The 144,179-nt window shown below is 40.3% G+C and overlaps 2 protein-coding genes across 3 annotated transcripts; both read left to right on the top strand.

The window, feature by feature from the left end:
* The first annotated feature begins 33,459 nt into the window (after nucleotides 1-33,459).
* C1H1orf87 (chromosome 1 C1orf87 homolog) lies at nucleotides 33,460-116,726 on the top strand. Of its 2 annotated transcripts, XM_028833091.2 has the most exons (12): nucleotides 33,460-33,541; nucleotides 34,577-34,709; nucleotides 52,025-52,259; nucleotides 66,374-66,514; nucleotides 67,339-67,602; nucleotides 69,723-69,838; nucleotides 74,189-74,354; nucleotides 82,354-82,451; nucleotides 97,271-97,335; nucleotides 105,419-105,498; nucleotides 109,352-109,559; nucleotides 116,292-116,726. In XM_028833091.2, exons 2-12 carry the CDS (start codon nucleotides 34,603-34,605, stop codon nucleotides 116,450-116,452), a joined length of 1,641 nt encoding a protein of 546 aa, XP_028688924.2. In that variant the 5' UTR covers nucleotides 33,460-33,541; nucleotides 34,577-34,602; the 3' UTR covers nucleotides 116,453-116,726. The 2 variants fall into 2 exon arrangements, with proteins under 2 accessions (XP_028688924.2, XP_014996380.3); XM_015140894.3 differs by lacking the exon at nucleotides 109,352-109,559.
* On the top strand, nucleotides 45,425-46,001 carry LOC106998903 (ragulator complex protein LAMTOR5). The gene has a single exon (XM_028833099.2). The coding sequence runs from the start codon at nucleotides 45,450-45,452 to the stop codon at nucleotides 45,723-45,725; it is 276 nt and encodes a 91-aa protein (XP_028688932.2). The 5' UTR covers nucleotides 45,425-45,449; the 3' UTR covers nucleotides 45,726-46,001.
* Nucleotides 116,727-144,179: the final 27,453 nt, after the last annotated feature.

Here is a 144,179-nt window from a genome sequence, read left to right on the forward strand (position 1 = left end):
TCTCTGAGCATGTGTCCTCATATGTAAAATAGGGCTAATAATAATAATAACCCCATAGAACTGCTGTGAGAATAAACTGAGGCAATGCGTGTAAAAAGCCTAGCATAATTCATGACACAGAGAAGATGCTCAGTAAATCATACAATTACGGAGAGAAAAATATCCTACCACACTATAATACGAAACACTATGAAGAATGTTGACCAGAAATCAAAAGACCTGAGTTTTATTCTAGGCTCCATCTTTGGATAATATTCTGATTTTTATCAATTCAGTCTCAATTACTTCGTCTATAGAATTGGTATTTTAATATCAACCTTACCTACCTCAAGATGCTGGGGGATCAACAAACTACCTGTGTGGAAGAGCCTCCTAAATTGCTCCCAATATTTAAGCCACACTTAAAATACCACCATGGGTCATTAGACATCTTGACCTTCATTGGATATCAGCATCAGAGGAGGAAAGAGCACACTGGTCAGAGATGAGTCTAAGCTATGAATCAGCAATCAGGGAGCCTAAAAGGTAGGGGGCTCCTACAAGAGCACAGTCTACAAGAGCACAGTGAATGGATGTCTTAGTCCATTTTGTGCTGCTCTAGCAGAATACCTGAGACTGGGTAATTTATAATTGGCCGACATTTATTGGCTCACAGTGCCAGAGGCTGGGAAGTCCAAGATTAGGACAGCAGCATAAGGGGAGGGCCTTCTTGCTGTGGCATCACATGATGGAAGGCAGAAGAGCAAAGACAGGGTAAAATGAGACGAAATTTGCCCTTTTATAATATTATCAACACCACCTATGAGAATGGAGCTCTCATGGCCTAATCACCTCTTAAAGGTTCCACCTCTTAATACTGTTACAATGGCAATTAAATTTCAATATGAGTTTTGGAAAGGACAAACATTCAAAGTGTAGCAATAAAGCAGGTGAAAACAGAAGTTATGATCTGTACAGAAGCTGCAGGAATAGGTGAGCAGCATGGTGCGCCCTGGGCTTAAATTCTGTCCATTATTTAGATGACCTTGGAAATATCACTTAACTTCTCTGAAGCTTGTTTTATTCATCACAGATATTATGAATAGTGTAATCTCCTCTTGAAAGGGTTAATGTGCAGATCCACTGAACAAGCTCATGTTGATTGTCTCATACATACTCTTAATGAATGTTTATTGCATCTGACTCTGAGCCATTCTAAAGTCAAGCAGAAGACTAAAAATTTTGCCCCTTTGAAACTCAGGAGAATACACACACACACACATGCACGTGCGCACGCACACACACACACACCCCACAAATGAGTACAGTAAAACCGATAAAACCTGAAAAGTTTTCTGGATTGTATCAATGTCAATTTCCTGGTTTCTATATAGCAGTAGTATACTCATGCAAGATGTAACCATTGAGAAATAAACTAGATGAAAGGCAAGCATGAGTTCTCTCTGTATTTTTGTGTGTGTGACTTCCTATGAATCTATAATTGTTTCCAACAATAACAAAAAAAGCTTTAAAAAAAGTCAGAAGAAACAATGGAATGTAAATGAGAGAGAGAAAGAGAAATTAGTAAGACATTAATATTGGAAAACAAGGCAAAGAAGAGAGTCGAAAGGCCAGGAACGTCGTGGTGAAGGAAGAGGAAATCCACAGACAGAAAAAAAATAGAAAAAGAATTCAGGACTTAGCCAAATCCATGGCTGCAGATAAAAATAGGTAAATGTGATCACATGGCTAGAAAGGGAGGGTATGCTATGAAATGGGGGAAGAAACAGGGAAAGAATGGAGATCACTGGAAAAAAAAAATACCAAAAGAAGATCATGCATCACACTGTGTGTGGTTTTTCATGTGTGTCCTGCAGCTTGTTCTGAGGCTAAGCCTTGAATGGTACATTTGTCTTTCTTACAGATTCGTGACCATTTTCTTGTTTATTCAATCCATAGAAAGGTTAATTATGCTAGTGACTGTGATTGGAAAACAATTCTTGGAAAATGCTTTGGTAACAACAGGTTGGCAGTGTATGGAAACCATCTGCTTCCTACAAATGTTAAGGTAAACTTTCAAACTTGTGGGGTTAGCAATTACAGATTGTATAGTAGTTTAGTGGAGTGAAAATACATGCTGTGTTGATGCAGACTTTCTGGATCTTCTTGACACCCAGCCTAAAAGGAACACCGTGTTATAAGAAGAATGGTCTTCGGGCATATCAAAACTTTGAGTAAGTCATCTTTGTTTGCATGTATTAAGGCTAACAGAACAAGAACATCACACAAGGGAATATAGTATTTATACTGAATGTCTCCTAAGTAAATTAAGCCTCTCTGGTTTGCTCTTGCCTTGACCCACTAATGGGAACCGGATCATAGATGGAAGATTTGTTTCTCATAAAAATATTCTGTTTATTCTACAAAGGAACATAAAATGCTGTTCCTCTGACCTCATGGCATGAGCTGCTGTCAAGGGTGGCACTTGTGGTGGTTGCAGCTGCTTTGTCATAGAGCTGCCTGCTCTCCATTTCTAATGGCAGAGCTCTCCACCTCCGTTCTGGAAGAGAGAAATGGAAATGGCTAATGTGCTCCCAACTTAGTAAATGCTGTTGGGGCTGCTAATCCATCACTCTAAGGGTACTCCTCAAAGAAACAGATTCTTGCTAAAACCATTCAGCTGAAGCTGAGAGGGAAAATTTTAAGTAGAGTGGGACTCAGAATTACGAATGGCAATGGGGAGTGGACACAAATCATATTTGCTAATGGAAGTGAAAAATCTAATAGGTCCCTTGTGGTTTCAGCTTCATAGCAACACCTTATAATGCCTAGGCCTTAGGTGGCTTATGTCCATTACTTATTGAGGAATGGCCATGCATACATATAAATTAAGGTCTTAGGCAATCCTAAATCTATAGGTAAGTAACATTCTCCACACAACATTCTCACCCTGATTGACCATTTGTAATGCATCTGTTGAGGCCTGGCAAAGCCAGAAAACAAACTATGTTGTCTACTTCAATTTGCATATATGAGCATTTTTTAGGAATAGTTATAAAAAATGAAACATACATCCCAGTCAGAAGACTATATGGCATAATTAAGAGCCCCAAATTTGGAATTAGAAAATATTTGTTTGAATACAGATGTTGCCACTATATACTTAACCTTGTGATGGATTTTTAAACTCTCTGACTCATAGAATCCTCCTAATTAAAACTAGATAGATGGCAATATGTCTTACACAGGATGGCTGTATGTGACAACTATTTCACTTTGTGACAGATACCTATTATTCCCTCTTTCTTAGTTCATCAAGCCCAAATTTTGCTTAAGTATTCATATTTGCCCTAGCTATGTGTTCAGAGAACTGAAATGAATCCTCTCCAAGCCTAAGTGGAAAATCATGATCGGTCTAAGCCAAACATGGTCACTCCACTTCCTCTGACAGAATCTGGTCTAGGCATTGGTATGTGACAAAACTCTGGACAAAGAGGCATATGAAAGCAAGTCTTTGGGGGAAGGAAGTATCTAGTAAATGGATTATTCACTCTCACATAGAGCCCCCTGAAAATAAACTTCACTTTTCTTCCTCAGGATATAGTCAGCCACATGGGACACCTGAAACTACAGCAGCTAAATAAAAGTCATGAAAATAAAGCCAAGATAATTTCAGAGAAGTTAGGGTAGATCAGTGGCTCAATGACACGATGAGTCTATGAGTTAATAGCCCAAGAACCACCGTATCTCTGTATGATAAACTTACTATGTTTAAGCTACATTTTTTTTTTTTACTTGCAACAAAGAAATCCTATCTGATATAATGTAAAAATCAAATAATGTCCTGGAAGGCTACCCTCTAGATATGGGATGAACCAGAGGCAAATGGTAGCTTTCCAAAGTCACAACCTAGCTTCTAGTCATCCCAGTCCTAGACTGCATTAAAGTGATCTGTCCTCTATTTGCAGTCTTGAGGATATGGGGAACTCACTCTGGAGGAAAATGACATCACTCAGAGATTCTATAAGTGCCCATACACAGTGTTTGGCATTCAGTTAAACATACCAGACAAATCAACAGGCAAAACTAAGAGGAAAAATAAAAACAATAGAAAAGAACCAGAGATGACCCAGTTTGGGGAGTTATCAGACATAAATTTGAAAATAACTGTGAGTAATATGTTTCAGACAAATAGATGACAAGACAGAGAATGCAATCAGAGAACAGGGACCTATAAAAATAAAATAAAATTCTATGGCTAAGAAATATAATAACATAAATTAAGAATTTAATATGGACATAACAGGTAAGCAGGAATTAGGTCAACAGAAATTAATTCAAGCCAAAGAAAGAAGAGCAAAGTAGCTGGAAAATTTAGAAAATACGAGAGACACATGAGTGAAAATTAAAAGGTGTAATTCGTATTGCAATATAATTTATATATAGTTCTCTCTATATAATATATGTATATATAATTATAGTCATAGAAAGGGAGCAGAGAAAGAGTCAAAAGCAATATTTGAAAGTTACAGCTGAAAATTGCCAAAAATTTATAAAAGACATTAAGCTTCAGATTAAAGCAGTATTCATACAAAGAAAACCACACCTAGGCATATCATAATAAAGCTACTAAAATCTAAAACCAAAAACATTTTGAAATCACCTAGAAGAACACATTTACTTTCAAAGGATCAGTAAGTTTGATGGCTGGCTCTTCAGAAACTGTAGAAACTTTAGGACTATAGAATTGTTATTGTTAAGGTACTGAAGGGAAATAGCTATCAATCCCCAAATCTAAAATCAGTAAAAAAAAAAATCCACTTAAGATAAAAGCTATCCTTGGTACCCACAGAAATAACTATTTATGTCCTACCAAAAAATATGTACAAGAATGGTTATCACAAGTTTCTTTTTAATAGCCAAAATTAAAAAACAACCAGTGTCTATCAATAATAGAACAAATGAGTAAATTGTTTTCTATTTATATGGTGATATACCTCATGGCAATAAAGAAAAATAAACTACTACTATTTATAAAATATACATGTAAATAATATATATAATATATAAGATAAATAATATATATTATATATTATATGTAAATATATCTTATATGTAAGATAATATATATTATATGTAAATATATCTTATCTGTGGGGTAATATATATTACATGTAAACCTCTCTTGTCTCTGGGGTAACATGTGTTACCCGCAAACCTGTCTTATCTCTGGGGTAACACGTGTTGCCCGCAAACCTGTCTTATCTCTGGGGTAACATGTGTTGCCCGCAAACCTGTCTTATCTCTGGGGGAAAATGTGTTGCCTGCAAACCTGTCTTATCTCTGGGGTAACATGTCTTGCCCGCTAACCTGTCTTATCCCTGGGGTAACATGTGTTACCCGGAACATGTGTTACCCGCAAACCTGTCTTATCTCTGGGGCAATGTATGTTACCCGCCAACCTGTCTCATCTCTGGGGCAACGTATGTTACCCGCAAACCTGTCTCATCTCTGGGGCAACGTATGTTACCCGCAAACCTGTCTCATCTCTGGGGCAACGTATGTTACCCGGACACCTGTCTTATCTCTGGGGCAACGTGTGTTACCCGGAAACCTGTCTTATCTCTGGGGCAACGTGTGTTACCCGGAACCCTGTCTTATCTCTGGGGCAACGTGTGTTACCCGGAAACCTGTCTTATCTCTGGGGTAACGTGTGTTACCTGCAAACCTGTCTTATCTCTGAGGTAACGTGTGTATCCCGCAAACCTGTCTTATCTGTGGTGTAACGTGTGTTACTCGCAAACCTGTCTTATCTCTGGGGTAACATGTGTTAACTGCAAACCTGTCTTATCTCTGGGGTAACATGTGTTACCCGCAAACCTGCCTTATCTCTGGGGTAACGTGTTACCCGCAAACCTGCCTTATCTATGGGGTAACATGTGTTACCCACAAACCTGTCTTATCTCAGGGGTAAAATGTGTTACCCGCAAACCTGTCTTATCTCTGGGGTAACAGGTGTTACCCAGAACACGTGTTACCCGCAAACCTGTCTTATCTCTGGGGTAACAGGTGTTACCCAGAACACGTGTTACCCGCAAACCTGTCTTATCTCTGGGGCAACGTATGCTACCCGGAAATCTGTCTTATCTCTGGGGCAACGAATGTTACCCGGAAACCTGTCTTATCTCTGGGGCAACGTATGTTACCCGGAAACCTGTCTTATCTCTGGGGCAACGTATGCTACCCGGAAACCTGTCTTATCTCTGGGGCAACGTATGTTACCCGGAAACCTGTCTTATCTCTGGGGCAACGTATGTTACCCGGAAACCTGTCTTATCTCTGGGGCAACGTATGTTACCCGCAAACCTGTCTTATCTCTGGGGCAACGAATGTTACCCGGAAACCTGTCTTATCTCTGGGGCAACATATGCTACCCGGAAACCTGTCTTATCTCTGGGGCAACGTATGTTACCCGGAAACCTGTCTTATCTCTGGGGCAACGTATGTTACCCGGAAACCTGTCTTATCTCTGGGGTAACGTGTGTTACCTGTAAACATGTCTTATCTCAGGGGTAAAGTGTGTTACCCGCAAACATGTCTTATCTCTGGGGTAACATGTGTTACCCACAAACCTGTCTTATCTCTGGGGTAACATGTGTTACCCGCAAACCTGTCTTATCTCTGGGGTAACACGTGTTACCAGGAACATGTGTTACCCACAAACCTGTCTTATCTCTGGGGCAACGTATGTTACCCGCCAACCTGTCTTATCTCTGGGGAAAAGTAAGCTACCCGCCAACCTGTCTTATCTCTGGGGCAACGTATGCTACCCGGAAACCTGTCTTATCTCTGGGGCACCCTATGCTACCGGGAAACCTGACGTATCTCTGGGGCAACCTATGCTACCCGGAAACCTGTCTTGTCTCTGGGGCAACGTATGTTACCCAGAAACCTGTCTTGTCTCTGGGGCAACATATGCTACCCGGAGACCTGTCTTGTCTCTGGGGCAACGTGTGCTACCTGGAAATGTGTCTTGTCTCTGGGGCAACGTATGCTACCCGGAAACCTGTCTTATCTCTGGGGCGACGTATGTCTTATCTCTGGGACAACGTATGCTACCTGGAAACCTGTCTTATCTCTGGGGCAACCTATGCTACCCAGAAACCTGTCTTATCTCTGGGGCAACGTATGTTACCCGGAAACCTGTCTTATCTCTGGGGCAACCTAGGCTACCTTAACCTGTTTTATCTCTGGGCAATGTATGTCTTATCTCAGCGGCAACGTATGCTACTCGGAAGCCCGCCTCGTCACTGGGGCGACCTATGCTACCTGGAAGCCTGCCTCGTCTCTGGGGCGACGTATGCTACCCGGAAGCCTGCCTCGTCTCTGGGGCGACGTATGCTACCCCGAAGCCTGTCTTGTCTCTGGGGTGACGTATGCTACCCGTGGTAGAAGCCTGCCTCGTTTCTGGGGAGACGTATGCTACCCGGGGTAGAAGCCTGCCTCGTCTCTGGGGCAACGTAGGCTACCCGGAAGCCTGCCTCGTCTCTGGAGCGACGTATGCTACCCGGGGTAGAAGCCTGCCTCGTCACTAGGGCGATGTATGCTACCCAGAATCCTGCCTCGTCTCTGGGGGGACGTATGCTACCCGGGGTAGAAGCCTGCCTCGTCTCGGGGGCGACGTATGCTACCCGGAAGCCTACCTCATCTCTGGGGCCACATATGTTACCCGGAAGCCTGCCTCGTCTCTGGGGAGACGTATACTCCCCAGGGTAGAAGCCTGCCTAGTCTCTGGGGCGACGTATGCTACCCGGAAGCCTTCCTCATCTCTGGGGAGACGTATACTACCCGGGGTAGAAGCCTGCCTCGACTCTGGGGCGATGTATGCGACCCGGAAGCCTGCATCATCTCTGGGGCAAAGTATGCTACCCGGGTTGAAGCCTGCCTCGTCTCTGGGGCGACATATGCTACTCGGAAGCCTGCCTCGTCTCTGGGGTGACGTATGCTACCCGGAAGCCTGCCTCGTCTCTGGGGCAACATATGCTACCCGGGGTAGAAGCCTGCCTCGTCTCTGGGGCGACATATGCTACCCGGGGTAGAAGCCTGCCTCGTCTCTGGGGCGACGTATGCTACCCGGAAGCCTGCCTCGTCTCTGGGGCGATGTATGCTACCCGGGGTAGAAGCCTGCCTCGTCTCTGGGGTGACATATGCTACCCGGGGTAGAAGCCTGCCTCGTCTCTGGGGCGACGTATGCTACCCGGAAGCCTGCCTCGTCTCTGGGGCGACGTATGCTACCCGGGGTAGAAGCCTGCCTCGTCTCGGGGGCGACGTATGCTACCCGGAAGCCTGCCTCGTCTCTGGGGCGACATATGCTACCCGGGGTAGAAGTCTGCCTCGTCACTAGGGCGACGTATGCTACCCAGAATCCTGCCTCGTCTCTGGGACGACGTATGCTACCCGGGGTAGAAGCCTGCCTCGTCTCGGGGGCGACGTATGCTACCCGGAGTAGAAGTCGGCCTCATCACTAGGGCGACATATGCTACCCAGAATGCTGCCTCCTCTCTGGGGCGATGTATGCTACCCGAGGTAGAAGCCTGCCTCGTCTCGGGGGCGACGTATGCTACCCGGAAGCCTACCTCACCTCTGAGGCGACGTATGCTACCCGGAAGCCTGCCTCGTCTCTTCGGCAACGTATGCTACCCGGAAGCCTACCTCGTCTCACGGGCGACGTATGCTACCCGGGGTAGAAGTCTGCCTCGTCACTAGGGTGACGTATGCTACCCGGAAGCCTGCGTCGTCTCTGGGGCGACGTATGCCACCCGGCGTAGAAGCCTGCCTCGTCTCTGGGGCGACGTATGCTACCCGGAAGCCTGCCTCGTCCCTGGGGCGACGTATGCTACCCGGAAGCCTGCCTCGTCCCTGGGGCGACGTATGCAACCCGGAAGCCTGCCTCCTCTATGGGGCGACATATGCTATCCGGGGTAGAAGCCTGCCTCGTCCCTGGGGCGACGTATGCTACCCGGAAGCCTGCCTCGTCTCTGGGGCGACGTGTGCTACCCGGAAGCCTGCCTCGTCTCGGGCGACGTATGCTACCCTGAAGATTGCCTCGTCCCTGGGGCGACGTATGCTACCCGGGGTAGAAGCGTGCCTCGTCTCTGGGGCGACGTATGCTACCCAGAAGCCTACCTCCTCTCTGGGGCTACGTATGCTACCCAGTGTAGAAGCCTGCCTCGTATCTGGGGCGACGTATGCTACCCGGGGTAGAAGCCTGCATCATCTCTGGGGCGACGTATGCTATCCGGAAGACTGCCTAGTCTCTGGAGTGATGTATGCTACCCATAAGCCTGCCTCGTCTCTACGGCGACGTATGCTACCCGGGGTAGAAGCCTGTCTCGTCTCTGGGGCGACGTATGCTACCGGGAATACTGCCTCGTCTATGGGGCGACGTATGCTACCCGGAAGCCTGCCTCGTCTCTGGGGCGACGTATGCTACCCGGAGTAGAAGTCTGCCTCATCACTAGGGCGATGTATGCTACCCAGAATCCTGCCTCGTCTCTGGGGCGACTTATGCTACCCGGGGTAGAAGTCTGCCTCGTCTGGGGGACGACGTATGCTACCCGGAAGCCTTCCTCATCTCTGGGGAGACGAATACTACCCGGGGTAGAAGCCTGCCTCGTCTCTGGGGCGACGTATGCTACCCGGAATCCTACCTCGTCTCTGGGGTGACGTAGGCTACCCGGAAGCCTGCCTCGTCTCTTGGGCGACGTATGCTACCCGGGGTAGAAGCCTGCCTCGTTTCTGGGGCGACGTATGCTAACCGGGGCAGAAACCTGCCTCGTCTCTGCGGCGACGTATGCTACCCGGAAGCCTGCCTCGTCTCTGGGATGACGTATGCTACCCGGAAGCCTGCCTCGTCTCTGGGGCGATGTATGCTACCCGGAAGCCTGCCTCATCTCTGGGGCGACTTATGCTACCCTGGGTAGAAGCCTGTCTCGTATCTGGGTTGACGTATGCTACCCAGAAGCCTGCCTCGTCTCTGGGGCAACGTATGCTACGCAGGGTAGAAGCCAACCTCGTCTCTGGGGCGACGTAAGATACCCGGGGTAGAAGCCTGCCTTGTCTCTGGGGCGACGTATGCTACGCGGAAGCCTGTCTTGTCTCTGGGGTGACGTATGCTATCCGGGGTAGAAGCCTGTCTCGTTTCTGGGGCGACGTATGCTACCCAGGGTAGAAGCCTGCCTCGTCCCTGGGGCAACGTATGCTACCCGGAAGCCTGCCTCGTGTGTGGGGCGAGGTACACTACCCAGAAGCCTGCCTCGTCTCTGGGGCGATGTATGCTACCCGGAAGCCTGCCTCGTTTCTGGGACGACGTATGCTACCCGGAATCCTACCTCGTGTGTGGGGCGAGGTACGCTACCCGGAAGCCTGCCTCGTCTCTGGGGCGATGTATGCTACCCGGAAGCCTGCCTCGTTTCTGGGACGACGTATGCTACCCGGAAGCCTGCCTCGTCTCTGGGACGACGTATGCTACCCGGGGTAGAAGCCTGCCTCGACTCCGGGGCAATGTATGCGACCCGGAAGCCTGCCTCCTCTCTGGGGCGAAGTATGCTACCCGGAAGCCTGCCTCCTCTCTGGGGCGACGTATGCTACCCGGGGTAGAAGCCTGCCTCGTCTCTGGGGCGACGTATGCTACCCCGAAGCCTGTCTTGTCTCTGGGGTGACGTATGCTACCCGTGGTAGAAGCCTGCCTCGTTTCTGGGGAGACGTATGCTACCCGGGGTAGAAGCCTGCCTCGTCTCTGGGGCAACGTAGGCTACCCGGAAGCCTGCCTCGTCTCTGGAGCGACGTATGCTACCCGGGGTAGAAGCCTGCCTCGTCACTAGGGCGATGTATGCTACCCAGAATCCTGCCTCGTCTCTGGGGGGACGTATGCTACCCAGGGTAGAAGCCTGCCTCGTCTCGGGGGCGACGTATGCTACCCGGAAGCCTACCTCATCTCTGGGGCCACATATGTTACCCGGAAGCCTGCCTCGTCTCTGGGGAGACGTATACTCCCCAGGGTAGAAGCCTGCCTAGTCTCTGGGGCGACGTATGCTACCCGGAAGCCTTCCTCATCTCTGGGGAGACGTATACTACCCGGGGTAGAAGCCTGCCTCGTCTCTGGGGCGACGTATGCTACGCGGAAGCCTACCTCACCTCTGAGGCGACGTATGCTACCCGGAAGCCTGCCTCCTCTATGGGGCACATATGCTATCCGGGGTAGAAGCCTGCCTCGTCTCTGGGGCGACGTATGCTACCCGGAATCCTACCTCGTCTCTGGGGCGACGTAGGCTACCCGGAAGCCTGCCTCGTCTCTTGGGCGACGTATGCTACCCGGGGTAGAAGCGTGCCTCGTTTCTGGGGCGACGTATGCTACCCGGGGTAAAAGCCTGCCTCGACTCTGGGGCGATGTATGCGACCCGGAATCCTGCCTCATCTCTGGGGCAACATATGCTACCCGGGGTAGAAGCCTGCCTCGTCTCTGGGGCGACATATGCTACCCGGGGTAGAAGCCTGCCTCGTCTCGGGGGCGACGTATGCTACCCGGAAGCCTGCCTCGTCTCTGGGGCGACATATGCTACCCGGGGTAGAAGTCTGCCTCGTCACTAGGGCGACGTATGCTACCCAGAATCCTGCCTCGTCTCTGGGACGACGTATGCTACCCGGGGTAGAAGCCTGCCTCGTCTCGGGGGCGACGTATGCTACCCGGAGTAGAAGTCTGCCTCATCACTAGGGCGATGTATGCTACCCAGAATCCTGCCTCGTCTCTGGGGCGACTTATGCTACCCGGGGTAGAAGTCTGCCTCGTCTGGGGGACGACGTATGCTACCCGGAAGCCTTCCTCATCTCTGGGGAGACGAATACTACCCGGGGTAGAAGCCTGCCTCGTCTCTGGGGCGACGTATGCTACCCGGAATCCTACCTCGTCTCTGGGGTGACGTAGGCTACCCGGAAGCCTGCCTCGTCTCTTGGGCGACGTATGCTACCCGGGGTAGAAGCCTGCCTCGTTTCTGGGGCGACGTATGCTAACCGGGGCAGAAACCTGCCTCGTCTCTGCGGCGACGTGTGCTACCCGGAAGCCTGCCTCGTCTCGGGCGACGTATGCTACCCTGAAGATTGCCTCGTCCCTGGGGCGACGTATGCTACCCGGGGTAGAAGCCTGCATCATCTCTGGGGCGACGTATGCTACCCGGAAGCCTGCCTCGTCCCTGGGGCGACGTATTCTACCCGGAAGCCGGCCTCGTCTCTGGGGCGACGTACGATACCCGGAAGACTGCTTCATCTCTGCCACGACATATGCTACCCGGAAACCTGCCTCATCTTTTGGGCGACGTATGCTACCCGGGATCCTGCCTCGTCTCTGGGGCGACGTACACTACACGGAAGCCTACCTCGTCTCTGGGGCGATTTATGCTACCTGGGGTAGAAGCCTGCCTCATCTCTGGGGTTACGTATGCCACCTGGGGTAGAAGCTTTCCTCTTCTCTGGAGCGACGTATGCTACCCGGAAGCCCGCCTCGTCTCTTCGGCAACGTATGCTACCCGGGATAGAAGCCTGCCTCATCTCTCGGGCGACGTATGCTATCCAGAGGCCTTCCTCGTCTCTGTGGCGACCTATGCTATCCGGAAGCATTCCTCGTCTCTCAGGCGACGTATGCTACCCGGGGTAGAAGCCTGCCTCGTCTAGGAGGCGACATATGCTACCCGGAATCCTGCCTCGTCTCTGGGGCAACGTATGCTACCCGGAAGCCTGCCTCGTCCCTGGGGCGACATATGCTACCTGGGGTAGAAGCCTGCGTCGTCTCGGGCGACGTATGCTACCCGGAAGCCTGCCTCGTCCCTGGGGCGACGTATTCTACCCGGAAGCCTGCCTTGTCTCTCAGGCGACGTATGCTAACCGGAACCCTGCCTCGTCTCTTGGGCGACGTGTGCTACCCGGAAGCCTGCCTCGTCTCTGGGGCGACGTATGCTACCCGTAAGCCTGCCTCGTCTCTGGGTCGATGTATGCTACCCGGAAGCCTGCCTCATCTCTGGGGCGACTTATAAATATATCTTATATATAAGATAATATATAATATATAAATATATCTTATATATAAGATAATATATATTATATATAAATATATCTTATATATAAGATAAGATGTATTATACATAAATATATATTATATATAAGAAAAAGTATATAATATTATATATGAATATATTTTTATATAAGAAAATATATATTATATATTATATATGAATATATATTATATAAGAAAATATATATTATATATTCAATATAAATATATATTATATATTATATATAAATATATTTTATTTATATATAATATATATTATATATTATATATTATATATATTATATATAACATAATACATGTTATATATTATATATAAATGTATATTATATATAACATAATACATGTTATATATTATATATAAAGATGTATTATATCTAACATAATATATATTATATATTATATATTATATAAATATATATTATATATTATATAAATATATATTATATATAAAATAATATATATTATATATTCTATATAATATATATTAATATATTTTATATAATATATTATATATACAATAATATATTATATATATACAATAATATATATATACAATAATAATATATTATATATACAATAATATATAATATATTATATAAAATATATTATATATAAAAGAATATATATTATGTATTATATATAAATATATAACATATATGTAAAATAAAATATAGATGTCACAGTCCTAGCCAGAAACAAAAGTACATATTACATGACTCCATTTATATGAAGTTCAAGAACAGACAAAACTAACTACGGTAGGAGTATACAGAATAGGAGCCACTTCCGTGGGAAGTATGAGGGGGCTTACTGGAGTGCTATGTATGTGCAAAACCTTGACTTCAGTAGTACACATGTAAAAATTCAAGTTGAATGCTTAAAATTTGTGCTCTTGAGTGTAAGTTAATCCTTGATATTACTTCCATAAAGAAGAAAATAGCAAAGCTAAAATACAAGCAAAGAAACAAACCCTTAGAAAATTTGCTGTCAACAGAACCATTCTAAGAAATGCTAACGGTAGTTCTTCAGACAGCAGGAAAATCATCCCGGACTATGAAATGAAAATGTAGGAAAGAATTAATGGTGATGAAAAAAGCTATATAAATAGATTAACCTGAATAAATATTATCTATACAAAACAGTAATAATGTTATGTGAAATCTAAAATGTATATGTTATATTCCTTCACACCGAAAATATCAGAGAGACAGCAAACATGATAAAAATGTTTTAAATGTTAGCAATGTCCAGAAACTGGTAAAAGACTAATTTATATTATGCTATAATTAGTTAAGAATTTTTGTTGTAATTTCTAGGATATCTATTAAAGCTTGATAAAATAATGAATAATCAGTTAATTGAGTCAAAATAGTAAAATAATAGACATGATGGAGAAATAAAGAATAAAATCAGATGGTAATCTCAACAGAGGAAAGAATTTGATGAAATTCAACACTCTTTATTCTAAAAACTCCTAGCAAACTTGGAATAGGGTGAACTTTCTTAATTGGACAAATAATATTTTTAAAATACTTATATCAAATATCATATTTAAGAGTGAAATACTGAAAACTTTCTCTCTAAAATTGCGAATGAAACAAGGATACCTGATATTACCATTTGTATCTAACATTGTACTTGTTGACTTGGCTGGTATAATAATGCAAGAAAAAAATTAGAAGTAAGAATTGCGATAGAGGAAATTAAAATGCCCTTACATATAACTTGATTGTATGCAATAGGCAATCTAAAAGAATATACAAATAGAACTAGCAAGTGAAACAAGTGAGACTGATATTAATTAATTATGTAACTGTTTTTATGTAACAGTAGTAAATGGAAAGTAAAATTTTAGAAAATACTGTACTCCTATAGGGTTGCTAGCTAGGATTAGGTAAACCTCAAGGAGACTGTTTACAAAAGAAAGGATAAAGCCAAAGGCAAGAGATAGAGAGCACTCAGGTTGCATCCTTTAAGCCCTGGCAACTTGTGAGGAGAGATCTTCCCCATCCTTCCCAGTTACTGGAGTCAGTAAATACTGTTTTTAAAGCTAATTTGAGTTAAGTGCTAGTAACTAAAGAAAAATATTCCTTTGCTTTCAAAGCAAACCTTAAAAGTTTCTTTCCACCATTGAGAAAGATCTCCCTATTCTGACACCTGGAGTATCCAGATCACACTGAAGACCCTTCTGTGTGACATCTTTATCCCTCCATGCACACCTTTCATGAAGCTAGCATTCAAGATTTCACATACCTCTTTTCAGGTATTCAGTTTCCCACCCTTCTGAAAATTCTTATTAAAAACATGTTTGTTACTCACCTACTGGGTGATTTTTATGGCCTATCTCAACGAATCCTCATCACGTATCTATGGGGTAGCTTATTGAGGACAGTGATATAGAGAGACAGTGATATAGAGACAGCTTATAGAGGACAGTGATATAGAGAGATGTTAATGGGTGTATTCAAGGTCATACAGCAAGTCGCTGTCTCCACTTCAGCGTGTATAAATCCCACAGATTCTCATCAGCCAGGTTTTCATCCTATCCCTAAGCCTCAAGTCAATTAATAGGACTAGAATAAGAGAATTACTGTAACTGACTAAGCCTGGTCACATTTCTCCCATGTGGTCACATGTACCATAGGTGGGATTGGCAGCCCTATCAGAATAATGTGGCATGTGTTCCAGGGGAGGAGCAATTCTCCAAAAAACAAACAAACAAAAAAAAGAGGATAGAAACAATCACACTGGAGAGTCAAATCTGTGACTACACAATCCACTACACTGAGTGTGCCTAAAGTTAAGAATTGTGGATTTCTACAGACACCTCATTAAATTCTAGCTGTGTGATTTGGCCTGGATATTTCACTGCTCTGGGCTTCATTTTCCTCATCTATAAAATAACGCACTTCACAGAGCCATCATAAACGTTAAATGAAATAATAAACCAAGGATGCTTTGTGCCTTGGACATAGAACTGCTCTGTGGGTAGCCATTATTAATAATATTAATTTTCATCTCATAGGCATAGGAACAAAAGCCCAAAGAGGTTGTGACTTACTCTTGGCCACATCCACTGAACACCCCAATGGAGAGATCAGAACAAGTAGAAGAGCCTGGAGCCCTGCAGACATCCTTTACACTCTGGGAATTGTACAAATGACTGATCAATGGTGACGTTTGGTCCTGAGGGAGACAGAGGCTCACATTTAGCTGTGCTTAAGGACAATCGTATAATAATCATAATATCTTGTGCTGCATGGTGCTTTTATTTTTCAAAGTGTTTGCCATCAATTACATCATTTTACTCTTAAATATCCCTATGAGTCAGGAAAGACATCATTGCCATTAGTTGTTGTTCTTATTATTGATTTTTTTAAAACGCTCTGCTTGTTACAGAGCAAATAAAGCCATTCCCATTTTTAAACTGTTTCTAGTATATTTTTTCAATAAATTCTGTGCTTTAGCTTTCTCTTACTCGAGTTGTTGTCTTCAAATTGAAACATGGCGAATTTCCTTGACAAATGCACAGCAAGATGGCTTAGGAAGAGAATCACTAAAGAGTGGAAGAGCAGGAAAATGCATCTTTATGTACAAAAAAAACAGATTACAAAATCTGTAATTCCCAGTCTTGAATTTCCGCAGCAGCTCAAGTCAGGAGGACCAAGAGATCTATGAGCTGATATGACACCACAAGTTAGCAGCTGTTCACATGGATCCCAGGCAGTTGCCAAACGAATGCATCTCTCAACATAAACAGAACCAGTGGAAAGTCTGGGCCTCATGAAATCTTGACATCTGCCAAATTCCAGCTGCATGAAAATGAGATCTTACCTTCTTTTCTCATCATACAGAGAAGAAGGTATGATGCAGAAAAGAGAATTCTCATCTAGGTAAAAGCCAGAAATCCCAGATTCTACCACTCAGCTCTGCCATGGCCTTACTTGAGGCAAGTCAAAACCACTCTCGGAGCCTCATTCACTTCTAGAGAGTGGAAATACATGAACTTCTGAGGAAGAAGATCTGGTTGTGAATCCAGATTTTCTGCATTTTGACTGCACGACAAGTTATTTAATTTTCTGAACTCTAGTTACAACATTTGAATTGCTTAGATTTGAAGATTAACACCAATCTGTAAAAACACCTAATATATTGTTGGGCATATAGCAGAGGATTAAGAGTTATTAGTAGAACAAAATAAGCAATAAAGTTTACATAGGCTTGAAAGATATACATATGCTATACACATACATAATTACAGTGGTATTTCTTAAAAATAAAATCAGTTATTTTAAATGATTATAAAGGAATATGATACATCATGCATAGTATACATTAAACATTTTATATTATTTAGAATTCCTGAATAAATAATAGCTCTTCAAAAAAAGTAACCTTGTATAAAAGCAAGAGGTAGGATCACTCTCTTCTTTCATACAATAATTATCTAACGATCTCCTATGTGCCAAGCATGCTACTAACAAAACATACGGTGTCTGCCTTGTATAGAAAGGACGTTCAGCCAATTATAATGAAGGACTGTTCTTCCCTGGGGAAAGTACTTAGAAAGACTGTTTGAGGAATATATAAAAGTGCTGTCAAACTCAGTCTCAACAGAGTTTAGCTAGGTGAAAACAAAAGGTAGAGAATTCTAGTTTGAGCAAAGAGCATGAATGAACCAGCTTTGAGAAGAACATGAAAGACATTTGCTAAGAAGGAAAGAATCTATGGAAATCTTGGGGGTGGGGGAAGCATGAATCAATCTCTCAATTGACAAGAGATGAGATCCTTGTCTAATAATGTAAGAAACTACCACATGACGAATGCCGATCTTTTAATAGTAAGGTAGTTGGAACTCACTTATAAAAATCAAGTAGCAAAATGATTTAGCTGTTGGTTAACTCCAGCCTGGGCTATGCTGTGCATGGGAAATGAGCTCAGCTTTGAATGCAGCAGATTATGCTTGTTTGGGTAGTACTTCTAATCGAAGCATATACTTATATTTTCCCTCAATCACAGGAAAACAAATTGGCAGTGGCATATTGCTTTGATATTTCAACCATTTGCTAGATTTCCATCCCTCCAAGATATCCAGCATCCAATTCATGCTAAACAGAAGCATGAAGCATGAGTAGGCCAAACTAGAGAAACCAGTATTTATGAGCCTATTCAAACCTTGTAAAGATTTGATCAGCAAATATGCCAATTGATACACCATGTTTTACAACTGCAGTTGTCTTGGTCTATAAAACGTATTATAAATCTGAAGGGATTTCTGCTTTCTTTGCACACATTTCTGTTTTACTGCCACCGAGTGGTCTAGATTAAAATTGGCAGTTTTGTTGCTTGGAGTTTCAGGAAGCAAAAGAAAGACGAGTATTTTTATTTTTAAGTATAAGATACAAATAAATAATCCAGAAAGGCATCTTTCTCTCCTGCCTGGTTCATTCTATTTTCTCCATCTAAATATCTCCCCCAGTATACACAAAACCACACATGCACACACACACCCCCCATTCTATTTTCTCCATCTAAATCATCTAAATTCCTCCCCCAGTACACACACACATCCCACACACATTATTCCAGTCAAAATCTCGAAGACCCTAGTATGGATGATGGCCTATAGTATCCATGGGCTATTCTACCTGTGTGACCTTGAATAATTCATTCTACTTTTCTTTTCTACAACAGAGATTTGCTGAAACACTGTAAGAGTTTTTTTGTTTGTTTGCTTGTTTTTGTTTTTTAGCTCTTCTTCCCCATCCACTCCCTAGGTGGTATTTCTGATGTTTTAATATTATCCCATTTGTTATAAGCTGGATTATGACCTCCAAAAATGTATATGTTGAAGCCCTAATCTCCAAGTACCTCAAAACATGACTATATTTGGAGATATGGTCTTAAGAGTGGTAATTAAGTTAACATGAAGTCGTTAGAATGGGCTGTAATCCAATCTGACTGGTGTCCTTATAAAAAGTGGAAATTTGTACACATAGACTACAGAGATGCAGGCACAGAGAAGAAAGACTATATGAGGATACAGCAAGAAGGCAGCCATCTGCAAGCCAAGGAAAGAGGCCTCAGAAGAAACCAAACCTGCCAACACCTTGATCTTGGGCTCTGGCCTCCAGAACTGTGAGAAAATAAATGTCTGTTGTTTAAGCCACCCAGTCTGTGGTACATCATTATGGCAGCCCTAGCAAGCTAATATGCCATCTGAAGCAAAGATATCAAATAATACATAATGTATAGACTTCAAAGCAAGCAACTGGTGTCTTGTTAAAGAGTCTGTGGCATGAAATTGCCTGAATCTCCAATCCTAAGAGGTCTCAACTCAAGATGATTGAAAACTAAGAGCTCCATCTGTGTAACTATATATACCTACATAGACATGTATATTTATATATGTAAATATGTGTATTTACATATATGGATATATATTTATATATGTAAGTATATATGTACATACACATGCATATATGCTATATATACACACACACAGCTTTGAGAGTGAGACAAACAGGTTCAAATCCAGGCTCTGTCACTTATTAGCCGGGTGGCCTAGGCAGAATAATTCTCTAAGATGTATGACTCTGTTTTATAATGACAAAACTGGAAAATAACAAAGCATAGTGGTATAATGAGGTAATACATAAGTATTAAAGGATGTAATCTTTTTTCTTTATAATCCGTACTTATACCTCATGTATGTATTAGGGTTCTCTAGAGAACTAATGGGATAGATGTATATATGAAAGGGAGTTTATTAAGGAGTATTGACTCACATAATCACGAAGTGAAGTTCCACAAAAGGCTATCTGCAAGCTGAGGAGCAAGGAAGCCAGTCCAAGTCCCAAAACCTCAAAGGTAGGGAAGCCAACAGTGTAGTCTTTAGTCTGTGGAAGAAGGCCCGAGAGCCCCTGGCAAACCACTGGTGTAAGTCCAAGAGTCCAAAAGCTGAAGAACTTGGGAGTCCGATGTTCCAGGGCAGGAAGCATCCAGCATGAGCGAAAGATGAAAGCCAGAAGCCTCAGCCAGTCTAGTCTGTCCATATTCTTCTGCCTGCTTTTATTCTAGCAGCACTGGCAGCTAATTAGATGGTGCCCACCCAGATTGAGGGTGGGGCTGTCTCTCCCAGTCCACTGACTCAAATGTTAATCTCCTTTGGCAGCACCCTCACAGACACAACCAGGAACAATACTTTGCATCCTCAATCCAATTGAGTTGACACTCAATATTAACCATCACAGCTCAGATCACAAAGAAAATAATTTCCACTCCTTTCTACCTATTACTCAGGTAGCCCCAGGGGGATGTGCGGTTAATGCTAATCTTGAAAACCGATGTAGATTTGGACCTGTTTTCAGAAGAAGCAGAATGTCCCAACATTAAAGGGAAACAGCCTCTCTTTCCACCTTATTTTCTGCTGATGACTTAGCCTGTGACCCAACAAGCCCCCCGCTAAGTACAAGTACACTACAAGTACTCAGCATCTGCTCTACAGAATCAGCTAGACCCACAGCAGGACCTAATCTTAACTTGGAGGAAGTAGAAAAGATCCCAAATCTATTTTTGCCAAAGGGCCCTGATCTTTTTTTTTTTTTTTTTTTTTTTGAGATGGAGTCTCGCTCTGTACCCCAGGCTGGAGTGCGGTGGCGCGATCTCGGCTCACTGCAAGTTCAGCCTCCTGGATTCACCGCCATTCTCCTGCCTCAGCCTCCCGAGTAGCTGGGATTACAGGTGCCTGCCACCACGCCCGGATAATTTTTTGTATTTTTAATGGAGATGGGGTTTCACCGTGTTAGGCAGGATGGTCTCGATCTCCTGACCTCGTGATCCACCCACCTCGGCCTCCCAAAGTGCTGGGATTACAGGCGTGAGCCACCGCGCCCGGCCTGGGCCCTGATCTTTAATATCTACCGGTCTGTAAATAAAGATGACATTTTGGCTCCCAATTTGACTCCATGTTTCAAAGTCTCTACTAGTTGGAATCCGATAGAATGAAGCTTCTAGTCTTCTGACAACAGGGACCAAGAAGTCAGTGGTGTCAAGGAGCAAAGATGAGTTCCTCAGGAAAACACTGAGTTGATCTTGGCAGAGACTCATTGCCCTGGGCAAATGCACTGGGATATCTAGTGGAACTTCTTTTTTTTATTATTATTTTTTAAATTTTCATTATTTATTTATTTTTTAATTCAACAGTTTTTGGGGAACGGGTAGTCTTTGATCACACGGATAAGTTCTTTAGTGGTGATTTCTGAGATTTTGGTGCATCCATCATGTGAGCAGTGTACGCTGTACCCAATGTGTAATCTTTCATCTCTCACCCCCTCCCATCCTTCGCCCCAAGTCCCCAAGTTTATTGTATCATTCTTATGCCTTTGAGTCCTCATAGCTTAGCTCCCACTTACAAGTGAGAACCATATGATGTCCAGTTTTTCCATTCCTGAGTTACTTCACTTAGAATACTGGTCTTCAACTCCATCCAGGTTGCTGCAAAGGCTATTATTTTGTTCCTTTATATGGCTGAGTAGTATTCCATCGTGTGTGTGTGTGTGTGTGTGTGTGTGTGTGCATGTGTGTGTGTGTGTCTATCACAATTTATTTATCCACTCGTTGGTTGGTGGGCATTTCGGAAATGGAACTTCTTTTTATGAGATTTTAAGAGCAGTAAACAAAGGCAACAAGAGAAAATGACAGCCATACTGTACTCAGCATATAAAGTGGGAGAAAGATCCCATTCTACAGAGGCTCTATGGTTTCCTATAGAAATACTAGTTCCAAGGCAGCACAGCAATGTTTAGTCCCATCAGATTAATGATTTTTCATCCCAACAGAGTAGCGTCCCCACAAGGAGCATTTGAAATAAGAGGATGTGTTTTCATAGCCACAATGAATGAATGGAGTGCACTTTTGGCATTCATTTTCAAGGGCTGGGGTTGCTAAATGTCCTGCAATGTTCTTGACAGTCCTGCAAAATGAAGCATGTCCCACCTAGAATGCCAGTACTACCTCCACTGAGAAGTACCACCGTAACTTGAGGATGGGGGCAATTATTCATTCTCTTTCATCCTTTAATATAACATTTTCTGAGCTCCTTCATATCAGGCCCTGAGTGAAAATTGATGGATCTGATATTAACAACACAGTCACCCATAAATTTCAAAGCATACCAGTAGATATTCCATGAATTCTCACCAACACACCGTCACTGAACTTTTGTTGAATTTTTTTTCTCCCTTGAGAATATCATGGAAGCCACTTGAGAATAGCACTTTGAGGGTGTTCTCCAGGAGGATGTTATTATAATTACCGGACAAGGATGCTATGGTCCAAAGTGCTCAAAGCATCAAGCCCTCAAGAGACTACAACAGACCTGCATTCCTTATGATTCTCACAGTGTTGAGGCCACACTGGGCTTTATCCCAAAAAGTGGGAGATACCTTTGCTTTTCCCTTTTATGTGACTCTGTCACCTGTTCACCAAACAAGTGCCACTTATGTTCTCATGTCTCAGAGTCTCCCCACATCACTCCTTTATCATCCACTTCTAGCTATGTATAGAATAGACTGAGGTACATGAGCAGGATACCTAAATTTCAGATAAACACTCTAATGTCCAACCTTTTTCAGACTCTGTCCTAGATACCACATAAAACCACATTATTTTTCTCCTTCAATAACTCTTTTCCACCCCTGGAAAAAACCCTCAAACAAATCTGCCCCCTAAGGCTTTACTTACCAGTTCAATTTATCAGATATATGTAAATCCTAGTTTAGGGTCAAACTGGAATGCCCCCTCCTACTACATATGAATTGAATTAACTATGCTTTCTTATACATGTTGATGATTGATACAGATTAGATAAATAGAGGACAGAGCCACTGACAGAGAGGGGAAGGGAGGAAGGAAGGAAGGAGGGAGGGAGGGAGGGAAGGAAGGAGGGAGGGAGGGAAGAAAGTGGATGGGTGCTTGGCAGACACCACACTCCCAATTAAATTTAGCTATTATCATTAATACACGTTGCAACAACTCTGCTATCAATGTCATTTTAAAAATGCAGAAACTGAGGCTCAAAGCCACAGGCAATTAGTCCGTAGCTTTAGGAGTCTAACTCATCTCTGACTCCAAAGTTCAGGTACTTTCTATTAAATTCTACAAGCTCTACATTCCACCCTATGTAAAACTCAGTCACTTTGAAACCATGTAACAATGTATCATACATAGAAGACTGTATGTATACCCATTATGTATTTGTGCTTCATTCTGTAAACATGGGTTCCTCTCTCATCACATTCTAACAAGGACGGTAAATTGTCATGGTTGGACTGCTGTGTGCAGCTGAAGCCAAATGTCATGTGCTGCATGTCAACAAAGCCTACGTCACACTTGACATACACCAATTTATGCTATTCTAGAGATAATAACAGGCATATTACAGAAATAAGTAGGTATCTTTCTTCCACATGTACTGTGGGTGGATAAACTGTAAACAACATTTTCTTTATTTGAAAGTTGTAAATGCAACAGATGGGAAAATTTCTGTTAATAACATATCAGCAATCATGCATATCTATATTTTGTTTGTAAATATAAACTTGTTCTGAATTATAGTGAATTTTCTGCAAGTGTGGGTGTGGTAAACATTACTAGGGCTCATTATTATCCACTTCTCTCTTTTCAGGCACAGGGAGACTGTGCCCTTTTTAAGGTATAGGGCTATCATTGACTCAGACCAATGGACTGCATGCAGCAACAATGTGTGTGTCTCTCCTAAGGCAAAACATTTCATTCCAGGTGGGTAACCTTCTAGCACTTTCTTGTCTTGCCACAGGCATCATGGAAGCATGTGTTGAGAGGGAGGTGCTGTAGGGTCCACATAGACCAGATTGTTGAGCCAACACATGGAGGATAATCATCCTGGAGAACTGCCCAAATCCACAGCAGAATTTGTGTGAATGAAAATTACATTTTTGGTTTCTCAAGCCATGGAGCTGTAGGTGTTGTCTTTTAACACAGTGTAACTTGGCCTCTCCTGATTAATGGGATGGGTGAGGTTATTTCATTCATACTGTAAGATAACACATACATCTCTCTGTTGTAGTCAAAAGTAACATATGCATTGTCATCTGATACTCAAACTCTACAATCTGGCCCAAACCTACCTTTGCAATTTTGTCTTCTGCATTCTCCAAATGAACCTAGATGTGATTCCTTGGCCATATCCCATTTCTTGCTTTTCTCTGTCTCTACTTACGTTATTCCCCTACTTACAGTTATTATCTTCCCTTCTCATATGTCAATTACTACCTGTCTTTTAAAGATTCAACTCATCTGTTAACTCTTCAGAGAAGTCTTTCTTAATCCTACAATTATGAAGCAATTTATCTTTCCTTTGAATTTTCATATTTATTTGTTACTGTACCTTACTTTATGTCATAGCTAATGATTATTTATGAGCATGTTTTATCCCTCCTGCCGGCAATCTTGAGAGGGGCATTTGAATCTTATTCATCATTGTATCCTCAACAACTCACCATGGTGCCTTAAAATTACATTCAATAAATATTTGATAGATGTAGAGGTACCAGTATTATGAATTTAGTAAGTTTTATCATAAAATCAATTCGGGCCACTTGAGTGTGTCTAAAGGAGTCAAGACACATTCCTTTACTCAATCATTTTTTTCTTCCCCTTTTAAAAAAGGGAGAGCGTTATCCTAACCAGGCCATCTTTATTAGTGGGTAGGGATATTATGCATTGAAAAGTCCTGCCTATACACAAGGTCCGTCTTCTAGGCCATGAAGCGTATCAGGAAATAGAGCAGGCTTTCTTCTTGTCCCAGAAGCATTTAGGAACTGGGGAGTTTATGGCACTGGGGCATAGGGGCTGGTAGTAAGAAAACTGGAAATGAAAGAAGAGTATCAGCAGCACTAATAGTTATTGGGAATGTAGAGTGTACCAGGACCTGTGCTAACAGATTTATGTATGTTATATCACTTGCTATTTCCAAGAGCAGCAGGGAGATGGTATCACATGGTGGATAACACATAAACTCTGTAGCCAGACTGCATATGTTTTAATTCCAGCCCCATCACTACCTGTAATCTTGGACAAGGCACTTGACTTGTCTCTGTCTCAGTTTCCTTAATTGAAAATAATACTCCCTACTTATTACTGTAATAAATGTGTTAATAAATAAAAAACACTTAGAAGAAAGCCTGTACATGATAAATGCACAATAAATATTGCTTTAAAAAAGAATGATGTTGTTATTATACTCCCTTTATAGATTAAGATACTAAAGCGTAAATGTTAAGCTCATTGCCCAAGGACATGAAGGTAATAATTAACAGAGCCAAGATTTGAAACCAAACCTTCTAGCCTCAGAATCAGCATTCTTAATTCTTCTACCATACAGCCAGAGGCCTTCAACATTATCGAGATAGAATGTTACAAGCAATATTAATGCTCCACTTTGCTGGGTAGAATGGCCAGATCCAATAACTTGTGAGGTCTATTTCAACCTTGAGATTCTCTGTGTCTTAATCTGTTCAGACTACTATAGTAAATATACCATATACTGGGTGAGTTATAAACAACAGAAATTTATTTCTCATGGTTCTGGAGACTGGGAAGTCCAAGATCAAAGTGCAGCAGATTCAGTGTCTGAAGAAAGTCTGTTTCCTCGTTCAAAGACAGTCTTCTTCTTGCTGTATTTTCCCATGGTGGAACAGGCAAGGGAGCACTCTGAAGTGTCTTTTACAAGGACTCTAAACCCATTCATGAGGGCCCTGCCCTCATGAACTAACCTCCTCCCAAAGGTCCCATCTCCTAATACCATCACCTTGGGGATTAGGGTTTCAACATACAAATTTTAGGTAACACATTCAGTATATAGCACTGTAGTTCTATTCACAGATGTTAAAACTTAAAGGCAGGTAAAGTTCTTAACAATCTAGAGCAGGGTAAGCTAATAGCAGAGGAGGCCAGATGGTCTTCATGTGGTTTAGAACTTCCGCTCTGTGGTCATTCTCTTGAACTTTATTACAACCACATTTTCCAGGCCACTATTATTATACTATAGAATTTTAAAACATAATGCTCCAAGGAGATGCTTTAGAGTCCAGCAAATGTGAATTTGAATCATTGTACTACCATTTATTTGTGGTAAGACCTTGGGCAAGTTATTCAACCTCCTATCAGGTTAACCTCTATTGGGTTCCTGCACCTTATAACTGTCTGGGTACTAACTCTTCCAATAGCTCCTACTAACAATTTTGTACATGATTATACCACCCACCAGTTCCATCCCCCAATACAGCAGTTCATTGGTTCAGATATTTCCTGACCAAGCTGGGTCGACCATAATTGCTCCTCTAGCAAATGGAACTAAGAAATTCCAGATTTTGCCAGCTCCTTGGGTAGAAATGAAACTTGTGAATTATGATTAGTGACTTTCTATCTGGTGATTATTTATGAGCATGTTTTATCCCCCAGCATGTTACCTGGGGGATGAGAAAACATTAATGTGTGCTACAGAGAAGAATAAATGAAGCTGATACACAGAGTAGTAGAGACAAGAGTCCTAAAAAAATTACCTGCCATAGTCCCTGACTGTTCCAGAGGCCTGGATTCATTTCTGTACTTAGTTTCATAAGAAATTCCCTTTTTGCTACAGTCGGCTGCGGTGGAATTTCAGCTATGTACAACCAAGGTCCTCGACAATCCAACACTCTGAGATCAGATTCCTCATCAGTAGAACAGAGATAATAATACCCTACATCCCTTATAACATCATTACTGAAATTAAATGAAGTGCCACATAAAAAGTGCCTCATCCAACGACTAGCACATAGTAAACCTTAAATAAATAGTAGCTGCTATGATAATATGCTTATCAAAATCACATTATACTATTAAAAGTCATCTCTCATGTTTATTTTCTCTCATGTACGTAATATACATTTGTGATCACATACTATGTACTATCACTGTGTTCAGAATGGGCTATGTGGCGAGTAAGACATAGTATTTATTTATCATCAACAATTGAGCAGGTGAGAAAGATTCTAAAGTCATAATTATTATCAAAATAGTAGATTCAATAAAACTCTTGCTGTACTGAAAAGAGTGAACCACCTGACTGGGGGCATTGAGGATAAATGCCTTTGCAGGGTCAGTAACATGGACATGATCTTAAAAGTCAGAAACCGAGTCACACAAAAGACCTTTCATGCAGAACAACAACAAAAATGCTCAGCAGAGGCATGTGGGGATAAAACTCCAGGGAAGGTTGCGGAACACCAGTTAACTGCAGCTGAAGTTCATTAGGTTGGGAGAGAACATGGGACATGAGTTTGGGGAGGTGAGCAAAGCCAAACCAAAGAGGCCATAATAAAGAACGTGAACTCGAGTGTTCTTCAGCACTATAGGGTGACTAAGGTTAATAATTGATATGTATTTTCAAACAGCTAGAAGAGAAGTTTTGAGATGTTTTCAACACAAAGAAATAAATATTTGAGCCAATGGATATGATAATTACCCTGATTCAATCATTATACATTGTACACAAGTATTAAAATATTACCTTTACCCCATAAAATATGTATAAAGAAAGAACACTAATAGCAATAAACTCTTGCAGTACCAAACTCTATCCTAAACATGTTAACTCATTTAACCTCACATTGTGGTACATATTGGTATTATTCATGAAGAAATAAAGTCACAGAAAGGCAAAGTAGTTGCCTGAAATAACATCATATTAAATGGAAACCAGGTTTTGAACCCTGTTAAGGGTTGAATGGTGTCCCCCTCCTCCCACTTTATTTGTTGGCATCCTAGCTCTGACCATCAGATCTCACAATGTGACCTTATATGTAAGTAGGGTGGTTGCAGAGGTAATTAGCCCAATATCACTTGTGTCCTTATACACAAGGGGAAATTTGGACACAGACACACACACAGGGAGAACACCATGTGAACATGAAGATGGAGATCTACAAGCCAAGAAACATCACAGACTTCCTGCAAACCCCGAGAAGCTAGGAGAGAAGCATGGAATAGATCCTCCTTCACCACCATCTGAAGGAACCAACCCTGCCAATACCTTGACCTCAGACTCCTAGCTTCCAATAACTATGAGACAATGCATTTCTGCTCTTCAATCCACTCACTTTGTGGTACTTCTTTATAACAGCCCTAGAAAACTATTACAGGGCCCAAATTTGGCGCATCTAATCAGTATGCTATACAGTTTTATTTTTCCAGAGCCAAGAGAGCATTTTAAGGAGAAAAGAAACTTGACCATATCTGCTTTCTATTTAAAGTCAGCCTGCCTTTGCTTGTCTTTTTACCTGAAGTCCCTCATTAGTCATAAAGACTAATGGCTTGGGTCCTGTATGTCTCTTGGAGAAAAAACAAATGTAACACCCCCATATCTTTGTAATACAGCTCAGTTTAACATCAGTATTTGCCTCTCCTCTATTTGGACAAGAGACTTCACTGCAAAATGCCTCATTTTTATAGATCTATGATTAGACTGTTCAAAACAGCAGTTCTTTATTGCTTCCTGTTTATAAACTCATTCTACTTTGACTTATAAGGGCAAAAACAAAACACTGGAGACCATTTTTTTCCTCTTCCTTACTCTGTTTGATGGTAAATGTAAAATCCTGAAGTTTTAGGAGGGGGCATTCTTTGGTCCCTTATTGCAGCTATTTATCTTTCTTTGGGAAGAAAGGAGAGAGCGCTGACTCGGATGGAGATGTTTCTGTGGAATCTTTCTCTGGTGACTCGTAATCTAAAGCTGTTGAATTCAAGGAAGGCAGTTTTAACCACAGTATTTAATCTTGTGGAGACATTTATTGCACAGCTTTTTGTTTTGCCTTGTTTAATATAAACCACTGGAGAGATGTTTCGTGGTTGTGTCATTTCATAAAGCAGAGTGTAAAGTAGACAATAGCAGATAAGAAAAGACCACTCCTTAGCAATTCTGTCACAGAATCTGCATTCTGTAAGGAATGTAGAGCCTTAAAACAGCAGCAATAAAAATATTATCATTAATACATATTGATAAGAACAATGGCTAACTAACATCCACAGAGGAAGTATGGAGGAGGGGCTGTAGAGGCTACTTACAGAGTCAGGCACACCTGGATTTTTTATTATGCTTCTGACTTTTCCTAGCTACATTCCCTTCAGCAAGTTCTTTTTCTTCTCTAAGCCTCAGGTTCCTCATCTCTGATATGAGAATATTAAGTCTTTTTTCATAAGGTTGTTATGAAGATGAAATGGGATGTTGAATGAAAAGCTCTTAACTCAGTGTCTGGCACATACTAAATGTTCACTAAATGTTAGCAGCTATTGTTATAAACAAGAATATAATTTATTATAAGCCTGTTGCATGTCAGGGGCCTCCAGGTACATTATGTCTAATCCTGATAATCTTAGAGGGTAATTATTATTTTCTCCACCTTACAGATAAAAGAGTTAAATTACTTGTTCCAGGTCACTCAGCAGAGGTTCCCTCAGGTCCGAAAAATAGATCAGATTTCACCTGAATACCATCAAACTGGTAGAAGAGCTGCACAATAGAAAGCGTCTCCCCAATGCCACTGTGTTTCAAGTTGGCATTTGTAAAACCTACAGAGTCAAGATGAGGTCAAAGGATAGTCTTTAGTAGAATAACTAATTTGGTCAAAACCAATTTGCTCCTTCAAGCTTTATCAAAGAATTTATAGGAAAATTCAAAATGCCATCCAATCAATTAACTGTATCCCATAGAAAAAGTTTAATAACCTGAAGTTTAAGAGTCTCTCTGTTAGTCAGGTCTCCTTGGGTAAAGATTAATGACAGTCATCTCAAAATATTGTAAACAAAAGGGACGTTTATTACTCGTGTGTTTGAGAGTTCTGGAATCTCTAATTTCAGGCATAGCTGGATCCAGGCTCTTTGCTTTCCTCTCCTTTCCCGTGCTGGCTCCATTTTTAGCTCTGCTTTTCTCTGTTGGCTGACTTCCTTCTCTCTGAAAAATTGTAGTCTAGTAATCTTAACAGATATAAACTTTTTTCCTCCTATATGTGTATACAAATGATCCTTGAACAACACAGGTTTGAACTGTGCAGGTCCACTTATAGGCAAATTTTCTCCCAGCTCTGCCACCTCCAAGACAGCAAGATCAATCCCTCCTCTTCCTCCTTCTCTTCAGCGTACTTCATGTGAAGATGTTGAGGATAAAGACTTTTATGATGATCATTTTCACTTAGTAGATACATTTTCTCTTCCTTATGATTTTCTTAATAAGATTTTCTTTTCTCTAGCTTATTTTATTATAAGAATACATTATATAATATATACATATAATATACACAATATGTGTTAATTTATGATGTTATCAGTAAGACTTCCAGTCAACAGCAAGCTATAAGTAGTTAAGTTTTGGGGGTGTCAAAAGTTACACGCAAATTTTCAACTGCACGAGGAGTCATCACCCCTAACCTCTGTGTTGCTCAAGGGTCATTGATAAGAACTTTGGCCTTTTTAAGCCATAGAGTATAATCAAGCAACACTTTGACTGAAAATGCCCACAAGGACTCCTTGAAACAGGAAAAGATATTCCCAAAGAAAGCATTCAATTCACAGAAAGAAAGAATAGGGAAGCGTTTTAGGTGGACAAAACTCCCATGAGAACCATTTTCATTAGAGTATTTTTTAGAAAGAAATTTTAATATTCAATTTTGGTTATCTTCTCCTTCATTCATTTGCTCAAAAAATTTTGTAGAGCACACTATAATCTAGATACTGTTCTGGATATTTAACAAACACAGAGAAGAAAAAGAAAAGAAGAGTCCTTCAATAGCATGACATTAAATTTTCCCATGGATAATATAATAAATTACCACACACAAATGTATTGTCTTACATTTTTGAAGGTTAGATGTCCAAAATCAGTCTCACTGGGCTAAAGTCAAGGGGTCAGCAGAATAGATTCCTTCTGGGGGTCTTGAGTAGAATCAGTTTCCTTGCCTTTTCTAGCTTCCAGAGACCATCTGCATTCATTGGCTCATGATCCCTTCCTCAAATCCCTGTACCCTCTTGCCTCCATTGTCACATTTACCTCCTCTTCTGTCATCAAATCTCTCTCACCTCCCTCCTATAATGACACTTGTGGTTACATTTAGGGCTCATCTGAAAAATTCAGATAATATTTCCCTCTCGAGTTCCTTCACTTAATCACATCTGTAAAGTTCTTTTTGCCATGGAAGATAATATTCACAGGTTCTGGGGATTTAAAGGTGGACATCTTGAGGGAGGGGCATTATTCAGCCCTCTACAGCATAGCAGGAGAAGCCCGGACAACCAAAGCAAATAAATACCACACTCTCAGACAAAGACAGACATATTTCCTAAGAGAGAAGCCACAGGTTATATATAAGATTAAGAAGCTACTTTCAGCTGTGGAATCCAGTTTGGCTTCTTGCAAAATAACAGCAAACATTCATATTGTTCATTATGTGTCAGGCATTGTTCTAAGTCCCTTTCTTGTATAACTCGCTTAAAATTCACAAAAAGTCATCCTCATGGTATGGAAGAGGAAACTAAAGCACAAAGATGTTAAGTGATTTGCCCAAGATTGCACTGAACTAGCAGGGCAAGGATTTGAACTCAAGGTGTTCACATATCATTTGAGATCCAACTTAAAGAATGGATAGGCAGGCTGACACAATGAGAAATGGAGGGGCATTATAGGCAGAGGAAACAAAGTGAACAAAGGCACTGAGACAGAGATATGAAAGGGAGATTCAGGCCAGTGAGTAAACTGGGTTGGCTGCAGCGTAACAGGCCTAGGAGAAGTAGTGGGAGATCAAGCTAGCGATCTAGCTTGAAGTCAGTTAGTGGAAGGTCTTGAAACCACAGACACCTGCTATGGCTGATGAGATCTTTCAGATGTTTGGTAGAGGAGGGGACTTGTCAGAGTTGGGCCTTGGGAAGACTGATCTGGAAGCAATGTGAAGGCTGGGAGGGAGGAGTCAGAAGGGAGCTGTTCCTGCTTCTCTGCTCCCTTAGCACTTTCTATATCGTAGAATGTGGTTATGTGTCTCACCCACTAGAGAGTGAACCCCTAGAGGGGAGCTGAGTGTGCTGTCCATCTCTGCCTGCATATGCCAGTGGGTGATACATTTATCTGTAAAGCACAGTACAGCTAGAGGTTAGGAGGCAGAGGTATGGATGCTAGAGCTGCTGCTGCCTACGTTGATGCAAATAACAATACTATTTGGGAGTCAATCTAAAGTGTCTTTGCCTATCATCTGAAGTTTATTTTAGCATAATAACAACCTACTGGAAATGTAGGATATGCAGATCTATATTCTAATCTTAGCTCTGTACTTGCTTTTGCAGGATTTGGAGTAATTTATCAATACCCCAACTTGTTTCTTTTCTCTTTAAAATAAAGTAAAACTACTTTATTTATAACTATTAACTTGTGAGGTGAGAGTTATCCCGCTCACATAAGGGATCTGGCATAGAGATAGTACACAACGTTATTATTATCAATGTATAATATTCTGGTTTTGTTTGTTTGTTTGATACTGAGTCTCCCTCTGTCCCCCAGGCTGGAGTGCAGTAGTAGGATTTTGGCTCACTGCAAGGTCCATCTCCCAGGTTCAAGCAATTCTTCTGCCTCAGCCTCCGGAGTAGCTGGGACTACAGGTGCACACCACCACGCCCCGCTAATTTTTTGTATTTTTAGTAGAGACGGGGTTTCACCATGTTATCCAGGATGGTCTCAATCTCCTGTCCTCCTGATCTGCCCACCTAGGACTAACAAAGTGCTGGGATTACAGGCGTGAACCACTGTGCCCGGCCGACAATTTCATTTAATTTAGTCACCAACTCCCAGTTAGGACCCTGTTATTATTTTGCCCCGTTTTATAGATGAGGAAACAATCTCAGGGAAAAGAAGAGATTTACTCAAGCCATACAGTGGAGACGTCTGGATTTGAATCTACTGTGTTCGAATCTCAACTGTGTGCAAACTCACAAAGGGAAATGAAGCTTCAGAGGAAGGGCAGGACAAGGGTGACCACACAGGTGAGCCAGATGGGCGAGAAGGATGCCTGCATATCGCTGAAGAAGAGAGAAGGCACAGATCAAAAACACCTAGACTCTTCACCCACCGGCAGCCATAGCCTGGGTCCATTGCCGCGGCAGTGGAGAAAAACCTGGTCCCCGCCCAGAAACAGCCTTCTGCGTCCTTAGCGACCAGGGCGGAAGAGGCGCCCCCCGCGACGCGGGCCCTGTGATTGGCTAGATTCCTGGGCTCAGTCCCCACGCCGCGTCCTGTCTCCAGGGTCTGAGAGTGTCAACTTCCTGGGGAGAAGCACGGACCGCGCAACTCTGAGCCGCCAGGGTGGGAACGCTGCCCTAGCGGTAAGCACCCCTCTCTGTTCTCTCCTGGGAAAGACCTCAGGACCGACACGCAGCTGCTGGGCAGGGAGGGGACTTGAGGATCACGAATTCCGAGTCTGGAAGATTCCAGACAGGCGCAAAGAGGTTGCAGGTCCCCGGAATGAGGGGCTGCCGTCGCACAGCAGGTCTTTAGTATTGGACTTTTGGGAAGAACCCTGGTCTAGCCATCACACCCAAGTACTGGAAACAATCCTGTCCTTCATTCTCTCTGTGACCCTTGTCAAATAACAAACCCTCTCTGGGCCTTAGTTTTCCAATCTGTGAGGGGGCCTTTGGAGTAGAATGATTTCTAAAGGGCTTTCAGTCTCTGGGTGGTTCTAAAAGGGAGTGTTCAGCTGTGACCAGATTTACTGAACTTCTGATTTTTCCCTTGACATCACTCTGTTTAAACAGCCAGTGCTTATCTTGTGCAGGAGCTCAATTTCAGATTCATTGGATTGTTGTAGAAAGAGATCAGTGATCACAACAAAAGTCTGTCTCTCTTGTGTTCAGTCTCCCTTCAGATGCATTATCTCCTTGGATTCACCCCCAAGTCGTAGAACAGACCCGGAATTATCCTGATCTTATAAATGGAGAAACTAAACATCAGAACTGAGTATTGATTCTTCGTATGTCCCACTAATGCCATAGTTTCCGCTCTGACCTCACTGGAATCCCATCCTATGTCTTGTAGTACAGGAAAGTAGAGTCACCTAATGACTCAGTAGATCTGCTTTGCAGACCTCTTAGGTGAGATTCCCAAGTCCGCTAATTACTGGTGATGTGATGTGATGTGAGTAAGTCATATAGCTACATTTTGCCTGTTTCCTCAACTGTAAAACAAAAGTGATACTAATTAAAAATATCTTTCTCATGCCTTTGTTAGGAGTGTTAAGTGAGGTAATATAGGTGAAACACTTTGTCCTGCTATTATTATTGCTTGTTGTTATTGACAAGGATGATGGAGTTCTGTAACGGAAAATCAAGAAGAACAATTTACTTATTTTTACCTCTAAGGATTTGAAGGGATTTTGAAAAGAATCATGTCTTCAGCCTGGAAGACTCCCCGTGGATCAGATGCAATGCCTGAGATCATGGTGAAAATCATTGGAAGTAAATACTTTCGATACCTCGTGGAGAAGCCAAAGATGTAAGCCCATATTTGAAAAATACCTATGTTGCTTGGATGATAATGAAGTTTTATTGTTTTTTTTTCACTCAGAAATTTAAACTTAAAAAAATGCCATCCATGGAAAACGAAGTCATTAAGATGCAACAGTAGAGTTAAAATCGTGTTGATAACTTCCATGCGCACTGTTTTCCTAGTATTTTTCATCTTTATAATTCCCCATACTCCTTAATTACTTGGGCCGATTTTCCAAATAGATGGGAAATAAGAGCATTGAGACATTTATAAATATTAATGGAGCATTACTGCCTTTTCTCATCGGGCTTGTAATCTACCACATGTAGTAATTTTAGGGAGAGTGGGGGAGGTTTATTAGTCAATTTGTTGTGAATTAAAGGAGTAGGATTAATACAGAATCATAAACTGTAAGGTTTTCACTTACTCCTGTTTGTATTTGATACTCTTCTAAGCTTGGGCTTCTCAGATCGTGGCTAAGATCTCTTTCTTCTCTTTCAAACCCATCACAGTCACATTTAAGATATGACACTCATATATTTCTAATATTCACTAGATGTTTCAGCACAGAAGAGTATGACTAGCTCTTTCCTACAGAGTTTCAGTGGCTCAAAAAAGAAGGGAAGATACTAGATCTGTCTTTCTTATAGTAGGCATTCCATAAATAATAGCTAGTCAAAACTTGCTTTTCCTTGCTAAGATTATTTCCTTAGCTCTATCTTCTATTTCAGAAATTCGTAGACTGAACAAATATACAAAGATATGGTATCGCTGAACATAGGTGCAAGAAGAAATTTTTACTAAACCTGGCAATCATCAGAATCGCCGGGAGGGTCCTCAAAAATAAAGATTCAGGAACCAGCTCAAGGTCTGCTGAATCAAAATCTCTGAATGCAGGTCACCAAGACTGCTGTTATGAAGTACAGGCTTTAATAAGACTTTAGAAAGTCACATTAGTTCTACTTCCCCACTATCAGTATTGTAAAGTCTAGAGGGATTCCAAAGTGATTGCTATAATCAGTTAGTAATGTCTGCCACTGCACAGGAACTGAGGTTTGCAGCATGTGATTCATACATTTGGGATCCCTACAGAGCTGAGAGGTGTGAAATTGAATCTTAGGTCTGATTCTTTCTTGCCTTTTGACATTGGGAAAATGAATTAACATCTTTGGCCTTAGATTCTATATATATGAAGTGGGGATAAAACAACACCTATCTAGTAATAGGGTTATTGTGAGGATTAAATGAGAAAAAGTAGGCAAAGCACCTTTCCAGTGTCTATTATAAATAACATGCTTAGTAAATAATTCTGCTATTATTATTGAAGTCTTTCGATAGATATAAAACATGTAACAAAAAAATCAAACATCTTTCTGTTAAATGCTTGATGTCCCTTTTATATTCTCTCTCTCTCTCTCTCTCTCTCTCTCTATATATATATATATATATATATATATATATATATATATTTTTTTTTTTTAGACAGGGTCTCGCTCTGTGGCCTAGGGTGGAGTGCAGTGGCCCGATCTCGGCTCACTGCAAGCTCCGCCTCCCGGGTTCACGCCATTCTCCTGCCTCAGCCTCCAGAGTAGCTGGGACTACAGGCGCCCGCCACCACACCCAGCGAATTTTTTTTTTTGTATTTTAGTAGAGACGGGGTTTCACCGTGTTAGCCAAGATGGTCTCGATCTCCTGATCTCGTGATCCGCCCGTCTCGGCCTCCCAAAGTGCTGGGATTACAGGCGTGAGCCACCGTGCCCGGCCGTCCCTTTTATATTCTATGCCTAGGATGCAGTTTACGTCTGTTTTGTAGATGAGGAAACTAAGACACTGTGATATGGTAAGTGATTATTTTGAGATATATCAAATCCCTGTCACTGTCAAGAAAAGTAAATAGAATTAGTTTGGACACCTGGCTCAGATCTCCTACCTGGAAGACTATATTATTACTAATTCCATTCCTTCCTTAGGTTGTTTGTTTAGCCTTATTCTCTCCCAAACCCCTTGCTTTTTCCAAGGATATGGAACTTAGTATGTTTTTAAACAGAAAGCAAGGAGTAGTATTTAATTTTTAAAATAGTGAAAAGTTAGCTTTATCTCATAGGAAGGTGCCTTTCCCCATTTTGTTTTCTAAACTTCAGGAACCAAAAAATAAAAGAGTACATTAAATCAGCTAAATTAATTGTAAAATAAAATATGCAGTTCTATCTCTCCTATTATACTATAACAGCTGGCATTTTTTAGGTAGTAAGACGGGTATTTTGTTTGTTTGCTGCGTTTCCTATAGACTTCATGTTACTGTTGCCGGGATGACATAGGATTAGTAATGTGCATTGCTAAAATATTCTTGTATGTTTAAAAATGAATAATTCTTAAAGCCTCCTCGTTGCTCAGGTAAGGAAAGTGCTGCCACTATCATGTCATTCATGCTGCAGAATCTGTCTTCCCAAAAGTGTTTATATTCATAAACCAGGGCCCCAGAAGGGTATTTTCTTTGGGTTGAATAATTTGAATCAATTAATAAAAATCCACTTAAGAAGTGTAAGTAAACATCAAAAAAGAAAGGTTTCTCCAAAATGAAAATTTGAATTAAAAGAAAATCATGGATCAACAATGGATAGAAAATCAGAAATCTTCTCGTATAACCACATTTAGCTCAGATTTCCTGCAGGACATGTGTTGATGCTGGGATAGTATGTCAGACCTGAAGGTGGTCTTTTAGATGCAGCCCACTATATTAGCTTGCTAGGGCTGCTGTAATAGTGTACCACAAACTGGGTGACTTAGAACAACAGAAGTTCATGGTCTCAAGTTCTGGAGGCCAGACGTCTGAAGTCAGAGTGTCCATAGAGCTGTGATCCCTACGAAGGTGCCAGGGAAGGACCTATGTGTCCTAGGTGCTCCCTTGCTTCTGGCAGTTCCTTGACTTGTGGCAGCATATCTTCAAGCTTTACATGGCTTTCTCCCTGCATCTGCATCTGTGTCTAAATTGCCCCTTTATGTAAAGACATCAGTCAACTACATTAGGGGCCCACCCTAATCCAGTATGACCTCATCTCAACTCATTATATCTGTAATAATCCTATTTCCAAATAAGGTCATATACTGAGGTATGGGGGGTAGAATATCAACACAGGAATCTTGGCAGGGCCACAGTTCAACCCATAACAACCAGCCTCCCATTTTACAGATGAGGTGAGATAACTAAGGCCTCAGTGGTCTTAAAGCAAGCCCCTGAAGTTCCACGCTGGTTATTAAGAACTAAGACTGGAATGGAGCTCGCCTTCCCTCTTTCCTTAAGTTAACATGCATAATTGTTCACAGATCAAAGAAAAATACTTATATTTAGTATACATATTTTTCACAAAAGAGCAAAAGAGATTAATCTGTAGGCTTCAAGGAGTGAAACAAGTTTCCCCTTATTTGTGCCATCATCATCTTCCTCCTAGGTCACTATAACCGCCTTCCAACCTAGTTCTCTGTCTCTAATCTTCACACTCTGTAACTGACTCCTCTGCATCTTTGCTCCTGAATGTGTAGTCCGTGGATTTCCAGCACCAGTCTCAGCTGGGAACTTGTTAGAAACAGAACCTCAGCTCCCTTCCTGATATATTGAGTCAGAATCTTACTTTAAACCTGAATTTTCAGGTGACTCCTCCACACATTCCAGTTTGAGAAGCCCCATTCTTAAGTATGGCCAGCGTGATCTTTCTAAAATAAAATCTAATGACATGTTGCCACCACCAGACACACATTTGCCTGCCCCACCTGGGGGCTCCTATAACGCCCGTAAGGAATAGTACATGCTTACAACTTCCTATGCATTTCTGTCTCTCTATTTTACTGTAAATTGTATGTGCACAACTATATCCCCAGCACAGAGGATAAAATCTTGTACATGGTAAAGCCTATTAAATAAATTAGAGTAACATGGCTACCAAGAAAAATAAAGATCTAGAAAGATAATACTTAGTAGCTTTAAATAAATACAAATCTAAAGGCCCATGCTGTTAAAATAACATCCAGATGTTACTATGGAACCCTGATGAGTAACATGCCATGTGACAGGAGACAAATATTCTCATTTTCAAAAAGGTGATAGAAGCTAGTAATAGTACCACAGAGTCAGAGGTTGGTGGACAATCCCTGCCAAAACTGTAGGCCAAAAAATTAAATATATTAGTTGTGAAAATAAAACATGAAAGTGATGATCACCAAGAGGAGGTATGCATTAACTAAAAATAGATTATGCTAAACTGGTTCCATTCTCATCATTGACAAGATTATTGCAGTCCAAATGAAGAGAATGATAAAGACAGTATGTGTTGATTTTGGTGAGTCATTGGGCACATCTTTCTCACAAAGGCCTGAAACAAGGCAGTGAACTCCATACTGGACAGTGTTGAGATAGGTGATACACTACCAAGTGGTGATGGAACAATTGATATAAACACAACTTTCTGGAGGTGGGGAGGATTTGTGTGTGTGACCCTGCTCTTATTCAACAGTTTTTAATACACAATCAAAGGAAGATAGACAAATTGTTTTAGTAAACCCATAGGTAGCAGAAAGCTAAGAAGCTTTGGCAGGGAAATAAGCTACAACCAACAAGACTAAATGAACAGAAATATAGGCAAAGGCTACCTTTGGAGAAGTGTACATGGAAATGGTTATATGGAATAAATGTTCCGGTATTGCCTGTGTTTGAGCTTAGCATGAGTCAAGGGTATTCAGATAGAGAGATGTGGAGGCTCACTCCACGCAAAACTCAGTGGAGTACTGCACACTTCATTCTGGATGCCACATTTTAGGAGGGACCCTGACGCACTAAATGTTGGGGCAGCAGAGGGCATTATGAAAGATCCATTGAACAGAACAGAGGTCTCAGAAATAACACCACACATCTACAACCATCTGATCTTCAACAAACCTGACAAAAACAAGTAATGAGGAAAAGATTTCCCACTTAATAGATGGTGCTGGGAAAACTGGCTAGCCATGTGCCGGAAACGGAAATTGGACTCCTTCCTTACACCTTATACAGAAATTAATTCAAGATGGATTAAAGACTTAAACGTAAAACATAAAATCATAAAAACCCTGGAAGAAAACCTAGGCAATACCATTCAGGACGTAGGCGTGGGCAAAGACTTCATGACTAAAACACCAAAAATAATTACAATGAAAGCCAAAATTGACAAATGGGATCCAATTAAATTAAAGAGCTTCTGCACAGCTAAATAAGCCATCATCAGTGTGAACAGGCAATCTACAGAATGGAGAAAAATTTTGCAATCTATTCATCTGACAAAGGGCTAATATCCAGAATCTACAAGGGACTTAAACGAATTTACAAGAAAAAAACAATCCCTGGGCAAAGGACATGATCAGACACTTCTCAAAAGAAGACATTTATGCAGCCAACAAACATATGAAAGAAAGCTCATCATCTCTGGTAATTAGAGGAAAACCACAATGAGATACTATCTCACACCAGTTAGAATGACAATCATTGAAAAGTCAGGAAACAACAGATGCTGGTGAGGATGTGGAGAAATAGGAATGCTTTTATACTGTTGGCGGGAGTGTAAATTAGTTCAACCATTGTGGAAGACAGTGTGGTGATTCCTCAAGGATTTAGAACCAGAAACACCATTTGACCCAGCAATCCCATTACTGGGTATCTACCCAAAGGATTATAAATCATTCTACTATAAAGACACATGCATATGTATGTTTATTGCAGCACTGTTCACAATAGCAAAGACTTGGAACTAACTCAAATGCCCATCGATGATAGATTGGATAAAGAAAATGTGACACAAAAGCACCATGAAATATTGTGCAGCCATACAAAGGACGAGTTCATGTCCTTTGCAGGGACACGGATGAAGCTGGAAACCATCATTCTCAGCAAACGAACACAGGAACAGGAAACTAGACACCACATGTTCTCACTCATAAGTGGGAGTTGAACAATGAAAACACATGGACACAGGGAGGGGGACATCACACACTGGGGCCTGTCAGTGGTGGCGGGGGGAAGGGGAGAGTTAGCATTAGTAGAAATACCTAATGTAGGTGATGGGTTGATGGGTGCAGCAAACCACCATGGCACGTGTATACCTATGTAACAAACCTGCACATTCTGCACATGCATCCCAGAACTTAAAGTATAATTAAAAAAAGAACATTTGTGATTCATGGGAGGATGTCAAAATAGCAACATTAACAAGAGTTTGGAATAAGTTGATTCCAACCCTCATGAATGACTTTAAGGGTTCCGAGACTTCAGTGGAGGAATCACTGCAGGTGGGGTGAAAATAATAAGAGAACTAGAATTAGAAGTGAAGCCTAAAGATGTAACTGAATTTCTGCAATCTCATGATAAAACTTGAGTAGATGAGGAGTTGCTCCTTATAGATGAGCAAAGAAAGTGGTTTTTTGAGATAGAATCAACTCTCCAGGTGAAGATGCTGTCAGCATTGTTGAATTGACAACAAAGGATTTAGAATATCATATAAACTTAGTTGATAAAGCAGTGGCAGGAATTGAGAGGATTGATTCCAATTTTGAAAGAAGGTTCCCTGTGGGTAAAATGCTATCAAACAGCATTATATGCTACAGAGAAATCTTTTGTAAAATGATGAATCAATGGATGCAGAAAACTTTATTGTTGTCTTAAGAAATTGCACAACTACCGCAACCTACAGCAACTACCATCCTCATTAGTCAGCAGGCATCATCGAGGCAAGCCCCTCCACTAGCAAAAAGATGAGGACTTGCTAAAGGCTCACAGATGATTATTAGCATATTTTAGCAATAAAGTATTTTTAATTAAGGTATGTGCATTGTTTTTTAGACAATGCTATTGCAAACATAATAGACTACAGTATAGTGTAAACATGACTTTTATGTGCACCGGGAAACCAAAAAAATATGTGAATCACTTTATTGTGATATTTGCTTTATTGCAGCACTCTGGAACCAAACCACAAATCTCTGAGGTATGCCTATAATTTGCATCGATATTTACACCAAAGATATGCAAAGTTCTGGTATTTTCCCACGTGACTCTCCTAAAGCTCATATTCTGTCATTTTTGAATCGCCCCAAACCCTTTATAATAACAAATTCTTTGTGACTTGTCTTAAACTTCTTTAAGTGTTAACATTAACAGTTTTAGAAATTAATGTATGTAAGGAATTCCATCAACTTCCTTTTCACAAATATTAACTGAGCACCTACTGAGTGCCAAGCCATGGAGACACAGAAGTGTACCTAAAGTTCTAGTGATGGGAAACACAAAATAGACAGATAAACAATGATTGTTCATGTAGGCACAGTGCAATAAGGAAAAATAAAGGAACATGAGGGTCTATCAGCTCTTAAGGGTCCTAGAAGCTGTCTCTGAGCAAGAGACATTTGAACTGAGACTGTGCGGAGATAAACAGCTAGAATTATGCAATGAGAATTATCCCAGGTTAACTATCAGTGAGCTAAGACTAGCCCAGCCTTCGTCCGCATGGGTATGGCTCTACCAGATTTAAACTCTCCATAAAGTTGGTAGTATCTTCTTCCCTCCCCTGCTCAAGAAAAAGGGTCTGCAACTATTCACAGGTCTCAAGTTTGCCCATTATTGGGCATCTGGCATTCTCATTTACTGTTACAAACCGATGGCACCTAAGTTGACCGCCTGGAGCCCAAGCAATTTTTTTTTCTTTTTGTATAAGGTTGCCTCATGCTTGCCTCATTGTATTAGTCAGGGTTCTCTAGGGGGCAGAACAAATAGGATATATATCTATATCTATATCTATATCTATATCTATATCTATATCTATCATATATATATATAGATATCCTATTAGTTATATATATTATATATATATATATATCCTATTATATATAAAGGGGAGTTTATTAACTCACATGATCACAAGGTCCCACAATAGGCCATCTGCAAGCTGAAGAGCAAGGAGAGCCAGTCTGAGTCTCAAAACTGAAGAACTTGGACTTTGATGTTGGACGGCAGGAAGCATCCAGCATGGGAGAAAGATGTAGGCTGGGAGGCCAGGCCTGTCTAGAGTTTCTTCTGCCTGCTTTATATTCTAGCTGCGCTGGCAGCTGATTAGATGGTGTCCACCCAGATCAAGGGTGGGTCTGCCTCTCCCAGCCCACTGACTCAAATGTTAATCTCCTTTGTCCAAACACCCTCACAGACACACCCAGGATCAATAATTTGCATCCTTCAGTCCAATCAAGTTGACACTCAGTATTGGCCATCACACTCATAAAAACTAGAATACCATCCCTCAGCAGGAGCACAGTGCTCAGGATCAGGGAACCCATATACCTGCTGCTTTCCTGCCACTGAAGTCCAGCCTGCACCAAGTGATACACAGGTATTCACCTACATCCTAGTGACTCCACAGACTTACAGAGAAAGTAAATCATGCAAATATCTGAAGAAAGAGCATTCTAAGGAGAGAGAATAGTCAGAATAAAGCCTGTTGGTATGTTTAAGAAAGAGTAGGAAAGCCATTGTTTGTGGAGCACAGTGGGGAATGGGGAGAGGAGCAGGAAATAAGGGCAGAAAAGCCAGTAGGGCCATAGTAGGAACTTTGGATTTTGTTCCATGTAGAAAGGGAAACCACTGGAAAATTGAGAGCAATGCTGCTCACATTGTATTACTATTTTCTAAAGGCTGCTTCTGTCTGTTAAGTGGTGAGTAACTTGGGAGTGACACTAATAAAAAGAGAGAAAACATTTAAAGAGTTATGATAATCCAGGCAGGAGATGGAAGCATTGACCAATTACAGTCCATATATAAAGTATGGATAAATTTTGTGATCGAAAAATTCAAGGATCCCATTTATTATTTTTTAGAAACAACTGATCAATAAGCCTTATCTTTGTTTATTACTTTTCTCACTAGACAATCTACACAATAGCTAAATATCTATGAACTCAATCTCTCATTAAAACTGAACAATAACATCACAGAAGATACTTATCTCCATTTTTACAAGTTCAAAATGATAAAGCAGTAGGCTAAAATCATACTTCTATTAAGCCCTTTCCACTGCATTAAACTGCTTCTTATTAATATCCTGGAATAATTTTTGTTTGTTTTCATTTGTTTGTGTGTTTATTTTAGGCACTGTGAGAAGTATAAAGAAGCATAACATACTGTTGTTCTAGTCATAAGTCTGTAAATAAGAGTACGGGGTATTATGTGAGCAAACATTCAATAAATGTTTTAGAAAACTTCTAAGTGCCCATTGATCCCAAATATTGAGACTATGAGGTAACAGTTATTTTTGCCATTTGAATTCTATATATTTTAAAAAATATAATAGAAAGTCAAAGTCAAAAACAAAATACTGTTTACAACACATGTGACAGAAAAATAAGTAATTCCTAACTGCATAAAGAGCTTTTCCAAATCGATGGGAAAAAATGAACAGCCTCATTTCAATAATTGGCAATAGACCTAGACAGGAAATAGAAGAAATCAAAAGGAACAACAGATATGTGGGTGTATATTCAACCTGCATGATAATAAAAGAAACGTAAAGAGTAATGAGATATTATTTTTTACAAATCAAATTAGGAATGTTTTATAATGGAGATACCCAGTGCTGGCAGGTGTTTAGAGAAAATACTCATATGATACTGTGTTTTTTAAAGTATACTTATTTAAAGCCTTAGAAGTATATGTCCTTTGGCATAGATCTGTGTCTATGAATCAGTTCTATGAAAATGATTATCGATGGGTGTAATGATTTGTTTTCAAAGATTTACACAAAAATGTGTGTTGTGTCTGGGTCCCAATAGGAAACAGATCATACACTCAAACCAGGATGGCTTTAGTTTAAAAGGAATAATTACAAAAATATAAGCTGAGATTAAGAGAACTGCAAGCTATGGTGCAGGAATCATGGGCTAGCAGCCACAAGGTTGGTAGGAGCACTAGGTCTGAAGAGAGGAGAGGAGTGGAATGTTACCGAAACCATAAAAAGGAAGCATTCTGCAGCTCGGGCCATCTTGAGAAAAGTAGTGACTTTTGGCCAAGAGACACAGGTAGCCTGAGTCAACATTTCAGGGAGGGAACCTCTTCCTGCCAGGGCTACCCATTGGCCCAAACCACCCAGAATCATAAGACATAGGCACTGCTTTTCTTAGAGACAGGATCTCTGTCCATCACTCTGGAATACAATGGAGGGATCATAGCTCATTGCTGGAACTTCTGGGCTCAAGCAATTCTCCTATCTCAGCTTCCCAAGTAGCTAGAACTACAGGTGTGCACCACAACGCCCGGTTAATTTTTTTTTTTTATTTTTTATTTTGGTAGATAGGGTCTGGCCATGTTGTCCAGGCTGGTCTGGAGCTCCTGGCTTCAAGTGATCTTCTTACCTAGGCCTCCCAAAGTATAAGATTGTAAGTGTGAGCCACTATGCCTGGCCTCATGGGCACTGTTGATAGAGTAAGTCCACAGAGATCAATTTTCTGGGGTTGAGAAGGATGGTGAGGATATAGGTGCCGAAGAAACATCTCCAGCAGAGCAGCAACATTCAAATTAATAAAAATTTGGAAACCAAATTAATGTTCAACAATATAGGACAAGTTAAATAAACTCTTGTATATCTACATAATGAAATACCATTAGACATTTCAGACGTTGGTGTAGAGATAGAAGTATTGGCCTGTAAAGATATCTGCGTTATTGGGTGGTCGGTGGGTGCGATGGAGGCGACCTTGGAGCAGCACTTGGAAGACACAATGAAGAATCCCTCCATTGTTGGAGTCCTGTGCACAGATTCACAAGGACTTAATCTGGGTTGCCGTGGGACCCTGTCAGATGAGCATGCTGGAGTGATATCTGTTCTAGCCCAGCAAGCAGCTAAGCTAACCTCTGACCCCACTGATATTCCTGTGGTGTGTCTAGAATCAGATAATGGGAACATTATGATCCAGAAACATGATGGCATCACAGTGGCAGTGCACAAAATGGCCTCTTGACACCTCATATCTGTTCTTCAGCAGCCTGTTACAGGAACTCGATCCTACCTATGTTAATTACCTTTAGAACTACTAAAGTTCCAGTAGTTAGGCCATTCATTTAATGCGCATTGGGCACTTTTCTATTTATTTAAGAGTCAATTGCTTTCTAATGCTCTATGGACCGACTATCAAGATATTAGTAAGAAAGGATCATGTTTTGAAGCAGCAGGTCCAGGTCACTTTGTATATAGAATTTTGCTATATTCAATAAATCTGTTTGGAGGAAAAAAAAAAGATATCTGCGTTATTTTGTCAATTGAAAAAAATGTTTAAGAGATTAGAAAGGTTGATTACAATCAATCTTTGTTTTAAAAACAAAATAAAACTTCTCGTGTGTGTATATGGAAGCTTTTTGTATAGAGATAAAATATTTGGCCACCTTTAGTTTTGCCAGCTAAGATTTTGAGATAACAAATTTATATTGATAGAGTATTTTTAAAAATCCATCATCTTTTTATATATTCCTGATTTAGTTCAACCTGATTAAACAAAATAACATAGCAATAATGATTGCTCCTCATTCCCATAGACCATGTGGATGAATCCAGACGTGATGCAGAGAGAACTGTTTATGCTACATCCTCTCAGAGTATGGATAGAAGACCTGGCTCAGAAATTGTGCCCTACAGCACAGAGATCATTGGTGAAGAGGCCAGGCAGTTGCACAGTCATTTTGCTTAGACTTGCAAAAGCAATACAGGAGAGAATGCAAGTGCAAAAGACATTAAATTTCAAGTCATTAAAGATTGGTTCCAAGATTTACATTTTAGCCAATAAACATTGGCTCCAGACTGGCAAAGCTGCACTCTCTGTAAAGCTCTTGGGTGTAATCCACCTGAGGACATCATGATGCAACAATGTTTGGGTTGTTTGTTTTTTTTCTGTAAAATTAAGGAATGTGATTGAGAAGAATCCTGCTTTATCAGAACAGATTTTTAATACTACTTAATATTTGTTTTTTAAAGGCAGAGTGATTTCTCAAATTTGTATTTACTGTGATTGATAAATAACAAGGTGGTCAGATAGATTGCATTAATTATATCTGTTTTATCTATTTAAATAGATTTTCTTCAGTTCCTATCTACTACAAAACCTTGACTTTTGAACTTCAGTTTTGTCTGTCAATAAAGGAAGTTTTGGGAGTCCAGAGAAAGAAGCATCCCTTTGTACCTGAGTGATGAGGAGTGTGTGTGTAAAGGAGCTAGCACTTTCATTTATGATTAACATAGGATTACTATTTGTCAAGGGCTGGGGAAGGCACACGAGGCTTGGTGCTCAATATTTTATACATTTTATCTTGATAAGGATTATTTTTTCTCATCTTGTAGCTGAGAACCTGAAAATCAGATATTCCCAAAGTCACACAACATGAAAGAATTTATGTGTGGTGACTGACACATAAGCATTCAGATAGAACATATTAGCTAAAATAATTACATTGATAAAGAAATGATTCAAGTACGAGTTCAGGAGTTGAATGAAAGTATTTTTATGATCTTTTCGAAGACTAAATTTCTATGATAATAGTACATGGTATGGCTCCATGACATAAAAAAAGGAAATAAACAAAAAACCTTCATACTTCGACACAATAACATTAGCTACATTAGCACAGGCTTCGCATTTCAGCTTCCCTGTGGAGTTTGGTGAGCTTTTTCAGCTGTACTCCCCTCCCATTTCCGATTTTATTTTTTATTGTCTTTTTAAAAAGAGAAAAGTCTGGTTGTCTTGATTATCTCTTATTACTTACAAATAAGAACACACTTTCATTTGCTGAAATTAGATCCCCATTCACTGTGTTGGCACACTCTAGGCTGTCTTCTCCAGAGGGTTTAGGGCCTGTTAGATGGCGCACAGTTGGAAATTGGTGGCACTGAGTCGCTGCCAAGGCTGGCAGACCTTTAAGATGGCATCTGGTGACCTTTTGCTGAGCCCCCTGGGTCCTTCATTTGAGATTTTATGTTCTCGGCAGGGGTGTAATCCAAATCAAATGTGAGATCTGGTGAGCTGGAGTTACATGGGAGGTGGGGCCGGCGGGGGATCCCTACCTTGCTTTGGGCAGAGGATGCTACTAGACGCCTTTGCAATGTTTCTTTCTAACCCTGAGACTCTGTGCTCTAATGGAGGGTGACTCTAATGGGCTGGTTTGCAAAAAAGAGCCCGGTGAGAGAGGGAACGATTGGACAGTTTTCTCCTCATTTATTTATCATCCAGCAACACAGTAATCCTCTCTAATTGCTCTCATTCCTGGATGACACTAAACTCTTCACGGCACCCCAAGAGCAGCAGCTGAGGTCAGAAGTACATATGCGGAAGCTAGCTGTGTCTTGCTTCCAAGATAGTATTGATGGTGTTTTTTGTTTTTTGTTTTTTTGTTTTTTTTCCTTCTTTTGAAATGGCAAATGTCTATTTTCAGTAATATAGGTAGATAGTACACAAGCCTAGGAGAGAGAACTGTGAGTTTGTGAACAACATAACAACCAATGCGTGTTGACAAATTGTTTGTGTTAACCACAGACACATGCCGTTTCTCAGCTAGAGAGTCATTTTCTTGATAATTTTCAAAGTGCTATGTTTTTTTTAAAAAAAAATATAGCTTTTACTTGAAACAGATTTAACAGGTTATTTTTGGTTTTACATCTACAGGAACTGTTTTAAAAGACAGGCAGATACATTTTACATTTCTCAAGCAATTCTGTCCTGACACTGCCCACAAAAGGATCTCGAAGATGATTAAAGCGAAGATAATCCATTGTCCCTGTCTTTATCCAAAAGAGTTAACTCCCTGCCCAATGACCATTTTTGCCTTCAAATCCTGTGTTTCCTACTTTGGTTAGCTGCTCCTGTACTTTCAGCTCCTCACATAATCACAAACTTCCATGGACCTTCCTCTGACTCTACTGCCAATAGGATCTGAGTCTGTGCAATGAAGTAGACAGGTTTAAATCCTGGCTCCACTACTGAAAAGCCATGTAAATAGAATTAGGCCAATCATATCAACTTTCCTGGCCTTAATTTCTTCATCCTAAAATAAGAATAATAGGAACACCTGACTATAGGGTTGATTTAAGAAATATATAATCTAATGTATATAAATAAGTATAGTGTGGCTGTCACATTAAATGTTCAGCAATAATATTATTTTTGTAACTATTGCAAACTATAGTTCTTTGTTTCTTATGAACTTCAAATAGTACTGAATCTTCATAATGTTCATTTGACATTCATTTATATGCTAAGTGGATATGTTTCATATTACTTATGTAAATTTTATACCAATTTGATATTTTATAGAAATACAACATACCTATATTTACATAAAAGTATACATCATCAGTCTACCACTCACTGAATTTTCACAAACATGATATACTCATGCAACAAACACCCAGATCAAGAAACAAAATAGTACCAGAATCACAGAAACCCCATTATGCTTTCTTCTGGGCTATACATCTCCCCTCAAAGGTAATCACTATTCTGATTTCTAGAATCTAGTTTTACCAGTTGTTAGCTTTATTATTTGTGTTATTTTTGGACAACCAAATGAAATTTAAACTTCTTGAAGGCAGGGAACATATATGTCTTCTCTCATTACAAAAAACATTTGTCAAATATACACTCTCCTTCTCATACTCCTGTCTTGCACTATTATCATTTGAATGTGTTTGTCTGGCAAAGCCCCAGTTCTGTGTAAGCCTCACTGTCTGCCTTCTCTGCATGTCCGCGAGGACTACTGGGTGAAATGCCACTCATCCTCTCAAATTGATTTCACAAAAATCAATGGTCTTTAACCTTAACTGACCACTCAGTTGGCCCAGCCAACCTGTCTTATTTTTCTGATTATCCCTCTTCTACTCTTCATAGCAGCTGCCCCAAACCATCTGCCCTTAATTCAGACTTTCCACCCCATCACTTCCCCCATGAGACCCAAGGTAACCATACCTTGTTATCAGAGAGAAAATTCAAGCTGCCAGCAATTTGATCAACCTGTTGTCATCAAATGTACTAATTTGCCTATATCCTTACCTATTTTTCTACAATCTTACCCTGAGGCTGCCTCTGTTCTCTCAATGACTTCCATTTCCCTTTGTCAAGGTTCATCTTACATCATCAATGATGCCCTCTCCTTTCTGCAGTTCAACTGGCTATTCACCATTGGTGTTTCAATAGGTTAAACTCCCTAACATCTTTGAATATGATAATAACAGTCTTATCTGAAACCCTGTATTCCACATCAATCATCACCCCATCTTTCTCCCTTCTTGCAGCCAAACTTCTTCAGAGAGGTCTTTATACTTCCTGTCTACATTGCTTGTCCCCCCTCTTTCTTCAATCCACTTCAGTCTAGCATCCATCTACATTACCTCATTGAAACTCCCCATACCAAGATTCCTGACTACACCCTTATGGCTAACCCAATGGACCCTTTTCAGAAATTTCCTTTCTCAGCAGCATTTAATACTGTTGTCCTGTCTCCAGAAACATCCTCTTGCTTTTCTACCAAGTCTTCCTTCTAGTCTCCTGATTTCTCTTCTACTTTACTGGGAATTTTTTAAAGCTCTTTTTAAGGCTCATCTTTCCTCTTTAAATGTAGGTATCCATCAGAGTTCTTTCCTAGGCCTTCTTTTCTTCTTGTGCTACCACCACTAAGAGGATGACTATAAAAATACACACATACATTCAAATTATTGCCCATGGTTTGGTCTTATTCAAATCAACAAGTATTGGAGTTCAACAAGTATTATTTAAATCAATGAATATTGTATTTACATAACATGATATGCTTGTAAATGGATCTTTTCCACTGTATCTATAAATAACAGCTAGAATTTATAGAATGCCATGTAGATACAAGGCATAGCTACTTTGAAACTTATTTTTTCTGATTATAAAATAATATTTTCTTATGTAGAAAATTTAGAACAATAATACTATAAAGTATAATATGACATGATATAGTGTAATAGAGGGTAACATAATACCCTGAGTTCTACCACCCAGAGATACTGTTAACTTTCGGCACATTGTTTTCTAGATTGATTAGGCACACACATTATTTACATGCATTTTATACAGTTGAGACAATCATATATTCACTTACTTTTATAAGTGGACATTTACTTGTATCATTAAATTATTCATAATTATTTTAATGACTTCATATACTCTATCATGAGCAAAGAATGAAATAGTAGATGCATCCACCTATTACTCAATATTTAGAGTTTTCTTTTTTTTTTTTTGCATTTTTCTCCTTAATACACACGCTTTAAAATTGTTCTACAATGTCTTAATACACATGCGTTAAAATTGTTCAGTTTCTTGACTCTTAATATATTTTTTCAGGTCACCCACTGTAAGAATTATATCTGTCTTCTATGTTGAAAATGGCACCTTGTTACTGTTTTGATTCGTAAGACTTTGAGTTATTTTTTTATTTTTTATTTTTTTAGAGACGTGTCACCCAGGCTGGAGTGCAGTGGCATGATCTCGGCTCACTGCAACCTCTGCCTCCTGGGTTCAACTGATTCTTCTGCCTCAGCCTGCCAAGTAGCTGGGACTACAGGTGCGCACCACCACGCCCAGCTAATTTTTGTATTTTTAGTAGAGACAGGGTTTCACCATATTGGCCAGGTTGGTCTCGAACTCCTGACCTCATGATCCACCTCCCTTGGCCTCCCAAAATGCTGGGATTACAGGCGTGGGGACTTTTTAGTTATTAAACAAGGTTGAACCTTTAATTTTGGTTGTTATTTGAATCTCCTTGAATCATCCTACAGATTTTTTTTCTTTCTTTTCTCTGTTTAATATTAAACTTAAATGAAAGGCTCCCAGGAGAAAAGGAAGTCTCAAGGGGAGAGGCATAGAGCAGAACTGGAGCTGACAAACTGTTTTGACTTTCTTATCTAAGGCTGAAAATACCTGTTACATTTACAAGTAAGAAATGTGATAACCTTTAGGGTTCATTTTTCATACTGGTCATTGCTTACAGTAAGGGTTTGGGAGCAGATGGATAGATTATGAGTATGAGGAAGAGGGTAAGGAAACAGATAAAGCCTGCAAAGGTAATATTAATAACATGTTCTCTCTATGGTCAGTTATGCATAGACAAATAACCAATGTTTATGCTTCCACATTCCACTGTGCTGAGTTACCACCGTTTACAACACCAAACACACCTTCTGTTCTTATGCCAGCCTTGCGTATGAGGAGTCTGCCTGTGAGTAACAAAGTATAAATTTCTTTCTTCACAGCAAGGAGAATGAGAATTTGAAAACAGAAACCCAAACAACGCGCCAGAAACCAATGACTGATAATGCAAGGCAGATGAGCAGAGACCCCCCAGCTCCCATTAACTTCACTGATCAGCAAACCAATTATAATCCAGATGATGTGAAAGAGAACAAGCACCCAGAGAACAACCAGAAATCAGAAAACAACCAGAAACTACTAACAGGGGCACACAGTAGCAGATTCCTGGATGGCAAAGTGAGTAACAAAAAATACCGAAGTTTATCTTGATAATTTATTAAGAAAATACAGATAAAAACATAGGTTCACACAAAAACACACTGTGCAAATGTTCATTAATATATTTTGCACGAGATAGAAATAGGAATCAATTTTTTTCAATCTGAAAATGAATTTCAAGGTCATTTTGTATATTGTATCTTTGCCGACCACCAACAGAGTTGGTCATGATCACCAATGAAGTTGGTCATGACAACCAATGGAGTTGGTCAACCTATTCGGCCTGTGGTTAGCTCAGCGATACTCAGTATTGTTACTATACATGCAAAGTTGGGGCATGTTGGAGGGTAAGAGTCTGTCTGCTTTTACATTACAAAAAGAGATAATTTATTTTAAAATTCCAATGCAACCATGTCTAATTACAAAAAAAATTATAGGCCCCAAACTCTGTTGATAGAAATATATATCACTGCACTCTGTTAACAATCAACCAAACAATTCATAACAAACTAACTTGATGGTGATGAATCTATATGATTAGTAATTTGTAATTAAAAAGCAAGTAAAGCAGCAATTGAAAACTGGATCTAAATCAAGACAAAACTAATGATTCATTGATAACAAAGTACCATTTCCAAAATTGCTGAAATTGCAATTAAACAGATACATAGAGTAGGAGTTTTGCAATGCTGCCAAGCATTAAGTGACAGCCAGATATTTTAGTAAAATACTGAATTAGAGTTTGCAGTACACTCTAACATAACTATTTTTAGTTTGTAATTTTAATAGCCCTTTCTAAATCACTGAGCTACCAGCTAGTCTTTAGTCATATGAGAAAATGAATGCCTATGGATTTGGGATCTTTTGCTCATAAGAACCATGCAAAGGATCAAATTTTGGAGTGGTTAACAGCCTATCTATGGACCTCAGGCTATACTCTGCAAGGTCTAGTTGAACACTGAAGACCAGAAATGAAAGTGACCTTCCAAAAACATGAGTGACACAGATTGAGCCATCACTCAAGCCTCTTAGTCTCCAGTTTGGCTGAGTCCTTGAATTTAGGCCTTGGTTACAGCAAAAGATAGTGAATCTGCAGAGGTGATATAATCCATTTGAATTATCAAAGACCTCTGAATTTTTTAACCTAATTTAGAATCTGGCATTAATATATTTGTTGTTTTTGCTCCCAAAGAATGGCCTTGGTAATAATATTATGGTTATAAAAGACTTTATTATTGACTGATGCTTCCAGGTGAATTTTATTATTTACTCTTTGAAATTAACCCTGTGAGGTAGATGCCATTTTTATTTCTATCACCATGGCATAGATGATAAAACCAACACTCAGAAAGGATAAAGTGACTCATAAGTGTGCAGATAAGATGTTTATCTAGGTTTTCTTTTTTTCTTTACTTAAATTTTTATTGATCTTTCTAATTATAAATCATAGTATAATCATGTAGCAATTTTTGAAAAACAGAAGGAGAATATAAATAAGAAGAAAAATATCAACTAAAGTAAACTAGTGGTTTTCTTTTCCTTTCTTCCTCTTTTTTCCTTCATGCATAGAGATATAGAACGGGAGTCATTATATATACTCTTTATTATCCTGCTTGATTCACTTCATATCAAAAATTCTCCCCTTGGCATGAAAAAAATCATCCTATGCATCATCTTTAATGGTTCTGTGAGAGTTGTACTCAGAACTAACACTAGATGGATAGCATTTACTATGTGCCAGGCAGTATTCTGAGCTCTTTACAGATATTAACTAATTTATTATGCCCAAGCACCCAGTGAGGTAGGAACTCTTATTATCTTTAGTTCATGGTTAAGGGAGCTGAGACACAGAGAGGTCAAGTGCCTTGCTAAAGTCATAGAACTGAGAAGTGGCAGACCCACAATTCAAGCCCAGGTTCTAGGTCCTTAGTCACCAAACTGTATACATTCCTTTATAGAAACACAACACAGTTCACTTAACAAACGCCTTATGGGCACTTAAGCCATTTTAGTTTTTCTCTCATATATAGACATCTGTTTCTTGACACTCCTCCTAATACATCAACCTGCTCATTCCTGCCATGGACTCTGCATTTGCCATTACCATAGGTAGTATGTTCATTAGGTAAGCTGTTCTTAACCTCCATGATCTGGATTGTTTGCTAGCTCTGTAGTACAGGGAGAAAATTTGCCCCTCCCATCCCAGAACTCAACAGGGTTTCTGGTGGGAGGCTCAGCGGCGGCTAACACCCAGCCACCAAACAAGGAAGGCCTTGTGGGAGGTGTGGGGACCGACTAATTGGTTCTGTCTGCCGGGCGGGCGTGTGGTGCTGGCCTGCCAGATGGCAGCCACAGTTGCCTGGTACAGAGACCCTCATTACCAGCTTGACTAAGTGGTAAATGGAATCCTGCCGCAGTTACAAAAGCACACCAATCAGAACTCCTTCTAGATCCTTATCACTCACACATAGATGAAAATAAGCTTTCCTGCCTGAGACGTAACAGGCAATCTGGACCAGCTGAATTTGCTCCAAAAGAGAAGTTGCTGATAAAGACTGAGCTAACATGCGTGAGGACGAGCAAGTGTGAAACTCTTTTCCAAATCACAGAGTAAGTTCGAAGAGTCTCATTGGTAGGAAGTAAGTAAAACTGAAGATGTTAAGAGAATCCCTCATTTTGTATATATAAGAACAGTGAGATATCTTAGAAATAAACAAGTGCAAACCTTCCTTTCACAAAGGAAGAATGAGAGGACCAGAGAGCTTAAATGCTCCAAGGTCTCACAAGGAAAGAGCTTGGCTCTTCTGACTCCTAGTCCTAGGATCTTTTTGCCTCTAAATTCTGCTTTATACGGGTACATTTTTGAAAAAAATACATATTGTTTATATCATTTCTCAGAATTATCAGCTCTGCCTTCTCTCAGAAGAATAAAAAAGAATGTGTGACTGGCAACAAACTCAGTAGCACAGTTTCAAAAATAAAATTGCAGTGTGCTTTTTGCATCTGGCAGCATGAAAATGAAAGTGTTAGTGCTTTAATTTTAATAATTATCACAGTTGATTGGGAAGGTTTCTTTTCAAAGCTCTTTTGTGTGTTTTCCCTTGTTCATTCTCCACAATAGCCCTGCAAGGTAGGCAAAGGCACATGATGTTATCTTTATTTTATAGATGAATAGACAGATGTCAAGGACATTTCTGCTTGGCTGTGCATTTGCAGCTCAGATTCAGCAAGTTCAAAGCAGAGCCTTTGATCTTGTACTTCTGGTGGTCTGTGTCTCACAGAATGGTCTCACTCCTCTCTCAATTGCACCAGCAAGAAACCTGAACATACTTTCCTCCTCTCTCTCCCTAACCCTGATATCCAACCAATCACAGAGTCTTTTAAATTCTACCTCCTTCGTGTCTCTCAAAACCTTCTCTTTCTTTTATTTCCTTTGTCATCACCATAATCAGACCACCATTTTGTCTCACCAGGGAGATTTTAATTATCTTCAAATTGACTTTTCTGTTTTAAAGGTCTCTCATTGTATTGGTCAGCTATTGTGATAAATACTGCTGCATAACAAATCACACCACAACTGAGTGGTTTATAACAATAATCATTTATGCTCACATCTACAGATATGAGCTTAGGCAGCTTTTATTTATCTCAGTTGGGTTGGGCTGGGCTTGGCTCTAAACTGGATTTGATTCAGGTCTGCTCTGTGCTTTCTTGTTCTGAATCCAGTGAGCTCCTCAGAGCATGTCCTTCTCATAGTGATGGAAACATTTTAAGACAACAAACTCAATTACACAAGTACATTTTAAGTCTTTGCTTTTTGCTTGTGTCATATCCACTAACATCCCATTAGCCAAAGCAAACCACATGGCCAAGCACAACATGAATGGGGCAGGGATATATATGTTATCTCTTTTAGGAGGAACCACTTGGTCAGATATACCTCTGTTTAAAATGCTTAAATTCCCTTGTTAAATCCCAATTTCCCTGGTATAAAATTTAAACTCCTTGACTTAGCATTCTAGCTCAACTCTATCTATTCTCTATTTCACTTTCATCCCCACATCTCATTAACTGAAATTCTATTCCATAAATAGAGTTCTGTTCCCTTTCACCTCAAATCCTTTGCCCAAGCTATTCTTTATGGGCAAAATTATCTTCCCTCCATCTTTATTTCATTAACTTCTAATCATATAAGTGTCTCAACTTAGATAGAAGCTCTATCAAGAAGCATTATGGTCTGATTTCCAAGACTGAGGTAAATGCCTTTCCTAATGTATTTCCAAGTGAATCTGTGCATACTTTTACAGTAGATATTGCCATACTATTAAAATAAACTGTTTCCTTATCTGTCTCCTTCCACAAGTCTATAAGACCACTGAGAGTAAGAATTGTTGCTTGTTCATTTTTGTTTGCAAATGTTTTTCTCTGTATATTGGCTCAAAGCCAACATCTAATTTAATGGGAAAACACCAGAGACTTTCTCATTTCAGTTTGGAAGAAGTTAATAGTGCTCACTGTCTCCACTGGCTTTTAATATTATGCTGGAGGTATTTGCCAATGCAATTAAATAAGAGAAAGAAAGTATAGGCATATTATTTAGAAAGGAAGAGGTGAAACTATTTTCAGGGTATAAGATTGTACCTCTAAAATCTCAAGACACTTAATGAAAAAACTACTAAAACAATCAAGATAATTTGGCAAACTAGAGTTATAACATCAATAACACAAATCAATGATCTTCATATGTGTGAACAAAAATGAGTTAGAAGATAAAATGGAAGAAAAGGCACCATTTACAATAGTAAATAAATGTAGAAGTAAATTAACTAAATAAATAAATTAAATGCCACAGCATAAACTTAACAAGAAATGTCCAAACCTGTAAGAGAACAAAATATAAAGCACTCCTGAAAGACATAAGAGTAATTTTAACAAATGGAAAGGTATGCTGTTTTCTTGTACATAAAATGTTAACATCATCAAAAGTCAATCCTCCCTAGGGTAATTTATAAATTTGTTGGGATTTCAACAAAACAAAATACTATTAGGTTTTTATTTTGTTTTGTTTTACAACTAGCCAAATTGATCAGCAAGTTAATTTGGAATAACAAATAAGCATGAATAGTCAGGAAAATCCTGAAAAGGAGAGCAGCACTATGAGGAATGGGTAAGATATCATTACCAGATGTTAAAACAAAAAGTCTCTATATTTAAAATCGTGTGGTTTTGGCACATGAATACATGAAAGACCAATGAAATTGAAAAGAAAAATTCAGAAATAAACCCACTGGCATATTGTTATTTTGTATATGATAAAGGTGACATTGAAAATTAATAAGAAACAGATGGACATTTTAATCAGTGACACATTATTGGATAGCTTTAGAGAAGTTTTGAGTTGGGTCTATTCCTCATATACCGTACATATATAGGATGTATATCAGGATATATTCCAAATACATCAAAGGTTTAAGTGTAAAGAAATAAAAATATACAAATAGTACAAGTAAACTTGAGTGATTTCCTCTATCATATGGGATAAGGGGAAACTTTCTTAAGTATGACTCAAGTTGCAGATACAATGAGAAATACAGTGATCCTTTTCACTGAAGGAGTGATTATTTTCACCATATGGCCAGAACCCCTGTAAGCAAAGCACATAAACACCTGACAAAGTAGGAGGAAAATCTACAGCTTGCATTATTGACAAATATATCTCTCATCTAAAGAATATTCTACTTAAAATAGAGAAGAAAAAGGGCAGTAAACTATTAGAAAAATGGGCAAAATATATGAACAGGCAGTTCACAGTAAACCAAATGTAAGTGTTCCTTAAATATATGAAAAGATGTGGACTTGCTTTTAATAAGTAGAATGCAAATTAATTCTACCTGAGATATAATTTCTCATTAGCAAAATCCAGGAAATTGATAACATAATTTGGCAAAATCCATAATATTGATAATATACTTTGTTGGAAGACTATGGGGAAACAGATACACTGCTACAATGATAGAAAAAATTTTAAATGGAAAAACTGTTTTGGAAGAAAAATTGATAATAATTAGCAGAACTACATCTACATTTTTTATAAGAAAATTTCACTTTGATAAATCTATCCCAAAGATGTACTTGAAAAATATAATATTAAAAGATTTATACAGAAGATATACATTGCAACATTACCTGTTACACCAAAAAATTATAAACAACCTAAATTTCCATAGATAATGGACTGTTTGAATAAACTAAGGTACATCCATACATGGAGTACTATGAAATTGTAAAAAGAAATATAGAATTTGTATATATATGAATATTATCATATATTACTATGTGGAGTAATGTAACAAGATACATTATTAATTGAATAAAAGTGAGGTAGAAAAAATATATAGATTATTCTACCAGGTTTCTATCTATCTATATATCTATCATGTACATATCCTTTATGTTTTTTAAAATGAAGGAATTAATTAAGAATATTTTTAAAAAGTGGTTATCTCTTGGGGATAGGTGGAACATGATGAAGGGATAAAAAAATAGAAAGCATACTTCTCTGAATGTCTTGTTTTGCTTTGCAACCACATAAATTTTTTACACTACAGAATTATAAAGTAAAATTATATGTTAAGAAAATCAATTTGTAAAAATCAAAAACAAAATAAAATAAATCTGGTTTCATTATCTTTTGGTGTATAACAAATTGCCCTAAAACTTAGTCACTAGAATCAATAAACACATATTACCTGCTACTGTTTCTCAGGGAAAGAAATCTAGGAGTGGCTTAGATGGGAGATTTTGGTTCAAAGTCTTGTAAAATTTCACCCCAGATTTCACCCAGGGATGCAGTCATCTGAAAGCTTGATCAGAACTAGAGGATCTACTTCTAAGCTCACTCATGTGGCTATTGGTAGAGGCCTCCTGGTTGTGTCCACAGGTCTCATCTTTTCTCATGTGGGCTTCTCTCTAGGTGTGTGCATGATATGGCTGGCTTCCCACAAAATGAGTGATGGAGAGAGATTGATTGTACACAATCTAACTGGAAGCTGCAATATCTTCTATAACCTAATCTCAGAAGTGACGTACCATCACTTCCACAGTATTCTACTGGTCACATAGACCAATCTTAATTAAATGTTGAGGGGATGAAGGAGACTACATAAGGCCATGAAACCAGGAAGCAGGCCATGAAACCAGGAAGCAAGGCCATGAAACCATGAAACAATTGTAAATGATTTTAAAACACAATGACTTCATTGCATATACCTAGTGGAATATTGACTGTAAGGAAAATATTTCTTGAAAAAATATATTTAAATGTTTTTGATGACCATTATGTTGATACTGTTATTCTCTGTGTCTATATTTTATGTGATAAAGCAAGTGAGTCATTATCTTGGTGGGGTTTTTTTTTTTTTTTTTGGACTTGTGATTTGGGATATAGAAGAAATAAAATATAGATAATTAATAAAATTACATAAAACTCCTGTGATCCTACATATGAAATGAAAAATTAGGATGAACTCTTTTTAAAAATATATTTCCCAGTTCTGTCCATTGGAAAAATTTAGAAACAATGACTTGTCCCAAAGCAATGAGTAGCCTTGCATCTGCATTATTTTCAGTAAAATTCCAAGAGCTGATTCCAGTTTTGAGCCTGAAATATCCACTTACACCAAAAGCAATGATGATACCAAAGACTTCCTAAGACTGGTCAAAAAAGACTCAGGATCTAACTTAAAGAGGATCCCACAGTTGAAAGCCACATAATTTAGGCATCAATAAAAATAATAATTGCAATAAACACATTAAATGTGTTTAAATGTATACATTCATAATGATTATTTTAAAAAATAAAAACTCATTGGTCATCTCTGAAGAATGCTGGGGAACAAACTCTTTATTTGAAAAAACAGTAAATAAAAGAACCAAGCATTTATTCAGTTGGCCATTTTCTATGCAAACTGTATCTGAAGTAATAGTTGATGAAGGAACATTTTCCTTTAAAGAACTATTTCTGTTAATAAATGAAGAAATAATGGTGGGATAAGAATATCACCATTTTGCAAAGCCCTAATGAAAACAAAAGGAATTAAGCAATGCATATGAATGCCTGTAATTATGATCTAAAAAAAGACAATTAGATAGCATATGCTTCCATGGGAAAATATACCACCTATAAAAATGTCTTGCCAAATAAAATTGAACTGGAACATAAATAAGACTTTAGATTTAACTACTAATTTACAGGAAATAAATAATACTTTTTAAAAACAGCATAGGGATGCCAGAAAATGCAGACTGTATAAAACTCTACAGTGCAGACAACACAGCTTCTTCAACAATTGCAAGAAAAAACAATGATGAAAGGGGCAGAGTGGGAAGACTGGACATTTAAAAAGATATGGCTGGATGCAGTGGCTCATGCCTGTAGTCCCAACACTTTGGGAGGTCAAGGTAAGAGAACTGCTTCAGGTCAGGAATTCAAGGTCACTCTGGGCAACCTACCAAGACCCCATCTCTACAAAAAACTACAAAAGTTAGCTGGGTGTGGTGGTGTGCACCTCTAGTCCTAGCTACTTGGGAGGATGAGACAGGAGATTGGCTGAGTCTAGGAGTTCAGGCCAGGCTGTGGTGAATAATGGCTGAGATACTGCACTCTAGCTTGGGTGACAGAAAAAAAGAATGAAAGAAGGAAGGAAGGAAGGAAGGAAGGAAGGAAGGAAGGAAGGAAGGAAGGAAGGAAGGAAGGAAGGAAGGAAGGAAGGGAGGGAGGGAGGGAGGGAGGGAGGGAGGGAGGGAGGGAGGGAGGGACGGGGGAGGGAGGGAAGGAAGGAAGGAAGGAAGAGAAAGAAAGAAAGAAAGAAAGAAAGAAAGAAAGAAAGAAAGAAAGAAAGAAAGAAAGAAAGAAAGAAAGAAAGAAAGGAAGGAAGGAAGGAAGGAAGGAAGGAAGGAAGGAAGAAAGAAAAAGAAAGAAAGAGAGGGAGAGAGGGAGGAAGAGAGAAAGAGAGAGGAAGGAAGGAAGAAAGAAAGGAAGGAAGGCGGGAGGGAAGGAAGGAAAGAAGGAAGGAAGGAAGGAAGGAAGGAAGGAAGGAAGGAAGGAAGGAAGGAAGGAAGGAAGGAATTTTAAAAGCTATAAGAAATATTAACCTATTGCAATATATGGTTTATATTTTGAATATATAAACTATGAAAATAAGATTTACCAGACAACTGGGGGATTCTAAAGGCTGATAAGACATTTGGAGGTATTGAGGAATTACTGTTAATAATAAGGAATTTTTAAAGTGTTATAATGTTATTGTGTATTTAAAAAGAGTCCTCATTCTTGGGGCAGTGGTTCTCAAACTTCAGTGTGCTAAATCAGGATTACTGGAGGACTTATTCAAACACAGATTTCTGGGCCCCATCCCACAAATTTTTATTTAGCGGGTCTGGGGTGGGTATCAAGAATTCTCATTTCTCACAAAATCCCAGGTGAAGCTGAAACTTCTGGCCCAAAAACTACACTTTAAGAACCACTGCTTTATAGACACATGCTGAAATAATGTGGACGAAATAACACACTGTCTAGGCTCACTTCATCTCTGGTGGGGGTAATGTGGAGATAAATAAAACAAGATTGTCAACTGATCATTGAAGCCTGATGATGAGCACAGGGAGTTTCATCATCCTGTTATCTCTACGTGTGCCTGTGTTTGAAGTTTCCAAAATTAAAAGTTAAAATGTAAACAAAATATACACTGTTACAAATATGAGTAAAATAGTCAAATGATTAATATCAATATGTATTGTATTAATTTGTTTAAAGCACATTTAAAATCACATATTACATATAATATTAATTTGGAAATACATGTTTTTCTAAGTCTACATTTCTTTAAAAAAATGTATCCAACATTCTACTTGATGTTTCTCATGGCTGTCCTCATTATCACTAGTGGCCATTTTTGAGCCATTTAACAGCTTTCTAGAACACCCCCGTACCTTGGTCTAAGTTGTTCAAGAAACAGAACTTTTCACATCTGCATTTAATGCTATCTCTGGAAATTTTCTCCCAAACCACAGCTATCCATTGCATAATGTTAAGATGATTTGTTGTGTTCACTTGTCTTGAAAGAGAATGTGGATGACTCCACACACACTCAAAAATAGTTTTATTTATAAGCAACCTTTAAAAAACTTGTTTACATTTCCCACTCTTGCAAGTTCCAACACCCCCAGAAGAGTTAGTAAATCTGTGTTAGATTTCTGTGCTTCATTTGTACCAGTTCTTTTAGGCAAACATCACACAACTAGAATTGATTGAAGTCACTTCAGGCTATGGTGTTGGTCCCCAACTGGCATTTTGTGATTCAAAGTAAACTAAATGAGATAAATCTATGGTATTAGAGACTTCATGGGTGCTCTGACAAATCCCAAGGTCAGAAACATGGGAAATCTTGATAAAATTTCCCATTTTATCTATTTTAACTCATGGGGAACACTCTTCACTTTGGAAAAACAACAGCCCCACGTGACTTAAATCAATCAGCAAGGGAGAAATCTGAAGCCCAGCCTGCAGCTGGCCTGAACCCATGCACCAAGAGCTCCTCCCCATTCTCCCATGCTGTTGCTCTAGTTTTTCAGCAGATTCAGGGCTATTCTGGATGTTGTGGGGGTGTCAGCCAGGCACAAGACAGAGTCCTGGCCTACATGGAGATCATATTACTGGAGGAAGATACACAAAACACAACAAATATATCATAAGGTTTTAGAATTATAAAATATTTAAAATACATAACACTCATTCTTCACAGCATTCCTGGGCGTACAGTATATTTTCCTCTTTCCATAGGTGAAGCCAAAAAACTCAGTCTGTGGCTGGGTGCGGAGGCTCACGCCTGTAATCCCAGCACTTTGGGAGGTCGAGGCGGGTGAATCACGAGGTCAGGAGATCAAGACCATCCTGACTAACATGGTGAAACCCTGTTTATACTAAAAATACAAAAAAACTAGCCAGGCATGGTGGTGGGTGCCTGTAGTCCCAGCTACTTGGAAGGCTGAGGCAGGAGAATAGTGTGAACCCGGGAGCTGGAGGTTGCAGTGAGCTGAGATCGTGCCACTGCACTCCAGCCTGGGCAACAGAGCGAGACTCTGTCTCAAAAAAATAAATAAATAAAACTCAGCCTGTGATGTCTAGGCCCAAAGAACTATGAGGGCAGGAGTCACACCTGCCTTGTTCATTTGTATCTGTAGTGTCAAGGATAAAGGCACTTAATACATTTTCATGTTTAAATGAAAACAAAAGCAACTGAAAGATACTTTGACTCATGGAATGATGAAGTATTGATAACATTTCTTTAAAACACTATCATATAGAAACACATAACTTCTCAGAGGTAAAAAAATATATATTTGTATGTGGCTGAAAATGGAAATATTTTATATTACAAATAATTTGCAAAGAAACATATTGTCCTGTGAGCAATATGTCTGAAATACCTAGCCAAATATTTTAAAGAGTGAAATTGGTCAGGCACGATGGCTCAGGCCTATAATCCCAGCACTTTGGGAGGCCAAGGTGGGCAGATCACGAGATCAAGAGTTCAAGACCATACTGGACAACATGGTGAAATCTCATCTCTACTAAAAATACAAAAAAAAAAAAAAAATTAGCTGGGCATGGTGGCATCCACCTGTAGTTCCAGCTACTCTGGAGGCCGAGGCAGGAAAATCTCTCGAACCCGGGAGGTGGAGGTTGCAGTGAGCCAAGACTGCGCCACTGTACTCCAACCTGGTGGCAGAGTGAGACTCAGTCTCAAAAAAAAAGAAAAAAAAAAAAAAAAGAGTGAAATTGCTCTGTGGACTGAACATTGAATCTCCCTCACCCTGGGGTAATGGTGAAAAGAAGGATTCAAATATCTGCACAATTTACTAGGGAGTAAGTTTTGGACAACTCTGCTCTAGTCATTGCTCTACTAATAATATTTTTATAGCTCCTATTGCCCTCAGAATAAAGCATAGATGCTAACAAGACTAAAGGTAATTCATTGCCTTTCTCCTGCCTCTCTCTCCAGGTTTATCTTTTGCCTTTTCCAAAAGTTAAACTATGCTTTGAAAGCATCATCTCTTACATGCATGCATGCACCTTTAGGGTTTTCTATATCCAGTTCACTCTTCCTGTAATCCTCTTGTCCTCTCCTCCTCCCTCCCCACTTGTTAGCCTATCCAAATCCAAACCTGACTTATCTTGTAAGCCTAGATTTAGATGCCATTCCCTTCAGACCTGGACCACCCAGTTGAGATCAGGTGGACCATGGACTATTCTGAGAGTGGCCCTTAGAATCCCTTTTCTATTGCATGGTTACTTGCTATGCCTCCCACCATCTGCAAACTCTGTGAAAGCAGGGGCTGAGTCTGTTTTTTTCACTGTAGAGCTAATGACAGTGCCTGGCCCAGACTAGACAAACCATAAATGTTTTTTAAATGAAGGAATGAGGTTATTTAACTTCTGCAAACCTTGGTTTTCCAAAAGTAAAAGGGTGCTAGTACTACCTACCTTGTAGTGTCGTTGTGATGATTTAAATAATGACATGAGCAGGACACCCATGTGGTGCCTTGTACAGAGTATGAGCCAAATAAATAACTCTTGTGATTTTTATGCCTATTCAGAACTCTCTGTCATTCTTGCCCACTTCTGCTCACTCTAGAGAGCCTCTTGGTTTTTCCTTAAAATGTTCATGACTATAAAACATCTCTGGGTTGCTATTCATACTGATAGGTTATTCAACATGGCTGTCAATTTAGTAGTTTCTAGAGAATCCTTCTGATCATGTCACCTTTCTATTACCTGGTATTAAAAATAACCATGTGTCCAGAGGCTGAGGCAGGAAAATAACTTGAACCCGAGAGGCAGAGGTTGCAGTGAGCTGAGATCGTGCCACTGCACTCCAGCCTGGGTGACAACACAAGACTCTGTCTAAAAAATAAATAAATAAATAAATAAATAAATAAATAAATAAATAAATAAATAAACAAACAAATAAATAAATAAAATAACCATGTGTCTTGATTTGTACCAAGTTTTTGTTTTAATCAGGTACGGTAAGATAACATATTTGGAGACAATTGCCTTTGAAAAAAGAGTTAATTGCTTTCATTTCCCAAGAGAAGCGGGGATTCCACACCACATTGGGCTACTTGAGGACATCAAGAGGCAAAAGGAGGAGCAAGGAGAGAAAAGCATAAGCCATAGCCTTTCTCTGGGGTTTAGGTGGGAAAGGCAAAGCAGGGCAGAACAAACAGCTTAGGACTGGCTAGCTGGAATAATTCCCCCAGGCTTTGGGGCATAGTGACTATCCTGGTTGTCTGGAACCTAGTCTTGGATTTATTTAGGGCAGGAGAAAAAAAGGCTTGCTGTGTGAGAGTTAAATAAAGGAGGTATCTTAGGTTTTGAACTCAGGATTGGTTTGCATATGAAAGATGTATTAGCAGGCCAGTTGTTTACCATCTCTAGGAATTAGATAGTCCTGGGAGGGGCAGTCCCCCCAGCCAGCAAGGCCTACCTTCTTAAGATGTCAAAACACCATAAAATATGAATAATTTAAAAACACAATTAATATACCATGCTCCATGGCAAGAGAGAACGGGGTTTATTATTGATCCTAATTCTATCATTTATGCTATTGTAACTTTTAGTGACATTACTGCTACAGTATAATATTCTGAGCTTTTCAATCTCTTGTCAAAGTTAACAATTACCTTTGCTGCCCTTCCTGAACCTCCTAATTAAAACAGCCTAATGATACCCTTATCTCTAATAAGAACCCCACATTTGACTATAAACACCTTATGTTCTACCTATTATTTTTGGCCTGTCACAGACACTTTCTTGCCCAAATGAAACATACCTACCTGTGAATATATTTGTCTAACATGTGTTAAGCGTATAATGCTGAAATTGGTGTGAAGGCAACATTTTTTCACTGATGATTCAATGACTCAATGATACATGGGCAGAAGTTCATTTAGAACTGGGAATGTGCTTAAAGAAATTGGTTGGCTTACTCATTTTCTCCCTTCTTTCCTCCTTCTCTTCCCTACCTCCTCTTCTGCTCCTTGCTTCCCTTTGTCCTTGTTCTGTTAAGATTCCCAGTCAGGCAAATGTCCACTGTAGCTCTGTACCAACCGGAGACCAGTCCCTATCCTATGTGCATGGCGTTCCCAGGAGAAAGCTTAGAGACTGGTCCTTGGAACAGATGGTGAGAGGCGGCTCTGACCAACCTGAGGTGTGTATACTAAGAATTGTTGAGTTGTGTCTATTGTAGATGACGGAGTATTATTTGTTGACTATATTTCTTGATGTAGAGCAGAGCAGATGATAAGTCGGTCTGAGGGCTGGTCATAGTGACTCACACCTGTAAGGCCAGCACTTTGAGAAGCCAATATGGGAGGATCACTTGAAGCCAGGAGTTTGAGACCAGCCTGGACAACATAGTGAGACCCCACCTCTACAAAAAAATAATAAAATAATAAAAATAAAGACACTCTGAGAATGGACAAATGGACACCAGACTTCGTTTATCCAGTCAGCTTTCCAGAAAGTGTCCTGGGGAGTTCACAGACAAACCTTAAAAATTTCAATTGAACTCCTCATGTTCCTCCCACCTTCCTCCTTTTCTAGGATTGCTGAGCTCAGAAAGGGCCATGATGCTCCCAGTTAACTCAGTCAGGGTCTAGACACCATCCTTAATTTGCATCCCCCGTGCTAAACTCCCAGCTACAATGGGTCTCCAAAATGTGTTACTCTAAATTCTCATACCATCAAAGCAGTTATTTTGTAAAAGGCAAATGATGTATGTTAAAGCATCTTCTACCAGACCATTTACTCTAGGATTTGCTTTCTTCTCCTGAAGGAAGAGAGCTGATGCATTGTAAATAATAAATACACCAGATTGAATGCTCACCTTCAGTGCCACCGACTTTTCCTGCTCCAGGCCAGGCCTGAGAGTGGATGCTCAGATACCAGCCCCAGTGCACCTCTGCTTCCTTGCTTTGGTCTTTAGCTGGCTGATTGAAGAGTCTGGCTCTTTGTTTTTCATTGTTTTGTTAGGATATTGGCCAGAGGCCGAGTGGGACAACAAACGAAGACACTTTTCTTCTTGCCGTGGTCAGAAGAGAACTCAAGTCACATCCTTTGCATTCCAACTTATTAGAAAAACTTCAGAAAGAGCTGAAGATCCTGGACCCAATCTCTTCAGGATTTCTTCTCCAATCTCAGCTGAGCCGCCTCTTTTTGAAGCATGAAGTCCCTCTACAGTTACCAACAGTCAAAATCCTTTGTCAGAGATTTTCTAAGAGGGGTTCTCCTGAAATGGTATGGCCATGATGCTATTGGAAGTGTGGGTTCCTTTTGTTTCTTTAACTTGTACCCACCAGGATAAAAGATTAAGAAGTTAGCAACTTTCTTGCAAATGACTTTTATCACTGACTACTGAGATAAAAAGCTTTTTTAGGCCAAGCACGGTGGCTTACGCCTGTAATCCCAGCACTTTGGGAGGCTGAGGCGGGCAGATCACAAGGTCAGGAGATCGAGACCATCCTGGCTAACAGAGTGAAAACCCATCTCTACTAAAAATACAAAAAAATTAGCCAGGCCTGGTGGTGGGCACCTGTAGTCCCAGCTACTCGGGAGGCTGAGGCAGGAGAATGGCATGAACCTGGGAGGCAGAGGTTGCAGTGAGCTGAGATCGCGCCACTGAACTCCAGCCTGGGGGACAGAGCGAGACCCCATCTCAAAAAAAAAAAAAAAAAAAGAGCTTATTTATATTCATGTGTAGAAATTTCTAGTTGGAATGGAAAATAGACTTAGGTCTCTTTGCTCTGTTTCATTTCTCTTTAAAGGTCCTCCCTGCCCCAACTCACAGTGTCAGCTTTTAAACAACATCAGGGTAGTTACAGATTCAAGATAATGGGCCCACTCTAGTCTATTCATGAGCTAGCTTAGTTTGCAGGACCCAAGGTAAGAATTGAGACTGAGCAAAGATCTCCTTTGTGTCATCACAACTTCCTAGAGAGTTAGAAGTGGGGAGTATCTTTGAAATTTACCGATTAAGGAACTGAGGCCCAGAGGATGTCCAGGAACTTGTTTAGGAAACCCGGAGAATTAATGGCAGACCCCATGCTAAGACACACGTTTCCCAGTGACAGGGCCAGAGTTCTTTGGGCATTGTATTTTCCAAGCTCATACCTATATCTGAATATAAAGAGTAGTCCAAGTGTCACCAAATTCAGGGAGCCAGAGGAAAATACCCTAAACTAGGAAGAAATAATAGCAATAAGAAAATCATTAGTGAGCATGTATCAATGGCAAAGCAACAGACAGCAGAAACCTTAAAAAAGAAGGCCTGGACTTTAATCTTAATCCTACCATCATTAGCTCTGTGACATGGAGCATACTCTACTTAAGTTCTCCCATACCTCAATGATCTCATCCAGAAAACCGGGCCAAAACCAACCTTGCAAGTTTAGTCTCAGGATTTAGTAATGTGATAAATGCAAACTAATAGAATTAGTTATATATTTATGAGAAGTATTTAGCAATACAGTATTGATTTATTAGTGCAACCTATATGAATATTCAGTTCAACCAAATTTTCTGGCCTGAGACCTAGTTTCTATCAGGGACCCTATCTAGCTTTTCTTTCCCACTGCTCACCCCTCTGCTACCCTGGAGCTCTCTGTCCACCAGAGTCCCTAGGATGGCATCCAGCCTAGCGGTGGAAATGGATGACATTCCTTCAGTCCTTTCCTGTGCAGGAAAAGGGTCTTCAGATTTTTCATTTAGCCTAATACATTTTTGTCTTCAGATTATCTGAATATATCTGCTCAATGTAGCTAAATATATCTGCTGAATACAGCATATATAATAAATGTATAAGATATGTGAGAAGGAACAAGAGAGAGAGTCGGGGCAGGGGTGGGGAGAGAGAGAGAGGCTAGAGGTTAGGTTATGCTATAGTAATAACCCCAAAATCTTTGTGGCTTAAAGTCACAAAAGGTTATTTTTTCTCATTTTTATTTCCATAGAGCCAGCCATAGTTCTCAACACTGTTGTCATTTTAGCTCTGGGACCCAGGATGATGAAACAGCCACTTTAGGATATTTTTGGACAGGACAGCAGAAGGGGAAAAAGAGTCCTGGAGGGTCTCATGTTAGCTCACAGGGTCTCAGTTCTGCTTATAACTCATTGGCCAGAACTAGTCACATGGCCTTATCCAACCACAAGACAACCAGGAAGTACAATTTCACCGTTTGTCCAGAAGGGAAAATAATTAGAATACTTGCTAAAAACACCAATAATTATGATACTATATTTTTAAGTGGTTTTTTAAAAATGTTTAATGTAAAAATTTGCCAAACACATTTTATCTCAACAGGCCTCTTTCCTTACATATAAATTAAATGAGGATATTCTATTTTACATGTAATTTTCAGGTGAATTATGAAAAGCTACTCTGGTTTTTAAACAGTGCAGCATCAGATTATCCACAGCAAAACAAAGCAGCTGCAGACCTGAAAAAAACTGAGAGTCATGGCACTCATAGCCAAAGGTACTCTTCTCCTTTTTTGTGAGGGTTTTGTTCCTAGGTGTCTTAGTCTGTGTGGGCTGCTATAAAAAAGTACCATAAAAATGGGTGGCTTATAAAGAACATAAATGTATGAATCACAGTTCTGAAGTGAAGACTGAAAGCCTAAGATCAGGGCACCAGCATGGTTGAGTTCTGGGAGGGCTCTCCCAAGATGCACACTGCTGACTTCTCTCTGTATCCCCACATGACAGAAACAGAGCAAGCTGGCTTGTGGGCCTCTCCTTACAAAGGTATTGCTATGGTTCGAATGTGTTTTCCCAAAGTTCATGTGTTGGAAGCTTAATCCCTAATGCAACAACAGCCCTCAGAGATGGGACCTAATAAGAGGTGATTAGGTCACAGGGCTCGGCCTTCTTGAATGCATTAATGTCATTATCTCAGGAGTGAGTTAGTTACCAAGAGAGTGGATTTGTTGTAAAAGCGGGTTTATCTCTCACCGTTGCCTTCTCTTGCCCTTCTGCCTTCCACCACAGAATGATGCAGCAAGAAGGCCCTTGCAAGATGCCTGCCACTGACCTTGCACTTCTCACCCCTGTGAACTGAAGAAATAAAATATCTGTTCTTTATAAATGACCCAATCTCAGATATTCTGTTATAGCAGCCCAAAATAGACTAAGACAGGCACTGATCTTACTCATGAGGACTCCACCCTCATGACCAAATCCCACAGGCCCAGCCTTCTGATGTTATCACATTGGCATTAGGGTTTCAACACAGGAACTTTGAGGGAATTCAGTCAGTCCACGGCACTAGACTCCTAGTGCTGGCAGGGATCTTGAAGGCGTTCACTCAAACACCTCACCCGATGCAGAATCACTTTGCTCTTCACCAGCACTTGGCTTGTGCTCAGAGTTTTCTCTCTCTCTCTTTTTTGTGCGCAGGCCAACATAGAAAGTTATTTGCAGCAATTGCATATGTTTTTTAACATCAAGCATGTGTCTTTTTATGAGGTTGCTGTGTGAAAATGAAAAACCTCATTATGAAATAAGAAATGATTGTGTACGGGTACAGAGCTCATCTATAAAGTGTGATTCCAAAAAGATGTTCAGTCAGTCAGCTCCTGGGTTGCAGACACTAGCAAAAAAAGGTTTGAGGTTCAGGCATCCGCAGTCACTTCATATAATCTCAAGGGAAAGAAATTACTCAAAATAAAAATAAGATGTGAGGAATATAATCAGAGATGAAATGCAATAAAGTATGATATTCTCATATTTGCCAAAAAAAAGATGACAAATTGCAGTGGTTAGGAGCATAGCCTCCATTGCAAAAGCCTGGCCACAACTATTGTCTTTGCCACTCTGGGGCTATGTGACCTTGGCGTTTCACTTAACTTCTCTGTAGTTCCATTCTCCAACTGTAAAATGGGGATGATATACTTCACTTCATTGATTTGTAATAGTAACTGAGTTAATAAATGCAAAATTCCAAAAATCAGTGACTGGCACATAGTAAGTACTATATAAGTGTTTTTATTATTTTTAACTATTCTTCTAGAAGACACTCTTTTCAGCTGCAAATAATGTGGCATGGTGGTTAAGAGCTATGGCATTAGAGTTAAGTGTTTTAGTCTAGGAAGAAGGTAGGGGTTTTTGTTTGTTTGTTTGTTTGTTTTGTTTGTTTGAAAACATCCTTGGGCCAACGGTTGGACTTGATTCCTCCTACAGTGTGCCCTGTTTCACTGTGATAACTTCAACACTCATTGAATGTGAGCTGTTTGCCAGGCTTACTTTGCTGGCCACAGTGAATTACAGGATTGACAAAGCCTGGTCTCTTCCTTTAGGGCTCATGGTCCAAAGAAAACAATACTGCCATCTAGGCACTCCAGTCAAATACCACTCTGGGAGCAACTGTCTTACTGAAAGCCATAAAGCCCTACAAATTTTTAACCAACAGCAACTCTCCTTCACATAATACATACTGTAAATTTTGGCCCTGAGAGGTCATAGACCATGCAGTAGAATACATGGCCACTCCCTGGCATATAAGGTCTTAAGAGTCCTAGACAGAAAGCCTTTGCTGATACCTAGATAAGGTTAGATCTCTGTGTTATATAGTCCCGTAGTCCTTCCCCTTCATAGCAGTTATGGCATTTTCAGTTATTTATTTGACATTTGAGGTTAGGAATCGTGGCTGTCCTGGCCAACTCTGTGTCTAGCATAGTTCTAACATAGTTCCTGGCATACAGAAGATGCTCAATAATATTTGCTGAATGTAATTGGCACTTCCAATTTTCTAAAGAGCTCACATCAATTTACTTTCAGGGATACCTGAATATCTGTTCTGTAGAAAAGGTGCATAAAGAAATCATTTTGAGCGTAGCAGAGAAGGTGCTGCTTTATAAAAACCAGACAGTATGTTTGCAGAAATACAGGACTGATGGCCTGTAATAAAGCCAGGCTCTTTGTTAATTAAGGTATGGATCAGGAAAATCCCCTTCTCATGATCTGTCAGGTAGAGACTCTAATAGGGTAGCTCTGTGATGTTTTAAAAGGTTCCAACATTGCCAGTGGCAGCAGGGGTGGCAAGAGCTCTCATCTCCTAAATTGGACCAGATGAAATAAATATCTGCAACAGGTCTTCTAAGAAACCCTACCAGCTGCAGTAAATGGATTCCATACCACACCTGCCCATCCAGTACTCAGGGTAGTGAGCCAGGGACCAAAGCTTCATGAATTCTTATCCCCAGAAACTGTCCTTGCAAGAAAAGAGGAAGGAAGACTTATGATTCAGATCTGGAACAGAGATATCTGATTGACAGTGTTCGGGTCATGTGCTCTTGCAGCAAAGAGAGGCTGGTAAAGCAAATAGTTGGCATTCTCCTCTGCCACAGTGAGAGGTGGACTGTCTCATGAGCTGGGGAACTCCCTGGACAGGTGAAGGCAGATGCAAAAGTTGGTGACCAAAATAAAGACACATGCCCACTATTCCTTCTCTGTACCAAACTTTTGGAAAATATTATGTATTATTAAGAGGTTCAGAATAGCATAATTTGGAGCCAAAGCTTGTGTGAGAGTCCCAGAGCCAAAAAAAATAAAAAGGAGATAATATGACCTTTGGACAAAGTTATATACATCTGATATGAATCAATTCCAGGTACTGTACAAGATCCCTGGGAAACAGTAAGGAACAAAACAGACTTGACCTCTTAGAGCAGACTACTAGGGAGGAAGTCAGACTTGAAAAAATAAGGAAATAGAGATGTGACTACAAGTTGAAGGAGACCTATTAAGGAAAAGAACAAAGCACTATGAATAAGTGTATCAATCAGGGGTGTGCAGGAGCCAGACATGAGGGCCGATGATGCACACCTCTTCCCAACTCCTCATTCAGCAATGTCACAGTGGTAGCCTGAAATCAACCATGGTGGGAGTATTTATACCAGGGAAATCAGTAATGCAACAAATTAGGGCTTTATCTTGCAGAGCTGATTGTTAAAGATTTACCAGTATACCACTGAAAGAAACCCGATGTAGATGGGTAGAAGTTGGGCAGTGTCATGGACTGTCCCTCTAGGGAACTTGGTGTTTAACTTGAAACAATGGAAAACAGCAAAAGCTTCACAGAGGAAGCAATAGTCTGCCTGGATCTGGAGGAACAAATACATTTGGCTGTTAGATGAGTAAACATATCAAACCAGTTTCATAAAATCAGTGACTAAAACATCTCACCCTGTTGCTTTTCACCTATTATTTAAAATAATGATAGTCAGTTAGACAGACCATCTTAATAATTATGTACATTTGCATGCCAGACTGTAAGTAATTACTCCCAAACATTTCTGGGTTTTTCAGATATAAGGAGCAGAGTCAAGGTTAATGCAGGAAATTCAACTGGTTCAGGATTTCCTCCCAGGGAACTAGGTTCTCTTGGTATGGGGATCTGGTGGAATCTGCTTTGCTTTGCTTGTGGCAGTGAGCAGTTTAGAAATTTCATTTGCATCAGTAATTATCTGAGTTGAAGAAAAGCAAAATCAAGCAGGTAAACTACTATGATTACTTATTTTTTGTCTCAACCTAGAAAAAAATACAGTTATAACAATAGATTAACAATTTTGGCCTTTGGTGTAGTCAGATTGGTTGATGCCTCTTGGAAAAGAGATGATAGAGCTCACTCAGATGGAGCAGGTACAATTTAAGCTATGAAATATCTGCCTGCAGCCTCATGACCAGGTTCCCAAGACTGAGAGGGCCTTCGTGTATGGGCTTGCTGGTTCCACAGTGTGTAGCAAAGTTGAGAGATGTAGTAGGAAAGCATGCAGCTGCTTTGAGTGGATCATCTTTTCATAGCCTTCCCCATTTCCCTTCCAATCAGCACTCCACCTCAACACTCCAGCTCACAGCCAGAAGTGAACAGGAGTCTGTTGGAGATTTTGAAGATGGCACTAAGGACAACCAATGGCAGACTCAACATAGAAAATCTCAATCTGAGTTTTCGAAAAGAAGATCGCTCATTCTCTGGCTGCCTTCCTCCACCTAAGGTAACCAAAATTCAATTTCAGATTTGTTCCTCTATAAAGGCTACTTTAGGGCATTGGGTCTATAGTAATAAGGCACAGGACTGATCTGTATTCTGCCTGTGGAATACATTACACAAGTGTTTGTTTTCTTTGCTTGAGAAGTGAAAAACAAGGCAGAAAAGGAATTGTGAAATGTACAGGAATTGTGAAATTGATCCAGGAATTATTTATACTGGGTTGTTTTATGTTAATAATAGAGGATATAACAACACCCAAATAATATTTCATAATGGAAAACAACTATTTTTTCAAGGCCAAATGTTTATTTCTCACACTCTTTCCTGGCTTCCAATAAGAACAGCATGTGGTGTCCCATCCCTGAGGAAAACCAAATTTTAGGGACCAATGTAATTTACTGCCGGTAGAGGTTACCATGCTGTTTTGGAGCATTAATTAATAGTGCAGATGCGCTTCATGGAAGAGAATCCAGAACCATAATAATTCATGGAACTGCTGCAGCCAAGTAAATCCCATCATAAGGCTACTATGGATACAGGTAAAATAATAACTACCACTACTACTGTAACTCTATTAGCAACACCTCATCATCACTACACTTTTACTAAGTGCCAAGCACTGTGCTAAATGCTTTGCTTACATTATCTCATATAACACTTACAAAGTTAATTCTGTACAAAATACTACAAAATCTAGGTAGTCCTTACAATACCCATTTAATAAATTTTTTAAATTGAGTCTCGCCGGGCATGGTGGCTCATGCCTGTAATCCCAGCACTTTAGGAAGCTGAGGTGGATGGATCACAAGGTCAGGAGTTCAAGACCAACCTGGCCAATACGGTGAAATCCCGTCTCTACTAAAAATACAAAAAAAAAATTAGCCTGGTGTGGTGGAGCATGCCTGTAATCCCAGCCGCTCGGGAGGCTAAAGCAGGAAAATTGCTTGAACCCGGGAGGCAGAGGTTGCAGTGAGCCGAGATCACGCCACTGCACTCCAGCCTGGGTGACAGAGCGAGACTCTGTCTCAAAAAAAAACAACGGAGTCTCGAAGAGGCCAATTGAATCACCCAAGAGTCACAGCTAACAAGTGGCAGGGCCAGGATTCAAACTCCAGAAGAGTTATGGAAACTGAGAGGCAGAATCGGCACTTCATTAGGTAGAAGATATCTGGATGATTCCATTGAGTTCAATATACAAGAGTTAGAATTCCAGAAGATTAGAAAGAATTGGAAATTATAGGCCAAAAACTTCCTGTTAGAAAGACTGGAAAATGCCTTTCATCTAGGCATACAGAGATTAGAATTGAGGGAGTCAGAGAATTTAAAAAACAGTGATGTTTACTAAGGAGCAAGGACATGATATGTTGAAAATGAGTTCTTATTCTAGGATAAAAGCATTTTTCTTTTAACTTCTGTATTAAAATCAACTGTGCAAAGGCAAAACTGTGTGTGTGTGTGTGTGTGTGTGTGTGTGTGTGTGTGTGTGTGTGTTTGAATATTATACATGCAAGCATATTTCATGAGAAAGAGAGATAGAGCATTCTAGGAGAGTCCACACAGCACATGTGGCCTTGTTTGTGAGAAGATCTACAGAAATAGTCTCTTAGTCTAAAAATTCTTAGCCGCAATTTTTTCTTAGATTAGAAACCACATAACCCAATGGCGAAGTTTGAATTTTCTCAGATGATACTCATAGAATGAAACATAAACAACTTGAAAATCAAAATATGTTTACTAAAGCTCTTTAAGTCTCAGATTTTCCACTGGCAAATCTGGGTCCCAAATATCTACCTCCTGTGTCTATGTGAGGATTAAATAAAATAAATATGTGGAGGCATTTAGCATACTATCTGATTTATAAGGCCCTCACTGTATATGCTTCCTTTCCTTCTTATAAAAAAGAAATCAGTGTTTGGTGAGGGTCTCGCTTCAAAACAGCCTAAGAAAGGAGAATCTTCCCACAGTCAAGTGATGGCCACATTGAGGTCTGGTTGTCAGGGCAGACCTTGAATCTTGAATGCTCTTCTCCCCACAGCCATCCCTGAAAGCTTAACTTTATGGTTCAGATCCAAAGAAATGGGGTACATTTTCCTTGAAGCTGGTCTGCCTTTCATGAGCCATCTGGCATCTCTTAAGACATCTGGAACTCACTCAGAGCATAATACAGTTCTGGGAGGCACGTAAAATAGAATTCTGTTTCCCCAGAACATGAGGCGAATTGAGGCCGAAGGGACGTTGGAAACAGAAGCAGCCACTATGATACCTCTACTCCCTTACTCCTTAACATGAGACTTCAGAGTGGACAAGGAAAGGTTATGACTGAGTTAAAAGGTTTCTTTTTTTTGCGGGGGTGGGGGGGTTGTTTTGGCCAGTAGCTCTGAATTTCCTTTGGGTGCAGGAGAGAGAATCACAGACTCTGAAAGCTATGCACTTTCTGTCCAGAAAGATTTAAAAAAAATTTTAAAAGCACATCCACATAGCCACCATTTCAGAGGGTTCAAAAATCATCTGTAATTTCCAAGATAAATAAATGCAGTTTTAAAGGATATTCTACGGGTCTTGTCACTAAAATCAATGGAATTTGACCATATACAAAGGTCTGTATAGAAGTATATAAAGGATCTGCCATCTTCATTCTATGGACTCACTCATCCTGTTCCTCTAGCATACCTTCAACGCAATGATGGTTTCTGTTAGGACTGCCAAGGCAATGTGGATACACATTCATTTATTTATTAACTTCCCTGATCATTATCCAAGTCAGGTGTAGATTCAATAGGGTTGTAGAACCTAAGACATTCTATGCATGCAGGCTCAGTTTAACCCTTTTACATAATCCATATTCTTCAGCATTTGAACTCATCCTCTTTCTGCTTCACAGCACAAACCCCTCCCAAACTGCTCCCAAACCTGCCTCCCAGGAGGAGCTAGCTGGAACATAGGTTGTTTTAATTACTCTTTGCTTCATTTTCATGTAGCTTCCTCATCATCAGGAGGAAGTCCCCTTACTGACAGCCTGGGTTTGTGAATGTGAAGTTCATTCTTGTGGCAAGACTCTAGCTAAGACATGTGTTTAAGTGGACCAGGACTTTAAGACCTCCTGTAGTTTGTCAGATTCTATTTTCACATTTAGTGTTTTCTATAACTTTAAGCTCTGCCTTAAAAGTATAAAAAAGATTTTTACTAACTTTGAATCTTTCTCCTCTTCCAATGCAACAGTCACCTTTCTGATCAATATGGCATATTTAATCCATTCTTGCATTTGACATAATACTCACTCATTGTGTTCTGGGCATTGAAGTAGGAACTGAGGACAACAGACTTTTATGGTTTGGGCTCCTGAGTTCTCCAGGAGCTCAGGGGAAAGGCAATGTTTTAAATATGTCATCACAATTCTGTGTGACAGTGTAATGATGGCAGTGACTTTGAACACAGAGAAGGAACACCAATGTGCCCTCACCTGAAAGCTCTCCAGAGGAGATGATGTAAACACTAAATCTTAGAGGACAGGCGAGTTTGGCAAAGAATGAGGGGACAGGGCGGCTGGGCATGGGGGCTCACGCTTGTAATCCCAGCACATTGGGAGGCTAAAGTGGGCAGATCACAAGGTCAAGAGATGGATACCATCCTGGCCAACATGGTGAAACCCTTTCTCTACTAAAAATAAAAAAATTAGCCAGGCATGGTGGCACACACTACTCATGGACATGGTAGTCCCAGCTACTTGGGAGGCTGAGGCAGGAGAATCGCTTGAACCCAGGAGGCAGAGGTTGCAGTGAGCCGAGATCCTGCCACTGCCCTCCAGCCTGGGTGACAGAGGCAAGACTTATTTAAAAAAAAAAAACAAAACAAAAAAAAACTTGGAGACAGAGGAAGAGATGGGAAAGTGTGAAAGTGTTCTCGGTAAAAGTCGCAATGTGAAAGCACTGACATGACAGCATGGCTAATTCAGGAAACTGTAAGTCCTGCTCAAGTCAACTTTAGAATGGAAAGTAGGAGCCAGTTTATGAAGGGTCTTTGTAAGGAGCGTGAATTTCATACTGAAGGTCCAAAGGAACCATTGAAGGATATTAAACAAGTGAATGATATGATCAGATTCAAATGAGAAAAAAGAGCATTCCAATCGAATTTGGAGAATGGATTAGAAGCAGGCAAAACTGGGGGCAGAGAGACGTTTTAGAAGGCTGTTTCAATCATCCAGGCAAGAAATTATGAGGGTTTAAGCCAAGGCAGTACCAGGAGGGATGGAGACATCAAGGAGGTAGAAAAGCAAGTCTTGATGACTAATTGGATAGGGGCCCCGACTTGGGAGAAATAAAGAATGACTTCCAAGGTTCTAGCTTTGGCAACCTGATGGACAGTGGTGCCATTCTCTGAGATAGGAAACAGAAAAGGAGTAATTGAGAGGGGTAGAGGAAGGAGTGATGAGTTCAGTTTTGAACATGCTGATCTGGCTAGAGAGGTGAAAACTGAATAGTGATTTAAGACTTTTCAATATGGAGTGGAATTCATAGTAGTTAAGATTACCCAGGGATGTAATGACAAGTGAGAATGGAAGAAGGCTGAGGAGAGCACTCATTGCTAAGGAGTGGTAAACAAAGAGAAGCCAACAAAGGAAATTCAAAACAATCAAAGGAGACATAGGAGTGGTTTAAAAAAAAAAAAAGCAAAATACAAAGAGAGTTTGGAGAAGGGTGGCAATGATCAGCCATGTCTCATGCTGCAACGAGATCATCTATAAATAGGATTGAAAAGTATACATTAAATTTAAAACCATGGAGATTCCTAGTAACGTGGTAAACATAGTTTAAGCAGAATGAAGAGGTAAAATGCAAATGGAGCTATCTGTGGGAAAAGAGGGAGCTGAGACACTGTGCACTGCTCTTTCAAGGAGCATTTTGGGGAAATGAATGTTTATTTCACATGTAATTTTTAATAACAGATATTTTATTTACTTCTGGTTAAAAACATTTCCTTAATAAACAGAAGAAACTACATAGAAACATTTTCTTACCAAGGGTCCTCATTATGAATATTGATGTTTTAAAGGATTTTAATAATAATCGTGACTAACATGGAATTGCTGTTATTTTCTGGTAGATGTTTCTGTTGTGCCTCTATAATTGGCAGCAGTCCGTTCTTAGCAGCTATCAATCAGTCTGCTTCTAGGAACCCTGATGTACTATTTCTAATATGCTGTTCATTTTAGCCTAAAGCAAAACTCAATGTTGCCAGAAGTAAGTGATCTGTTTGTAGAATATTCTCTTAATATTGATGTTCAAAAATATATCAATATGTTCTAATCATGAAGATAGTTCAGTTCTTATTTATGGAGTAAAATGGCCTAGCATGACCAATCTCTGACTCTTGAACTTTATTTTTTTGCCCATCTCCACTCATGCATATGCCACTCTTCAGTGAATTCAACTCCTGCATTCATGGCCTCTTTCACTCATATATACATTTATTAAATAATTATTGATCCTTTATGTTTCAATACTGTGCTAGTCAATGGTGATAAGAAAATGAATGAAACCCAATTCCAGTCCTGAGTAAGCCACCACCTTGTAGAAATGCTCAACAAATAACAGCTAATTACTGCCCAACCTGAAAAGGGATATGATAGCAGAATGGATAATGTCAAAATAAATGCTGCTTCTAAAAAGCACCGTGCTTTTTCTCACCCATATTTACACATGCTTTTCCTCTGCCTAGAATGCCCCTCAACTCCTTATTCTTCTAGCAAACTCTATTTATTTTTTCATGATTCAAATCAATCTTTTTTTTTTCCTCTTCTAAGCTTCCCTGACATTTCTCCTCTATACGTAGGAACATGCGAGTTTCAAATCCAGATTGGTTGTCTTTCCTTTCATACAGACAAATGAGGATGAGCTTTTTGTTGTCATTTTAAAATGTTGGTTTTATGATTATTCAAGTATGGTGAGACCAACAGATCAGGAAATGAGATGATTGCTACCGAAAAGATAGTTTGTTTCTCATGGTTGCTGAAAGGAGAGGGCACCCCACACCCTGCAGGGCCAGGCCACACCTTGCAAGGCCAGAGGAAGCACTGGGTTCTGTCAGGAGGCAGAGAGAATGAGGGGAATGTGGGCACGAGACTTTCTGTGGGTTTTCGGGAAGGAATGGACAGAGCAGAGTAAGCAGGCTTAGGATTGGCTAGCTTGCATAACCAGCAGGCTCTGTACCTGGCCCCAGGGTGGTTAGAGCAGGTAAATAGTGGCTCTGTGAGCGCATCAATAAAATACATGGTTGGGGTATGGGCTTTGGATAAGTTGGTTAGGTGATAAAAGTCACACTTCAGGAAGGGCAGTCTCTCCAGGGTCAGCAAAGCCCACGAAGGCTGAAGTATCAATATAAAAAGATAGGTTTAAAACAGGCACTACACTGAACTTCCTCTAAAAATAGTAACAGTGACTAAAAATACAGGTCAAGTATCTCTTGTCTGAAATATTTGGGACCAGAAGTGTTTTGGATTTTGAATGTTTATTGGATTTGGGATAGTTACGTATATGTAATGAACTATCTTGGGGACAGAACTTCAAATCTAAACATGAAATTTATTTTTGTTTCATATATCACTTATACACATGGCCTGGAGGTAACTTCATACAATAATTGTAATAATTTTGTGCATGAAATGAGGTTTGTGTTAAATACTAATGTGTAGAATTCCGCACTTGTGGTTTCCTGTCAGCACTCAAAAAGTTTCAGATTTTGGATTTTTGGATTAGGAATGCTCAACCGTAGTTATGTTTGTACTAAATAGCTATTTTTAGTAGCTGCTTTTTTATATATATTTATTTACATAGTTATTATTAGAAATGTCCAATTTAGTGTAAATAGTCCACACACTAAACTCGACATTTGTTTTTTCCTTTCTTCTCCCCTTCCTTCCTTGATACCCTGCTATTTCTCTCTCTCTCCCTCCCTTGTTTCCTCTCTTCTTTCTTCTTCCATTTCTCTATTTTCCTTCTCTCTTCTTTCCCCTACTCTCCCCTCTTCTCTCTTCTTTCCTTTCTCCCTCTGCTTCCTCTCTCCTCCCTCTGTCTTTTCTTTATTTCATCAAATATTAATCAAATGCCTACTAAGAGCCAGGCACTATTCTAAATGCTAACTTTATCATGAAATCCTCACAGAATCCTGGGAAGTAGGAAGTACTAGTCTTGTTTAATAAATGAAGCTGCAGCTATAAAAAGGTTAAGTAACTTCCCAAGATCAGAGAGATCACAGGAAGCAGACCTGTGCTCAAATAAGGTCTGTTTGATTCTACCATTTATATGTTTAACCATTATTCTAAATATACAACAAAAGTTACTACACCCTAAAAGTTTGAAATATTTGAATCTAAGTGTCACTTACCCACCAACCTGAGAACTGAACTAGTTTGTACTAGTTCAGAACAAGATTTAGAACATATTATGAACTTGGGAAACTTCAATGACACCTCATTCATTCATTCAACAAATATTTATCTGAGCATCTGGTTTCTAGACTAAGTTCCATAACTTATTAGCTATGTGACATTAAGGAAATACTTAATCTCTCCAAGTCTTTATTTCCTCATATATAAAATGTAGATAGTAATATTAACCCCACTAATACAACAAGCTTGTTTTGCAAATAGAAGTGGATGAAACAAAAACATTTAGCAATTCACCTATATAATGAAGTATATAATACAGAGGCATTGACTACCCATTCCATGGCTGATAAAAATGTAAGATCAGCATTTCAAACCCCAGTGGCTTCTGAGTAATGAAGTATGCCTCTGTGTCAACTGTATAAAAACTTGCTGGTAAGCATTCAGTTGCACATTCTTGTCCTAAATCATATCCTGAAGGATACCTCAATGGTAGAATATACTGCTGGGTATTAATTCTTTGTCAAAAAAATATAGCTTCTAATTATGAGAAAAATATTAATTGTATCCTATTGAAACATTTTGTATTCTAGTGAAATCTTTTTTTTTTTCAAACTTGTAGGTCAGGGCTATATGTGGGAAGCATGGATTGTATCTGACCCTGAGCCTGCTGGAAACATTGCTTAACCATCAAGATTTGGGTTACCAAAATGAAATAAAGTAAGTCAACTTTTGCTAAGAACTGAATATTTGTATCCACCACCCCTTCCCCAAATGATATGGTGAAGCCTTAACTTCAAATATGATGGTTTTTGGAGACTGGCTTTGGGAGGTGATTAGGTTTAGATGAAGTCATACAGGTAAAACCCCTATGATGAAATTATTGTCTTTGTAACGAGAGGAACAGACATGAGAGTTTCCTGTCTCTTCCATGTGAAGATACAAAAGGTAGCCATCTATAAGTCAGGAAGAGGGTCCTCACCAAAAATTAACCTGCCAGCACCTTGATCTTGGATTTTCTAGACTCCTACCTAGGGAATGACATTTTGTGAGAGCAGCCTGAATTTTTTATTCACTCTGTCTTCTGTTAGGATATCAAACACTAGATCTGCCTTTAGAGTGGGAGTTCTGTGTGTGAAGCGATCGATTTCATCACTTGGTAGAGTTAAGAAGGTTTGCTTTTTTTGTGACCAGAGGGTCTTCTTCGCTGTAGAAAAACAAAGCAGGAAACTTCCACCTACAACCATTACAGACTATCAGGGACTAGATTTACCATTCCACCTTTAACAACTAAAAATATATGACAAAAATATAGGACAAAATATGTGAAGCAGTGATTCTCAGACATCGAATGGCAAACAGCACAGAACAGTGACTCCTGGGAGAAGAAAAACAAAGCAAGTGAGCCTAGCTCATTGCATAGGAATGGGGAATTCAAGCAGAGCCCAGCATTCTCCCTGAGTTAAAGCGACAGAGTTTCGAGTTCAGGAAGGCCAAAAAGACTAAAATGCACAGTACAGAGGAGTAGAGAAGTGAGAAATCCCCAGGGAGCCCTCTCTGGAGATTTCTAAGAGTTACCCTTAAATCTTCATGTGAGTGCTGGCTAATGTATCCATTTGAGGCAACTACCCAAGGCCAGGGAAAGTAACACCAAAAGAAAGATGTAGAAACATCATTAGATCTCATATAGGATTGGGAATACTTCATGTTTCCACCAGCTAGTGAAGAAGATCTTGTACCACATATGGCATTGAGTAGAAACCTTAAAAAAGTACAGCGTTGTAATGATGGTGCCAAATTACCCCCAGACAAACTCAACAAATCTTAAAAGTCTAACAAAGCTTGAAAATGATCAAATGTTTTTGAGCAACTTAATTATATCTAAGAACAAAGTCCCCCAACTTCAAAGGAACAGAAAATTTTGATCAACAATGCAAAAATCACAGTTTCTAAAATGTATACAAAAATTGCTGAGCACAAAAAGAAGCAGGAAAATTAGGACGTATTATTCAGAGAAAAACCAGTTAATACAAGCAGAATCCTAAACAACACGGATAATACAGTTAGTAAACAAGCATGTTAAAAGAGCACTTATAAATACACTTCACCTGTTCAAGAAGGCATAGGAAGACGTGAACATAATGAAAGGTATGGAAGATTTAAAAAGATCCAAATACAACTTCTGGAGATTAAAAAAAAAAATACACTGTCTTCTCCACTACAACATGTAACCCCAGTGTAATAATGTGAAAAACCCTAAACAATTCACAACAGAGACATTCTACACAATGCCTAGCCAGTGCTCCACAAAATTGTGAAGACCATTGAAAATGAGGAAGATCTGAGAAACTGTCCCAGCCAACAAGAACATAAGAGGACATGAAGACTAAATGTTATGGGATAGCCTGGAGGGAATCTGGAACAGAAAAGGAATATTAGGTAAAAACTAAGGATATTGGAATTATGGACTTTAGTTAATCATAATGTATGAATATTGGTCCATTAATCATAGCAATAGTATCATATGAATGTAAGATATTGACCAAAAGGGAAACCAAGTATGAAGCATGTGAAAATTCTCCGTACTACCTTGAATTTTTTCTGTAAAATCTAAGACTACTTTAAAAAAATAAGGTTTATTTTAAAAATACAATACCTGAAAGAAAAATGTTTGTTATGGAAGCAATGGAAGATAATACACACAATAACAAATAAGTGAGTTTGACGACACAGATATAGACACTATGTAAAATAAAACTCAGTGTGAAAAAATGAGGGAAAAACTAACAGAGCATCATTGGGTCTTGTGACACCAGCAACCTAATACATGGGAAACTGGAGTCTCAGAAAAGGAAGAGAGGGATGAAGGGAAGAAAAGTATGTTGAACAAATAATAGCTGCAATTTTTTCAAATTTGGGGTAAACTATAAAGACATGGACCCAAGGAGCTCAATGAACTTCAGACACAAGAAATTTGAAATAAACCATGCAAAAGTTCATTGTGATCAAATTGTTTAACCCAGTGGTAAAGAAAAAACCTTAAAAGCACACAGAGAAAAAGACAAATTATAGTAGGCTTCCCTTTTCTGTGGTTTCACTTTCTATGACTTCAGTTACCAATGGTCTGAAAATATTAAATGGAAAATTCCAGAAATAAGCAAGTTATAAATTTTAAGTTGTGCACCATTCTGAGCAGCATGAAGAAATCTTATTCTATCCTGCTTGGTTCTGCCTGGGACATGATCATACCTTCATCCAACATATCCATGCTGTATATGTTACCCCTCTGTTGGTCACTTAGTAGCTGTCTTTGTTGTCAGATTGACTGTCATGGTATCACAGTGCTTGTGTTCAAGTAATTCTTATTGTGCTTATTAATGGCCTCAAAGCAAAAAAGTAATAATGCTGGCAACTTGCATATGCCAAAGATAAACTGTAAAGTAATTTCTTATGTAAAAAGGTGAAAGCTCGCAACTTAATGAGGAAAATAAATGTATGCTGAGTTTGCTAAGATCTACGAAAAGCACAAATCTTCTGTTCGTACAATTGTGAAGAAGGAAAAAGAAATTTGTGCATAGGACATATATAGGGTTCAGTACTAGCTGTGGTTTCAGGTATCCACGATGGGTCTTGGAATATACACCGTGTAGATAAGGGGAAACTACTACAATTTCCTTCTCAAATTTTTGGTAGAATTCACCAGTGAACCCAATTGGGCCTGGAACTTGCTGTTTTGAAAGATTATTAATTATTGATTTAATTTATTTAATTAGCAAATCAACTTATATCCAGAATCTGGTTCCCTGTCACCCCTTCTATTGTTACTTAACAACACCCATCCACACTACCATTATCTTTCTCCTGGATTTCTGTAATAGCCTCCTAACTGAACTCTATTTCTACTCTTATACCTAATTTATCCTCACTCCTACAGCTATTATAATCTATTAATAAACCTAAAAGAGTTCACATCATTACTCTTCTCAAAACACTGCAAGAGTATGTTATTACATGTAGAAGGCAAAAAAAAAAAAAAAAAATCAAAGTCCTCTACACGAGCTGCTCCCCCATCACTTCTCTGGCTCCATCTAAAATTTCCTTTCCCTAATCTGTTCCAGTTACACCATGCCTCTTTTCTTCCTAAAACACACCATGTAGACTTCAGCTTAGCACCTATCCTTTGAATGTTCCCTCTACCTTGAAAGCTCTTCCCACAGATACCCTTATGCTAACTCCCTCACCTTCTTCAAGTTTTTGCTCAAATATCTCCTTGTCAATGAGACCTACACTAACCACCCTATTTAAAGCTGTGGTCCCCATCCTTTGTTCCCCTTAAGCTAGTCTTCTTGTGTTTTCTTTTATACACTTATCAACCTCTAATGAATTAGGTAATTTGCTGATTTATCATCTGTTTAGTTATTATCTGTATCTCCCTGACAGACAGTAGATGATAGTGCCACAGGGAAGAAAGGGTCTTTGTTTTATTCATTGATGTATTCCAAAGTGTCTAGAGCAGTGCCTGGTACATAGTAGGTTCTCAATAAATATTTATTGACTTGAACTGAATTGGGGGTTGGGGATACATTGACTTGAATTGAATTAGAGGGGTGATCCCTCAAAATATTCTCAGGGATGCAGATACATAAATTCTTCTCAGTCCCTATCTCATGAGCAACTTGAAGAAGGCCTTCCTTACCCAAGTCATCAAAATCAGGTCCCTTGGGCTGTACTCTGTCATGGCACCCAGTCATTTTATTTGCTAACACTTATCACTATTTGTAATTATGTGTGTATTTGCGTTATTTGTTAGTTTAAAGTCTACATAGTGATCTCCATGCTAGCAAGGGGCATGACTATTTTCCTCACACTATATTTCCAACATCTAGCCTAGTACTTGGCTGTATTAGTCTGTTCTCACAGTGCTATAAGGAACTACATGAGACTGAGTAATTTCTGAAGAAAAGAAGTTTAACTGACTCATAGTTCTGTAGGCTGTACAGTAAGAATGGATGGGAGGTCTCAGGAAACTTACAATCACAGTGAAAGGCAAAGGGGAAGCAAACACGTCTTACCATGGCAAATCAGGAGAGAGAGAAAGAGAGACAGCGAGAGGGGAAGTGGCACAGTTTTTTTGTTTTGTTTTGTTTTGATTTTTTAATTATACTTTAAGTTCTAGGGTACATGTGCAGTTTTAAACCATCAAACCTCATGAGAACTCACTCACCATCATGACAACAGCATGGGGGAAATCCGCCCTCATGACCCAATCACCTCCCACTAGGCCCTTCCTTCAGTACATGGAGATTACAATTTGACATGAGATTTGGGTGGGGACACAGACTCAAGCAATATCATTCTGCCCCCAGGTCCTCCCAAGTCTCATGTTCTTTTTACATTTCGAAGCCAATCATGCCTTCCCAACAGTCCCCTAAAGTCTTAACTCATTCCAGCATTAATGCAAAAGTCCAAGTCCAAAGTCTCATCTGAGACAAGGCAAATCTCTTCTACCTATGAGCCTGTAAAATCAAAAACAAGTCAGTTGCTTCCAAGATACAGTGGGGGTACAGGCATTGGGTAAATGCTCCCATTCCGAAAGGAAGAAATGGGCCAAAACAAAGGAGCTACAGTACCCATGCAAGTCCAAAACCCAGCAGGGCAGTTATTAAATCTTAAAGCTCCAAAATAATTTCTTTTGACTCTATGTCTCACATCCAGAGCACACTGATGCAAGGGGTGGGTTCCTAAGGGTTTGGGCAGCTCTGCCCCTGTGGTTCTTCAGGGTACAACTCCTTTGGCTGCTTTCACAAGCTTGCATTGAATGCCTGTGGCTTTTCCAGGTACATGGTTGAAAGCTGTCACTGGATTTACCATGCTGGGGTCTGGAGGACTGTACACCCTCTTTTTACAACTCCACTAGGCAGTCCCCTAGTGGGGACTCTGTACAGGAGCTCCAATCCCACATTTCCCCACTGCACTGCCCTAGTGGAGGTTCTCCATTAGGGCTCCACCCCTTCAGCAGACTTCTGCCTGAACATCCAGGCATTTCCATACATCCTCTGAAATCTAGGCAAAGGCTCCCAAACTCTTGCCTTCTGCACATCCACAGGCCCAACACTCCATGGAAGCTACAAAGTCTTGGGGCTTGCACCCTCTGAAGCCATGGCTTGTGCTGTGCCTTGGTCCCTTTCAGCCGCAGCTGGAGCTGGAGCAACTGGGATGCAGGGCACCACGTCCTGAGGCTACACAGAGCAGTGGGGCCCTGGACCCAATCCATGAAGCTATTTTTCCCTCCCAGGCCTCCAGGCCTGTGATGGGAGGGGCTGCCAAGATCTCTGAAATGACCTGGAGACATTTTTCCCATTGTCCTGGCTATTAATATATAGCTCCTCATCACTTATGCAAATTTCTGCAGCCAGCTTGACTTTCTCCCCAGAAAATGTGCTTTTCCTTTCTACCTCATAGTCAGGCTACAAATTTTCCAAACTTTTTTTCTCTGCTTCCCTTTTAAACATAAATTGCAATTTTAGACCATCTCTTTGTAAATGCTTATGACTGTACATTTTTAGACACAACCAGGTCACATCTTGAATGCTTTGCTGCTTAGAAATTTCTTCTGCCAGATACCCTAAATCACTTCTCTCAAGTTCAAAGTTCCACAGATCTCTAAGGCAGGGGCAAAATATTGCCAGTCTTTTTGCTAAAGCATAGAAAGAGGGACCTTTACTCCATTTCCCAAAAAGTTCCTCATTCTCATTTGAGACCACCTCAGCCTGGACGTCATTGTCCATATCACTGTCAGCATTTTGATCAAAACCATTCAACAAGTCTCTAGGAAGTTTCAAATTTTTTTCCCACATCTTCCTGTCTTCTTCTGAGCCCTCCAAAATGTTTCAACCTTTGCCCATTACCCAGTTTGGAAGTCACTTCCACATTTTCATGTATCTTTATAGTAGTGCCCCACTCTCCTGGTACCAATTTTCTCTGTCAGTCTGTTTTTACATTGCTGTAAGGAACTACCTGAGACTGGGTAATTTATGAAGAAAAGAGGTTTAATTGACTTATAGATTTACAGGCTTAACAGGAAGGATGGCTGAGAGGCCATAGGAAACTTAACGATCAAGGCAAAAGGCAAAGGGAAAGCAAGCATACCTTACTATGGCAAAGCAGGAGAGAGAGAGAGACAGTGAAGGGGGATGTGCCACACTTTTAAACTATCAGATCTTGTGAAAACTATCACGAGAACAGCATGGGGGAAATCTGCCCCCATGATCCAATCACCTGCCACCAGGCCCCTCCTTCAACACATGGAGAATACACTTTGACATTAGATTTGGGTGGGGACACAAAGCCAAACCATGTCATTGCCACATGATAGGTACACAGTAAATGTTTGAGGAATTTACTTATTCATTTATTTAGCAAGCATTTACTGGGTACCTACTACATACCAAGCACTACTCTTACACACTAGGAATATAGATATGAAAAAAACAAAGCCCCTTTGCTCATGAAACTGACATTCTAATGGGAAAGATAAATAATACCTAAGTTAGAATATATGGCATATCACATGGAGCAATACAGAAAAATGAAGGGTAAAGGTTATGAGGCACATCAATCAATGAACATATGAATAATGAGGTTATGATACTGAGCTTAGTCAATGAATTTCCACTATGCCAGCTTTGGACATGAGAGTCTGCCTTCTTTAAAACCTTGGGGGTGGTTGGATGAATGAGAGGGGTGTGGCTAAGCTGGAAACGCAGAAAACTAAGCTAAGAGCTGAGTAGAAAATCGCAAGACTAAAATTAATACCAAAAAGGCACCAATCTAAAGGAAGAAAAAGCAAGTATCAAAGCTCACATTATACTTATACATAGTAGAGACTCAATAGATGTTTGTTGATTAAAAATTGAGATCCAGAACCAAGATTCCAAGAATTAGGAATATGAGACCAAAAGAAAATGGGGAGCAAATAAGGTTAAGCTACTTATTATCCTACCAACACTCTCAGTTTCTCACTGTTTTTGTGCAGATCAGAGAAGCACACTGATTTCTTTACTCACCTGTCTTTGTCTTTTAAATGTTCAAGGATATCAAAACCGTAAGAACTAAAAAATAATTGCATTTATAAGAAATAAACCTGTTTCATCCCTAAACAGTCATTGGCTAAAGCTTCTTTTGTTGAATTAAATCCGTTTTGTTAAGGGCTTTGTACGCAAACCTATATCCTTAAGAGATTAAAGATGCAATTTAGACACACATTTTAGAAGCTGAATGCACGAATCATTATTTTAGTACATATTGTCCATTAATCTGCTGTTCAATTGGGAACCCACTTGGAATGTGGCTGCTTGCTAATTAGCAGGATTCTAGTGCTGAGCTGCTTCCTGACTAAATGTCCTTTAGAATCAATAAAACATCAGGAGGGATTATGGTGATGTGGGATTAGCCCCATCTAACCAAATAAAATGAGTTGTGTTTCCTCCTTAAACTGTCATGTTGTAAGAGTTGACGAGAGGAGCAATTTCACAAACCCTGTTACAAAGTTGTTGTTGTTGTTGTTTTAACATTGAGATTTGTTTTTTTGCCATTTGCCTACCAATTAGCAGAGACATTAGTGAATGACTGCCAGGATAAGGCGATTTTGAGAAAGACTTGATTACGATTTCAAATCTCTACTCTGAATCACCCTTATGTAAAATGAGTTCAGGTTGTGTTGGATGGAAATTATCATCCGTGTTCTTGGCCAGAAACATGTAAATCAGAATTAGCATTTAATGTTTCTGTGTGACTTTGCAATAAATGGTAATTAAGGAGGGCAGAGAGAGAACAGGAGGCAAACTAATACTCTAAAATTGTATTGGCAAAATTAAATGCTTCAAACCAGTTTAAAACACATGCACACAAGCCAAATTCTGTTGGGGGAAGGGATAAATAATAAAGCTGCTATGGAAGCTTCATGAATAGAGGGGAGCAATTGACACAGCCGCAAGCAGGACTTATCATACACATCTGGCCCATTATTGAGAGTGCAATTAAGTTGAAAAAGACTGGTTTTGCTAATCCCAGGAACAACCAGAGGATTTTAGAAGATGAAGGAAACATGAGGTGTCTGATTAAGCAATTACTTATAAAGGGAATAGGAAAAGTGTTAGGTAGCAAGCTATTAGAGATATGGTATAGATCTGCCCATTGGCTGTGCCTTAGAAATCAGACCTGCTGCCTTTTCTCTTCCAGAAAATAATAATAAGTGCTTTATAAATATTAACTCTTTTAATTATTACAACTTTTCCTTGAAGTAGGTATATTATTTTTCAAGTGAGGAAACTGAGCCACAGAGGCACAGAGAGGCTAAAACCAATACACAAGTAATAAATGAATTCATCAATAAGGCTAAGTCAAATGTAGGCTCTCTACCTTCAGTCTCGTCTCTTGGTCACTACACTACACTGAGTCTCCTACAAGTCCTATGAAACTCAGTTTATAAGATAATGGCTAGGCACAGAGGCTTTAGCCAAACGCCTAAGTTCCAGAGCTGGCTTCACCCTTGGGCTTGATGCTAAAGAGAATTCTAGATTACACTTTAGTATCTCTTGCCCCCTCCTCCAGGACCCAGGAGGAATGTAAGGTATGAATACCAAAGAGGGAAACATTTAAGCTCCAGGGGCAGGTATTATCCAAAGAAGCCCAGAGGTTGGAAGCAACCTTTCCTTACCAGATCACATGGCTTAAACAACAGAGATTTATTTTCTCACAGTTGTGGAGGCTAGAAGTCCAAGATCAAGGTGTCAGTAGGTTTAGTTTCTTCGAAGGCCTCTCTCCTTGGCTTGGCTAACTCTCAAAAGTTAGGCTTCTTTGATTAGGGCTGTTAAAGGCTGAATTGTATCCCTCCAAAGTTCACATATTGAAGTGTTAATCCCTAGCACTTCAGAATATGGCTATATTTGGAGGGCCTTTTAAAGAAGTGATAGGCTGGTTATGGTGGCTTATGCCTGTAATCCCAACACTTTGGGAGGCGGAGGTGAGCAGATCACTTGAGGTCAGGAGTTCAACACCAGCCTGACCAACCTGGGAAAACCCTGCCTCTACTAAAAATACAAAAATTAGCTGGCATGGTGGCACATGCCTGCAGTCCCAGCTACTCTCGAGGCTGAGGCATGAGAATTGCTTGAACCTAGGAAGGAGAGTTTGTAGTGAGCTGAGATCGTACCACTGCACTCCAGCCTGGGTGACAAAGTGAGACTCTGTCCCCCAAAAACTAAAAATAAAGAAGTGATAACTGAGTTAAAATGAGACTGTTAGTTTGGGTTCTAATCCAATCTGAAGGGTGTCCTTATAGGAAGTGGACATTTGGAGACACAAAGAGACACCAGGGATGTACGTGCACAGAGGAAAGACCATGCACAGAGAACACAGCAAGAAAGTGGCCATCTGCAAGCCAAGGAGAGAGGCCTTGGAAGAAACTAAACCTACTGACACCTTGATCTTGGACTTCCAGCCTCCAGAACTGTGAGAAAATAAATTTCTGTTGTTTAAGCCATGTGATCTGCGGTATTTTGTTATGGCAGCCTGTCTGAGACCATTTGGACTGCCATAACAGAATACTATTGACTTGGTGGTTTAAAAAAAACATAAATTTATTTCTCAGATTTCTGGAGGTCAGGAAGTCCAAGATCAAGACACAAGCAGATTTAGTGTTTGGTGAGGGTCCACTTCCTTAGAGACAGATGTTTTTTCACTGTGACCTCCTATGGTGAAAGCAGAAAAAGGTCTCTCTTAGGCCTCCTTTATAAGAATACTAATCCCATGCATGAGGGCTCTGCCCTCCATGGCCTAATCACTTTCCTAAGACCATAGCTCCTAATACCATGAGAGTGAGGATTTCAGTACATGAATGTGGGGGAGATATAAACATTTAGACCATAACACAACCCCAGCAAACTAATATAGTCCCTAAAGGCTAAAGGCCTCTTCAGTAATCCTCCTGTCTGACTCCTCCTCCTGGCATATTTTGTTTCCCTTGACTGAAGTAGAAGATTACAGGATTCTGAAGGCAATTCTTCAAATCATGGGACTTAATTTCTGATCCTGGCAGTCTGAACAGAGCTGACTCTTTATCAATATTCTATACTATGTCTCAGCTGAGCTTGGTGGGATTTGTAGGAGCTATCCAGGTAAGGGACAGGGAAAAGTATTTCAGAGATAAGGAGCCGTATGTGCTGAGACAAAAGCCAAGCAAAAATAAGGTTGGAGAACTACATACTGTTCATTATGGCTGGAACATACATTTCAGGAGGCAAAAAGGTAATGGGCTTAGGAGGTGAACACCGGCAAACCTTTTGACTTAAGCCTTCATAACCCTCACAGAACAGCATGCCAGCTGAAACTACCTTCATCAGTGTTACAAGGATGTTCCAGTAAAATAGCCTACATTTTGTGTGTTTAGTGCATTTAGGTTTGTTTGGTTTTCTAATGTATGAGGCTTTTTGTATAAAATAACATCTGCCTAACAACCCCTAACTAAAATTTCTATGAAGAAGGAAAGAGACAAACAATACAGGAGTAGCAAAAACTGACTAATAGGGACTCTAGTGTCAGAATGTACCAAAAAATTCTTCACTAACTATAATAAATGGAATGTGGGAAAATAAATGAGTTGCACGCCCCAAGCTGTGCCCTATCCACCTATAAGAAGTGCAGAAAACAGAAAATACTTTATCCCTTCACCACAATCTTCCCCTTGATTTGGGGACCCAAGTCTTGACCAACAAGAAAATTACACAAGTGCTGTTTTCTTGTACAGCCTGAGCACTATGGTTCCCACGTCTCCTTTCCCTCCCTCCCCTGCCCAAGGATACACACATGTATACTTAATCACACACAACTCTTCTGTGCCTATTTGGAGAGCTCAACTATCAAGAATGACAGCAGAAAGTTGAAGTAAGCGAGGTGGGAAAGGGAAAATATGACTATGATGCTTGCATCTGATGAAGGTAATATCTGATAATAAAGTTGTAGAGGTTAGTACAGAGAGGAAGATCACTGTCTGTTGTATATGATGAGGAGCATTAGCTTATGGCATACTATACCAATATGGGGTATGCGATATACAACAAATGTAGTGAGAAGATCCTATCTCTGCCCTATCAAGGTGTACCAGGTGTATGCCTGAGAGGCACCAGGAGTGGATGAAAGTTGTCATCTGCCCTTGACTTCCGGTCTAGTGAGCAGTGAGCAAGGCCAAAGGAAATCAATGCAACTCATCTGCTGGGTTTTACTGAACACGAATAGATACTCATTTGAAGCATAATACCTAATTTTTAAAAAACACACACACTACAAAACATGGAAAGGGAGCCACAATTCTGCAGGCTCCAAATCTCAACAGACCTTTTAAATTGATCTACTCTAAGAAAAATTTAGAAAACCATTGATTTTTTTGTAGAGTATAAGAAGCCATGTCCTCTACTGAAATGAATTGGAAAGTAATCAACATAATGAGATTAAAAGGACACAAAAATGAAACTTAAAAAGCACAAAACATGAACAGAGGAAACTAGAAAGAATTTTGGTAAATATGGATGGTTTCAAGAAAACTAAAATTTCCATAGCAGAATTAAGAGGTAACCAGGAATCAATATATAATGTCAAATTTAAGAGGCTTTTACAAAATCTAGAGGAAAATAGCAAAGAAGAAAATGAAGATAGTAGATATAAAAGAAGAATAGAGATTCAACCTCAGAAATAGAGATTTCTTTGGTATTATTAAAAAGAAAACTAGAAAGAATGGAAAAAGAAATAAAAATGGAAGTCCCAACTGAAGAAACTTTGCAGAGCTGGTACAGCTGTAGAGATTGAAGGGACTCAGTGTGACATAATCTCAATTAAGAAAAAATGTATGCACATCATTCCAATAAAACTTTTATATTATAAAGACAAAGGCAATTATTCAGGGATCCAGGCCAAAAACCCAATAAAACTAAACCAAAGCAAACAAAGAAAAAATTAATTATAAATGACCAAAAATCAGACTGACACCAGACTTCTGCAATAATAAATGTCAAGAGACACTACAGCCGTGTCCATGGAACTGCAGAGATCACAGAAATATAACTGAAGTCAAGTTACATTATGTTCAGATAGATTTGGAGTCAGGGCATAAATCCTGGCTGTCCCATTGATCCATGTGCCCTTGGGCAAGTCACTTACCTGCCCCATAAGATGGTTGTCTCGATTAAATGAGATAATGCACAAAAAGTACTCAGAATATTCACTCCATGCCATTTTAACTTGAAAAACTCAGTTAAAGTGGGATTCAAAATCAGGTCTGCCTGAATCTAGAATCAGGCTCACAGAACTTGTCCTCCAGTCCTGACCTGTCTGGCTTGACACTGGAGTTTTGGTACCTACTTTTGTTATTAGAATTATAGTGCCTGTTATGGCAACTAGAACCCACTCCCAAATTTAAGTTGTGAACAGCACTTTGAAGGTCTTGGGGTAATGTAAAGAATGTGGGAGAAAAGAAATATTTTGTCAGAAGGATCTTAAAAATTGTGTTGGTCATGTAAGTCCTATACCATTCAAATCAGGCAATATCCAAATTCAATCATTAAAAAATTTTCCCTCAATCTGCTTCCCCCGCTGTCAGCATATAATCAGGAACGGGCAGGCAATTTTCTGGTGTCATTTTATGCAAAGGCCTTATCTCATATCATACCTGATATCTAAGAGAACACTACCTGATAACTCCTAACATCTCTGAAAAAATAAATGTTGTGTAATGTGTAAATATTAATGGATCTAGGTTCTTATTGTTGTTGCTGTTTTATGGTTTGTTTTTTTTTTTAATCAAAGGGTCAGAAGGTGCTGCAGCCATAAACCTGGACTTAAAATAGTCTGGAAAGAAATTGCGAGAAGTGTAGAAGACAGGAGATGCCTCTACTGTAGTTTATTTGCAGATCTGTGCTAATATCAGATCTTTATATAATGATTAATATTCCTTAAGAGTGCTTGCTACTTCTTGTTCAACTTTCTCTTATCTGCCTAGACCTGCAGCATCTGATATAGTCATCAGCTTATCTGACTGGCAGTCCTGCATATCCATCACTTATCTGTCTATTCATGTGCCCAAAGTGGCATGAAACTCTGGAGGCCACATGTTCAAAGCCCAATATCATACTTATCCTGACCAAATAATTTCTCTAAACATTATGTCATATATAGGAAAGGCTTCATGAAGTCTAAGAAAAATAAACTAGTTACCTATTTAACTCATCATTTTATTTAAAGAAAATAAAGTCATATGACATTAGAACTTTTCTTTAAAAACCAAGCCTATATATTTCCCAACTTGCTCTTCATTTTTACTTGACTTCTTCTAATGGACAAGACGGAGAAAGATAAAGATACTTAGTTGATATTTGGTTGCTAGCAACAGAAACTGTCTTTTGCTAACACAAGCAAAAAGAAATATTTTCAAAGGTTATGAATTAACACAAAATCGGAGAAAAATAAAACTTCAGGAAGGACTAGAACCAAACATTAAGGCAGAGATAGAGGCAGAGACAGTGGGAGAGAGAGAAGAAGCAAAGGAGGGAAGAAGAGAGGAAGGGATAAATAGATTGAGATCACAACATTGGCTAGGGCAGGGTATGGGACTTTGACCATACCATGGTCCCATTTACACAGTATCCAAAAGGAAACCAGTAGCTGTCACCCCAGAGAAGAGTATATTTATATATAAATGGAGAATGGATGCTGGGCAAGCAAATATAAGTAGTTTTCAATGTCAAAGCTTTGCTAAAGTACTTTTTAAGCTTTAAATTACCTGGTTGTCACTTGCAGACATATTACTCAATGTAATTTCCATTTGGGAATTCACTGACTATTGTGTTCTTGCACTCAGCACCCCATATTTATCCCCCTCTATGTTTTTTTTCTGTGTTGTAATGCTTTCCATACTTGTGAAGGCTAAAAAGAACTTTTCTGAAACCCTCTTGACACAAAGTTCTAGACCTGTTTTAAGATCTATCAGTGAGATGCAATTTCATAAAATTTGAAAGTCAGAAGCAGTGGGGAGAGGCCAGTGGCACGGAGACTGTTTGTTTGTTTGTTTGTTTGTCTATCTGTTTATATCTACAGCAGTAACAACCCCAGAAACTGGCAAGTGTTTGTTTTTCCAGTGGCCAGAAAGCAGTTTGTACTGCCTGATGACAACTTCATAGCTAGGGGCAACTGAGACATCAGCCAGAATTTCCTGGTGTTCCCTAATCTCTGGACCACATCTGCTAAGGTCTGACCCTAAACTTAGCAGCGCACTCCAGCTTCTGTTCTAATGGCTTTGCAGTAATTCCCTGTATCAAAGCCCTTTTTAATAGACATATATAAAGTAGTTTCTGTTTCCTGCATTGGACCCTAAATGATAGAAGTATCAAAAAGCTTATTCAGTATCACTACCAATATAAACAGAGCTTCACTGGACATTCTTTCAGGGCAATCATATTGATCACCAATTTTTGTTTCCTTTTCTTGCGCAGATGGCAGAATTTTGTTGCGATGCTGAGCACAGCTTCTTCTGATTTGTTATCTGATTTGCCTACAGGTGAGTTCCATTATTTTTTTGCTCCAGAGAGACCTTCCATTTTTCACAGCTATTGTTGACTATGCTGCCTAGTTTGAGTGGTTTGCTTGTTGGGTTTCATCTCATTTCTCTCAGAAATGTAAATAGCTCCCCAGTGAAGGAAAAATGGGAGTGAGAATCACGTTGATGGCTATTCTTTTAGGCCAGTTAGATCATAAAAGGCACAATTCTCCAAGTTTTATTTTATCATGAGACATTCTCTAGTGGTAGCCCTTAAAGATGAATGCAGTACATTTATAGACGTTAGTATTATTTATTAGAATTTCAAGTGCACAGTCACTTAGATCAAAGAAGCTCATAGCTGGGTATTTATTCTACTGGTGTCTCAACAAAAGAAACCTGTGAGAGTATATATATGTTTAGTGTAGCTTTTTTTGGTAAACATTTTTAAAAACAGAATTAACAGAAAGATCCTTTGGGGACTATTTAATTAAATTACAATATAACCAATTGATAAAATGATGCAGTTGTAAAATAATATGGCTGGGTTGCTACAGGAAGAGTTCCAAGACATATTATTAAGTGAAAATTGTAACAATGCATTGGGGAAAATATTTAGCAATTAGCAAGTTTTAAATATGACAGGTGAAAAAATATGCATTGATATTAATCTGCTGTTGTAGTTTTTCTATTTACTACATCCATCAACCATTTACTGATTGCCCTTTGGATCAAAATACAAAGTACTAAATGTGTGTGTGTGTGTGTGTGTGTGTGTGTCCGGGATTAAATATATCAGTCTATATCCAGGTGGAAAAACCTAAGAAATCTTACTAGGTATTTCAAGCAGAGAGAATTTACTAAAGGGAATTGGTTATGTAAATACCCAAAGGTTGAAGGATAAAAAAGAATATGGTGAGTATATTCATTTCCCAGGGCTGCCATACAAAATACCACAATCTTAGTGGCTTAAAACAATAGTAGTTTATTATCTCACAGTTCTGGAGGCTGGAAATACAAAATCAAGGTGTACGCGTGGCCAGGCTTTCTCTGAACACTCTAGAGAAGAGTTATTTCTTGCCAGTTTCAGCTTCTAGTAGCCCCAGGCCTCCTTTGGCTTCTTATTGTGTAACTCCAATCTCTGTCTTTGTTTTCACAAGGCCTTCTCCTTTCTGACTTCTGTGTGCCTCTGTATCCAAGTGTTCCTCTTCTTTATCTTATAAAGACACCAGTCATTCTAAGTAGGGCCTGCCCTAATCTAGAATGACTTCATCTTAACTTGATGACATCTGAAAAGATCTTGTTTCCAAATAAGCTCAGATTCACAGGTACCAGTGATTATGACTTGAACATATTTTTGAGGACACAATTCAATCCACTACAGGGAGGTAACCCAGACACTAGTAACTGTAGAAAGCAGCTACCACCTTAAGGCTGAGGGAACATAGAAGAAGGGGTACTATTATCAGAATCTCATAGCTAGTGTCACCACACAGATGGTTCTAGGGTCTCCACGGAAATGCCAAGCAGCTGGAGGAAGGATTTCAGAGGGGATTCCATACAGCTGATTCTTGGACTGCAACATAGTTTAAGGCTCTAAGAAGGTGGCTGCACTTGGATATCTTACAAGGCATCGTATTTTCAATGAGGAGACCATTGAAGTGATGTCACGTGGCTGTTCACCTGACCTGAGGTTTCACACGTGGGTAGGGCTGAGAATGCTGAAAAACTATAGCAGTAGCTCTTCTGATGCTAGGTGGATACTTGAGTGACCTCACGTGGCTTTCCTCTGTGTGTGTGCATCCCTGGTATCTCTATAGGTCTAAATTTCCTCTTCTTAAAACGACACCAGTCAGATTGGATTAGAACCCACCCTAACAGCTTCATTTTTACTTAATCACCTCTCTAAAGGCCCTGTCTCCAAATACAGTCACATTTTGAGATTAGGGATTCAACATAGAAACTTGGGGTGGGGGGCTACACAATACCATAGCATATGGAATAGCAGAAAAATATGTAAAAAGATAAATTGAAGTCTCACACAACTAAATAACTACCTTATATTGGGACACTTATTTTATTTCTCTCTGACTCATTTTTCTCATCTCTAAAACGGGCAAAATATAAAAGAAAAATGCAAACCTACCCCATTGATCTTATAGGGTGATTGTGAGTCTGACAAACAAAATAGGCAACACATCACTAATTTTTATAGGCAATGTGTCTCTCTCCAGAACCACAGAGTTGGGGTAGTGTTGCTGTTGCATTGCTGTTGTGATAGCTCACTGCTTATCTACTTAGTCGATGTCTTGGTCTCTTCTCGTTTCTGTACTGCTGGATCTATGATGATTAAATGCTCTTAAGCACTGAGTGAGCCATTTTTTCTGTCTATTCTTTTGCTCCACGGGTAGATATTATGAAAGTGAAGGAGGGGCATTATACAGAAACTAAAGAAAGATACTCCTTTTGGGTGTGTAGAACTGTGAATTTTCTCTTTCCTAGGACCCCTCTGCACTCAAAGATGCTATATGAACCTAATTGAGATGACTCATTTTATATATACTGCCTTTATTAGAAAATTTATATCATTAGGAATCATAAAAATCCTGGGAACTTGTTTTTCAATGTACATATAATTTTCATATAAATACTTAATATCTGTGACTTACACTAATGACAAGGAGAGACTACTTTCCAGCAAGCCAAACCTCCTGAGAAGAACAACTAGAAGATTAGATAACATACAAAATAATATTTGTTCGAAGACTCTTACTTGGAATTCAAATTGAACTACCAGACAGTAGGGGGAAAAAAGCTCTCCGTGAAAGGAGGTATCATACAAAAATCTCTTAAGTTTTTCATACAGTATGTCCAGCTTCAATTAAAAATTGCCATGGATGATGTAAAACAGGACATAGATTTTGAAATAACTGTAATTAATATGCTCAAGAAAATGAATGACAAGATGGGGAATTTTCAGCAAAGAATTTGAATCTATAAAAGGAATCAAATGGAATATCTAGACTTAAATTTATAAAAATTAATATTTAAAAGCTCAATAGATGGGTTTAACAGATTAGACATCACTGATGAGAGGACTAGTGAACTGTAATATAGTTCAACAGAAAATATCCAGATTGAAGCATGGATGAAAAATTAGGTTGTAATACATTTAAAAGTATGTAAGAATCTGAGTACAGTGGCTCACACCCATAGTCCTAACACTTTGGGATGCCAAAGTGGGAGGATCACTTGAGCCCTGGAGTTTGAGACCAGCCTGGGCAACAAGGTAAAACCCTGTCTCTACAAATAATAAAGAAATTAGCCAGGCATAGAGGTGCATGCCTGTAGTCCCAGCTACTTGGGAGGCAGAGGCGGGAAGATCACTTGTGCCCATGAGGTTGAGGCTGCAGTGAGCTCTGGTTATGCCACTACACTCCAGCTTGTGCAAAAAGAGTGAGACCCTGTCAAAAAAAATATATGCAAGAGACACATAGGAAATGGTGACAACATCTAACATACATGTAACTTAAGTCAAAGAAAAATAGGAGAAAGAGAATAAAGATGAAGTTGAAGCAATTATGACTGAGAATCTTCCAAAAGTAGTAAAAGACTTTAAGCCACAGATCTAAGAAATATGATGAACTCCCATTAAGACAAATATAAAAAGAGCTTAGGCCCTCTAAACATGGTAAGGTCTAATGTCTAAAATAGTATTTCACAAAAATGAAGTATGAGCTCAAATTTGAATCTCTTCACTGTGGAGCCTGTGAATGAGAGAGGGGAAGAAGATCATGCAGAAAGCAAACAGCAGAGTTCCAGTATGACTGCTGACAAGGGAAGATTCAAAGGAAATGAGAAGTAGCATAAGAAGCTCATTGACACCCCTCAAACATTTCTTGAATACCTATCTATCATTCAAGAAAACAGAAAAATGGTGAAGGGTTGGCCTCCCTTTTGCTAAGGAAAAAAAAATACTCATACTAGTTACTAATTAGAACTACATCTATTGAAGGGACAGAAAAGCAAACGCAATTGGCTTAGACAATATAAAGATTTTGGTTTATTTAGCTGAAAATTCTGGCAGCAGCAAGGACTTCAAGAACGGTTTGATCTAGTCATTCAAATATCAAAATCAAGGATCTGCCTTCTTTCTGACTCTCTGATCTGCCTTACCTGCTGTTGGCATCATCTTCAGGCTCTATACAGTAGTCCCTCAACTACTTGGACATTCTGCAATAGCAAAATAGCTATGGTAGCTATGGCCATCGCATCCTCACAGCATGCTCTTTGGATAGGTGTTCTCCCAAGAAGGAGAGAACTTTACTACCTAAGAAACTGTAGCATGTATTTCTTCTCATATAGAGGCTCAGATTGAGTTTTATGTCCATCATTGAACCAAGACTGTGATTAGGTTACCATGATAGACTTAAACTAATCAGAGATCAAGCTTGGACTTGGAACTGGAGAGTCAATCCAACCAAACCATAGTGCACTGGGATGGGGTAGGAGCAGTTACTACAAAGCAAAACATAGTTGCTATCTTCAGAAGGGGATAATGAAGGAGGGAATCACCAGAGGGGAAAAAAAATGAATGCTGAAAAGCACACACACACACACACAAACACACAAACACACACACACAGAAATCAGCTTCAGTCAGATTGTGTGGCCCGTGGGGCCTTTTAGCCCTGTGAACACTTCACCCATTTCTCTTCCCTTTTCATTCTGCCTCACCCAGGCTCTGCTCTCAGTTATTGCTTGGTGCACCAATCACTCCTATCTCGTGGTCTTTGCCTTTGCTGTAACATTTTCTTCCAATGCTCTTTATCCATATATTTTCACAGCTTGCTCTCGTTTCTCCTCTGTTCAGGGTTTTATTTAAATGTCACTTCTTTAAAGGGGTCATTGGTGAATTCTCTATCTAAAATGGCAACTACCATTACTTTCCATCCCCCAGTCATTGGTTTTAGCTGTGGTTTATAGCACTTATCACTACCTGACATTCTTTGACGCATCTCTTTGTTCTCACCACCAGAATGCACACTCTATGAAGGAAAGATAGTGCCCAGCATATAGTAAGCACTTAAATGTTTCTTATATGAATGAATTAGTTCAAGCCACAGATGTAACCCTGCCTCTGTTATCTTAAGGAGGGAACTAAAATGTTCATTGCCTCAGTTTCCTCATCTGTCAAATGGGGATAATTTCTGCCTCGCAGGTTTAATTCTTTAGATTATGTGGAAATGTCTGTCATTTATAGATATTTGATATATATGAGTTTTCTTCTCACAAAAGCTTCATTCAGTAGGCCCACTGAAGCCAGAAGCTTTTATTAAAGTCAGTTGTTCTCTATCCTGGTTTTACTTTAGAATCACCTAGGGAATTTTTTAAAACGTACTGAGCTGGGTTCTCACCTCCTGAGATTCTGACTTAATTGGTCTGGTGTTATTCCTGAGCACTGGTAATTTTTAAAGCCGCCCAGGTGGGTCTAACATGCGGCCAGTGCTAAAGGCTACTGACTTCAAGTCATTAGTGAGGGCAGACAGGAGCACTGGCTATGTAACTATCAGAACTCACTGGAAACCCTGTAAAACCTGGCCCTCCAACACCTGGAAATCTCTAGAAGCCAGCTTGGCTTATTTCCTCTGGTACAAATCTTCAACTGGCAGACTAGACAGATGGTTATTATTTATCCTTCTTGCTGTGTTAGAAAGAAAAAAACATAGCTCTGCCTCAGGTTTTTCAAACAATTTTTACATGTGCAAGCCATTACCTTTTTATATGCTATTAGCTATTAGGAAGGAGAAAGGGAAGCTTAAAGGAGACCAAGTAGACTAGCATGTACTTTTTCCTAATGGAAGTTTTAGAAGTGCAGATAGCAGAGAGGAATGGGGCTAGGACAAAGTTTAGGTTCTAGATCTTATTTTTAAAAGGATAATGTCTGGTACATCATAATTAATGTTAGTTTCTCTTCTCTGGGGAAACTCGATTTGCTTAAGGGTACATAATAATAATAACACAACAACAGATAATAATACCTTGAATTGAGCATCTTCCCTGTATTAGGTATTTTACATAGGATTTTTTTAATCTCCACGGTGTTATTGCAAATTTCTGTAATTTCACAAATGAAAGAATTAGGACCCAGAAGCTTGAAGCTGGCAAAGAGAAGAATCAGGGTTAGATGTTAGGTCTGTCTGTTCATCTCCTCCCCTTTCCTCAAATACTGCTTCAAGAATCCCTTTAACAGGAGAGCTGTATGATTCAGAGTATTTTGAACCTTTTATAATAAACAGAAAGCTTTTCTTTCACATAGTGGTTGAAATAAGCAGTAGCCAATGCTACTAGGTGATGATGGATTCTCATGACAACTTAAACGTTCAAGAGATCAAATAAGATCTGCCTTGAAGGGGCCGTCCTAACTGGATGCCATCATAGTCTTCATTTAGCCACTATTAAGGTTTGCTCTATATAGCATCTGGGGTAGATATGAGAGAATAAAGAAATACAGAGAAAAATCACTCCTCTCCCAGGATTAGAAAAGAAATTGGAAAAATGGCACTAAATATCTAGTGACTTTATTTTTCAAACTATGTATTAGGACACATGATCATTCATTTAGTCAACATGCATTCATTGAGTATTTAATTCTAATGAGGGGTGCTGGGGCTTCAAAGAAGATTATGAAACCACATGTCTTCTTCATCAAGAAACTGAGGGAGAACTTTTGTAATGATTCATTAAGTGTGATACTAAAAGTCCGTATAATAAAAGACTTTTAAATTGGTATGTGAATTTATTTATAAAAACATCCTTACCTAGATAACACTATTAGTTAACATTTACTGAACACTTGCTGTGTTTCAGATACTTGCTTTACACTTTCTAGTCCATTTAATCCTTACAATAGCCTATAGGTGTCATTATCCCCTTTGTACAGAAGAGGAAACTGAGGCACAGAGAGGACAACTAACTTGCTCAAGGTCATGCAGCTAACAAGGAACAAAGCCAGGAATCAATGCCAAGGCATCTAGCTCCAGAGCTTATACTCTCAACCACTATGGTACACTGTCTCTTTTGTTTAAAATTTATTGATTAAATCATTCTTATTAAAAACAGTGAGACTCAATTTAGAAATAATATGCATTTGTTAATGGCATATCTGAATTATGCACTGAATAATAAAGCTGAGGCTCCCAGAAACCTGTGCTGTATGGTCATTACACAGACTTGCAAAATAAATAAGTCACCAAGTCAGATGGAAGGTACTGAGTGATCAATGAAGGATACCTACAGTAAGGCTTAGAGGATTTCCACAGGTCTTAATGTTTGTTTGTGTTTTGCCTGCATCCCATGGAAATCTCTTCTATTCATGAAGGCAGCAGCCTGCAGCAAGTAGTGCCTGGAAAACAGAATCCACTGGATTAGGGATGAGGCTGTTCAACCTCTTCCCGTCCAGTACCACTGACCATTGAAAGGAGCAAGGAAGGAAGATGAGAAAGGTTGTGCGTGGTCCTTTGGATGCACATGTGTGTAAAAGGAGGGACAGAGGTTCTTAAGAGGCAGGACCACAGGAAGACATCCCTTCAACTCCCTAAGTTATAAAAGCCTTTCTTAGGGCCTTGCTACAGGCTGTTGTCTCTGCTTTTCTAGAACTCTCTGCTCTGTGTGCATCACCACCATCATCTTTGCCTGGATAACTCCTCTTCAGTAGTGATAAGTGCTACAAACACAACTAAAACCAATCCTTCAGGTTGCGAATTTGTGTCACTTCCTCCAAAACCCCCACCACTGTCACCCCTGCCCCAAATAAGTTTAAACACTTTCCTATTTTCTCATATTTTTCTTTAGTTTTATTTATAGTAACTTGTGACTAAGTAATAATTTAGAGTCATTGTTTAACATCTACTTCCAAATCTAAGGTCCACCAAGGTGGGAACCAGGTTTTTCTCATTCATCAGAGTGTTCCCATTACTTAACACAGTGCCAACCACAGAGCAAAGCCTGCATTTTTGTTGTTGTTGTTGACTGGTGTATATGTATGTATTAAACGAAGAGACAAAGCTAAACCCTTCCCTTTTTTTTTTTCATTCTTGTTCAGGGAAGAATGAAAAGAAAGCCCCAGCCCCTCCAACGGAGCCTGAAGTCCCTGAGATGTCTCAAAGCAAAACTGAACATATGGTATGCACCTGGGGCATATAGAGTTTGGGGGAAGGTTTTCGTGGATACTTGGCCTTTTCTCTGATGCTGGATGGGGCTCTCTCCTGTGGGTTTTGATTTTCTCCCAAACCCTTGATGTCAGACTATCTTTGCCTTCAAGATTCTCCTTGGGCAAAGAAGGAGGCAAAAGAACTCGAGTGTGGGTTAGTTTCTGTCCTTGCTGGTTTGCAGAGACCTATTGCCATCACTTGGTGATGGGCTTGCCACCTGCCCCAAGAAATTAGACTTGTAGCACAGCACACGTCTGGGTGTCCTTCCAAATCTTGTGACCGATTCACAAACTGCCATGAAAATAAAGAGTGGTTATGAGATCTATTTTAACATCTTAATTTCAACTTCCAGAAACTAAGGGTGACCTTTTCCCCAGACATCACATTTTAAAATGTAATAGCCTCTCTGATTAAAAAGAAGAAAGAAAAAAAAAAATCTGGCAAGCAGTGAAAACCCATTTTAATATTCCCAGCATTTAGCCAGAAGAAGTTGTAGACAGAATTGAAAAACAGCCTGAGTTTTTCTGTTGTTGTTTTTTAAATGCCCGGATTAGAACATAATTCATCTTAAAATGACGGGAGGCCTCCTCATGCACTTCACACGTTGAAATATTTTAGAAAATAGTACCCATTTTGGCAAGCCTCTTGCCATGCAAGAAACAACAGCAAATGCTTTTCTCCTTGAGTGTTAAGTCTGTTGTGAATAAGATTATAAAAAATATACTTTGCTCTTTTATTTTGCCTCTTGTTTAAGGAATTTATTGCATCTCTGTGATAATTGATTCTTCTCACATTACTGCACAAACAGAATTGATTGTCCCACTTTTTAGAAAGGGAAATTAAAGCAGGGGTCTGGTAAAGCAGTAAAGCAAGTTGCTTATTGTCCCTGAGGAAATCATTCATTCATTCACTTATTCATTCATTAAACATGTCTTGACAACCTACTGTGTGCCAGTCACTAGCCAGACCTCAAGGATACATTAAAAACTATCTCACAGGCCCAGCCTCTGGATCTCTGGTAGAAGTAATACTTGAAGCAGACATAGACAACATCCAGTAGGAGTGCTGTGATGGGTTGGGGAGCTACAAAGATTCACATCTTGCCCAGCCTGGGGCTGTTGGGGAAAGCTTCCCACAGTAAGTAAACAATTAGCCAAGTCTTGAAGAATGAGTAAGAACCCAAACAATCAAGGCATATATGGCAAGAAGGGCTTTTAGAACAGAGGTAACAGCATTATAATGGCAAAAAGGTATAAAACAGCTTCAATTTTTCAGGCTTTTTGTGGCCAAAGAAGAAGATATGTATATAGGACTAAAAGAAGATAAGCTGGGAAGATAAGCAAGAACTAGAATATAAATGGTTTTGTGTGCCAGGCCAAGGAATGTGAATTTCATCCAGATACAGTGGGACCAAAACAGTGAAGGATATGTTAGTTACATTGTTAGTTACTTGCTTAAGTCTGATTCAGATCCCTACAAATCTCCCCTTTCCCTTGTCTGCAGTGGTCAAAGAGAGAGTGTTGAACTATCTAAAGAAATATAAAACTACTTAAAATTAATTTCTCAGATCCAAGGGCACCTGTGATCTTTCTAAAATTACCCATCAAAATGTATGCAAATGTGTATTAGTCTGGTCAGATTTTCTAAAGCTTTCATCTGATTTCTAAAGTAGTCCAATGCTCTAAACAAAGTATAAGAATCATGTGATCGAGACCATCCTGGCTAACACGGTGAAACCCTGTCTCTACTAAAAACTTCAAAAAAATTAGCCGAGCATGGTGGCGGGTGCCTGTAGTCCCAGCTACTCAGGAGGCTGAGGCAAGAGAATGGCGTGGATCCGGGAGGCGGAGCTTGCAGTGATCCGAGATCACACCACTGCACTCCAGCCTGGGTGACAGAGCGAGACTCCGTCTCAAAAAAAAAAAAAAAAAAAAAAAGAATCACTATTCTAATTTGCTGTACAAAAACTTTCTGCTTTTCCCAAAATTGATTTTATCAAAGTAGAATTCTTTTTATAGGAATTCCTTAAAATGTTCTGGTTGTTTGTCATCCATGTGGGTACAATTTCATATAGCATTCCATGATCTCAAACAAAAGAATTCTTTACATTCCCCAGCAGCAGCTTAATCCATGTTTGTTAACCAACTCAGAATTTGGCTTCTCATTGCACTTACAATTCTTTAGGTCTCTGGGATTCTCACAGCTTATATATGAGAAGTTTGAGGCAAAGGTACAAAATTGGAAAAATTCAGACATTTGAAAGTTGGGGGAATACAGATGGTATACAAAAGTTAGAGGCATAATTTTATGGTGAATTAGTTAGGAATATTTACATTGCAATGAACAAAACCAACTCTACTAACTTAATTTATTGGAAGAATAGAGAAGCATATTATGCTCCCAAAGGACAGAAATACAACAATGAACTAAAACCAGAGACTCTAACACCATCAAGACTTCCTATATCTTTTTTCTTCTCTCTGTTGTCAGTTTCATATTCTCTGTCTTTCTTTCTCAGCAGACAAGCTTTTTCTCATTTGCAGTACACAAAAGGGAAAACCTGCTAGAGTTCCAATATCTCACACAGAATCACCTCCATTTTTCTCTCACAAATAGTACCAAAATTCCTAGACAATGGATTTTTGGCTCATTTTGCAATAGATGCCCAGTCCTAAACTATGCAGATAGAACATGGCAGTTCTTTCTACAGCCGTGTGGATCAGCAGGAAGGGCAATTTCTGCAAAAGGTGAGCTGGGCAGATCAAATAATAGATGCCCACTCGCTGCACATGGTGAAGATCAGAATGCCTTATATGGCACTGCTGGGACTGATGTGTCTATTTAATCCTAAAACACCTCTATTTGATACTGGCAATGAGGTTAGGACACTAAGATGAGATAGCCTTTATGCCCTGCTTCTAGTCTTAGGTCTACTATAAGATGTGTGTGATCGGCCGGGCGCGGTGGCTCAAGCCTGTAATCCCAGCACTTTGGGAGGCCGAGACGGGCGGATCACGAGGTCAGGAGATCGAGACCATCCTGGCTAACACGGTGAAACCCCGTCTCTACTAAAAAATACAAAAAACTAGCCGGGCGAGGTGGCGGGCGCCTGTAGTCCCAGCTACTCGGGAGGCTGAGGCAGGAGAATGGCGTGAACCCGGGAGGCGGAGCTTGCAGTGAGCTGAGATCCGGCCACTGCACTCCAGCCTGGGCGGCAGAGCGAGACTCCGTCTCAAAAAAAAAAAAAAAAAAAAAAAAAAAAAAAAAAAAAGATGTGTGTGATCTTAGTAAACCCCTTGTACTTTCTGGGCCCTAGCCTCCTTTGCTAAATGAACAGGACTGGCAGACTAACAGTGCTTTAGCATCCTTTAAAATGGACCCATAAGCCTAAGATAATATCACTATTGTTTCGATCATCTTTTGTCAAAAACCTCACACTCATGACCCAGAGGTATTTCTATCAAGAAGTATGAGCATTGTCTGAAGTCTACCCCCTGCACACCCTACTAGTACAAAACAGAGTAGAACATCATGAAAAGCCTCAGTCAGTTACAATGTTCTTTGCTTCATGCAAGTCAAAAATGAAAACTGAATAAACATCATGATGTCACCCTTCTCTTCAGACACACACACTTAACATGTTTGTATCCAAGATTTGGTAGATAACGATCTTGTGGCACTGAAGATTTGAAGCTCGTCCTCTTAGCTTTCCAAAGTCAAACCTTGCAATAAATCTTGCTAGTTGTGTGGCCTCATCTTTGGCCAAGAGACTGGAGAAGCTCTGGGTGGTGAATGTGTTGCCAATGCTTTTGTTGTTTTGGTAGAAAACTCCAGAAGAGGAGCTGCAGCCAGAAAGCTCTCCTGCTGAAACTTCAGCCCGCAAAGATCCTCTGAAACCTTTAAAGATCAGGCCAGTCTCCCAGCCCTTTGTGAATCCAGCTGTGAAGAATGAGGCTGAAGAATGTGAGACGTGGATAGACAGGTTCAGGAAGCTGGAAAATGCCCTCTACCTGTGTGATCTGAGTAACACAGGTGAAATATGAATTGTAAAGCTGGTATAGCTTTCTATTTGTGCTCTAGTTTAAAAGTAGGCACCTCATTTTCTTTTGCCTCTTGAACAAATGATACAATTAATGTATAGATCATGTGCCCTGCACTGTGCTGAGCACAATCTGGAAATATGAAGACGAATCAGAGGGGAATCCCATACCAGGTTGCTTCTAATTTCTTTGTGTTCCCAATGCTTCCTACACCCTACTTCCAAAAAGTAAACCCACCATCCAGTTTTATAATTCTCCTGATTAAAACACCACAGAGACACCCCACTGATAAAAGGGTGAACTCCCAACTCCTTAGCAAGGCAAAGTCTGGTCCCTATCCACCTGGCCAATCTCTTCTCCTACTATTGATATTCTCTCAGCACGTCCTGCCCAGTCATAATGAATAACTTGCCTTGCCTCAAGCAGGCCTTGTCTCACACATGCCTGTGCCATTTATAACTCCCAGTCTTTCATCTGAGCTCTTTGTTTCCTCTCTACCTACCCCAACCCCCACCAACTCCCCATCTTGTCCCCCTAAACATCTTTTATGTTTGAATTCAAACACAATTCCCCTGAGACTCCCAGACAGATCTAGGTCAACTTTCCTGCGGCTTCTTAGAATTCTTTAACATCCATCATCATACGCAACATATTGTATATTTTTATTTGGGGACTTATTACCATCTCACCAGTAGACTATATTCCTTTTTTATCCCTGGCACCTTGCACAGTTTTGTTTTGAGGAAACAAATACATGAGCCAATGTGCGTAAATAACCAAATCCAAGATAGATGGTGATAAATGCTGTTAGAGGATGCTCTGGGGGCATTCAGAGAAAAGTGAATTTCTTCCTGGTGGGGTCATCATGGAAGACTTTGTTAATGTTAAATTGATCATTAAACTTAAAATGCAGTTTGGTCACAAAGGAATGAAGTAGCCTTTTCTGGCAAAGGTGCAAATGCTGTGTGTGAGGCTCCATGCAGGGTACTCAATATAGGGGCTATTAAAAAGAATGTTAAATGATAAAGATGGAAATAAAGAATGGGGCCAGATATTGAAAGATTTTAAATGCCAGATCAAGGAATTTGGAGTCAATTCAAATATAATGAGAGCACGGAGAGTTTCTAAGCAGAGGAGTGGTGTAATGAAGTTGTACTTCAGAAGGATCCTTGATGACTATGTGCAGAATGAAGGAGAAAGTGAAATAAGGGAAAGTGGAAAGGAAAGAGAGAATGAAGTCTAGAACCAGGTCAGAGTGCTGGGAAAAGGGGGAGCAGATAGAAAAGCACATTGTCCCAAACTGTCTTATTTACTTACATACTGTTTTTCATGAAGAGTTGGTGTACACATTAGTACTATCTAGAAGTAATCATATGACAATGGCAATGTCTGCCTTTTCATTCTCTTTGTGTGTTTTTGTTTTGCTTTGAATTTCCAAAGCAACTTAATTCTAGACCACAGGAAGTATAATTGCCATATAAAATCCAAGGACTCTTAATAATTATACCAAAGAGAAAAAACCCTGAAATTTTTAAATGAAAGATTCATCTGGTTGAATTATAAAGTTATTTATTAAAAATCTGTTATGGGCCCAGCACTGTGTTAGAGGATGAACCAAGAGGAAAACCGGAAAGGATGAGACATGGTCTCTGGCCTCAAGGAGCTTACCTTTAGGTAAGACACAGAGACCGGCAATAGTTCAATGCCAGTAAACAAACAAAATTAAAACACAACATTAGCTATTACAAATGAAGGCACATGGCTAGGCATGGTGGGTCATGCCTGTAATCCCAGCACTTTGGGAAGCTGAGATGGGAAGATCACTTGAGCCCAAGAGTTTGAGACAAATGAAGGCACAAATAAGAGTTCAAGAGTCAAAAGAAAAGTGAAGGTATGAAATGAGGCTCACCATCCAATGTGAGGCTGGGGACCCAGAGAGGAAAGAGAGAGAGACCCAAGGGAGAGAGAGAACTTGAGCTGAGACTTAGGTAGAATTTGGATAGTTGGACAGGTCATCCCGAGTTTGAAGTCACCTCCTGCAAAAGTTAGAAAGTGCAGATGAGTATGATAGAGAAGCAAGTAGCAAGACAGGACTAGAGATGCACGTTGGACATGCAGTAAAGTTGAGAACCTATTATGAACCCTGAGGGATAGGATGAGGCTTCATTCTCTACCCAGTATGCAAACATACATGCAGATGAGGGCATAATGCAAACTGAGATGGATGATTTAGGGAAGGTACTGGAGAGAAGGAGATGAAAAGTTTACTGAAATAACCCTGAGTCTGGGTATTCATACCAGGGCTATGAGAGTGGTGATGAGGTTACAAGCAATAACAAAACATTTTTTAAAAATGACATTTCGAAAGAAACAAATGCTTACTTGTGATAGTGGATAATGGATCATAAACTTAGTTGCTAAGACACTCTCCAAAGACTGGGAGCTTTCTCATGCTTCTGAACCGTTCAGAGGAAAAACGGAGTTTGTTGACTTTGGAGGCAGATTCCGACAGATTTGAAATGCCTTTCTCATGGCCTCTTCACTATTTATGCCTGTTTTCTCTGTTTCCATGAAATTCATTAGTTCCTCAACAGCCAAGGAATGTGTCAGCCAGATCTGGGAAAATCTACAACTGTCTTTGATGAGGAAAGAGGATTAACTGAGGTCACTTTGTTGGTTTATTAACCCACAGTACTTAGCAGACCACCATAGCCCCATTCTAGATGCTGAGCAGATGATACCTGCTTTGCCCATGGATGAATCACTATTCTTTATTATGTGCAAAGAAATATGTAGGCCAGCATGTTCTTCATCCAGGATGAGGACAGGCCATCCATCATCACATCAGTGCTTCTGGGAACCTACTGTGCTTATTCTCTAATGGGGGTTGTCAACAAAATAGACTTGAGGAGAAGGGATAAGGAATGACTATGAATAAATGGTCGTGTTTTCTAAAGACAAAAAAGAGTGGTTAAGATAAATGTCTGGGTGAATGTTGCATTTGGAATTTTCCCAGTGAACTAAAGGCTAAATAGAAAATGTTTTAGAGTTCAAGGAGGGAGAATGCAATGAGAGCCTTAAAGAAATTTCTCTGCATGAGCCTGGACTTTACATACACTACATCACTAAATCCTCATATCAACAACATGCTGAAGGGATTAGTATCCTTATTTACAGAGGAGAAAGCCAAACTCAAAGTGATAAAATAATAGCCAGTAAGATGGTGAGCCATAATTCAAGCCCAGCTCTCTGTGAATCCCCACTGCACCAAGTCCCATGACATACTAGAAAGAGCACACGATTTTGCTTGTTTTTGTATCAGAAGATTTAGATTCAAAGCCAGACTCCACCAGTTGTTGATCTGTAAAAGCCAGTCTCTTACATTCTCTTCGCCTGTTTCCTCATCTATAAAGTAAAACTGGTAATAATAAAATATACATCCCAGATTTGAGAAAGGATCAAATGAGATAAAATATTGAAAGTTCTTTGTGTACTGTACAATGAAGTTGATGTTAAAAAGGTTCTTATGGTTGGGTGCAGTGGCTCACGCCTGTAATCCCAGCACTTTGGGAGGCCAAGGTGGGTGGATCACCTGAGGTCAGGAGTTCGAGACCAGCCTGGCCAACATGGTGAAACCCCTGTCTCTACTAAAAATACAATGAGCCAGGCATGGTGGTGGGCGCCTGTAGTCCCAGCTACTCAGGAGGCTGAGGCAGGAAAATCGCTTGAACCCAGGAGGTGGAGGTTGCAGTGAGCCAGGATCATGCCACTGCACTCCAGCTTGGGCAACAAGAGCGAAACTCCATCTCAAAAAAAAAAAAAAAAAAAAAAGGATTCTTATTATTTCTTTTATTTTGGTTCTGGTTAGAAAGGACAGGCTTTCCAACATTAAGATGGATTGTAAGGGCTATTTTATGCAGCTGTTCTGGACATCCCCTAATGACAGAGTAAATTAGACAGATACAAATTTCATTCAGTGGACTTTTTGTTTGACTCTAGGAATCTTCTATCAGTGGTAAAGCTTAGAAGATAGAAAATACTACTGTGATTCCTAGATGTATTTTTTAACATAACTTTTAATTTTAATTAAAATACAAACTAAATGCCATATATTTTAATAATAAGCAATTACATATATAGTGTTGATATATTTTTTAAATAATGTTGATGATATAATTATAATTATCCTATAGTAAAATTTTACATTATTGACTGCTTACTAGTACTGGATACTGTGTGAACTTAATATTTTATTGATTTTTGCACAATTTAATTATCCCTATTTTCTCTTTCTTCTTTCCCTCTTTCTTTCTTCTTTTGACATTTATTTATTTATTTATTTATTTATTTATTTATTTATTTGAGACAGAGGCCTCACTCTGTTGCCTGGGCTACAGTGGCATGATCATGACTCACTGCAACCTCGACCTCCCAGGCTCAAATGATTCTCTCACCTTAGTTGGTGCATGCCACCATACCTCGCTAATTTCTTTTTTCTTACAGTCATAAACATATTCCAAATCCATGTCTTATATTTCCAGAGGCAGGGTGAGGGGAAATGGCCAAAGGAAGCAAACCTAGGCAGGACTGAGAGCAGCCATCCTATCCAGAGAACTTTGAAGATGCAATTGACCAACTCAAAGAATGAGGTTTACATAAATGAAAGGACCACTGTTCTAATGAGAGAGATAAACAATAAATAGGCAATGAACAAACCAGAACAGAATAGAAAATGAACATACTGGAATAGAATAGAATAAATTAGGACCCCAACTGTTGTGGCCTACTGTTAAGAATAACCACTAGAGAGTAATTGAGAGGGTGGAACCATGCTCAATAGTACTTGCACATTTAAAAATGAGTCATATTTTGTATCTTAAACTGAGATGATAGGTATCTACCACTGCCCAACTCTAATGGACTAGCAGTGGCTTTCTGCAAAATGACAAGGCACTGCCTCTGGATTCTTTAAGAAAGAATTTCACCATCACTCTTATAGTTTGCTCACACAAAGGAGAGTAAAAGAGGCCAGGCACAGTGGCACATGCCTATAATCCCAGCACTTCAAGAGGCCTAAGGGGGAGGATTGCTTGAGCTCAGGAGTTCGAGACCAGTCTGGGCAACATAGTGAAACTTCATCGCTACAAAAAATTTAAAAAATTAGCTGAGAGTGGTGGCACATACCTGCAATCCCAGCTACTCATGAGGCTTAGGTGGGAGGATCATTTGAGCACAGGAGATCAAGGCTACAGTGAACCATGATCGTGCCTCTGTACTCCAGCCTGGGCAACAGAGTAAGACCCTGACTCAAAAAAAAAAAAAAAAAATGATCCCTACTTGAAGCAATCTCTTTCCCCTCATTCCATAATGTACTGTAGTGGTTAACCTTAGGCAATCAAGAGACTTGCAGTCTCTAGGCTTTAGTTTCTCCCTCTGTGAAATGGGTTATTGTAAGGATTCAATTAGTTAATATTGGTGAAATGCTTGGAGCAGTTCTTGGGACATAATAAATTTTATATTTACATATTGGTTATTATAATTATTATTGTTGTATCCCAGTTAATTTTCTGCATAACTTCTCTCCCCCATGGGTCAGAGATCTTCCAGAGGTAGCAGAATAATTCTCTAAATCCTCTGTATTCCCAAGCACAGTATCTGACACATAGAAACTTGCAATTAGGGGCTTATGAGTGAGTTATTGATCTTCAGTGATGCCATGATCTACACTGCAACTCCTTCCAACAGCCATCAAAATCTACCCAATCTTAACATGGAAAGCTTACTGACATTGGTATTAGCATATATAATGTGTGGGCACCAGAGCACATCCTGCAGTCATACACATTACCACCTCTATTATGCAGATTCAAACTCTGAGCTATGAGAAGTTAGATGCCTTACCTCTGATTGCACAGCAAGCTGGAGGGAGTCACAGGACAGCCAATCTTCTGCATCTTTGTATTCTGCAACTACAGATTCGACCAACTGCATATCAAAAATATTTTTAAAAATAGACATAAAATATAATGACATGACGACAAAAAACATTAAGAATTTTAAAACACAGTATAACAATTATTTACGCTGTATTTGCATTGTATTAGGTGTTACAAGTAATCTAGAGATGGTTTAAAGTACATGGGAGAATGTGGATAGGTTAGATGCAAATACTACTCCATTTTATATCGGGGCTTGAGCATCCATGGGTGTAGGTATCACTGTTGGGGAGGGGAATATCATGGACCCAGTCCCTGCGGATACCAAGGAACATCTATAAATACATTTAGAGAAATGCATTTTAAAATTAAGTTGTTTAATCCCTGCATGCTTAGGAGCGTGTTTGGAGACTTTAACAAGATAAAATGAACTCAAGACAATTAGAAATTACTTCTGCTAGGCACCCCCAGTGTTTCAAATATTGGCCTTGTAAGTTTTAAAGCTACAAAGAAAAGCTTAAATTGCTTTAGAATTTTTCTGTGAATCTTATTGGATCCCATCTTGTTCTCTCTCCCCTGAAATCACCCTCAGATTCTTCCTGAAATCTGTAATGCATACCCACGAGTTCAAATACTTTTTAAGATGCTACTTGATTTTTAAGAAGCTTAAAGTTGCAAAATATTATCATTTAGCCTTTACCTGAAAGTCATTCAAGCTAATATGTAGTTTTCTCTGTTTTCCCTCCGTCCTCTTTAAAAAACCTTCCACCTACCCAATCCAATCACAGGAGTTCTGGAGAAGGAACGAGCCAGACGCCTCATTCACAACTACAATCTCATTTACAACCTGTCCCTGAGCCCTCGGAAAATCGACCAGGCCTTGCGCAGATTCCATTTGGGAGAAAATATGCTCTTGGAGCCAGCACTGCGGTACTTAAAGGAGCTATGATAACAAGCCCATATTGTGAGAACAGATGTTTCCCTTATCTCCCTTTTTACCCAGACACGTGTTTCTCCCCAGCCTGAGTATAGTGGCGGAGACATTGTCAGAGTGCAGGCCGATGCAGCTATTGTAGATGCTTTTGATTTGGACTTGGTTTCTGGCTATGATGCTCGCTCATAAGCAGCTCAAAGTGATCAGAGGAAACCTAGTTTTATCTTTCGATGTGGCAAGAACCCAGCTACTTAGAACCTCCTTCTGTTTTAATAAAGCTTATTATTAATATTACATGTTTGATTTTTTCCTACACTGCTAATCAAACTGTTGTTTCAAACCCCACAATTCCACATCACATAGTAAAAACCACATTACATGTTGCCACTTGCCCACAGTGCCTGGAACCTAGTAGACCTATAAACATCGTTTTTGGATAGGTAAATCATCCCTTCTCCTGATCATTATTCTGGGAAGGATTTCCACATTGGAAGAAAAATGAAAGTATTACCAATGCTCTATCTTAATCTTAAGCAGTAGAAGAACCATTTCAAGTGAGGTTTTCTGAACAACTCCAATATTTTCGGCAGTACAAAACTAAACAATGTTACACTGTCTCCAGGGGTATTTTCCAAAAGTCCCAGATAGAAGTTTTGAGGAAGGACTTCTTGGGAAAAAGGGTTTTGGGAATAGGTAACATCCTCTGCTCTGCCTGGACAGGAAAACCAGGTGGAACTTTCCATCAGTTCCCATAGTTCTTCTGTTCTTAACATCCCCCCGACTTTGCACCTCTCACATAGCACACAGTTACACACATATCACACCCCACTGGTAGCATGAGCTCGTTGAAGAGACACTGGCCTGGAGCTTCAGAGATAATGTGCTCCCAACACCATCACTAATACTGGGTGATCAGGGTACTGAGTTTCCAATCTGTGTGCCAGACAAAATGAACAAGTTAGGTCAAGGGGAAAATCAAACAGAAAGGCCTCTGAGCATCCCTTTCTGTGCATTTTATCAAATAAGGTGCTTCATGTACTCTTATAGACAAGACCTCAAGAACAAAACTATTTGGATCCACTAAAATAAATGCTCTCTAAGGTCTCCTAGTCTGACCTGCTTTGGTTTTTATAATCCTTGTGTTGTCCAGAAAAATGACTCTTGAAGCCGACGGGCTACCCTTTCTAGAACCCCTTGGACTTTCTAGCTGCCTTTGAGGTCAAAAGAGTAAGCAAATAGACACTGCTTTCTCATTCTACCAAAATGCCAAGTAAGGATAATTAGAATAGTAGGTCAAAAAATTTAATATGCCTTGAGCAACGACTGTGTTTGAGGAACCTGACATATTTTGTTTGATCTATCTCTGACAATTAAATAAGACAGGTTTCACCTCTCTGTTTCACAAATGAGGAAACAGGCTCAGAGATGTGAGGACAAGAAGGCTGTTAGGTTGTGTCAGTTAACATCTGCCAGAAGGTTCGTGCTTCCTGTGAAGGACTGGTCAAATGATACTGAGAAGGTCTCACTTTACCCTTCATCTCTGGGAGTAAGTGGGTTGGAGAGGCAGTTCGGGTAAAAGAAGTTCCTAAACCTGAAGTTGGGGTTATTAGACAAAATCATAAGGTCCTGAACAGCAATGATTTTCCCTTGCCCCATTCTTAATATCCAATATCTAGTATAGTTTTTGATAAGTAGCTCAGCATCACCAAGCTACACAAATGCAGGGGGCTGCATTTACATAGAATGCAGCATGAAAGGTGACACCAGAGCTGTGTGACCACAGGTTAAGCGTGACCACAGGTTAAGCGTAACCTGTACTATAGTCTTGGCTGAATGAATACTTCTATAAGTGGGGTAACCTTTACCAGATCTAGATCCACAGTCACCCTACCACCCCACCCCCCTGTATTTCCACAGAGAGTAGAAAAAGAATAAATAAGCGCCAAAATCTGGCTCTTGCACTTAGTGGGTGGTAGCCTTGACAAGTTGCTTAATCCCCCTGGAGTTCAGTTCCTTCATCTATAAAACAGAAGCAATTGCATCTGTTTGTAGGATTGTTATAAACATTGAAAGCAATGCCATTTGGACAGTTCTTTGCATGTAATAAAGATATACCTTTTTATGTCCCTTCCCTTAGCTGCTGAACATTCAGGAACCTTCCAAAGAACTTTGAACAATGGTCTATGTGAAATGGCATAGGGAGGTCAGGCCACTACTACAGCAAGAACAAATTTTGAGATGTGTCTGCCTTCTAGAGTCAAGTATCAATTGCTTTTGCATCATGTCCTACCTGGAATTCTCCACTGCTTTACCCCAAGAGATGTGTGTGTGTGTGTGTGTGTGTGTGTGTGTGTGTGTGTGTGTGTGTGTCTGTCTGTCTTAAAGAAAAAATTATTCTGACTCTTGTTAAAATCATAAGGCAGGTTTTACTCAAAACTATCACAATAGTTATAGGAACCACCGCAATGGAGTTTTGCAGTAGGGGAGAGATATTGGGCTCAACTCTAAATTCAACAACAAAAAGTGGGAATTGATAGACAAGGAGCATTAGGGAGGGATGTTGGTGGATGGAAAATTACTAAGTGCTAGGAAGTCATTATGGTTCACAATATCATTATGATCTCTATGGTGGAATTTCATGGTTTACTTATAGAAAGTCTATTACTTTTCTCCCTTTTTTCTCAGAGCTGTGTCATTGTGAACTTCTAATAAACACTGTGTTGGGAAAGTCTGGTATCCGTCACCAGTGTCCTCCAAAAAAAAACCTTCCTAAATGGGTGTCTGTGGATAGTGGACTGGTTAACCTTCAGTGTGCTCTGGAGATGCTTGGTGTCAATTAGGTATGTCCCAACTCCGCCAGAAACCTCAGGCTTTAAGGATGGAAAGGGCACAGGATGACAGAAGCAGGTTCTCACCAGCTGCGCAGACTCTTTCCCAGCTGTGTGGCCCTGAACAAGTCACTACTTACCTGAGAGCATCATTCATATTAAATGAGATAATACATGCAAATTGCCCAGCACTATGCCTGGCACACAGACATGCTCCATAAGGGGAAACTAGCTTATTTTAGTCTTATATGGGATTTCATTTTACCCCATCCAATGGGCCAAATGGTTGAATGTCTTTTCCAGGTATAGACATCTTCCAAGCCTACAGATGGTTCACCGACTGCGTGGTCCTGGAGGGCACAGAATATGTGTTCCACATCCCTGTCTCTCATTCTCTGTCCTGTACTTACTCCTCAAAGTGAACCAACGAGGTTGGCATTACCATGCCCATTGTACAGGGGAGTAACACAGGCTCAGGGCAGTGTATGTACTTGCTTAAGGACTTATAGCTGTGAGTGACTGAGCCAGGATTAGAACCCAGTCTTGCATAACTCCAAGTTCCTCCGTGCTGTTGGCCACAGTTAGAGCAAATAACCCATACAATTCTCTTTAGCATGTGTGGTGTGTCGCTCCCAGCAAGTCTGGAGGTGACTGCAAGCCAGGAACAAGATCTTCCTGTCTTTGTGACCAGCGCAGAACTCAGACGCACTGCCGAGTGGGCACCTGGCAATCATCTGCTAAGGGGAGCCCCCACAGGTACATTTTGAAAACCCAACAGCTTTTCGCCCTCTTCTCATCCTCCAGCTTCATCATTGCCTTCTGGGAACTGGAACAAAGGTGGTTTTCAGGACTCTGGCATGGTATGTTCACACCACCAGAAGCACAACTGTAGAGATGGTGCAGTCCAAAGAGTTTGCTAAGTGCTTGCTGACTCTTCTGAGGAATTTCCCAAGATCATTAAGAGAAACAATAACAGGGGGTTTGATATTCTAATTGGGATCAGAAATTGGACAGCTTTGGAGCTGGCCAGAGAACTGTGAAGCTCTGAAAACAAATGCTCTCCTTTCTTCTCTCCCTCTCTTCACTCCCCTCTCTTCTAAGAGCCTTTCAGCTACAGTTCCAATGCTCCTTAGCAACAAAGGCGGGGTTCCCAGAGTCGGGTGTGCCTTAGGAATGCCAACCATTTCCCTCATTAGCATTCAGGGGCCCTCATCTGCCTGCACAGTTGGCCACGGGACTGTGCAAAAGGCAAAGTGGCTTGCGGGAGGCCCAACATCAAGCGTGGTTTGTTGGGAAATGGGAAACCTCCACAAAGAGTTTTCAAACAAAAGGCATCAATATTATTTGTGGAGCCATCAGACTGCCTGGGGCACAATATGGCTCTGGCTGGGCCACATGCTCTCTCTCCAGGTTCTGTGTGAAGGCTTAGTGGGGCTTCCCAGACACCTCTTGGCCAAGAACACTAGCACATTGGAACATCTCCCACATCTTCCCTTCTCTCCTGTCCTGTCTTTCTCCAGACTCAGTTTATCCAAGATGGACAATGGGTGGATTCCATGGGTGGATTCCAACTGGCAGTGGGAGTGCCCGGAGAAGGAAGTTGACAAAGGGTAAATGGTCAGATGGTAGGACAATCGCAAACAGATGGTGCTGCTGGGAACGGATTCCAGGCAAATTCACAGGCAGATTGAGCTCTGACAAAGGCTGATTGAGACTTAGCTGGTGAAGAGAAATTGGCACTTTGAACCAAGCTCTTGCTCAAAACACACACCCCACTCTCCCACACTATCTTCAACAGCTACACAAGGGCGACACCTAGCCTGGTTCTGACTCACCCAGATTCCAAAATACTGATCAATAGACCAATCTCTGGAAGATTACAATCAGCAAAGCTATTTCTCAATATTCTCATAGAATCAACCCTAAGCAAGGTTTCCTTCAGCCTGCCTATGCTTGGACACCTTCAGGGACATGGATCTCACTACTTGTCATCTTTTGCTCTCCAGACAGCTCCAACTTGTTCTTCTAAAACAAGTTCCTCTTCTAGTCCCTTTTCTCTCTCCCTCGTGGCCAAAGAGAATGCAAAATGTGATCAATAATTGCAACAACAACTAACTCTGTGCCTGGCCCTTCTAGGCATCAGGGATAATTAAAAAGAAAGAAAGAAGGAAAGAAAACCTTATTTCTGTCCTCCAGAACTGACTTAATTTGGGAGGGATTTGGTGGGGGTGGTTTTTGGGGGAACAGATGTGTAGGCAAGTGTATTAGTTTGATAGGACTGCCATAACCAAGTACTGCAAACTGGGCAGCTTAAACAACAAAACTGTATTACCTCACAGTTTTGGTGGCTACAAGCCCAAAATCAAAGTATCGGTAGGGTTGATTCTTTCTGAGGACCACAAGGGAGAATCTGTTTCATGCCCCTTCCTTGGCTTAATGTTTTCAGTATTCCTTGACTTGTTGAGGCATGACCTTGACCTCTGCCTTCACCTTCACATTACATTCTCCTTCAGTATGTGTCTCTCTCTATGTCCAGATTTCCCCTTTTCGATATCACACCAGTCATATGGAATTAGGGCCCACCAGAAAGATGAAGGACCTCATTTTAACTTGATCACCTCTGAAAAGGCTAGCTCCAAATAAGATCGTGTTCTGAGGCACTGGAGGTTGGGACTCCAACGGAACTTTCATGCAGGGATGCAATTCCACCTATGATAGCAAGTAGGTAAATAACTGTATTTGTGTGATGAGCACTTTCTTAAACTTACTCTGGGAGTAATGAGTGAGCAACAGAAGTAATAAACATCTCCACTTGAGTGAATCAATGGGAGCTTATTGAGGGACAAGACACTTGTGCTCAGCCTGGAATGTTGAGCTGGATTTTGCCAGGTGAGTGAAGGGAGATGACCTTTCCAGGAAAGGGAAGAGTATATGCAAGCCACATATTATCCCTTTTCCACCTGATGCTATTTTGTGATTTGCTGTCCCCTCCTCCCACAACACACACAAGCTCCCTAGGTTGTATACACTATGCTCCCCCTCCCTCGATAAGCCAGGATTGGGATCCTTTCCTCATCCTGGGTGCACTCCTCCAGAGAGTATTGAACACAGGACTCCAGAAGTGCTAAGGGCAGCCCCAGGTTAGTAGGACTTGACTTCTGACATTCACGTGATTGAAATATAAATCCTCTATTTCATGATGAGTGACTGCCAACAACTGAAGTGGTGACTATTGCCTGAAGTTGGTGGGCATTTCCATAAGATCTTCCAGTACCCTAACCCCACAAGGTAAAAATTCTGAGTCCCTTGTATGGTCTATTGTATTAGTTTGCAAAATAACTCTTGTTCAAAGTTTGTTTCCTCCACTTAGGGAATGATACTTTCCAACTTCATTGATGTCAATCAGGCTTGGCCCATGACTTAAGACTTGCCACCCAGTGAGAGAATTAACTCCACCCTGTTGAGCCTGATCACTTCCTTTTGTCAGTGAAGTTGGGTAGAAGTAGCATGTCACTCCTAATAGTAGTTTTAAAGGATATTGTGTGGTTCTCCCATGTTCTCTTTTTCTTCACCAATAAGCCTGTGATAGCAGCCTAGGACCCGAAGTAAAGACAACATGGAGCACAGTGGAAGTCAACATCATAGACCTCAACACAAACCTATACATAAACAAAAACAAGTCTTTGAACATAAACAAAAAATAAGTCACTAAGAATCTGAGATTGTTGCCATGGCAGAAGCTTACTGATACACCCTGGCAAGTAGGAGGAAAAGGAACATAATTCCCAATGAGAGTCTTTTAAATGCTGCAGCTTGAAATGCCCATTTGGAATCTTCTGGCTTTCCCTCTCCAACTCATTCATGGAGTCTTTGTTTCTTCAGCAAAATTGGCAGAGATAGCTAGCTGTCCACCAAAATGTGTGCTCCTTCTTTCACAATGGGTGGCTGAAGGTGGAAAGTAACTGTCGAGCAGGGGCTTCATTTCTAGCCCATCTTGCAAACAGACGTGGCTTCTTGGCTGGGTCTCACCAGTGGAATGTGAACTGGAGTAATACATGTTCCTTCTGTGCTAGATATTTTAAGAAGCAGCAGGACCTTCTCCACTCTTTGTCTTTCCACCATTCTCTTAATGACAAAAACAATTCTGCTTTATTTACTTTCAGATACCTATAGCTGTCTCTCAGAGTGTGTTCCCTAGAATATTAAAACCAGGTGATGCTTTTCCAGACAAGTGTTCAATGTTCAAGTTTGGGAAACACCATAGCCTATATCCCTTCCTCCTTGGTAAGTCTCAGTGCCCAAGGACTAACACAATGAAAACAAAACCACACAAAAAGTCATCTTATTCTTGTTTAATCCAAATTGATTTAACCAAAGTCATTTTTATTTTCAAATATAACATTTTGGCAGTTCTCAGAACTAATGCTCTATACAAGACACTATAGAAAATACTTTCCTAGGTAAAGTTTCAACACCTTAAGTCTTTTAAGTCACCTACCACACTTACTGATTCAGCAAGCACATTTAAAGCATTCACTATGTCCCAGGCCCTGTGCTCCCAGAGTGTCAGGGCCTCAAATAGGGCCTAGCCTATAAGGAATATCAAATAAATATTGTCAAATAAACTGTATACTAATTGCATAGCTGCCATCACCCACCAAATAAGATCAACTGCAGCTTGGCTAACATCTTGCTAGAAACAAGCAGCTCATTGCATCCTTTGTCTCACCACTGCCCATCCCTCCTGCCTCATCTGCCACTGTTTTCTCATCTTTATTTCAGCCACATGGACAACTTTTTGCTTCCCGAAGAGATTATGCATGTTCCTGACTTTTTGCCTTTGCACATGCAATTTTCTCTTCTTGCAATACCTTTTCTCTTACTTTTAACTGTTAAATTCCTTTTCCTTCTGCAAGAACTAGATCAAAGGTTCCCTGTTGTATAAAACTTTCCATATCTCAAACCCTGACCTACACCTTCCTCTTTGAACTTCATATGTGTGAACGTCTGAAAAAACAGCCCATCCCAATTAAGTCATATCATGTATTCCCACCAGGGCTGACCTTATTTAACAACACTTTCTACTCCTTACTCAGCCATGGCACCACATGCCCTTAAATTCAGCATGTGGGAGAGAGATTAAAGGAAAAGAAAAGCAGGTAGGAAAGGTATTCCACTCTTTAGGGGCCAGGAATGGAGGTAGGAATGGAAGAAATTATAGAGAGATTGATTTTGAATTAATCTGAAAAAACATACTAACAATCAGAACTGATGAACAATGAAGTAGGCTACTCTATAAGGTTGGTGGCTTCCTGAGAAGGACTCAGGATGGATGAAAATCCATTCATAATGGGAAATACTGGTCCCTTTCAAGTTGGGTTGTGAAGGATCTGAGAATTTGCCAGGTCTTGGCCTCATGAATCCAATGGCAGAAGGGGAAGGAGAAGGTTCCACTATACCTAGGCTAAATTCATGGTCTCTGCTCTTTTATATCCATAATCACTCTAGTAACCACATCAACATCTTCTCCAGCTGACTTGCGGTCCAGAAGGCCCTGTCTAACTAAAGCCCTGCTATTTTTCTGCCATAGATCAAACAAAGTACAGTGCACAGTGGGAATCTCCAGAGCCTGAGATCCAGCTTACACTCTGACTTTTCAAGGAGCATCTAACCCAAATGCTCCTTGAAAAGTCAGAGTGTAAGTTGGATCTTGGGCTCTTTAAACTCCCACTCATTATTCTTCCTACCTCCTGGAGGGATGAATTTCTGACTAGGTCAACTGTGATGACCTATGCATTATCTAGAGCATGTTTCCAAGCATGCCTTCTATCCTCAGAACAACACACAAGAGCAGCCAGGGGTGGCAAGGAACAAAAGAAGAATGGTGACCATCTGCAAATGAGGATGCTGAGACTCAGAGAAGTTCTGTGACTTTGCTAAAGTTACAGGAGGAACTGGAGACAGAAGTGAAGACCTGCCTTCCTTCTGCACAGCTCTTGGTGCCCATTATTTGCTAGACCTGCCAGTCCTACTGCATCCTGTCTTATTATCCAGCTTCCAGCAGCAGGTTTGCCCTGTTCCAAGAGCCAGGTTGGCAGGGTGCAAGAAACTTTGTTCCCACTCAGTGCAGTTTGGGATTTGTTTCCTGCTGCCTTGTGCCAAGGTTCACTGAACCTAAGGCAAGGAGAAGGGAACTCTGAATATTGAACACACACTGTGGGCCATGTTCTGTGGTCTAATCTAATACTCGTGACAGCCCTGAGAGGTGGGAATTCTTTCTACTTTATGAATGAAGAGGTGAGGCTTGGCAAAAGAGTGGTATAGCCATGGCTTAATCACAGATCTTCCCAGCCTCAAGGCCTGTGATGACCCCCCACCCTGGGCTACCTGGAGGAACATGTAATGGCCTGGGTGTAGCTTCCTTCTGGAGCTTCTAGTTACCGTGGGCCTAGTTACCGTGGGAAAAGAGGAGCTCAGCCCTGCCTATTTCTGTCTTTTTCATTCAACAAGCATTTACTGAGCACCTACTATGTGTTAGGCCTCAGTGAATAGTTTGAGTGGATTTCCAACGATATGTCTAGACTTCCTTGGTAATGTTCCTATCCAAACACCACTAGACTTCCTTCTAATACTGACGTTTACCTGGAATTGTTCAGACAGGCACATGGCTCAGCACAGTAAAAGAAAGGCTTCCTGGAGTATTTAGGACTAAGCAGAGTCCTGGGAAAGGAAAAGTAATTGGCCAGGGTGGGGATGGGGTGGGGTATTTGGGTGGCAGGGGTGAATTTTCTAGGTAGAATGAGCAAGATAAGAGTGCCTCTGAGACATGAATTTGCTCTCTGTTCTGAGAATTGTAAACTATGGTTACCTACACACATGAGATGCCAGGTGAAAGTGAAGGAAGCAAAACCAGAGAAAATAGGAGCAGATCTTAAAGACCCCTGATGCTCTTCTAAGACTCCAAACAGGGGGCAAAGGAGTGTGATGTGGTCAGATGAATGTTTTGATTACTTGGGGGCCATTTGAGGAGATAGGTCAGAGACTCAAAAATGAAAGCACGAAAACCTATTACATACTACTTGTGTGACTTGGTTAAAACATGTCATCATATCGAATTTCAGTCTCTTCATCTGTTAAGTAGGCCCTTGTAGGAGCTCCTTTGCAGGAGCATTATAAGGGTGGGATACAACATATAGAAAGCCTTACACACAATGTCTAACACTGAGCAGGTCTCATAATGGTAGCTGTGTAATTTATAAGGTTCACGTTCTGTAATAATCTGATCATAAAGACAGAGCAACTTGCAGTGAGATTGGCCTTTCTTAGGAAGGGCATGTGGGATAATGCCATCAGGAGAACAGCTTCAAGGGAGTCATTAACACACACGAGTAAATAATTTATGTGTTTGGACCATTTTTTAAAAGCCCCATTATTATTCCTACTCCCTGCCTCACAGTGACGCTGGTAGTCGCAATGCATTAGTTAATTTCATGGCCCTGTTGTGAATCTTACAATATTTCATCGCCCTACTTCAAAATATTCATTCCAAGTGGTTCCAACTTCACAAATAAATAATTCCTGTTGGAAAATGGAGTTTTTCCATCTGCCCAGCCCATTTTCCATCTGTTCCTACAAGCTCATGGCAGGACAGAGCTGGGTCATGAGGCCCCGTTGATTGGTCCTGATTTAAGAAGAAATGGCTTTCTCCCAGATGGATTGCGCGTTAGTGATAAAGATTAGTTTCTGCTGTTATCAGTTACTATGCTATGAGACAGTTTTAAGGATCTGGAAAAGAATAGAAAAGTACATGACAGATAGAAGAAAGAAGAGAAGTGTTGTGTTGACTTAGCTCCCACAATGAGCTTGACATTCTTCTAGGCACCATATACACCACGCATACATCATTTCATAACTGCAACAGCACAACAGGTATATGTGATTATGTCTATCTGACACATGAAAGAAGTAAGGATTAGAGGGACCTAAAGACCTACCTAAGGTCTCATAATTTGCAAATAAGGGAGCTAGGGCTGATGGCAAAACCCAGGCTCAGTCCACAACACAAGAGATTCAAAAGAGCATTGTGCTTTGAGAATGGAAAGTATATCAGCCAAAAATTGTGATTCTGTTTTTTTCAATAACTTGTAATATAATAGACGATCCCACGAAATAAGAGCAATTTATTTTCAGATCTTTATCATGATGTAGAGCTAGACAAAGGAAGAGAGTCACTTCCTGATAATCAGAATATAGATAGAGTGTCAGCTTAGAAAAAGCAGTGGACTATGAATCGGGAAACTCGAACTCATATTCTAGGATCCTCAACTTATTGTCTTAACAGCAAGGGCAAACCACTTAACTGTCTGGGCTTTGGTGTCCACAACTGGAAAGAGATAGTTCACATTATGTTGCCTCTTCCATACCTCACAAAGTCTAGAAAGGCACACCTATAGGAAGTGTGTAGGACTACAGAGAGTAGTACAGTTTGTTAATGATAACATTTCATGCAAATATTAGATAACATTTTTATTTCTGTCCCTGCCTGCAACAAAATAAGGAGCTTGTGTCAGAGTGTAAATCTAGGCAATACTTCCTTCATTGAGAAAGTCTGGCAACAAAAAAATAGTAGCTGAACTTAATGGTATACTTCATGATGGAATTGATTTACTTCATCACAAACTAAGCAAATAGTCCATGGACCAATGTCAGCCTGTGACCCCTATGTTGATTCTTGCTGTATAGACCACTTTGAAGAAAGCAGTGTGTGAGCGTTGATGACAGAATGCCTGAGAATAGAGTCTCAGCTCATTCCTTATGAACTTTGTATGACCTTGATCATCTTACTAAATCTCGGTTTCTTCTTTAGAACGCAGTTAACAGTGCCAAATTGGTAGAGTAGTTATGAAGATGAATTGAGAATACATGTGGACCCTTAGAATAGGGCCTAGGACATAATAGCCAGTGGGGAAAAATGCTACTTATTATTATCATCACCACCATGGTCATCCACCCAAAGCGTCTGTCCTCCTGGTCTACTACAGTTTGTGGATTCCCATAATTCAGGTATATCCCGGCTGTTTGTCAAACATCAAGGACGTTGTGCCACTGACACCTAGTGAGTAGAGGCCAGGGATGATTCGAAACATCCTACAATATCCAGGACAGCCCCTCACAACATGGAATTATCCAACCCAAAATGTCAACAGTGCTGACATTGAGAATTTGTGTCATTCCTTTGGGTTGAGTGAGGTCCTGGAAATCAGATCAAGATTTAATAACAGATTTCAGGTGTACCAAACTTGTGCTTTCATAGAATATTAGCCCTAAAAGAGACCTTTGATGTTATATGGCCCCAAAATCTGTTTTACTGAAAATAAACTTAAGAAGAATAAGAATTTACCTTCTTTCAATCGTCCGTCCTAAAAGCACACTTCCCCAGATGCATTAGAGAGACCCAAGGTCAAGGCCATCAGGCTACCAAGGGAGAGAGCTACAATTGCATCCCATGTTTCTGGATCCTGTGGCTGAGGCTAAAGAAGGGGGAAGGTAGGATAACCCACGGCATCTGTAGTGCAGAGACCAAGCCTCCACATCTCTTGACCCCTCACCCCACAGAATCAGGCACAGTGGAGGGAGGTGTTCATAAAATAGTATTATAGTAAAAAGCACTAGACTCGATGTCAGAAGGCTTGGAACTGTGTACCCTCTCTCTGACACTTTCTCTATGTTATTGACCAGTTATATGAGGCATAATAGAGCCCTAGAATGTCTTTATAATACTTCAGGTGCAAAGTTAGCAAAGTTCATTCTATCTCTACCTATCTATCGATCTATTGATCTATCTATCTAATATATATATATATATATTTCTATCTCTGTATCTCTCTCTCCTTAAAAAAAAAATGTTATGAATGTTCTTACCTCATAGAACTGCTTGTGAGAACAAACAGGACAAAAAGTGCAATGCAGGTTGTTACTAATGCTTAGAAGTACAGACTTTGGAACCACACAGCCTGAGTTCAAATCGTGGCTCTGCCAATTACTAGCTCTGTGACCCTGGGAAAGTCACTTAACCACACTGTGCCTGTTTCCTCATCTCCAAACTGGGCACAGTAATATCATTACCTGCTTCGTGCTGATATTGTGAGAATTTGGTGAGTTAGTATACCTAAAATGCATATGGAACAATGTCAGGCTCGTACCAAGTTTTATGCAGAGTATTAGCTATTATTGTAACTAACCATCCTTTGTCCTAGTTCTTCCCAGTAAAGCCAAAAAGCCAACAAATACATTTTTAAAGTAAATTGTGGAACTCTACAGTGGCTAGTAAGAGGCAAGTTTCTTCCCCCAAACTCTGCCACGCTCACCTTCCTGCCAAAGCCTATTTTAATATTAGGAGGCAACATCGCCCTCTGCTGTCCAGAGCTGAAACAGCACGTTCAGCCCCTGTGCCGGCTTCATTACTATCCCGTCCTTTCTGCTCTGCCAATCTTGCCTCCTGAAAATGCGCTTCCCAGACAGATGAAATTGCTTCTATGTACTAATATCATCAGCGTGGCATTTTCCTAAGCAGCTGACTCATGACTTTTTTTTTCAAGCAAAAGGAACCATCTTTCTAGGCTCTAGTTAGATTGGGAAGAGCTGCCTCTCCAGTTCCCAACAGGAAGCTACACTCTGGAGCCCCAGGAACTGAGGAGGGCGTCCTCTCCACCTGCAAAGAAGCTGCGGAATTGGAGCATTATAACAAATTATTTCCATCCACCAATCACTTTGTAATGTGGCTGTTTTCAAGGTAAACTCATTCGTCTTCTTGAACAGATGGCAAAAAATAAATAAATAAATAAATTCTGTCTTTGCATACGTGACTCCCTTCAGAAAACTGTATCCCAGATTCAGAAGCGGGCAAACAGGCCTTTGACCAAGATAAGCCCAATAGCCTGAGTAAAGTGGACTGTCTCTGATTCCTCAGAAAGAAGGCCAGCATTTATTCAAAACCTACCACACCAGACATTTTACAAGTATTGTCTCATTCCATCGTTACAACAGCCTTGTGAACCAAAATTCGTCATGCCGAGTAATAATGAAGGAACTGAGGCTCTGAGAGGTTCGAGCATGTGGCCCAAAGCCATACAACTGATAGATGCCAGGGCCGAGGGTTTTGGTTTGGCTCTTGCTGACTCCAAAGCTCCCCATACCTCAATGTCTCCTAGGGACTCAAAGTCACACTGGGAAAACAGTGGCCTGCAGACTGGACAGATAACACTAGAAACGATCAAAGAAGAGGAGTGTTTCATGTGTGGTTTGGAGAAAAGGGATCCTCTATTATCCTATTTACAGGGAGCTTCTAAAGAGTCTGAGGCGGGACACCCCTCCAACCCTTCCCCAAGAAAGACCCGCAGTCATCATGAAGAACTCTGGGTCATCCAGGGCTGCCTAGAACATGGAAAACCTTCAAAGGGATGCAGTGTGCTGGCAAATTCTACCAAATATTTAAGGAAGAAATAACATCAATTCCACACGAACCCTTCCAGAATATAGAAGAGGAAGAAGGAGCACAGCCCAACTCATGTTTTACCCAGATACCAAAACAAAGACAATGTGAAGAAATCTACACACCAACAGCCCTCATGAATATAGACCCCAAATCCTTCACACAATACCAGCAAATCAAATCCAACAATTTGTAAGATACATAATACCAAGTGGGGCCTCTCCTGGAAATGCAAGGCTGATTAAACATCCTAAAGCCAATCAATGTAATTCACCATATCAGCAGACTAAAGACGAAAAATTACATGAATAGACAGGAAAAAATGAAGTCCAACTCTGACATTCTCCAGATGAGAAGCGCAAGGACCAGGAGTGAGATGAGATGTCTCAGTGTCACAAATTACTGACAAATCTGTATGTAGGATGCAGCCCTTCAGACCACAGAGCTGTGTAAAGCTGCTGCCTATGCCGGGTGCAGGGAAGTCCTTAAGTATGAAGGAGCAGTCACCAAGAGGCTTTATTCACAGCTCCACATGGCTGTAACTGAAGGGAGGGAGTAGGAAGCAGCTGGCTCCAGCTCACACCAGCTAGAAAACATCTGAGGGTCACAGACATGAGCATCAAGGGAGCATGAGGTTGGTGGTAGGGGTTATATTTTCCCTGCAACTTCCCCAAAGAGCTGCAAATTGTAACTGCTGAAAATGTGATATAAGGAATTCATTTTTACATATGGTGGCATGCGCCTGTAGTCCCAGCTACTCAGGAGGCTGAGATGGGAGGATCACTTGAGGACAGGAGTTGGAGACCAGCCTGGATCACATTGCAAGACCCCCATTTCTAAAACAAACAAACAAAAAATTAGCCAGGCATGGAGGCAGATGCCTGTAGTCCCAGATATTCTGGAGGCTGAGACTGAAGGATTGCTTGAGTCCAGGAGTTTCAGGCTGCAGTAAGCTATGCTCATAGGGTGCCCACACTAAGTTCAGCATCAATGTGGTGACCTCCTAGAAATCAGGGATTTCCGGATTGCCTAAGGAAGGGTGAACTGGTGCAGGTAGGAAACCGGGCAGGCCAAAACTCCAATGCTGATCAGTAATGGAACTGTGCCTGTGGATAGCCACTACACTCCAGCCTGGCAACATCGTGAAATCCTGTCAAGAAGGAAGGGAAGGGAAGGGAAGGGGAAGGGGAAGGGGAAGGGGAAGGGGAGGAAGGAAGGAAGGAAGGAAGGAAGGAAGGAAGGAAGGAAGGAAGGAAGGAAGGAAGGAAGGAACTCATAATTTGAGAAACACAAGCCACAGTTATTTCTTTTTAAGCAGAGTTTTCAAATATTACAGGATTTTCATCAAGACACAAGAAAAGGCTGCAAATACTTAAATATAACTAAAATGATAGAGATTCCTCAATCTAATCATCTCAAACCAGGTGGGTTTCAGCTCTGTGAACTTCACAAATATTCACTCCTGTCAATACCTTACATTAAACAATTTGGTGTCCTTTTTTTAACTCCTGTTTAGTAACTTGATATCTTGGTCACAATTACAAAACTGGTGGTTTATTTACTCTTAGTTGTGACTATTGGAAAATAATATCAAAGTCAAAATGTCTTTTTTTCCCTTCCCACCCCAAAATTACATACACAGAGAGAGAGAGAGATACACTCACACACACATGCACACACACTTCTCTCCCTTCTCTGCCCGTTTCTCTTCTTGGTTTGGAACCCTTGGGTAAGGTGTATAAAAATTCACTTTTGTTTCTGGGGAGATAATCAATGGCCAACTACCCTCAGCTCCAGAATCTTTAAAGTGAAGTGGAAATTGAATGTACTTCTTATCTGTGCATTTCCTCTTAAACTAGTCCTTTTAAGTCAGCTCAATTTGTTTTTGAGCTTTATCGTTTAAAAGGTACTTCAATACTTAATGCTCCCAATTACCTAGTATCCCCAGTTTACAGACAAGGAAACGAGCGCAGTAGGGTGAAGTAAGTTTCTGCCACCTGCTCAGTTGGATACAACAGGAGCCAGGCACTTGGGTCATTCTGCTGGATATAGAGGTATTATGGCATCCAACCCAAGGAGGGCCATCTCGTGGGCAACACTGGGCAAATGTATAAGTACTGACTTAATCATAGCAACTGTTTAATGGGTTCTTACTGTGTTCAATGCACTGAGCTACATGTTTTTTCTTCAGTAGCTCAGTTAATCCACATAGCCACCCCATGGAGGAGGTGTGATTATCCCCATTTCACTAAAGGAGGAACTGAAGCTGAGAGGGGTCATTTAACTTGGACAAAGTTATATATAACCAGGAAGTGGCTGCATCTTGCAAAGTCAAGGGTCCTGAAAGAGATGCAAACAGCATGTTGTGGGGACAAGTGTGCAGTGGGAGTGGGGGTGTTAACGAGGCAGTTTATGGTTGAGAAGTGACCTCATATGCTTGGGGAAGGGTATATCAAATAAGATTGTTTGGCAGTTGACAGGTATCTTGATAGATGAACCGGATTTGAAAAGGTAGACCTGAACGAGAGAAGAAGAGCAGGTTTCTAGATGGGGCAATGCCACAAACAGAGGCTCGGGGGTAGGGAAGTGTACTTCATAATAATCCTGTTTGGAGGGAGGACCAGCTATGAAGTGTTTTGCAAGAAATGTGACACTAAGGGTAAAGAATGGAAGTCTGACTTTATGTAATTTTCCATGTAAATTAAGGTCAAGATTATTCTTGTAACTATCATGGTTCCTGAACTCAAGAAACTTGCATTCTGTTGGGAAGATAAAGAACTAAACAAGCAATTACAGCACAGCAGTAAGTTCTATGAAAGGTTAGGCACAGAGTGGTCTTTCTAACTCAGACTTAACGGAGGCATGTTACAGAGAGATGTCCAAGCTGAGAACTGAGGACATGTGGGTGTTGTCCACACAATGAAGGACGCTGGTTACTAGGTGGAGGGAACAGCTTGTGGGAAGTCTCAGGCTGGAGTCAGACCATAGATCGCTTGTTTGTGAGGGCTGCAGGTGTTAAGCACAGCGGAAGAGGGGAGAGCAGGTGGGAACTGATAACATGTGAGACCAGGGGGCCTACACGGGGTCAGCTCATGATGCGACTGTGTGCCATGTTAAAGAGTGTATGTGGTAAGGCGCCCTGGCCCAGTGCAAGCATGGGCTGGCTTCCCACTGCAGTCAGCAAATCAATTACGCCCTCCACCGACTTTCGCCTTGTGTATTTAGAATGCATGGAGTTAGCCTGCCAAACATCTGCTCTCGCTATTAAGCATGCCATGGTAACCATTGCACTCCCGTGCGTCAGCGCCACCAGGATTGGTAATAATCACAAGTGTCAAAAACGAGAAAGAATGGAGAAGGAAAGCTGTGCAAAATCCAGCGGCAAGATGATTGGGCTGGCAGCTCCACTCCAGGGCCCCCGCCAGCTGCACCTTCTGCTGCCCCTGTTGGGGGCAGGGGAATTGATGCGGCTCTGGCCTCCTCTTGCCCCTTCTGTTGATCCCTTTCCCTGTATTATTCATCCACTGCTTCCACCGACATTGGAAAATGTTTCGTGCCTTTGCCAGAACAACATATGTGCCCCTGCGTCATTGTGTGTGATAGATAAACCCGCCAACAGCTCACCAGACCCAAGGGGCCTCTGGGTGAAGACCCCGCATTGACACAGGCAGGCAGCACGGTGCCCTGGCAGAGGTGCAGCTCTGAAGACAGAGAGACCTGGCTTAGGATTTCAGCCGCGCAACTTCATAGCCTTGAGACCTTGGGCAAACCTCTCACTCTCTCTCAACCCTACTTCCCTCATTTGTGAAATAAGGGTAGGAACACCTACCTCAGGACCGTTCGGGGGCTTAGAGATCATGAATGGGAGATGGCACAGCACCTTTCACAGAATCAGAGTTCAAGGTTAGCTAGTATGATATTTTTTAAGTTGAGCTCTCAAAAAAATGCTAGGCATAATGCTGAGATCTTTATTCAAATTATTGGATCGCCACAAAAACTTTGCAAGGTAGACATTATTGCCACCATTTTACAGGACTGAGGCTAAGAGAGTTAAGTGACTTTTCCAACGCATGGAGGTCGTCATGGCAGGCCAGACCTGCACTCGGGGATCCCTCCATAGCCCGCGGCTTACTGCTTAAACCAAGCGCTCCTCCACATCTGCAAGGTTCTTCCCGTGTTGAGCTGAAATCTCCCTGTTGATAAATATTATATATAAGTCCAGTTCTGCTGCTAGGGCCACATATAATAAAATAAGCCTGTTTCCTCTTCCAAACCAAAGCCCTTCAGAAAAGCAGGGCGGGCTCCCATAGCCCTCGAATCCTCTTTCCCCCAGGAAAAGAGTTCTGAGTCCCTGAGCAGGGCTCATACAGCCTGGTTCTCACGCAGCCACTCCCCGCAGGGCACCCTCCACGCTGGCCAGTGTCTCTCTCAGAGGTGATGCCCGGGTGGGGTTTGTGTCTTTCCTTCCAGCCCTAGGAGTCACTGCATCTCGGGGCGCACACGGAGGACCTGGGCCTGGAGCTGTCAGGGCTGGTGCCTTCATCCGGCACACACCCCATCGTTTTTCCGCCGGTCTCTGAACGCCGCCTCCCAGCCGAGAGCGCGGTAACATGGGCTCCAGCGCCCTCTCGTGGACCGCGAGGGAAATCTGCGATCAAGGAGCTCAGGATCAGCATGGGAAGAGGAAGGGAGAAAGCGGCTGATTGTCCCCGTGAAAATCGTAATTATTAAAAATGCCCGCCCAGTCCACCTCCGTAGCTGCCGTTTGTTTGTGTCTGGATTGAATGTCAGTCTCGCCAGGTTAGTGTGAGATGGGTGACTTCCCAGAGGACTGCTATTTCTAAAGTCAGTCAGGAAAGAGGCAAGGGTGTCCCCACCTTCCACGCTTTTAATTAAACCTCATTATCCACCTCCTCCCCAGTGTTCCTTCAGCTATGCTAAGGATATAAGGAGAAGACATATGTGAACATATCTGCGCCCAAGCATCAAAAGTAGAGTGATCCCGTTTGGCACCGCTGCCCCATAGGCTCTTGGAGGGGATGGCAGGAAGGGGTATGACAGCAGGAAGGGAACACCTGAGGCAGTAGTGGGGGATTATTGGGAAAAACATAAGGTCAGATAGCAACTTGAGTTGGCGCTCAGGGTTACTGAAATACCCACCACTGGGTCCCATCCTCCTACCTTATGCAAATGAGTGACTTCTTTCTCTACCAATAACTTTCTGGGGGTCATTGGGCAAGTCGTTTCACTTCCTGGGCAAGGTAGTGTCAGAGGTCCTCCGTTCAGTTGTAATATTCAATGAATATTCAATGAACTCTAACATCACATGGTCACCAAATCAATTTCAGCCATCTAGCGGACTGCTGCAAGACTGGGCCACAGGTCTGCAAGACTGGGCCACGACAGTTTTTTGTTTGTTTGTTTGAGACGGAGACTTGCTCCGTCTCCCAAGCTAGAGTGCAGTTGCGCGATCTCAGCTCATTGCAACCTCCGCCTCCCGGGTTCAAATGATTCTCCTGTTTCAGCCTCCCGAGTAGCTGGGCTTACAGGTGCCTGCCGCCGCGCCCAACTAACTTTTGTATTTTTTAGTAGAGACGGGGTTTCGCCATTTGGGCCAGGCTGGTCTCGAACTCCTGACCTCAGGTGATCACTCGCCTCAGTCTCCCAAAGTGCTGGGAAAACATAGAACTAGAACTGTCATTAAATATCTGTTGAGTACATTCAACTGATGCAGCATTGACACCATGGTTTTCTTCCTTCATGGTAACAGGGCGGTGTTCAACAAGCCAAAAATGAACAAAAACATAAAGGTTTTTTTTTATTGCCTTCATTTAGTATCTTTACAATCAAAGGAGCTTAGGTGCAGAAATCAGGCTCAGAAATTACATTGTCTTATCCCTCATACACAGGGTTGTATAATAACAGCTTTCCCAGATTAAAATTCTTCAGTGGTTTCAAAATTTCATAAGCATGTCGTGAACCACTGAGTTACAACCTTGGTTGGAGCAGCTGGGAAACCCACATGCTCATCACAAAGCTGGCACAGAACTGCTGTCTCAGTGACCTGCATGTGCTGGTTGGTCCCCCCTGGGGCCTTTTATACCTGTCCACCCTTCCCACAGCTCCATCCTCTGGTGTCACTGTCCATGGAGCTACACAAACTTCTCATGCTCTTGCAGCCAATGCCGATTAATGGAACTGGGATGCCTCAGGGCTCTGCAAGGAACTCCCTGCAGGGAGAAATCCTCTAGAGTAAGAGCCAGCAATCAGCAGCCCTGTTCAGGCTGTGTGCCCACCCGCTCATCTCTTCTCCCTGGGACTCAAGGCCCTCCAAGCATCCAGACAGCAGGCCTCCGCCATGAGGGTCCACGTACTTATGTGTGTGGGAAGATTGGGATCAAGAGGGGAAAGGTGGGCCATCCGGGAGGCAAGGCAGAAAAAGCAAGGGATTGAGGAGAGCGACAAGGGAGGGGAAAAGGGAATAATTTGGGAAGTCAGTGTTATAAAATAAGTCTAAATATTTTCATCTGACTCCAATCAAATAATCTCATCTCTTGTTTGGGTGCTTTGAAGATCTGTTTTAAGGAAGCTTTTCTGGGAAAGGAAAGAAAAGTCAGGCACTACCAACTTTTTCATGAGAGCTGTAGAATTGGTTTCAAATAAGCTATTTCTGATTTATCTCTGTCTCCTTTAATGGTATCATCCACAGCTGGAGATCCCAGTGCACAATTACCTGTGTCACTTTCAGTTTACCTTCCTCTTGTCTGGAAGAATAGAGAATTCTTGCAATAGAAGCTTTGTGATATCACAACTGGCAAACCTGGGGACTTACTGGAAACGTGAGACTCACACACCCGGCCAGGCTGGTAGAATGTGCAGCCATTTGTCTGTTTATATACAGTGAAAAAGTTGAGTCTTTGATCTTGATCTTAAAACACAAATGATTCTGATTTCAGATTTATGGAAATACACATAACAGTTTTATTAAAAAGGCCAGTATTTCAGTACTTACAAATAGCATGTTACAGTGTAATCCCCCCCATGTCCACAACCAGTGCAGCCTATTTCTTCTCATGAGATAGGAACATGAAACGAGCTGTGCCCCATGACTGAGACACAGGAGGCAGAGGCTTTGCTGAGTGTGTTTTCCATCTCATTCAAAATTAGAGCCCAGAAAGCCCAGCCTTGCTCACGGATACATGCTCAGAGAGACAGCACACACAAAGGCAAGTCTGGTCTGCAGAAGACAGATAACAAGGCAGGTGCAGGCAAGCAGAGGCCCCGGCAGTCTGGAAAGGAAACGCAGCCCACAGCATGCCTTGATAACAGAATCCCCATCCCTGCTGCTTGTGGTAGGCCATGTTAATGCAGCTTAAGGGTTATTTTCTCCTTTAAAGAATAGGTCGAGTTTTAAAACCCCATCTTCTTCCAGCTGACACGCTCATGCTTTGCCAAGCTCTGTTAAACACTGACTCATTGGAAAGGAACAGCCTTTCCAAAGAGGAAATTGGATGTATATTTGTGTAAACCTCTTTTAAGAGGTTTGCATAAACCCCTTGTGATTACGTGGCCTGGAGATTTGTTCCTGGCTTTGTGGCTCCTCGAGCAAGAGCTTTCTTTAGTGGTTATCTCAGCTCATTCTTAAAACTCGTGTAAGCTTTTGTGTCTGGAGTTCTCATCCTAAACCATAAAACTACATCTGCTCAAAGGCTAGCTGGTTCAGAGATAGAGGCCAAGGTCATATTTCAGGGGAGAAAAACAGGGAAGGTTGGATATACATTGTAAAAGCAAAATGATTGGTTTGAGGAGTAGTTTTGCCTGAAGAACTTGGATTTCCTTAATCTAAATAACTTGTGCCTTTCAACCACCCACCACCAATACTTAGAAAGACCAGGACTTCAGAATAAACAACCATCCAGAAGGTAACAAATTCAGTCAAATGTGTTCAGTTTGGTAATATGGATGAAAATTTGTGTCACTTACCTTTTTTGCTTGGCCAAAGTGAATTCAACCAAACTAGCTAGTGTGTGAAGACAGTCACAGATAACGTTCATCTTCCTCTACTGACGCCCACCTTTTTGCAAAGGTGTTGCTACTAAAGAAATTCGGCTGCTTTTTGTTTTTTAATTGGCCCCACCTGCATTTTTTCCTCATAAAACCTACTTAGTCCTCACCAACAGCCACCCAGCAGTTTTGTTACATGTTTGTGCATAACACATTTCATATGGCATTAGGCAGAAAAAGTGCCATAAAGTGGACAAAACACCAGCTTTGGAGTCAAAGACCTGTGTTTGGGTCTCAGTCCTGCCATTTACCAGCTGTGTAATCTACGTTGCCTTCAGTTTCCTCATCTGTAACCTGGGAATGGTAGGAAGAAGAAATATCTACATCATGGGATTGCTGTGACAATTCCATAAAAAACTTTAAATATTTTATGGTACTCAGGATATAGCAATTCTTTCATTAATGTCTCCATGAAAGGATGTAAGTAAAGAATGCCAGGAAGGCCTTTGGAAAGATAAAGTTGAGGAAGGAGAGGAGTGCTATAATGAAAAGTTTAGTCAACATGATGAAAAGTCTGGGTTGAGCTTATGTTACCACCAGACTGAGAATCAAGCTTAACTACTCTTAATTCTATCTGCCACCATCTTGCTCCTGGACCAACTAATGACAGGGCAAGTAGGATCTATGATAAATATGACAGTAGCATCAGATCTTAAACATTACAAGTCTTCCAAAATAAATTAACCCTGCCACACACTAAGGACACGAGAGCTTACCAATGGTTTTACAATTTACTCAACTAACATAAAATCACAAAGCTTCATGATCATCAGAATTTGGGTACACCCTAGTAATGCCACAGTGCCAAGTCCACCACCGGTCAGGGCTGTCAATCCACTGAGCGCTCATCCCAGGACAACCACACAGCAAGTGTAGGAAAGGGGTACTTGGGAAAATCCATGTTGTCAACTTTGCCAAAGCTGGGCCACCCTGACGGTGGATGACAACTCACTGTATCTCTTATGCTCTGTGTTTTTTTCCCCAAATGTAACAAATGTCTTGTATGAGTTGGTGTAGCCCAGGGCTCAGCCCTCTGAACTCTGTTATTTATCTATATTCACTCTCTAGTTGATTTCATCTAACCCAGGGCTTTATATACCAGCTATATTCAGTGTCCTCTGGTTTATATTTCCAGCCTCACCCTCTCCTGTCAATTGCAGGCATCCAGCTCTCTGTTTAATACCTTTACTTGGTTGTCTAAGAGGTATCTCAAACCTAACATTACCGAAAATGAACTCCAAACTCTCTACCACTATCGCTGCTGTTAAACCTGCTTCACCCTTTTTCAGAAAATGACAGTTCAGCTCATCTAACACATTTGAATTACTCTTTACTCCTCTATTCTTCATATACTCCATTATTATGCTATCAGCAGATTCTATAAATTCTCTTCTTAGGATATATCCTCAATCTGACCTATTCTTGTGATCTTTCATATGCCATTCTGGCCTAAGCTTCCATCATCTCTCACCTAGATTATTACAATAGACTCTTAACTGGCCCCAGGTACTCCTCCTGCCTCCTCTCAATATAAATTTCTCCACATAGTGTGAAGAGATATTCTTTAAAAGCGTAAGCCAGACCATGTTATTTCTCTGCTCAAAACTCTCCATTGGTTTCACATGGCATTAAGAAAGAAAAAAAAAAAACTTTACAATCTGAAAGGTTGTAATGAAACTGTAATGTAACTGAAATTTTGCTACATTAATCAGACTGTGAACTTTTAAAATGCAAGCTCATCATATGGAATTTACATTTATTTTCCAGAGGAAAAAACTCAGGACTGCAGTGGACATTTGTCCAATTGGTGGCCAAGAATGAGCTTTAAGTAAATTTTCTATATGGAAGGAGCTTCTCGTCTTATGCATGCCATCTCTACAAAGTAGAAGCCAGGACTCAATTTTCCAGTCTCTCTTGCAACTAGGATGTAGACATGTGACTTGTGCTCTGGCCATTAGTTGCAGCTTTTTGAGATTTTCATTCACAATATAAAATGTGAAAAAGCGGGCACTGACTGAATCCATTCCTGGAGTATGTAAGTAGCAGAAAGTGGTGATGGTGAGCTTCTATGGACATCAGTGCCTGACATCCCAGTACTGTGGTCATATTTACATGCTTGATTCCCACACTGCCAGTGCCGGGTAGAGGTGAGATTGCAGCTAAATGCATTCCAGAAAAGTGATTGCATCTTATTTGACCCTGTTCTCTATCCAAATTGGAGATTCTTTGACCTACCCAATGTCTTCTCATAAATTTTACTTAAACCAGTTTAAATAAGTTTTGCATATTGCCATGATTGGTCAGACACTAAGCCTCTCAGTAAGTCAAAAAAATTAAGAGGCTGGTCTTGTGTTTTCAAAAAGAGATACATCAATGGGCTAAAAAATAGACACAGACTGTTATCAGTAGTCTCTGATTTCATTTTTTTAGGTATTGAAACATGATTAACTGGTCATTGTCTTGCTTTATAAATTCCTATTACAACTTTGAATTTATAAAATATGTTTGTACTCACAGAATATAACAGGTAATTTTATTTTTCATGTGAACTGTTTTGTTAAACCCCCGTGTCTGGAAGTGTTCTAATAAAAAATGTTGAAGCTGTCTTGTTTGCAGATGAGAAAACTGAGCTTAAAGAGTTGTTTTTCCAGGACCTAATAGCTATTCACAGACATATCCAGGGCTACACTTGAGGCCACCTGACTCCCAATTTCATATTTTGTATTTCAAGATGATGTCTTATTGAAAACAGGGGTTGAACAGATGCCTGTATATCTATGTTCATAGAAGCATTAATTACAATAGCCCAGGGGTCAAAACTACTCAAGTGTCCATCAATAGATGAATGGACCAACACAATATAGTATATACATACAATGGAGTATTATTCAGCCATAAACAGGAATGAGGTTCTGATATAAGCTGTAACATGGATGAATGTCATGAACATTATGCTAAGCAAAGCAAGCCACAAAATGACAAATGTGTGATTCTTCTTTTATGAAATATCTAAAATAGGCAAATTTTCAACCACAGAAAGTCAATTAGAGGTTACCCAAAGATGCGAGAGGAGAGATGGAGGAGTTATGGCTTAATGAGTGCAGAGTTTCTGTTGGGGTGATGAAAAAGTTTGGGGATTACATAGTGCTGATGGTTGTACAACCTCGTGAATGTAACTAATGTCCCTGAATTGTACACTTAAAAATGGTTAAAATGGCAAATTTTTCATGTATATATTTTCCCACAACTTAAAAAATTAATAATGTCATTCCAAATGCCACTGAACTATGCCCTTTAAGTGGGTGAATTGTGTATCTCAATGCGAGATTATACATACATAGGTATTTGAATTATATCTCAATAGAGCTATTTAAAAACAAAATGTTCTGGCAAAAATGGGAACAATTTTTATAATGTATAATATTTTTATAATACATAAGAATTAAAATATTCAAAAAGATGGTGTCTCATCCATATTCACTCAATGGAGTCAACTTGTTGAGAAAAACAGAAAAGCATTCAGAAACTGGATGGTTGCAAAGCTGGAATGAACTTATCTCAAAGACTGATGGAATAATTGGTTTGTTTACTCTACGGTGGAGCCAGATGTCACACACTTTTAAACTTGTGAATTACAGTGGCAACATCGTGTTCTGGTGGGTGTTGATCTCAAGGAAACCCAGATTTCAATCTCACCTCTGCCATTTAGTTGGTGTGTTGCATTGTCACTGGTCAATTCAGCAACACTAATTGCATCCCTATTCAATCATAACACTATGACTATGTCAATGTTGTTCACTGCTGAGCCTAGTAGTTTACTCTGATTACATTCCCATTTTTACTGATTTTTTGTCTTTCTTGGATTAATAATTGACTATTTCTCTGTTTGTTTGATTATCTTACCAGCTGTAATTCTTTGTTAGCTCTCCAAGAGTCAACTCTAAGTGGCATTTTCCCCAAGACCAAATGTATAAACCAAAAGATTTTTTTCCCCCTGGAGTCATCCCTATCAGAGCTCTACTATTCTGGTTCCTTTTTAGCAATAGTTCTTCTCAGGGGTCTACATGGCTGCCATCCTGGGCTTCCGTTTGCTGCTGTCTTACATTAGGGACCCAGAATTATGAGTCATTTAGGTTATAGGCTTACATACTTTTAGGTTTATCCCATTGACTCAGTGCAGCTATATCCTTCAGTAACTTCCCAGGCAGAAATTTCTGTGTGGTGAATTTTTGGGAAACATGAATTTCTAAAATGTTTCCATTCTGCCTTCATTTTTTAAATAACCACAGCTTTATTGAGATATCATCCATATACCATAAAATTTACCCATTTAAAATACACAATTCAATGTTTTTGGTGTATTTCCAAAGTTGTACAGCCATCACCGTAATCTATTTATCACTATTTTATCACTGCAAAAAAAAACACCAAAATCCCTTGCCACTAGAATCACTCCTTATTCTCTACCTCACCCTAGTCTCTACAGATTTTTCTATTCTGGAAGTTTCATATAAAAGCAATCATACTATACGTGGCCTTTTGTGCCTGGCTTCCTTCGGTAAGCATAATATTTTTGAGGTTTGTTTATTTTGCAGCATGGATCAGTACTTCATTTCTTTTTATTCTATTGTTTGGACATGACACATTTTTATTATATAATTATAATATTGTATTGTATGGATATGACACATTTTTAATATCCACATTAGTGGATGGATAATTGGATTGTTTCTACTCTTCAGTCACTCTAAATAATGCTTCTATGAGCATTCATGTATAAATTTTTGTGTGGACATGTGTTTTCATTTTTCATTATATATAGCTGTGGAATTTCTGGGTTATATGGTAACTCTATGTTTAAGATTTTGAAGAACTGCCAGAATGTTTTCCAAAATGGCTTCACCATTTTTCATTCCTACCAGCAATGTATAAAGACTTCATTCTGTAAACATTCTCACCAGTACCTTAGTTGTATGTCTTTTTTATTATAGCCACTCTAGTGGGTGTGAAGTAATATCTCACTGTGGTTTTGATTTGCATTTTCCTAATGACTAATGATGTTGAACATCTTTAATGCTTCTTGGGCACTCATACATCTTTGGATAAATATTTATTTAAATCCTTTGTTCATTTTTAATTGCGTTATTTGCCTTTTAATTATTGAATTATATAACTTCCTTGTGGATATGAATTCCTGATCAGGTATGATTTGCAAATATTTTCTTTTATTCTGTATGTTGTCTTGGCACTTTCTTATTGGTATCATTGAAACACAAAAGTTTTTAATTTGGATGAAGATCAATTTATCATGTTTTATTTTATTGCTAGAGCTTTAGATATTGTCTCTAAGAAATCATTG

The sequence above is a fragment of the Macaca mulatta genome, chromosome 1 (genome assembly GCF_049350105.2).
Source record: "Macaca mulatta isolate MMU2019108-1 chromosome 1, T2T-MMU8v2.0, whole genome shotgun sequence".
NCBI classification, from domain to species: domain Eukaryota; kingdom Metazoa; phylum Chordata; class Mammalia; order Primates; family Cercopithecidae; genus Macaca; species Macaca mulatta.

Bases quoted from the DNA above. Each gene is read 5' to 3' on its own strand.
- C1H1orf87 (XM_028833091.2), top strand. From the start codon at position 34,603: ATGTCTTCAGCCTGGAAGACTCCCCGTGGATCAGATGCAATGCCTGAG. The intron at 52,260-66,373 runs GTGAGTAACAAA...TGTTCTGTTAAG, and splicing joins GCAGATTCCTGGATGGCAAA to ATTCCCAGTCAGGCAAATGT. The intron at 97,336-105,418 runs GTGAGTTCCATT...ATTCTTGTTCAG, and splicing joins GTTATCTGATTTGCCTACAG to GGAAGAATGAAAAGAAAGCC.
- LOC106998903 (XM_028833099.2), top strand. From the start codon at position 45,450: ATGGAGGCGACCTTGGAGCAGCACTTGGAAGACACAATGAAGAATCCC.